Source organism: Hyperoodon ampullatus (genome assembly GCF_949752795.1).
Source record: "Hyperoodon ampullatus genome assembly, chromosome: 4".
NCBI classification, from domain to species: domain Eukaryota; kingdom Metazoa; phylum Chordata; class Mammalia; order Artiodactyla; family Ziphiidae; genus Hyperoodon; species Hyperoodon ampullatus.
In genome coordinates, this window is record NC_136917.1 from 161,301,874 (window position 1) to 161,446,052 (window position 144,179).

At 40.9% G+C, this 144,179-nt stretch overlaps 1 protein-coding gene across 1 annotated transcript; it reads right to left on the reverse strand.

Moving 5' to 3' along the window:
* Nucleotides 1–40,455: 40,455 nt before the first annotated feature.
* On the reverse strand, nucleotides 40,456–93,649 carry BASP1 (brain abundant membrane attached signal protein 1; the record flags this gene model as incomplete). Its single annotated transcript, XM_079703670.1, has 2 exons — nucleotides 93,625–93,649; nucleotides 40,456–41,151 (listed from the first exon to the last, which is right to left on the reverse strand). The coding sequence occupies exon 2, from the start codon at nucleotides 41,140–41,142 to the stop codon at nucleotides 40,456–40,458; it is 687 nt and encodes a 228-aa protein (XP_079559796.1). The 5' UTR covers nucleotides 41,143–41,151; nucleotides 93,625–93,649.
* Nucleotides 93,650–144,179: the final 50,530 nt, after the last annotated feature.

Sequence of the window (144,179 nt, forward strand, 5' to 3'; positions counted from 1 at the left end):
AAATGAGCAAAATTTATAGGATATATTATACCTCCATAAAGCTGTTTAAAAGGATAATCATGGGGACTTCCCTGTGGTCCAGTAGTAAAGAATCCGCCTTCCAAAGCAGGGGACGTGGGTTCAGTCCCTGGTTGGGGAACTAAGATCGCACGTGCCGCAGGGCAACTAAGCCCACGCACCACAACAAGAGAGAGAAACCCACATGCCACAACTAGAGAGAAGCCCTCACGCCACAAGGAAGATCCTGCATGCCGCAACAAAGACCCGAAGCAGCCAAATATAATTAATCAATCAATCAATAAATAGAGATAATCATATATTGTGAAACACGGTAAATGTCAAATCATTCGTTTAAAAAAATGGTCTCCAAACTTTTAATATCACCTGATCATGCACCCCGCTCATTAAAAGAGTGTTCACCGTCGATGTATATGCATTTATTTCTTTACAAATAATGAAATGAAGTAATGTGTTAGTATACTATATGGAGCATAGAATATACCCCAAAAGTAATACCAAAAGAAGAGGAGATTTAGAATACATAACCAGGTGATATTTTAGTACAAAATTACTGATTTGATCACAAGATTCTTAAGACGAAAGGAATCTAGGGGTTAGAATTAGCCAGCAAAGTGAATTCTAGAGTAATAAACATGTAAGTGTGGAAAGCTTCCAAAATTGACTGGGGTTTCTCTTACGGACAAGACCACCCATGCATGATAAACCCTCAGAACATTCAGCAATTGAAAATCATGTCCAAAGTGATGCTGTGTTTGCATAGTGAACAATGGAACATCCATCAAAATAAACCCAGCTGTTCTGAGGATGGCAGATATTCAGGGACATGGACCGGCAGGCGTTGTTAATAACAAATGTCAAAGAGGAGAGTTCAAAAGGAAAGAACAGAGAAAGGAAGTTGCAGGAAGGATTCATATGAAGAGGGAGCTTCCTATGCAGGGTGAACTTTTGCTTCCAGGTGGGGTGGATTTAGTCCCATCACTCTGTCTAAACCACCTATTGTGACCAAAGAGTTCAGTATGAGAAAGAATGGGCCAAATATCTGTGGAGTTAGAACAGCTGTTAAATCTTTAAACAAGTTTGCTAACCTTTTCCCTTGAGGTTTCACATTACAAAAATAATGATTTTTGTTGGCTTTGATGTTTATAATGTGGTACCTGCAGTGAGTTACAAACAATAAATGAATATAACCAAGACAGAGGGTTCTTATTAGTAAGTTGTAAGAGACAGATAAAGTTAGATGAGGAATTTAGGGCCAGATCCTGAAGGGCCTTAAAATTATGGAGTTTGGACTTTTTCTCTGTAGCCATCATGGGGGCCACTGAATGTTTTTGAGCACATGGCAATCTAATTTGTGTGGCTTTTGAAGGAATTGACAGAGTGCCATACACAGTGTGGACGAGTGTGGGGAGAGATGAGAGGTAGTATTTTAACTGGTTAGAATTCTAACAACAGAAAGCTCAGGCTGGAATTAAGGGCCTAGATCAAGATGGGGCACTGAGAGGGCTTCCCTGGTGGCGCAGTGGTTGGGAGTCCGCCTGCCGATGCAGGGGACGCAGGTTCGTGCCCCAGTCCGGGAAGATCCCACATGCCGCGGAGCGGCTGGGTCTGTGAGCCATGGCCGCTGAGCCTGCGCGTCCAGAGCCTGTGCTCCGCAACGGGAGAGGCCACAACAGTGAGAAGCCTGTGTACCGCAAAAAAAAAAAAAAATGAAAAAAAAAAAAAGATGGGACACTGAGAACAGAAGGAGGACAACAGCAGAAAGTGAAGAATTTCTAGATGGCTGATGGTGCTGTAGGAGTTTATAAATCTTGGTGCCAAAAACTCTCCAGCACCAGGCCAGAGGGCAAGTTCAAATGAAGTGTACAAAGATACTCCACAAGCTCAAGCTCCACTGGGTTTCTCTGGACTAGATATGTGGCCCGGAGCACTTTGAAGCAGGCCCAAGAGCAGGAGGTGCTCTATCTTGTTTAGTTCAAAAAGTATCTGCTTATCCAGTCCTGCTTCATTGCTTCTCAGTGGACTCTTAAAGAGACAGAGGAAAGTATTGAAGGACATGTCATCAATTTTTATAAAGCACCAAATAAAATCATCTTACTTTGGAAAGGGGCACTTCCTCTCCATCCATATTTGAGGAATTTTGTAAAGGGGACTCAAGTAAGCATTAAAAGATCCATAAAATCCCTATCCAGTTGACTTGATTGTGTTGTGGTTGACAACTGTCTCCAGACACCCTGGGAGAAACAAGGGCTGTTATTTTCAGGAACCTGATATCTACATGCTCTGTGTGTGCATGCAGGCTGTAATCTAGCGACCAAAATAGATACAATAATTCGTACAACTTTAAAAAAAAGAAACCTAATTGTCCATCCATGTATTTCTATTGTCACTATGGAATCACTCTGGAGGAAATGTACTTGGAATCTGTCCTAATATTCCATTTTCTTACTTGCATACATAAAAACTCAAAGGTTTGGATTTTATTAGTGAACCAAACTGAAAGAAACAAACATAAGAAAGATAATGTTTTCTATATTACCTGGTAATAAAATTCCAATTTTTAAGGTCAATTTATCTACCAGATTTATTTTTCCACCTTCCGACATCTTTGTATTTTCAGGTTGGTTAATGGTGAAGGTCACTCAGTCAAATTGCAGAGCTTGGCTTCCTTCATCTGAGTAGTCATAGTTGCTAGGCATTTGACTTCTTATAGCGTCTGTTCTAAAGATCACAACCATAAAGGTCACCTTCCACCTCTCACCTCCCTCACGGAATCACCTCTTGGTGAGTCTAAAGAAACATTTTCCTGCTCTAAAGATCAAGAACAGAAACCACATCTTCAGGTTATTAATCAGGTCATTATTTAGTTTCCCTGGTTTGAAATGGGGAAAGCATCCCTTTTTGGACAATGTATAACCTCCATTGTTGCAAAAGAAAAAAAATTGAGAATTTGGTACATGGTCAGATGAAGTCATTGCTTGTATAATGTTTTTTATTACAGTAAGATAGAAAATCTTGGAGTGCAAGTCTGTATAACATCACTATTCTAGACTATTTCAAGATAGGAAATTAAACGTCAGCCTTGAAATTATCTTTCCCTACAGGAAAGTCAGCCATCATTTTCTTTGAATATTCTCCCTTCTGAGCTTAATGAAAAATTTATAGGACACCTCCTTCTGGAAGTATGATCACCACACTACAGAGTGTACCCCAAAAGGGGAACCCGGAAATTTGAAGAGCAACCCATCCCAAACTGGCTGTATTCTGGGGGTTTTGTGCTGAACCCTGGGGATATGATGAAGTCCAGGGTCATCCAAGCTGGAATCTAACAGGAAAATCTTTACTTAAAGCTGAGACCCCAAAAGAAAACAAGAAATACATCATGCACAAAAGGAGACCAAAGCCAAAATGAAACAAAACAAAAACTACACACCCATCTCAAAGTTGGTGTTAGATAAATGAAAAAGAAATCTCCTTTAGGATTTTATAATAGTAATCTGGCCCTTACATGAGTTTCAGTCTAAATGTACACTGTCCATGTGATCTAAAACATCTCAACAGAGGATTGGATTAAAGTAGTCTCAGTTTTATTGCAAACAGAGTCAAGATATATCCTCTCTAAAAGATCTCAAGTTCAAACCAAACCTCAAACAATTGCTGCTAATAAACTCCCAAGGGAAATGGGCAGCTCTCATTCAAACTTCAGGGTACACACAAGGAACAGGCACCTTAATGAAAATCAGCAAAAAAGAGGAAGCATCTGAAACAGACATATAAAATTTTAGATATTGAAATTATTAGACACAATATAAATAATTATATTTAATAGTTTATAAGGGACATCTTTAAAAAGCAGCTTCAATATATAGGCAGGAAAGAGGAAAATTTAAAAAAACTTCTCAAAGTGAAAGGTGTAATAATTAAAATAAAACCTTAATAAATGTGAATATTTGATAATATGAAGGAATTATCGTTAATGATTGTAAGTGTACTAGTAATATGCTGGGGAATGTCCTTATTTTGAAGCAATGCATGCTGAAGTATTCATGAGTCAAAGTTGATGATATCTGCTACTTATTTTTCAAAGGCTCTAGAAAGAGAGACAAATGGGAAGATAGATCAATGGGTGGATGGACGGATGCACAGAATGGGAAGGGATGGAGAGATAGAGGGCCAAGGGATAGTTGAACGGATCAATACATTGATGGGTGGATAGAGCTAATATAGGGAAATGTTAACAATTTGTTTAATCTAGCTGGGTGGATATACAGGGGTTCACTGAACTATTCTTTCTGCTCTTCTGCATCTTGAAATTTTTCAAAGCAAAAGTTGCAAGAAGAAATAATCTGTATGAAGAGAACAAAGACCTCCTTCTCAGTCCTGGAGTCTTTTCTCCTTCCAAAATTCCCCATGCCTTTCCCATTTTCTCTTCACCTGATGCTGCCCTATTCTTTTCTTTCCAGACAGCAGAGAAGAAAAATGTAGTTTCCTAACTTCTCAGCGGGCACTTCTGGAAAGCCATTCTTTATGGGGAAATAAAACTAAGTTGTCTAAGTTAAAACTTTTACTAATAATTATTGAAATGTAGACATTTGGCTTTGTATAGAGTCTGTTCTAGAGTTCACAACCATAAAGTTCACCTTCATCTCTCACCAATTGTATTTGCTGCCATTTGAAATTTCCATGATGCTTCTCCTTCATTCTTTATTTTATTTTATTTATTGAGATATAGTTGATGTACAATGTTATATAGGTTACGGGTGTACAACATAGTGACTCACAATTTTTAAAGGTTATACTCCTTCATTCTTTAGTGCAAGTCTAGAACTCAGCCAGTCCTTCCCTCCTTACAAGAGGGCACATGTGTATGTACACACACACACACACACTCACACTCACACACATTTTCTGCTACTTCAAATCAAAGCCCAGCTGGCCCTATGAGAATCGAACAGAGTGAGGTGATGAAGCAGACCACACAGTATATTTGAGACTGGATCCCTGGAAGGGATGAGAATTCCTTGACATCTCCCCAGGGAAAAGTAAAGTAAAATTGTGTCACCCTCAAATACTCACGTAATTAAAGTCACGTAAAATTAAAACCAAAATGAAACCTTCCTCTTCATGTTCAAGGTAGTTCACTTAAGCAGTCCATGTACTGTCGGCTGCTTCTGCTACACATTATTAAGTGATTGAAAGGATTAATTTCAGCAGAAATCACAGTTCAGTGGTTATTAGGCTAGCATTAAGCAAATAAGCATCCCACCTCCAAAAGAAGCTGATGGCTGCTTGTCAGAGGGAAAGAACAGAATCACCTTTTTCTGCCACAAGCAATACTATAGCATTCATATTCCATGTTTCAGTTTGCAGCTTGCATATGTGTCTTCAACTCGTGAAATAGTAGGAGAGGACCCTTTTCAGGAAGTGAGAGTCTGAACGTGACAGACATATAATCTCATCTAGAATGACAACTGCCTCGTTCCTAAACCACAAGTATTCATTTCCACAATTTGCAATAATCTACCCTGTGCATACCAAAGCGTTCTAGACAGAACCAGCAGTAGCAGGCTGGTCTCCAGCCCCACAGTCTTTTCCGTTAAAACCAGATCCATAATCAAATGCTAAGAAAATATATGCCCTCAACCCTAAGTCAAAAATACGAATGCAAACTATGTGAAAGTAATGTTCTCTGGGAGAAGATACGTGTAAATCTAGTTTGCATATGGAAATCGAGGTTGCTTTGCTTCCCTGCACATTATGCTGAAACAAAGATAAACAATGTCTTTGACCTTGACCAGGAGCTAGGAGACTGTTGGCGACACTGAATGACACAAGCTGGCCTCAGACATGGGGCGGGAAGAGCATGGTGGAGATGCAAGAAGAAGGTAAAGACACAAAGGGTTTACAGCAGGGGTGAGCAAACTCTTTCTGCAAAGGGTCTGATAGTATATTTTCAGGCTCCGTGGACCACTGGGTCTCTGTGGCAACTCCCTAACTCTGCCCCTTGGAGTGTGAAAGCAGCCAGACACAATCTGTAATGAATGGGCTTGGCCATGTTCCAATAAAACTATTTACAAACATTGAAACATGAATTTTAGATAATTTTTACATGTCACAAAAGAGTGTTCACTTTTTTAAAATTATCTTAAAATGTAAAACCCATTTCTATTCTTTTTTTTTTTTTTTTTTTTTTAACGTTCGTATATATATTTTTTTACAAGTTTTTTCCTTTTCCTTTGTGTGTACCTATTCCCAAACAATAGCTGAAATCAAACTGTATATATTCAGTGCTGTATCCTGCCAAAAATGTCCATTTCTATTCTATCCTTGATAATTTGCCAGGTTATGGCACTTTGTTCTAACAACCTGAGCAGACTAAGACCGTATGTCTGTGCCCCGAGTATGGAGAACCACACCTGGCAATTTGCAAGCACTTAAATCTTCTTGAATGAATGAATGTTTAAGTGATACCAATCTATTTGGGTTTAAAATAAGAAAATATGTGAAGACAGTCTGACACTTTCAAGGGCTCTGACACAACTTTTTACTTGCTTATAGTTCATATGGAGATCATAAAAAGAAATTGAGTATGCATGATTCTGTAAACTTTATGATCTTGCAGCTGCAAGTTTAGTCTCAAGCATCACGATTTAGGATTTTAAAAAGCCTGGGCAACCCTTTCATCTAACCACTTCCTGTCACAGAAGATAAAGGATTTTGTCATTGTTCTTAACTCCAATACATCCAAAAACCCTAATTTCAAGGGTCTCACTCATGAACTCCACTGTCTTGGTCTACTCAGGCTGCCATAACAGAATACCATAGACTGGGTGGATCAAACAACAGAAGTATATTTCTCACAGTTTTGGAGGCTGGAAATCGAGATCAGGCTGCCAGCATGGGTTCTGAGGAGGCCCCTCTTCCTGGCTGGCAGACAGCTGCCTTCTTGCTGTGTCCTTACGTGGGAGGAAGAGAGGGAGAAAGCTGGGGGTGTGGGCAGCTCTGTCGTCTCTTCTTATAAGGGCTTTAATTCCATCGTGAAGTCCCCACATGCATGGCCTCACCTAAAGCTAATTATCTCCTAAAGTCCGAATCTCCAAATACAGTCACGCTGGGGGGGGGGGGGGTGCGGGGGGGCATGGCACAAACACTCAGTCCATAAACACTATCTTCTGTGTTTCCACCCTTCTCCTTGTGGTACCAACTCAAATAATTACTCAACACTAGTTAACTCTGCAGTCCATCCATCCTACCACTTTTCAATGCCCTCCTTCTTCCTGGGGTTCTTATTTCCCTACCTAGCTTAAATTCTACAGTCTCTCATTTAAAGCATCCCCTTAAATACATTCTCAACCACCAGAATCTCCATCCATTACCCTGTGAGGTGAATGTTGTCATCTTCTCCATCCCCATTTCAAGGTCAGAAAATCAAGGCCCAAGGAGAAGGGTCCAGCCAACATTCAAGCCCAGACTTCAAAGCTTCCACTCCTTCTTGTTTTATTAAAGTTTATTCACCTGGTCATTTTGCACAGTTGGTTTACTAGTGAATACACTAGAGAGATGGTTTAACCAGTGCAACTCCTACCGTGGCCTGCAGACTAGTGCCCGCTGGAAACATTGTTACCCGTCCACCACTGGGTCGTTTCAGAAAAGCTGATGCTTGCGTTTTGTGCATCTTTTTTTTAATCTCATTTTTCTGGTAGTTCATTTAATTGTATTTTATAGAAGTAACAGCCCAGGATGGATTTGAAATTAAACAACAAACAAACAGAGACAAAACAGTTTTTCAGAGATAATTTTCAAAGCTCTAGTTTGAACAACTAAAAATTCAAGTTAATTTATCCAAGTATGTTCTAGATTCCAATTTTATGAAAAGAGAAAATCTGTCCTATGAAATTATTGTATCTATGACCCAACCTATTCAAATTAAATGATACAGATAACTTCAACATGGAAACTCAATCCAAAGCGTTTTGAACTGAAAAGTTATTAAATATCTTTCCCAATGTTTTTCCCCAACTCTTTATATCTCCCATGTTATAAGTCTTTTCACCTAACTATGTGAATGATGATCAAATGACAATATTTTCAATTTCATGAAAAACAACAGTTTGACCTCTTTTTGCCTACTCTGCCATATACACCATACTTTTTCTCATTATTGAAATTTAAATCTACTAATTAGAGCAAATCAATAGTATGTGATCTCATAGTTTCACTTGGATCAGGGCTTCTCAGGATACCTGGAAAACTTGTTAAAACACAGACTGCTGTGCCCAACCCCGGAGATTCTGATTCAGTAGGTCCAGGATGGGCTCATGAATTTGCATTTCTAACAAACTCCCAGGTGGTGCTGGTGCTGTGGATATGCCAACCATATTTGGAAGAAGCACCAAAAACACCAGGTTACTTTGTGAATTCAGCCAAAATATTCATTCATTACATTATTTTCATACGGTAAATATTTAAAAATACAATTTAACAACTTAAAAATGTTTTTAAACAAATTCAGATTAAAATCCAAGGTATTTGAGAAATGTCAGCTCCTAAAGATGACTCTTGCAAATGATAAACTTGACATACTTTCCAGCACGTAGTATTTTACACCTTGTAGATGCCTCATAAACGTTTGCAGAAAAGAAAGGAAGTCAGGAGTGGCAGAGAGTATGGGACCTCACCTAGTTCAATAAAACAATTTGGAATGGAACTACTGTTATTTCGGATCATGCGTGCTCTAATCTATTCTAGTATAATTATGAGTGCAAAGCTACACCGGATTTTGCCAAATATTCTATCCCTTTAATTTGACCCCTCTTCCAGTTGAAAAATATTGCCAAAGAATATCCTCAGATTGTTAAAATATCACAAAACCCTCAGAGAACTGTGATTCTGAGCTTTCCCATGCCTCTTCCCCAGGAGCATACCAAAACACCCTGTCCTTATGTGTGTAGATTTGTCTCCAATTCTGGTAGCAGACATCCTCTCTGTCAATCTCCCAATAGATGTAGTGAAATCTTCTGGATTAGCCCAATTTGGCAGGCTATTGTTAGGGTGTATTCACCCTAGCAAGCTGATATCTGTATTATCTTCATTACTTGGTAATATGCAAAATACTTCCTAGTTAAATATTTTATTTTAGGCCATCTCAGATTGATCATCAATCTAAGACCTCCATTACAATTCTTCAGCTACATCTTGCACGTCTATGCAACTTAAAGAAACATTTAGTTTATGCTAATCTAGGGTCAACTTAATAGCCTGCCACACACTTATCAGCCATCTGTGCCATATTGCCAACGTTCTTCCTGACGTCTTTGGGTTACAACTCAACCAAGGTTTCCAGCGATGAATTCAAGAGGTTACTTTTCCATATTTTACTGCCTATACCTTTTATAGAAAAGAAAATTGAGGCCTAGAGAATTTAACTAATTTGCACAATGGAACAATACTTACAAGCATTATAACCCAGTTCTCACTCTCATTCTGTTTATCTGGTTAAAGAACCATATCAAATAGATTCAGCCTGAGTCCCTGTAGGTAGGAGCTGTGGAGAGGGGTGTGGGGCTGGGGGAAGAGGTAAATTCTAGTCCTAGGGAAAAGGGGAAAAAATTATATATATATATATATATATATATGTGTGTGTGTGTGTGTGTGTGTGTGTGTGTGTGTGTGTGTAATTATAAATAGTATGAAACAACATATAAGAAAAAGTTAAAGTATGGTGAAAAATAATCATGCATATTTCAAGGAATACAGAACAAAGAAAGAAAATTACCTTCTATATGAGACTAAGGCAGAAATGTTCCCAAAAGGGAAAAAGAAGTAAGAGCAAGAAATTGATCATATATTTGTCACATTTATACAATAACCTTTAGATTGTTTAAAAAAATCAACCTCGTTTTTGTTTTCCCTACAAAACAGTATGTGTCCCAGAGTAGGTACTCGATAAATGTCTGTTGAATTGAATTTAAATTACTCAGTTTGGCAAGATGATTCCTTCTTCATAGTGCTCGGAGGGAAAAATCATTAAATGGATTTTTATTCTACCTTTTATAAATGATTCTATAGTGCTGGCCCAGTTGAGGATTTTCCTTTGCAAGATTATTATGTTTTGCTTCTAGTCTCTTGTACCTCCATTCTGTGTTTTGTACTAAAACTACAAGTAAGAGAGACTCTCACTTGCCAGGTCCCTACTGTCAAATTTCAAAGATTTCCGCAAACAGGTTAAGTGTCTTGAAGCCAACTCATTTCTTCAAGGAGCCAGCTGAACCCTGATTTTTTTTTTTTTTTTTTTTTTTTTTTTGTGGTACGCGGGCCTCACTGTTGTGGCCTCTCCCATTGCGGAGCACAGGCTCCGGACGCGCAGGCTCAGCGGCCATGGCTCATGGGCCCAGCCGCTCCGCGGCATGTGGGATCTTCCCAGACCGGGGCACGAACCCCTGTCCCCTGCATCAGCAGGCGGACTCTCAACCACTGTGCCACCAGGGAAGCCCTGAACCCTGATTTTTGCATATATGATATTGCTGCCCTTGTTCTATTTCAACCACCCCAGGAAGAGAATAAAATTTTTGCTTGGCCTTCAATTCCATGTTAGTATTTATTTAGAGTTTGCAAATGCCTTGCACATTATTATAAACAAGGAAAATCTTTGGGGAACTTTAGAACTCCAGTTGGAGAAATCATTGCAATCAGAGCTTTCTCTGGTGGGTAGGCTTAAAGATCCATTGAAGAGCCCATCAACCTTTAAAAATTTTTTAATACAGTGTTAAATTTCCTTGAAAAGTTTACATCAAGAAGTCAAACTTCATGTATTCGTCATTTTTCCAAACAAGGATTGTTGTCTCAAAAGGCTTAGACTATGTCTCAGAACTCATTCTCACTCATATTTCACAAAATTATATTAAGCAACAAAATGTCACATTTGAAGGAGACTTTCTTCAGCTTTCTTCTTCTTTAAACTTGTCCCATGATCAGGGTGGGGGGAGAGTAGCTGACAATAACTTTCCCATCTTGGGTGATTTTCCATTTATTTCAATGCATGGGACTCTTTTCCTTTGCCACACACATGTGCATAATAATTAAAGTTTAGAATGGGTCAGAGAGGCCATCTGGTCCCAAATTGACTGATGAGAAAATTGAGGCCCAGAGAGATGAAAATCCTCTCCTCACAGGGGGAAAAGAGCCAGAATTTAAAATGAAATCTAATGACTCCCAGATGATTCTTTCCTCTGCTTTTGCATTGTCATTTATCTTTTTGTTTACTACCTATGTCTCATCTTGCCAACCAGATTATCCTTAGCTTAGCTCCAAAACTAGTCAATGAACATCATCTCTGTTCTCGGTGTCATCCTAATTGTTGGAAGTAAAAGATAAATGACACCTTCCTTTCACTCAGGAATGTTTGCCTTTACAGTACCTGTGACGATGAATGTTGAAGAAAATCAGGACTCATTCCTGATGTTCATTCATGGACTCCTTCACCAAATATGTACTGAGCACCTGTACTATGACAGGTATTGTTTTAGGTACAACAGTGAATAAAAATAATAAAATTCCTGCTCTTGTAGATTTTATATTCAACTGAGAGAAGAGGCAGGAGATATGTTTGTTGGTGAAAAGTGCTGTAAAGACAAACAAAGGGTGAGGGGACAAAAATAATGGGGGTCCTATTATAAATGGACCAGAAAGTCCTTTCTGATAAGGTAACCTTTGAACCAAGACCTCAAGCAAGTGAGACCAACCCAACTGTTTGGCTGTGCTATGATTGGGAATGAAAAGGTGTGAGAATAGGGGGTATAGAAAATTAGATTCCTTTGGCTTTATTATAGATTTAGTCTTTTTAAATTATTTATTCAGATGAAATTCACCTAACATAGGGCTTCCCTGGTGGCGCAGTGGTTGAGAGTCCGCCTGCCGACGCAGGGGACACGGGTTCGTGCCCCGGTCCGGGAAGAGCCCACATGCCATGGAGAGTCTGGGCCCATGAGCCATGGCCGCTGAGCCTGTGTGTCCAGAGCCTGTGCTCCGCAACGGGAGAGGCCACAGCAGTGAGAGGCCCACGTACCGCAAAAAAAAAAAAAAAAAAAAATTCACCTAACATAGAATTAACTATTTCAATACATACGACTGGGTGGTATTTAGTATGTTGACAATGTTCTGCCACCATCACCTCTATTTCTAAAAGGTTGTCATCACCCTAAAAGAAAATTCCATTCCCAGCAGCCCTTAGTAGCCCCCAATCTGCTTTCTGTTTCTCTAGATTTATCCCTTCTGGATACTTCATGTAAAGGGGATCCTACAATATGTGAAACATTTTGTCTCGGGCTTTTTTCTCTTAGCATCGTGTTTTCAAAGTTCATCCACATTGTGACACATGTCAGTACCTCATTCCTTTTATGGCTCAATAATATTCCACTGATTGTATAAACCACAGTTTATAGATTCATCCATAAATCAGTATTGGCCTGTTTCTATCTTATGGCTCTTGTGAATAATGCTCCTAGGAAATTTTTTGTACAAGTATTTGAGCACCTGTTTTCCAATTTATTATTTTTTTGCCCCTCCTTAATCCATTTCTGAGTCTGTTCACAAGTCACCTTTGAAACTAAAAAAATATTTTAAATGACCCCACAGGGATGAAGGAACAAGTATATTTGAAGCCTCTAAATGAATGCCTGGCACATAAGAAGCCCTCAATAAATGGCAGTTGTTATTATCAATAAAAATAATTAAAAGAACACTATGCTAAATAGCACACAGTGAATGCAGACTTCATAGAGAATTCTTCCAGTCTGGAGGGTAGAAGTGGTGGGGACCCACATCCTTGTGGAGAATCAAGCTTTTCACAGCCTGTCCCTACACTCTTCATCCACCTCATCTACTTCCCAGAAGCTGGAGAAATTGGCTGGAATTTTTTCTCAGCATTCAGGTCATTTATCTGCCATACTCTAAGATATTCACTAGTCCCCAGGTTTGCCAGTGGACATGCTCTGGGTTTTGCCCTGAAGTTACACAAACCTTGTTGTGAAAAGCAAATGGAAAGAGATTGTTGTGTTTCTGATTGTGTAACTTGGCATTAAGTGCCTCTCTAATTTATTTATTTAACATGCAACTGCTGACATCATTGACTGAAGCAATATCAAGCAGGTCTGATCCCAGCCTATTTGCCACCCAAAGTCAACACCATTTAAATGCATTGGGACAATAAAAATTCCATTTTTATCTAGAGCTAAATATCTGCTTAAATAATCACTTGATCATTTGAAGGGCTAGGATTTGGGAGATGCACTAGAGTCAGGAGAACTTGAGATGTTCCTAGTCCTTCTGTGACTTGTTTTGACCTCCAAGAGAATAATCCTGGCATTGTGCTACTTCCCCATTATATTAAGGTTACTTTATATGACCCTATTACCTCACCAAAGGTTGCAAGACATCCTATATTTGTTTACCTAATCTGGTCAATTCATTCAACACGGCTATAAGTTGTACAAATCACTACTTAATTAAGACCATATTTTACTTTTTAACATCAATTATGCCTTCTTTTTTTAATTTCAACTGAAGTTTCTTTCATGCATTACAATATTAACAATGTTGGTGAGAGAAAATGGTGACAATTGGACTAACTCTGTAATTTGTAGTTACTGGCCAATGCCAATTTAATATCCTCACAAAAGTGGCAATTTTAAGAAAGCCATGTTTTTCTTAAGAAAATAAAACAGTTCTCTTTACAATAATCAAGATCCCTGTTCCTACATTTGCACTTAGAACTCCTCTACTTGCAGAAATGAATTCTGGTTCTTCCCTGTATAGCTGTCTACCTTCTCCATGTATCATATTGCAGACAGAAGGAAGCTTTCAGAAAATTCTCCCCAGACATTAAAAGAAAAACACAGCAACAAGAGGCCTTCACTATCTCAGGGCTGAGTGACCCAGCTGAATTATCATCAGAGCTTAGACCAAACTCCAAACAAAACAAATATCGTTATAAGCAAAATTTCTCTACAAGAAAAATATTTTGCAACTTAGAAACCTTGTTGCCATTGACTCAGTAAACTATACCATGCAGACAAACAGAGGTACATATTGACTCTGTAATGCTACAGTCTCCACCTTCTCACTCGAATGTCTTTAAGAACAAGGCTTTGTATCTCTGGTGCCTGGTGATTAATATAGTGGTGCTGAATAAATTTGGAAATGAGTAGGTTCTCAACGCATGTTAGTTGCTGAGCAAATAGGTTCAGTAAATTCCTCTTCCTATATGTATATGTATAACTGATTCACTTTGCCGTACACCTGAAACTAACACAACATTGTAAGTCAACTATACTCCAATAAAAATTTTAAAAATTAAAAAAATTTAAAAATGAAACAAAATATAGTAATTTTCAGTTAAAAAAAAAATTCCTCTTCCTAGAACTTGAAAACTCAAGGAACAGACAGTTGTCAGTATTGTCAAGACTATTAGAAGTATTTTAATCCTTTATTTGCAAATATTGAATAGATTGTTCTGGAAAAAAATCATTTTGTAAAAAGAACTGTTTTCATTTATTTCAAACGTGTTCCACTATCTTTCTCCTCCCCTGGACAAAAAATTGTTTCACAGAAGAAATTATATCTTACTCATTTGTTTTACTGAACCAGCTAGCATAGTGCCTATGATTAGTTCCAGGATAATTTCTAGCATTTCTAGTTCCATAAGAATTTTTTTTATTGCTAAACTGAATCTTTAAGAGGTTGATCAGGAAATAAGTCAGTAGGGTGGGATGGCAGCCCCACACCAAAAAGGAATTACTGCTTGACTGAGGGTTTTGCACAGAGGCAGCCACAGTCCCCATGAATCCTTTGTTGAAGGCACTGTCTCCCATCCAGCACAAGAGCAAAGGAGAGGGCCTGGGAGATCTGGGCCACTTGCATTTAGAAAGGCCAGAAGTCTTTTCCAAGTCCTGTCTCCATGGTGTGCAAACTCAGAGACATTATGTCGTGTATTGGTTTCTCAATGGAATTGAGGTTTCTTGATGAAATTCCACTGCTTTCCCCTGAAATAAAAATAAACATATTTTCTTAAGTGCAAGAGGATCTGCTAGGAATCTTTCACTATAAGGTTAGGATTTCTGAGACAGAGGACGTTGCCTACAGAAATGTTTCCAGGTACCAACCCACCCCTTCAGCCATTCTCAGCTTAGCATATCGGACTAATCTCAAGGCATTTTATCTAGTCCCCCTGGGCCTCCTGAGAATGGTGAGACAGGCCCATCTTACACCAGGGACCCCGAGAAGCAGGAAGAGCTCCTTTGGAGGTGAATGAATTTTCTGAAAGTTGTTGTGTAGTAGAAAGAACACTGGGAGAGAAAGAAAGGAAGAAGGTGGAAGGGAGGGAAGGAGGGAGGAAGGAAGGAAGGGCAGGAAAGGAGGGAGGCATGCCCACAGATCTGCTGCTGATAGGAACCTTATGAGTAAGGCAAGGCAGGGGGCTTACTTCCATTTTACTAATGAGGAAATTGAGCCTCAGGAAGGTTGTTCAGTCAATATCTCACAAATAGTGGAGCTGAGACTTGAACCCAAATCTTCTGATTCCTGGTCCTGTGGTCTTTCTGCTGCAGATACTATAGCATCTTTCTTTCTTCATTTTCCTTATTTGTGCCTACTTAAAATTTCTGTGAAAGATTGATTGGCACCTGGATGAAATGGCGTGGGTACAGGGACATTCACTCTGTCCCTGGAGTGTCTGTGATCAAGAAGTTTGGCAGCTCACCAGGAGGAGAATGATGAAATCAATTAACCCAGGGATCCCCTAAGAGCACAAGACAACTTGATACAGCATGATCCTGATACAGCATGATCCTGATACAGCGTGATCTCAAGGTATATGGTCAAGTGTAAAGCAAATGCGATGCATATCAACCTACACAGTATCAACCCAGGGTCCCCAGGGGTGAGGGCATCTCAACCAAAGGAGGACAATTCTATGGTCTCCGCTATGCCTTCCTGGAATCCACACTCTTTTGCCTCCCCCTCCAGCCCATTTAGCGTACAGGGCTGTGAAAACCACTCCATAGTGCTCCCGGAGCAGCTCTCTGCAGAAGTCTGGGCTGTGTCTCCAGAGTGAGAAATCCTCTAGATAGGACACCTGGGAGGAGCCTAAAAAGAGTATATTCCTCCAGGGAGCAGTTTACTCTGGGTAGATGTCATAGAGTAATAACAAGAAAAGAGGACACCTCAGCAAGAAAAGCTGGCAGCAAACAAACAACTCAGAGTTGTTAAGACTGAGCAGAGAAAAGTAAGTGTGTGACATGTTTCAGCAGAAACCCTGGAACAGCAGCAGAAGTAGGGGTCTCAGAAGCTGGGTCTGAGCAGTGAAGAAGTGGCAACGCCAATGGGGACTTCAAGGCAGTGGCTCGAGCTACCAACTGATTGCTCAGCAGAGCAATGGAGGACTCTTTGAAATCCCCAGAATTGCAAGGCTGGTGTAGATGTGAAGATTCAAAGCTGAGAGGGGTCCAAGGAGAAGTCATGAAAGAATATCCATGGTGAGCAAGGGCCTCCCTGGGGGTGACACTGGCCAGGCACCAGGCAGTGGGACTCTGCAATGACCACATCATGGAGGTGATGAGCATCTTCAAGATCACCTGAGGGTTCCCATCAAGGAAATGAAATGTTTTGCTTTCCTCCCCTCCCCTCAACCTGTGTAATTAAACTAATTTGGCACAAAGCTTAGTGCCACAAAGCCAACTCAAAGCTGATAAAAGATCCCCGTATAATAGCCTGAGAATTTTATTACCCAAGGCTAAATCTGGGGGTACAAGGCCAACACCAGAGGGGATGAAAGGAAGTTATTAGAAGCAGAGTGGTTATGTGAGCATTCCAGGGTTTACTGAAGGCAAGAACTTTGCGAAGGGGTTCATATGAGAGGCTGACAAATTCATACTTGCCAATGGAAAGTGTTGTCAGACCAAATGAAAATTTCAATAAAATGTTTCTCATGACTGATATAATGCATTCTAACTTTCCTATTTCCATGATTTGATTAAAATGTGTGTTTGTTGTACAGTAGGCATGACCATAAGTACATTTTATTTAATCTGAATTCTATTCCTAACATCCTAAATATGCCCCAGGCCACGTATTAATAGTTTAGGGAGGTTTACCACCGCTGAAGAATATTAACTAGAGCTTTCTTTTTTTCCATTATGAATTCAAGTTTTTAAGAATAAATTATGTATAAGCTTTCTTTTCCCCAATGTGTCATTTATAACTAAAGAATATATACAATTCTTTTGGGAAATACGTTGCTGTCCAGGGTTATATTATTATAACACACTACTATTATTATTATATTATAGTATATATTATAACATTTTATTGCACAAGATTGTAATAAAATACACATCTTGATACACATCTTTGTCCTTAATACATATCTTATTAGACACAGGTCAGGTGCAGGGATAGTCAGTGGTGGAGTTAATTTCTTTTTTTTTTTTTCTTTTTTTTTGGTCACGCCACACGGCATGTGGGATCTTGGTTCCCCGACCAGGAATCGAACCCATGCTCCCTGCAGTGGAAGCACAGAGTCTTAACCGCTGGACCGCCACGGAAGTTCCCTGGAGTGAATTTCAAAGATAGATGAAGCCGAGGTGACAGACTTGAATCTATGGGCCAGACTGGTCCTGCAAACTGTTACTTTTATCCCACACATTTTAAAATATTACATGAACTAACATAAAAATTCAGAAATCCCACATAAAAAACAAAATTGAGAAACAAGCCTGGCAACTCTGCGCCTGCCTTCACTTATAACAACCATCTGTGGGAATTGAGCATCAGCCAACCCCAGAGCTCTTTGTCTCAGTCTCCATTGGGCCCTATGTGGCTCCTGTAGGCCCCTGAGTCTGCAACCCCTGGGTTCACAACTCCTGAGTTTGCAACCTCTGAGCTAGAGGATGAAGCAGTGTTGTTAGGGCATGAGGAGAGGTGAGGACAAAGTAAGAGCTGTGGTGGGAGGAGGGTAAGGATGAGAGTCACAGGTTTTGTAGACTACATGTATACAGCATATAAGGCACATGATTTTACAATTTCTTGTGACACCAGAGTGTTCTGCTTAATGTCAAAGACTGGTTGGGGCTCTGCCCTGGTGCCTAGAGATGTGAACAACAAACGAAGGTTAGGCTCCTTCTCACAGTGTAACCAACGGGAATGAGCATCTGGTGGAAGAAATGAAAAGAAACTGAGCTGGGAATGACACTGAGCATAATTTAAGTTTCCTGTGTGATTTGGTCATCTTTACACACGTCAAATATTTTATTGTGCACCATAATGCAAGCTTGCCTTCAAGGGCTCTTGAGAAATGTTGGCAGAGATTCCTTAAATTCCCTCTCAATTCTTCTGCCTTTATCATTTCAGTATAATACAATTCTAATAAATTCTTACATTTTATTTTTATTGAGGTATAATTGACATACAACATTATATTAGATCCAGGTGTACAAAATAATGATTAGGTATTTGTACATATTGTGAAATGATCACTGCAATGTGTAGTTAACCTCCATCACCACACATAGTTACAGAATTTCTGTGTGTGTGATGAGAACTAAACTTATATTTTAAATAAGAAAAAAAAAGGAGTTCCTCAAATTCAAAAAGATACATGCACCTCAATGTTCATAACAGCACTATTTACAATAGCCAAGACATGGAAGCAATCTAAATGTCCACTGACAGATGAATGGATAAAGAAGATGTGGTATGTATATACAATGAAATATTACACAGCCATAAAAAAGAATGAAAGAATGCCATTTTCAGCAACATGGATGGACCTAAAGATTATCATACTAAATGAAGTAAGTCAGACAGAGAAAGACAAATATCATATGATATCACTTATGTGTGGAATCTAAAAAAAAAAGATGATACAAATGAACTTATTTATAAAACAGAAATAGACTCACAGACATAGAAAACAAACTTATGGTTACCAAAGGGGAAGTAGGGGGAGGGATAAATTAGAAGTATAGGATTAACAGATACACACGACTGTATATAAAATAGATAAACAACAAGGACCTACTGTAGTGCACAGGGAACTATATTCAATACCTTGTAATGACCTATAATGGAAAAGAATCTGAAAAAGAATATACATATATGTATGTATGAGTAACTGAATCACTTTGCTGTATACCTGAAATATTGTAAATCAACTATATCTCCATTTTTTTGAATTTTATTTTATTTATTTTTTTATACAGCAGATTCTTATTAGTTGTCCATTTTATACATATTAGTGTATATATGTCAACCTCAATCTCCCAATTCATCCCACCACCACCACCCCTGCCGCTTTCCCCCCTTGGTGTCCATACATTTATTCTCTGCATCTGCGTCTCAATTTCTGCCCTGCAAACCAGTTCATCTGTACCATTATTCTAGGTTCCACATATATGCATTAATATACGATATTTGTTGCTCTCTTTCTGACTTACTTCACTCTGTATGACAGTCTCTAGATCCATCCATGTCTCTACAAATGACCCAATTTCGTTCCCTTTTATGGCTGAGTAATATTTCATTGTATGTATGTACCACATGTACCACATGTTCTTTATCCATTCCTCTGTTGATGGGCATTTAGGTTGCTTCCATGACCTGGCTATTGTAAATAGTGCTGCAATGAACATTGGGGTGCATGTGTCTCTTTGAGTTATGGTTTTCTCTGGGTATATGCCCAGTGGTGGGATTGCTGGGTCATATGGTAGTTCTGTTTTTAGTTTTTTAAGGAACCTCCATACTGTTCTCCATAGTGGCTGTATTAGTTTACATTCCCACCAACAGTGCAAGAGGGTTCCCTTTTCTCCACACCCTGTCCAGCATTTGTTGTTTGTAGATTTTCTGATGATGCCCATTCTAACTGGTGTGAGGTGATACCTCATTGTAGTTTTGATTTGCATTTCTCTAATAATTAGTGATGTTGAGGAGATTTTCATGTGCCTCTTGGCCATATGTATGCCTTCTATGGAGAAAAGTCTATTTAGGTCTTCTGCCCATTTTTGGATTGTGTTGTTTGTTTTTTTAATATTGAGCTGCATGAACTGTTTATATATTTCAGAGATTAATCCTTTGTCCATCAATTCGTTTGCAAATATTTTCTCCCATTCTGAAGGTTGTCTTTTCGTCTTGTTTGTGCACAGTTTCCTTTGCTGTGCAAAAACTTTTAAGTTTCATTAAGTCCCATTTGTTAATTTTTGTTTTTATTTCCATTACTCTAGGAGGTGGATCAAAAAAGATCTTGCTGTGATTTATGTCAAAGAGTGTTCTTCCTATGTTTTTCTCTAAGAGTTTTATAGTGTCCAGTCTTACATTTAGGTCTCCAATCCATTTTGAGTTTATTTTTGTGTATGGTGTCAGGGAGTGTTCTAATTTCATACTTTAATGTGTAGCTGTCCAGTTCTCCCAGCACCACTTATTGAAGAGACTGTCTTTTCTCCATTGTATATCCTTGCCTCCTTTGTCATAGACTAGTTGACCATAGGTGCATGGGTTTACCTCTGGGCTTTGTATCCTGTTCCATTGATCTATATTTCTGCTTTTGTGCCAGTACCATATTGTCTTGATTACTGTAGCTTTGTAGTATAGTCTGAAGTCCGGGAGCCTGATTCCTCCAACTCCATTGTTTTCCCTCAAGACCGCTTTGGCTATTCAGGGTCTTTTGTGTCTCCATACAAATTTTAAGATGATTTGTTCTAGTTCTGTAAAAAATGCCATTGGTAATTTGATAGGGATTGCATTGAATCTGTAGATTGTTTTGGGTAGTATAGTCATTTTCACAATATTGATTCTTCCAATCCAAGAACATGGTATATCTCTCCATCTGTTGGAATCATCTTTAATTTCTTTCATCAGTATCTTATAGTTTTCTGCATATAGGTCTTTTGTCTCCCTAGGTAGGTTTATTCCTAGGTATTTTATTCTTTTTGTTACAGTGGTAAATGGGAGTGTTTCCTTAATTTCTCTTTCCAATTTTTCATCATTAGTGTATAGGAATGCAAGAGATTTGTGTGCATTTATTTTGTAACCTGCTACTTTACCAAATTCATTGGTTAGCTCTAGTAGTTTTCTGGTGACATCTTTAGGATTCTCTATGTGTAGTATCATGTCACCTGCAAACAGTGACAGTTTTACTTCTTCTTTTCCAATTTGTATTCCTTTTATTTCTTTTTCTTCTCTGATTGCCATGGCTAGGACTTCCAAAACTATGTTGAATAATAGTGGTGAGAGTGGACATCCTTGTCTTGTTCCTGATCTTAGAGGAAATGCTTTCAGTTTTTCACCATTGAGAATGATGTTTGCTGTGGGTTTGTCGTATATGGCCTTTATTATGTTGAGGTAGGTTCCCTCTGTGCCCACTTTGTGGAGAGTTTTTATCCTAAATGGGTGTTGAATTTTGTCAAAAGCTTTTTCTGCATCTATTGAGATGATCCTAGGGTTTTTCTTCTTCACTTTGTTCATATGGTGTATCACATTGATTGATTTGCATATATTGAAGAATCCTTGCATCCCTGGGATAAATCCCACTTGATCATGGTGTAGGATCCTTTTAATGTGTTGTTGGATTCTGTTTGCTACTATTTTGCTGAGGATTTTTGCATCTATATTCATGAGTTATATTGGTCTGTAATTTTCTTTTTTTGTTGTTGTTGTATCTTTGTCTAGTTTTGCTATCAGGGTGATGGTGACCTCATAGAATGAGTTTGGGAGTGTTCCCTCCTCTGCAATTATCTGGAAGAGTTTGAGAAGATATTTCAATTTTTAAAAAAAGATATGAGAAAATAGAACAGCAACTGCAACAGAAAAAAGTGTTCCTGAGGCCTGTGGCACCACTTGCCCCATACTTGATGGACTCAGACTGTGATACTTCCGCCCATCCTTTACAGTTTTTCTGTCTCCTCTCTCTATGCACAACCATTACTGTGTAATTCACCATCCTTCTATTTCACTCCCTTATTTGCAGACCACTATCTAAGCAAGGAACTGAGACCTTCTGGAGAGCAGTGCCTTTCAGGTTGTGTAACAGGAATTTTCTTTGATTTCTGCTCATGGTTTTCTTTGGCTTATTTCTGGGTTCACATCTCATGAGCTTCCATAAGCCTGAACTCCCAAGGTAAGAGGAATGTCACAGCGCTAACATGTCCACGAATTGAACTGTTTGGCCTTCATAAAATGTACTTAAAATGTTTCATTGGTTGAAAAAAATTATTTCTTTAAAACAAAAACTCACTTTATTGTTCAAAATATGCATGGGTGTGCCTACCAAAATGCTTCAGTTCTTAACTGTTTATGATTTTAACTCCATATATCTACTCACGAAGGATAGTTCCCCCAATTTATGAGTGACCCAAAATAACAAATATACTTTTTTCAAAGGTTAGAAAATGTATAATAAAAACAACTTTGGAAGTTCCAATCTTATTTCCATTCTCAGTTCTACTGTGGTTTGATAGAAAAAATATGTAAACTAGTTCTTCTGGAAATTGCCATTAACACAGCAATATTCTTTGACTGCCATCTCAGGAGAGCAGAGAGTTATGGCAGCAATGTCGCTCTTCCTAAAATGAATGACTCTCAATCGACACTTTGAAATGATCACTGGTGTTTTGTGATTATTGTCCATTCCTTCAGTGTGTTCATTTTCCCCCTACTTAGATGCACTTACATGCACATGCAAACATACATACACAGAAACGTTTTCTACCGACTGTCACTTGTCCACATATAAACTTAAAATACCCTAAAGTTTGTGTCTGAATCTGCAATGTCTCAGTCTAATTCTTTTTTCCTCTTTTTATCTCTAATAAATATGGCATATCAAACACACCCTTATCTGAGCCCACTATCTATAAATAATAGCCCCTCCCAAACCATATTAGTACTTCTCTAGAATGTTGCCTTTCTAGAGGTCTGATTAATTAGACAAACAGGGCATGGAGTTCCAGCCTTATTTCCAACATGAAAAATAGACTTTTGTTTTAAATTATGATTTTTCTCAGATGAGAACGGTGAATTTAACTTATGGTGACCAAAGCATAATTCCTCAAGACAATAAATGAACAACTCTCTTATTCTGGAAGTCAAACTTTTGGAAAATCCAGCCATCTTGAATACAGATATGAATGCAGAAATAAGTTAGGCATTAGTATAGAAAAAAATCCAGATCATTAAATCAGAAAGTATGCCTAACATTGTATTTATTTAGCCTGCTGCTTGCTGAGCATGCACCAAGCATGTTTATGCCCAGTATTTGTTGCTTTCCCCTTGCAATAATTCAGATCAGAGGAAAAATTACTTTCAAATAAAATGGCAATTCAGTCAAGAACAAGCAAGGCTTTAGGGCAGATTTAAACTAAGACACTAGCCATAAATCTATAGAAAGTCAGGATATTAGAAAATAGCAATGTAAGAACATATGGATGCTGTCAAACATCCATCTGAGATTGAGATTTCTATATAGTAGAAATATAGCAAAAATGTGAGCAGCACTTTCCAAGGGCCTGACACGATTAACCGCATTCATCCCCACAAGAACCCCAAGGATAGGTACCCATTTTACATATGTGACTGAGCATAAGTAACCGAGCCAGGATTATCAATGGTTAGAGTCAGAACTAGACTTCAAGCCCATTGAGGTGAAACCCCTGCATTTGTTATTAACAAACTGTTACCATGGTACCAATGAGCAAGAGAAATAAATCTTTTCTTTTTACCTGTTGATGTGGCTTTTTGTAAGGACTTTGAAATGCTAAAATATGGAGTGTGGTACTTTTCTGAAAAGCACTCTGGCCATATGTCCAAGACTTTATGTTTTATATTTAGTTAAGTTTCTCTCCTCTGGTATATAAGCACATGAGCTGAGCATTTAGGACAGGCCTTACCATCAGACAAGGAAGACAGTCATCCCTGCAATGGGATTTGATATGTCCATTTCCCCCACATATCTCTCCCATCCACCGAGGACACTGCCTAAAATTGCACCCCCTGAAAACTTGTGAAATGACCGTATCTTCAGAGTTCAATAGAAATGTGTCTTCAAATTGATTTTTCCCATTCTTCCACAGTGAAGGGCACTGGAGGATGGAATGTTGTTACAGCAGTGGCATTCGAGAGTTATAGGAATGGTCCACAGCATGACCCCAACTCTGGACAGAGGAGAACAACAGCAGTTTATCAGTCACGTGCACTCACAGCCTTGGGAGGGGGACACTGCTCCGTGGGGCCACATGGGAGGTGCACTTGGGAACAGAGTGAAGGAGCAGAGGCTGGAGAGGTGGCTTTGTAGTAACAAGAGGGTGGGATGGCTCCCACGGGAGGGTGCGATGGGCTCATCTGAACAAATCTAGGGGCTGGGAGGGAACTGAAGCCTGCCACTCAGGAATAAGCAGGACCAGTGCCTGGTCCCCATGACGAGGGGTGTTGTTTGGCTAGGGCACCTTGCCTACAGGAGCAGAGAACAGAGGGAAACATGCTTTAGGCCATTCAAACCCCTCCCAGTTTCCCCTAGATGTCAAGGCAACACATAATATTGGGCCTTAATTTTAAGCCTTACACCACAAGTGGACGAGTATGGAGAGAAATGGAAGAAGAGAGATGAGAAAAAGTGGAGAGTTTAGTGCCTGGAAGCTGAATGACAAAAGGTTTGAAACTGAATGAAAAAATTGTTTGAAGGGGGCCTGGAGGCAGCTCCTAGCAAACTCTTCGGGGAAGCTCTCAAGGGCAGAGACTGTACAGAGAGGTAGCAAATGGTTTGTTTCTTCTTAATTATTATTGCTGTGTGAAGTAGCAATAAGCTAGTGACATAGCCAGCTAAAGGAGCTCTTTTATATTATTTGAAAGAGGACAGTATGTGATTGGATTCATCTCTTTTCAGCTGATAGTGTTCACAGCTTAGGTACAATAGGAATTATGTTCACAGTAGCAGGAACACGGACAGTTTCTGTTGAGCACAGACACAGTTTGGTCATTAATTTCCATGCAGTGTGATGTCCACCCTGGGGACTGGCAAGATGATGTTAGTTGGTTCCTGGAACCAACATGAAATAAAAAACACAGTGGTTGCCTTTTCAGCGTTCTTCAATCCAAATGAAATCCAGGTTAAAGTCTCAGTTTGATCTACTAGCTCTTCATCTCCACTCTTGCACTGACTAATCTCCTCACTTGAGTCAGTATACCTCCCATCCAGAGGCTGTGTCAGCCCACGCCATCTGGCTAGAATTCAAGTCTTCAGGTATCTCCTATTTATAGCAAATTATAATGGCTTTCCATTTTGATGGTGAAATAAATGTTCCTCTTTAAATAAATAAATATGACTCAGTAGAAATAAATAAACCAGTGAACTAATTTGAAGAAAACATTTAAGTAAACAAGTCCAGGTGTTACATGAATGTAGCAAAACTATCAACTTTGGATGTGAGTGACTGAAAAAGAAAACATTGAGTTCATTAGAGACATTTTAAATATATATATGTGTATGCATACATGTATATTTATTAGATACATATATATCTTGATCAATTTCAAATCTCCTTAAGTCTGACAAAGAATAGTGTTAAAAAAAAAACTAAAAAGGAACTAGAAAGTATCTAAAGTGCCTGTTTTATTTTGTAAAATAAGGAGTCAATTCCCAATGATAGTACCAAGATTAAACATCTATTTCACAAAAGAATGTTTTTTCCTAACTGAGAGTTAATGTAATAGATGATCAATAAGTACTCTAGAGATGCAATGGTAAAGGAAGACAATAAGCTTTATTCCTCACAGTAATGGAATATATGTGGTTCATAGAGTCTGAGTTCTTATCCAGAGATTAGGTGAAGAACTCTTCCCCAAAACTTTCTATAACACCCTTGTTTCAAAATTTCAGCACATGGTTCTTCTATTGGGTGACACCATCACCAAACATTCAGAAACGTCAAGAACATCCACCTCCCTGGCACCCACGTTTCATCTCAGGACATTGTCAGACAAAGTCAGATTCACTGTGGTGTAAAGATTAGACCAGAGGAGGGGGACCCAGAAATAGGTCTGCCCCTTAATGTGGGAAATGCTCTGACGCCTGCCAGTTCAGGGACAAAACTGAGCAAACCTCAGAATTCAGAGAATTTGGTAAATTTTGACCAGTCCAGGCAAATAGTGTTAGGATGTATAGGGTGGAATAAAAATAACAGGATTCTCTGTGCAGGTAAGAGGGGCAGTGGATCCAGGTGAAAGACAAAATTCAGAGATTCTAGAGGCACCCTCTGTAGAGTCTGTGAAAAGCCTCTGTTGGCTGCCGGCTGGGATCTCGCCACTAGCAGTGGTCTAACACCTGGCCTCCCAGTTAAGATGAGGACTGGCAAGATCTAAGAAGGACCTCAGTTCTGGAGGAGCACAGTTTAGGAAAGCATACATTCTGGATAGGCCGCTGATTCTCTTATCTTAAGTAAGTACAAGGGTAGACTGGGCTTCAATACCAAGGCCACAGTGCCATCATGAACTACAATGTTGGGCTACATCTTCCTAAGTCCCCTGAAGTACTGAGGTCAAGAAATGGTCCCCTATCCTGGAGGCAAAGATGAATCTTCATGTGGGAATGAGGTCTTCCCAGAGGCAGGTAGAGGAGTGATTCAGAGGATGAGAACCTGGCAGGGGCTGTACACGAAATGGAAGGTGACAGTGTGATCTTTCCATTATTACACGGAACAATCGTGACCTGTGAGGGTCAGTGGTCCAGCCTTCTAAATCTAGTAGGTTATGCTCTGAATCAGTGGTTCTCGTCCAAGGGCAGGGATCACATGAGAGTCTATTCTCTTTGAGAAGATCACTCTGTAATAAGGATTCTTACATGCCCCAGCATTCTATAAATCTCTGCTATGTACAAACCAAAGTTATGCAGCCTTAATTTAACTTTTTTTTGGTTGTTGTTGTTTTCTTTGGCCGCGTAGCAGAGCTTGCCAGGATCTTAGTTCCCCAACCAGGGATCGAACCCACGTCCTTGGCAGTGAAAGTGCTAAGTCATAACCACTGGATCACCAGGGACTTCCCAATTTAATCTTATTTCTATTTTAGTCGTATGTGAATGTGGAGGTTGGAGGGTATGTTGGGAATGGTCAGCAATCCTTTGAGAAAAAGAAAACAAAAACTCTCTACGTATGAAAAGATACAGGAGCTGTCATTTAGCTGTCCCGTGTTGGAGGCCAAGCAATGTCCATTCAACATCTCATGACTTAAGCCTAGCAATCATTCAGATACAGACAGCAAAGCAGAAAGCCTAGAAATATTTTTTTAAGTACCAGACTGGAAAAAATTAGATATACACCTATGACATATGTTTCCAGAAATCAACAGTTTTCAACTGTATAAAATAAATAATATTAATTATTTGAAATCCCTTAAGACCTCGCTACTAATGTGTGGAGAAAGGACCAGCAGCATGGGCTTTCCTTGGGAGATTTTTAGAAATGATGAGCCTTTGCCCCAGTCTAGACTTACTGAATCAGAATCTGCAACTGAATGAGGTTTCCAGTTGATTCATATGCAGGTTATGCTTGAGAAATACTCTGAGATATATACTAGTACCTTTACCTTTTCAGTGCGCTCAAAAAGGAAAATTTAGAAAATAACATTTATTTCTTATACAGAAAACTCTCCATCATGGTTGCCATCAGTTATCTCTTAAGTATAGTTCTTAATTGGTGAAGGTAAATATACTAAGGAACTACTTCCTATCTCCACCCTTCCACCTCAACCATTTCAAAAAGGTGACAATTCCCTTATACTTAGCAAACCCATTATCAGAAACACAAGTGGGATGAGGAGTGGTGTGAACAGCAGAGGGGAAGCCCACACATTCAGGAAAAGCCCTGGGAGGACTGGGGAGAAGTCAAAAGGCAGGAAAGGTAGCCTGGGGAGAAGTTGAAAGCATGGAGCATCCATGATAAATGCACATATGGTTGGGTGTTTGGCTTCATAAATCACAAAGATCTCTGATTTCTGACTTTGCCAGTTGACTGGGTGCTCAAGTGGATAACCAGCTTCTTCTTCATCTGATTTGCTGGTCCCCAGTTGGTATGTTCATTCCTGGGCCCTGTTGGTTTTCAGACATCTATCCTGTTTACAACTATTAGCCCTGCACCTTTATCTTCCTAAGTGATCTTCCTCAAAAGTCACACAAGACTCTCTTCTAACTCTTCCATAAACCAAACTGTCTCAAGGAACAAAGCAGAACCATAGTCTAAGATATAAAAAAGGAGCCAGACTTCAAATGCAAAGTATCTTTAGGCTCAAACCAACAAAATCATCTGAATCATCAGCAATACTTTGGCCTCCTCTTGCCTTTGGGAGTGGTAGTGGCTTGTAGCTGGTATGAAATCTCTCATAACTATGAACTTGTGCTTGCTTCAGAGAATCGGAAGATGGGGAAAGTTGGAAGAATTCTGATTAAAACATCAAAAGGACCTCATGTGAGTGACTCTTGAGCTATGAAGTATAGATGGTTGGGCAGCCAACAAAATGGTGACCTTCAAAAAAAAGTAACCAAGATTTAATCTATTGAGATTGAGAGAGTTGAGAGATCCAAATGTTTCCTCGAGGACTAAGATTATAAGAAAGTATCAATCAAACTAGGTAGCATGACTAGCCAGAGTTTCTCTCTAAAATCAGATGCCCAGGATAAATGAAGAAACTAGCAATGTGAATGTTTTTTAATATAATAATCCACATGCTTTATAACCTTATACAGATTATTTCCATTGTATTATAAATTTGATAAGTGAACAAATCTAAGGATAATAACAGGATTTTTTCTTTTTAAAAGTGCAACATATTTGAAGCATCTTTTTGTATGCTTTGTGTAAATGAAGAATAAGTTATTTTTAATTACTGAAATATAATGAAGATACAGGCATATGCAAAATACATGATATAATTGATGGAAATTATGAACACTGTATATTTTTCTCTGTCAAGGAAAATACTATGTTTCATAAAAAGAAAATCCATAAGTGAATCATATACGTTTCCACTAGAAGTTACCGAATCATCATGCATTACATATAGGGAGAAGGTAACATGTATGTTAGGTTACAGTAGGGGCTTTACCAGAATAAACTCACTCTCTAGTTACTTAATAACGCTGATGGATTGATTATAGACTTAATGTGTAAACTCCTAGTTCCTTGTTCTAAAAAGATAAACTCATCCAATAATTATTAGTTGTCTTTAGAGAGACTTAGAGAATTAAGTAAGGAAATGCCAGCTCTTCTAGTTGAACTTCCTATGGGACCTTCAGGAAAAGTCTGAAACTCAGAATACAAAACAGACAGCAAATTTCCAGGAATCCATGAAGAGCTCAACAATAAATGTTACTTTCTCCAAAGAATATCAAGCAAAGCAGCTTGATATTCTAGTTGCTTTCTAATTTCTTTTATTTTATCCAAATTTAAATTGAATAATAGTATTTTCAGCAAGATCACTATAAGGCCATCTGCTCATTACTGTCCAATTCCACAGGAGGGCTGTTGGAGATCTTTTGGACTCTATGCAGAGATAGGAAGCTCAGGGAGGCAATTCCGTTCAACATCTTCATAAACTAATAATGCTTGGCTTCAATCTGTGATTCACAGATGCATGTTTTTCATTTATAATATTTGATTTAGGACAAGCACTTCCCTCCTTTCTTTCCCAAATGCTGGAGGTTGCTATATATTAAATTATTAATAAGAAAACAAATTATGTTGTTATCATATCATGTATTTGTAACAAATACCAAATACAGAATTGGCCTTATTAGTTGAGAAAGTCCAAACCAGCCACATACGATGTAATTTCAGTGGTTCTAGGAAGTTCCTGATCAATAACGTTGTCCTGCCCACCCAAAGTCACCCCACTCTTCCCCAAACAAATACCTCTCCTCTGCCTGACCATTTACCTGAAACTGGGCAATTGAGAGTCTTTTTTTTTTTTTTTTTTTTTTTTTTTTTGCGCCCAGCGGCCATGGCTCACGGGCCCAGCCGCTCCACGGCATGTGGGATCCTCCCAGACTGGGGCACGAACCCGTGTCCCCTGCATTGGCAGGCAGACTCTCAACCACTGCGCCACCAGGGAAGACCTGAGAGTCATTTTTACGTAAACTTTTTGTCTCATCTCAAAAGGCAAATAGGTCTGGGACAGAACATAAGAGGCCATATTATATAAGCCACTTACATCTCAACACATATTTTAAAAATACTAAGTGAGAAGCAACATTCAAAATACTGGAGATAAGAGAATGAGAAATTATGTTTCTGCCCACAAGTCACTCACAGCCTAGTGAGGGAGCTATATGAAAGAGAGGATTTGAAAAAGTCCAGTGAGTCTGGATTTTAGGAAATATTTGGAGAAAATAGAGACAAGGCTGCACATTTTCTTTAGTCCATCCTTGGGTTCCAGGTACTGTGCCTCAGATCCATTATATCATTGATCTTGGTGACAACCCTATGAGTTGGGTGATATTATTATTCCCATTTTACAGATAAGGAGGATGAAGCACCAAGAGGTTAAGTCACTTGTCCAAGGTCGCTGAGCTCAGAGAGTCTCAGAGACAAGCTTCAAACCAGGAGTCTGCTAACAGCTTCTCAGTGCAGGTTGTGAAAGAGGAAGGGTCACGGAACACAAAGGCATGGGAGGTCTTCGGAGAGACATGAGGTGTGTGCTGAGCCCACATGGAAAGCACGTTCACCCACGTGTGCTTTGTTTGAGGTCCAGCCTGCAAGGTCTACTGAGGCAAAGTGGAGAATACGTCTTTGGCCATTAGGGTCAGAACTCACTGTCCTCAAAGGGAATGTTAAAGCTTAATCTCCACGTCTCTCATCTCCGATTACCATCAGTCAACATACAGTGTAAGTTACCGGGGGGCCCAATTTGCTGCAACATCATCCTCCCCATAATGCACTCTGTTTCCCTGCCTGGACTCAGCTGCGCTCTCCTCCCCACCTCCCAGACTCGGCTCCAGGAGCGCAGCGTCATAGCAAGCAGAGGCCTTTTGCCCTCCATCGTCTTTTTGGAACATCCCTCCTCCCTCCTTGCCTTAACTGGAGCCACCGAGGATGAGCTCCCTCCTTGCTTCCTACAGCAACTTCCAGAAGTCTGGTCTGCAATGGTCCTGTGCAACACAGCACCAAGTCTGCTTTGAGGCTTCTGCCCTTTGACCAAAACATCCCCTCCTCCTCACATTTTCACGGGCTCCTGCTTACTCCTTCTCTTTCCCCACATCTTGGCCACCAGCCTCCTGGGTGGCATTGCCTTCCACGTGGACAACTTAGCTCAAGTCCTGGCCTCTTCGTGTCTTCAATTCCTCTCCTTCAATAACCCACTCACCCCGTCAGCCACCTTCTTCCTCAGTCACCAGGAAAACTGTCACTGTGCAAAACTTCTCCACTTCCAAAATTTCCAATTCAAGTGTCCTGCACCATTTCTCAAACATGCTTTTCCAGGCACTCTTACCAAGACTGTGGTTCGACTTCCCCACAGTGTTTATCGCACGGACTGGTTTCCTTCTCCCCATCCACCCACCGATCTCCTGGTTCTTCACTCGCTCGGTCTTATTTCCGTGGGATGGCCACCGTATCAACAACAATCTTGCCAGTTCCCTAATTGGGTTTTGAGGGCTGGGTTTCTGTCACACGCACCTAGAAAAATCCAACCCTGGAGGCCCCCAGTTGTGCTATTTTTATGCGTCTGCACCCAAGTAGCCAAGGAATTCTGGGGAAGAGCAAGCAATGGAGTATCATTACTCATCATTCAAGATCAGCCGTCTCCAATGGGCCCTCAAGTGTGTCTTACCACCTTACTAAACTTTGAGGGCCATCTTGCATATCTTCCTTCTTCTGCATCTTCAAATCTCCTACTAAGCTATCTGCCCAGCACCCCAGCTGGCCCCCCTCAATCACAGTAAATTCTCTTGCTTCAGAGGAATAGTCATGACTTTTTCGAGAGCAGGGGTGTAATTTGGACCCAGACCTGATGCAACATTCCTTTTCGGTAGTTGTATGGCCTTTTCTGGCTGTCGTCATGGCAACTGTCAACTCTCATGGCACTGGTGGGTGTGTCTTTAGCATGCTAATGTATTACAATGAGCATATAATGAGGCTCAGGGTCTACTGGAAGTCAAATCTTTCACCATCTTGGGCCTAGCTGGTTCTAACCAGTTCTTGTTTTGTTCTCTTTGCAGCTTCCTCCTGAAACTTAGATAAGAGTAGTTGGTTTCCATTTGAGGGAGAGGCAGAGGTATGATTCTGGGGCAACAGCCTTGGTAACACTTATGTACTATGTACTGTGTTAAATATGTCCTTTGATTCTCTCCACCAGCCCCCAAGACAGGCATATTCTCTAGCTTTCAGATTAGTATATTGAGGCTTTGAGAAGTTAAAGCTCTCCCAGTTCACAGAGTTAACTAAATAATAGAGGTAGGATTCCAGGTCTTCACCTGCTATACACAAGGCAATTCATTTTCCCTCCTTGAGTCATATCTTAGTTATCTCAGTAAAGTAATTAGAATATTCTCAGGGAAACCATCTTGGATTTTGACATTCCCCGCCCCCCTCCCAAATGGTTTCCATGCCTTGCATGTGTGTTTTATTTTTTTCCTACAAATTAGGCTGTCTCGTCTAGGATAATTTGGGTCTCAATTCCACAGTCATTGTTTTTGTATTTCCAAGGAAACATTAAGAAATGTCTTCCCATTACATTTTCCTCTACAATTTAAGTAGGATAGACAAGCCAGAGCTTACAATCCCAGCTTTTTTTAGGAACTGAAGCCTCTGCTGTGGTTCATTGAGTATCTATCAAGAGCTGGTTACTTCCAGCTCTTATTAAAAATATTCACAGCAACTTATTATTATTCCTTTTTTCCCTAATGAGGTAAGGGAGCCTCAGAGATGTTAAGTAATTTACTTAAGATCAAATAATCCACAAAAACAGATTCTAACCCAAGTCCCTTTGCAAATCTTGTGAAAGTTACACTATCTCGGTGGATTCCCAAAGAAGGGCTTTATGACACTCTTCCCCTCCCTCTACCTTCCATAAACACTACTGATTCAGAATCATGGCTTGGTGGTTGGAATGTTTTTATTTCAATACCTTAGAAAATTTTATGTAGTCGGGTTGTATGGCATTTCGGAACCACTGCCCTGCATTCTGGAACAGAGTTTCTTGAGGTGAAACCTTTAGGATTCCCTTTTAATAAGCACTCTACATCAAAGACTGTTTCAAATTATGTTAGATTCTGAATATATCTTCCCTTAATCTCCCTGTTATTTTTATAGATAAATGGGGATGGGGGGGGAGAGGAGATGTAAGTAAAGTACAGGTAAGTTCCAAGTAAAGTATACTGTTCTTCCTGAACAAAGAACAAATGAATAATAAGTGTTGTGCAAAGTAAAAAACAAAACAGTACACTTAAAGTGTATTTAAGAAGTACACATTTAAGATGTATATAATTTTTATAGTTCTGGCCCAGTGTATGTATTTGCCTCAGTGTGAATTCAGTGGAAGGAAGGTAGGAAGGAAGGAAGGGAGAAAGGGAGGGAAGACAGTGACCATATCACTTTAGAATTTAACTAGTTGACCAAAAAAATGTAAAAGTAGGAGACTTGATGGGAAAGATAAACTGCAGAGGAAACAGAATAAGGAAGAGAGGAAATAAAAGACAAAAAAAGTTATAATGAAGTTCTGACAAGCATCAGAAATGTAAGCAACTCTTCTTTGTCTTCTAATTATGTTATTTTTCTTTCTTTTTTTTTTTTTACTATTGTGTGTTTTATTTTTATTTTGAAAAGGTAGAATTTGCTCTGAATGTCAAGGCATTTCCAGCTCCTGCAAGAGAAGGCAGTTGAATAGGTAGCAAAATATAGTCTCTATTATCCTCAGCAAAAAAGAAAAGAAAAGAAAAGAAAAAGAACCAAGAACCCTCTGGGGAATTTGCATACTAGTCAGACTCTGGTGGCTGCAGTGGGTGGCTCTGGCTGACAGGCAGCTCTATTCTTAGACGTCTGGGCTGAGGCAGAGGGTAGCATGGAAACTGTTCACTGCTGCTTTAGGACCTTCTTCTAATCGGAGATTTTAATGGAGTTCACCTGTCAGATCAAATTTCCCAAACCTGCACGAAAGGCAATTGTAATCAGACGTGTCATTCCCTTCTGCTCATGGCAAATGTCCAAACAGGGTCTTTTCTGTCAGTAAAGTACTAAAATGTAGTCTTTCTCTTCCATTAAGAGGATTGCTTTCTTTTTAAGGGTTCAGGGATTTTTTTTCTTTTTTTGTTTTCTTCCCTGTCCCTTTTGTTAACAAAAGTGTATTACAAGTAAATGTGTTTTCCTCCAGGTTAAAAAAAGTGCCTTTTTCCTTTGAATAACAATGTTATGGGCCTGACTTTCTGGATGTGTGGCTCTTAAGTACAATCCAGTAGACATTAAGGATTAATTTAGCCAATTATAAAGCAAGAGTCTTTGGTACCTATTCCAACATATTTTCTACTTGAATAAATTCATAGCTTAAAAAGCCAAAAGTTAGTGAGGTTGCCAGTAGGCTTTCTAATGATTGAAACTCAATCTTTAAGATATATGTTTTAATGTATCAGAATATTTATGTAAGTTTAAAAAAATAGATTTCTTTTTAAGTTTTAGTAGACGTTCCTACACCCATGACTTCAGGGAAGCCCGCAGCTTGTCTGGCTTTGTTTTCGTTATCTGAAACTCTGCCTCAGAAATAGGGAAATACATGTAAAGCCACATTCAAGATGAGAATTCCCCAATACATCATTTTTGAGACCCTTTTATTCTTACTCTTTTAAATCCTGGACTATATAAGCAAAAACATATGTGAAGAAAGCAAATATGAAAGCTTTCTAGGTGATTCTAAATTGGTGCTTATTGCTCTATCATTTTTTCATTCGACCATTAAAGGCATGAACCTGAGGGAGTTAAAACAAAAGAGGTGGATACAGGGCCTCCCTGGTGGCGCAGTGGTTGAGAGTCCGCCTGCCGATGCAGGGGATACGGGTTCGTGCCCCGGTCTGGGAGGATCCCATATGCCGCGGAGCGGCTGGGCCCGTGAGCCATGGCTGCTGAGCCTGCGCATCCGGAGCCTGTGCTCCGCAACGGGAGAGGCCACAACAGTGAGAGGCCCGCATACCACAAAAAAAAAAAAAAAAAAAAAAAAAAAAAAAAAAGAGGTGGATACATTATAGGAGGCTAATTAATTTATAAATGAATGATATTAAATGTGAATTTTCCTGGACTCAGAGGGAAACTTGGGGGAAACATAAAACCACCTTCAAAGGGAACAAAATGAGGAACAAATGTGATATTTGGACCTTAGGAAAATATGACGGTCAAGTGTACATGAAATAGAGATATATGATATTGCTATTTGATTTTTCTATTTCAATGTGTACAGTTGTACTAAGTATTCTTTTTCAAGAGCATAGTTCTTCTTTAAATAGATATTCCCTCTAGGAATTCAAATATGTAAATGAGTGGAAGTATACAGCTTCAGAAGGAAAATTGCTTTTAATAAAATGAAGACTGAGAAAAACTTGTAGAAATGTACTGAACCAATGGTTCCTGGATTTCGAGATTTCATATGCTCATAAAATTTCTATCCTTAAAAAGGCATGCAGCATATACGCTCATAAAAGAAATAGCTTTTTTTAAAAAATCAAGGACATATACCTTTATGAAAAACTCTCTACGTTACTCTCTTAACTTTTTCATGAGCAGAAAGGGTAAAAAAATGTGACATCCTAGCCAAATAGCAGTCCCTGAGCTAAACGTTTAAAATATGAACTACTTGGCTGATCAAAAACAGTGCCAGTTATAAATGAAGCAAATTTTGCCTCCTTTTATAAGGATGCATAGAAAAGCCCGTCCGATTAATCCCACAAATATTAGCGGCACTGCTATTTGGTATATTCTTAAAATTATCTTCTAAGCATCTGATTTCCATTATTGTGTAAATTAGTTAAAAATAAAGATCAAAATAACTGTGCTGTTACTCTGGAAAATAGAAGTCAAAAGAATGGAGATTAAGCTCATCAATCTTTTTTTTTTTTTTTTTTTTTTTGCGGTATGTGGGCCTCTCACTGTTGTAGTCTCTCCCATTGCGGAGCACAGGCTCCGGACGCGCAGGCTCAGCGGCCATGGCTCACGGGCCCAGCCTCTCCGCGGCATGTGGGATCTTCCCGGACCGGGGCACAAACCCGTGTCCCCTGCATCGGTAGGCGGACTCTCAACCACTGCGCCACCAGGGAAGCCCAAACTCATCAATCTTGAGACAAGAATTGGATAACAACAAAATAGTAAATTCCCTAAATAGTAGATTATTTTCCCATAAATGAAACTTGACTGAAATTGCTATATGTCAAAACTTTCTATATGTAAAGGAACAACATAAGATGCGTGTCCCAAAGCCAGCTCTGACACTGGACATCAGTTGATATGCTGAATGTTTCAATGAAGATGCTGTGTTTCAATATACCATGGTATGTCATTTAATGAAAATTAAGATTTCAGGTTGCTTTATGAGAACAAAGTGTATAGCTGCAAAACCAAATAGTTTTCCCAACTTAGGCAGCTAATGAATGTCTAGATCCCGTCAGTACCTGGCATTTGACAATATACACTGGACCTGGGTCTGACCCCACTGAAAGGAAGGATGCCCTCTAAGAATGGCAAATGGCAAATGGCATTCCTGGATGGTGGCCATGTGTGGCCTCTGCCTCAGTGGCCAGGGACAGGCTGAAGATGGCCTGCTCTTAGGGTTGAGGCCAGGTAGGATCACCATGGCACACCCCAGCTCTTGAGGACTTGGGTCCATCCCTATCATGCAGAGGCAGTGTCAGCTGCTGGACAGGACACCCAAGGTAGAGGGACAAAGCAGGTCACTGTGGACAAATTCATTTCAATTCCTATTAAGTTCCTACCTGCAGTATGTCCATAGGCACCCAACAAGTGTTAGGCCCTGGAACGCTTTCTTCTTCATAAATCAGACACTAAACAAGCATGAGGTAGTTAAGCCAAACATGTGGGGAGTCTCCAAATAAGTTGCCAGTTAAGCAAATTCTGTGCATTCCCTTCACTTTATTTAAGATCATTCATTAGAAGGGAGCAATCGAGGTTCCTCCAAAGTTAAAATGGATGCTCAACATTGTTCCTTCCTGACTGAGCCCATCACCCCCACATGCAAAACACGTTCTGCTGAATATACAATGTCAAACTAAGTTTTTCTTAACTATGGTAAAATTAAATGTCATGAGCCACAGTTAGGTTAAAATTCTGATTTCAATATTTGGGGGACCACATTTCTGATACTTTTTAATTGTTGGAACACCTACTAGAGTTAGAAAAAAGAAAAACAGCTCAGATTTTAATTCTCCCACAAAACAACTTTAAGTGTAAATAAACTAGGAAAAATGCCTCCTTAGTTTTGTTTATCCCTAAACGGCAATTTATAGGGATAAACGCTAATCAAGGAGGCTGATTTGATTGTTCTAATCACCCAAAATCCTAGTGAATATTTTTTATTAAAAGATGAAAAGAGTGAATTTATATGACTTCCATCAAGCACATCTATCTGCAAGAAATGCGTGGTATTTAATATGAGTAACTATTTAAATGTCTTCCATGGTTCACAGAATCTGTTATCTCCCCACCACCATGACCAACCCACCCCTGAGCTATTTTACATCTGCTAGGACACACCAGTAATAATTTGGACATTCCTCTGCTATTTTTCTTACCTAAAACAGTTGCTTCGTGGTTAATGTGTTTACATATTTCTTTTTTGTTGTGCTTTCAAGCATTAAGAGTTCAAATTTATTTCACTATAGAAACAAGAACCAAAAGTGCCAAAAGTTGACCATAGATATGAATTAAACCCAACAGGTATATTGGCCTAGTATCCAGTTTCACCATTTCTTCTTCTCCAGTATTACCCACTGGCAACATCTCAGGTGTGGTACACACTAGACTACTGAGACGATAATTGAAGGGGACTTTTTTTTCCTTTTTTATTTTTCTCCTTTTTTCTCTTTTTTTATTTAACCATGTGTAATGTAACCCATTAAGAACCGAATAAGGTTCATTCTCATCCACTATATCACTAGTGTCCATCTGAGAATTAATTCCAGTATATTGGCCCTTCACAAATTCTAAAGAAAATTTTCTAGGTTACAGGGTGAAACTGTATTTATTACTCTAGGTAATTACCACCCAATCCCACTCTCCCCAAAACCCGCCATTTAAATGATTCAATCATGAGAAATCTTTGTAGTGGCTAGCATTAAATTCATTTTTAAGTGTTTTATATTTGAGATTTGGTTTCTAATATCCAATCAGAAAGACCAAAATCACTACCAAGAGATTAGAGACAATTCCTTATTTTCTTACATTATAGAATTTATACGTGTGCCTGGCTGCTCCATAAACGCAACTGCTGATGCCAGTTCTCCAAACCCTTCCCCATCTACAGAAAGTATGAGCAAACTGAGGGTCACTATTCCAGCTCTGGTGGAGAAACCAAGGGACAGAGGTGACACCACATCTGTTGGTATATACCTGTCCATCCTATAAAATCGTCATCAGACATATATACAAACTATTAAATATTTCAGAAGTAAAAGGGGCTTTGCCTTAACCCTCCTGTAGGTAGAGCAGAGAAGCCTGCAGGTTGGATGTGACTTAAAAGCCATGAGTCATTAGTCATTAGTCAAGGCAAAATCTGAACAGGAATCCGGTCACTGTAAAGGCCAGTTCCATGCTTGCTTTCACTCCACTGCTATCTCATGGCCTGCTCACAACACTCAGGTCCCCTTTCTGGGCTCTATCATGACTACAGTACATTAACAGATAAAACAAAACGATCTTCAGTGGCTTCACAACTTACATACATGTGATGTTTCTATAAGACCTTATAATTCTCTTCTACTCAGCCTTCAAGTTCAAATCCATTTATTGTCTTATAATGTATTTTATTCAAAATATTTGTGACTTTTAAGTAAATTTTAAATTAAAACACCCACATTTTTTAATAGGGTGTATCTCCATAGACATAGTAAGTCTTCAGTTTACCCTCTTCCAAGATTTACTGACACAGATCCAGCTAATTTTTGTTTGTTTGTTTGTTTTTTGCAGTACGTGGGCCTCTCACTGCTCTGGCCTCTCCCATTGCGGAGCACAGGCTCCGGACACGCAGCCTCAGCGGCCATGGCTCACGGGTCCAGCCGCTCCGCGGCATGTGGGATCTTCCCGGATCGGGGCACGAACCCGTGTCCCTTGCATCGGCAGGCAGACTCAACCGCTGCGCCACCAGGGAAGCCCATCCAGCTAATTTTTAAAAAAGATAACCCTGAGGATCCTGCTTTATCCTTCTATCCAAATAGACCCATGAAAATGCCCAACACCTTGTTCTGTCCTCTACGGAGGTGATTACAGAGGAGGAAGCAGCGTGCTGGTGGTAAAAGAAACCAGTAATCCTCGTGACTTCAGTTTAATTGTTTAACTTTATTACTGTTGCACCATTTATACAATTACATATAATTTCAATGCATCCATTGTACATTTTTTTGTTTTTTTTTTATTTTTTATTTTTTTCCATTTTCCAATGAGTGGTGTGTTGGTGTCTGTGACACAGAATGGAAGAGAAAACTGGAACTGCAATGAACGCAGACTTTTTTTTTTTTTCATTTCCACTGACCAATAAACAGAACTACAGGTGCACCCAACCACGGACATGCATTAACTCGTCATGAGAAATCTAGGGAGGCTAAGTAGGATGAGAGAATGTTGGTTACTCCCAAAAAGACCTGGGAAGGAAGAATGGAGTATTGGCATCGAGATACATGTGGACAGGCTACGTCGGCTGTCTGAAAGTTGGCATTCGTCCACAACATTAAAAAAATATCAAAATAAGAAAGGCTGTAAATGAAAAAGAACACACAGAAAATACTGCTTTCATAAAGATCTGATTGCCTCGGCACAGGCCCTGCGGGCAGAATCAAACGCATCACTCCCAACTCCCCTTGCAGAAGACAAGATGCTCAGATCTTAGTGGCGGAGTGCATGTAACAGCAGTTCAGGTACAAAAGATGTACTGTACTTTCAGACATTGATCTTTCAAATCCAGGACTGATTGGTAGAGTTGACCGAAGGTATATTAGATATTTCCCCACAAAAATACTATTTGGATTCTCCCCACCCCCCTCCCTTGATGGGAACACATCCTTATTCTTGGGCAATACGTATCATTACTTCCAATCTGAAACAAGTTAGTATAGGAGAGAGAGAGACAGATAGAGAGAGAGAGAGAGACAGAGAGAGACAGAGAGACAGGTCGTCGTTAAGCGGTATTATTTTTCTCCATAGGCTGTCCTTGTTACTCTTTCACTGCTACGGTTTGATCAGAATTAGCTGCCGGGGTCTCGGCGGGTTTGACCTCGTCTGCGGGGGCTGCGGGGGCCTGGGCCTTGGGCGTGGAACTGGGTGCTTCCGTGGCTGCCGGGGTCTCCTTGGAGGATGGGGCAGCCTCAGTGCTGCTGGGTTTTGAGTCTGAAGCTGGGGCCCCGTCACTTTTCGTCTCCTGCGCGGCAGGAGCTGCGGAAGCCTCAGTCTTTGTGGGTTCCCCTCCCTCCTTGCTCTTGTCATCCTTGCTGGGGGCCGCGGGCTCCGCCGACTCGGGCTCCGAAGCTCTGGGGGCGTCGCCGCCCGCAGTGGGGCCCGCGGCGGCCGCCGGCTCCTGCACGGCATCCTTCGGGGGCTCGGGCTTCCCCTCGGCTCCCTCCACCTGCTCGGGCTCTGCCTTCGGGGCGTCTTCCTTGGCCGCCTCTGTGTCTTTCTCGCCTTCCTTGTCTTCGGGCTTGTTGGCAGCGTCCTGGGCATCCTTCTCTGGCTTCTCCTCCTTGCCGTCCTTCACCTCCGGGGTCTCCGCAGCCGCCTGGGTCTCATTCTCCTTCGGGGTTCCCTCCTCTTCTGTCCCGGCTCCTTCTGCCTTCTTGTCTTTGTCCTTGGCCTTCTCATCATTCACATTGTACCCCTTCTTCTTCTTGCTCAGCTTGCCTCCCATCTTGGAGTTCTGCAACGAAACATAACACAAAACGAGAAAGAGTTACTCGTGGCTCTAGACCAAATGTCTGTGTCCTCCCAAATTCATAGGCTGAAATCCTAACCCCCAGTGTGACCGTATTAGCAGGAGGGGCCTTTGGGAGTTGTGGGTGGAGACCTCATGGGTGGGATCAAAGACCTCACAGAAGATACCCCACCACAGAGCTCTCTGGCCCCTTTCCCCATGTGCCCATGCAGAAACCAGCCATCTACAATCACAAAGCAGGTCCTACCAGACACCAAATCTGCCTGCACCTTGGTCTGGGACTTCCCAGCCTGCAGAAGTGTGAGAAATAAACTTCTGTTGTTTACAAGCCACTCGGTCTATGGTAATTTGTTATAGCAGCCTCAATGGAGGAAGATGCTTGCTCTGTTTACAAAGTAAACAGTTCAGAACACTACTGAACTGTACACTTGAGAATGGAAAACATGGTAAATCTTATGCTACATGTATTTTGCCACAATTAAAAAAAAAAGGAGTCATAAAAAGAAAGTAAAGTGTCTAATCATAGTAAGCCAAGGACATACCAACCTGAGATCAAGGAATCAGTGATTAAAAGACTAAGCTTGTCAATTCTAAAGAGAAGTGGTGCAGTATTTGTTTTATCTGCTTTCCCATGTCTGGCTCAAACACCAAGTCTTGAACAAAATGGCAGTGACAGCCATTTTAGGTCTATAGTAAAGCTAGTAAAAGGTGTCATAACTTTAAAACACTTTGCAAGGAAATGGCACAGATGGAAAATCACAAATTTCAAGAAAATAATCTCAAACTACAAACTCCTTTCAAACTCCATTATTCATACATATGTACATATATGCACACATATCTTCAAAGACCAAATGCAAGGAGGATTTAGTCTATCTTATTATTAAGAAGGACCCATTAAAGGAAAACTATCACTCAGAAAATGAAAAGCTTGGTGTTGCCAGTTACATTTAGTTTGTTAGTTGTGTCATACTTGTATTCATTGCTTTTCAAGGTATTTTGGCTTAAAAGAAATAGTTCCATAGTAATATAAAAGTGCCCTTCATTATAAATTTCTTGATGAGAAGTCAAAGTAGATACGCAACTTCAATGGTCATTAACAGCCTATTTCACTCAAAGTTAAGTCTCCAACTTCCTGGAGGTTGACACTTTTATTCTATGAATATATTTGGATCCTGAATTTTTCTCCTCTGGTACTAAAGCATTAATCCAAATCAGTAATCAGTTATAAATTTAAAAATAATAAATTCAATCCAGAACCGTTGTCAGAGCTAAACCGGCACTCCATTTCTTTTTGTTCAAGTGTATTTTTACGGCATCATTTATCAGTGGGAATCCACTGAAATGTTGCTCTTTAGAGGAAAATCTGTTGCCTTTCCTTGATGAAGCATGGCAGAAATCATATGGCAATATCCTCTTTAGTCCACACAAATAAGTCCAGGAGAGAAAGAGAGAGAAAAAGAGAGAGGACACATGCCTTACCCTGTGCCCCATGTACCGGTGTACAGGTGAGACCTCTGGTTCTGTTCTAGTTCAGGGCTCTCTCCTGGCAGAATTATACTGTATTCTTTGACTGATCTTTTTTTTTTTTTTTTAAGTATTTTCCATTTAGAACAGAAAATTTGCTGCTTATACATTCCATTCCTTGGAATCATGACTCAGGACAGTGATAACCTACATTTATCTTACTTAGAAGCCGGGTGTTAGGTAGAAGAGTGCTATTCTTCAGTCAAAATTTGTCTCACCACTCTATACATGAATCTCCTGTCCAAAACTGGGGAAGAAAAAAAAAGGAACAAACTGAAGGATGATGAAAATACTGCTCCAATTCTCAAGGAAGGCCTTTATTACATTATCAAAGTAATAATTTCTCTTACACATTTCTTTCTAAAAAGAGAGTGACTTTTGGTCATAACCTACGTCAGACATCCAACAGGCTCTATTTGACTTAATTTTTGGTTATTTCTCCCCCAGAAGTGGGAGCAAACATATATGGTAAAATACTTTAAATGCACCTTTATCCTGTAAGCAATCACAAAACAATAGATGGAAATCTGAAGAAATAAACTGAAGCAGTATTTTAAATTATAGTTTATAACTCTTTCATTGAATTCTTAATTACCCAGTATGCATGAATGGTGCACGTCAAAATGTCAGCTCTGGTATTTCAAGGTATTTTGGTACATTAGTTTAGAGCTAAGAAAGAGAAAACCTAACAGGCCTGCCTTTAGGATCTTCTCCCAATTCTATAATAGAAACCCATACACCAACTTAGAAATTATAGAATAGAAAACAAAGGATAAATGCAGTGTGTGTATGAACATAACACATGAGTGCCCCTTTCTGACCCACAAGGCATGAAATTCTATACAGCTATCCCCAGAGGCTTAAAGTCATGTTGGTTTGCAAACCTAAAATCTACTTTACTAAAATTGGTGTTCTGAAACACAGTTAGGGCCACTTTCTATTCTTTATTTCTGGGTAGGAAATGAATGTATATAATCAAATTCTAAGTAAGAAAGTGTGTCTCCATTCCTGTTTGTCTTTCAACGTTAATAAACACTCCTACTTTTGCAAATTTTCTCATGTTAGTTATAGTGACGTATCAGAGGGAGGCTTACAGAATCCACTAGAACCCTGGAAAAGCAGGGCAGTCTGGTTATTTCCCAAGACAATGTGGGTGAAAACCTTGCCAACAGCCAGGGATAAATTAAAATTATAACTTAAAATCTATTAACTGTTTCCAGGGGTCCAGCACAATCCTAATTCCAAACACATTACTAAACTATTTTATTTAATCTTCTCCACAGGACCATGAGGTCGTAAGTATACCATTAGTGTCCTCCTTTTACCCATATGGAAATTCTAACTAGCTGAGTTCATGCAGCAGTGTCATAAGCAAAAGGCCAAGCCAACAAAATTAGGTAAGGCAGGAGGGCACTGTCTAGGAGGTTACAGGGAACCCCACCAAGAAGTTGGCAAACGGGCAGAGCTCATGTCTCGGGAATGGTACCCACCTTGGGTCACAAGGTTGGTGCAGATCTAGGGTGATTCAAAACTCAAGATGTTGACAAGATAAGGATGAAATTCAGAATTTCAGGTACCCTTTGCCCCTAAACTTTTTATCACCCCATTTGCCAATGGAGATTTGTATAAAATCCTTAAAAAATAAAGAGAGTGGTGGGCATATATTTTAATTATTTCTCATTTCTATTACTTCTAATTTTGAAAGAAATCAGTTGGTATAGAAATTCAGAAGCTGGAACTTCTAAGTTTAAAAAAAAGGGCAGTTAAACAAACAAACAAAACAAAACAAAAACAACACGGCAACTAGTAATCCATGCTGGAAGGCACTTAAACCCAAATCTAAGCTACAATGAAAGGGCTGGGACTACCTTTGCATTTCTCCACATTTGGGACATTCACTAGCCATAGAGTGAGTGACACAGCAAGAAAACTCACACCCAAGCTGATGCACTGGAACTAAGCTCTCCATGTTGATACAATAACCAAACACTAAAGTTGATTTATTAGTTACAGCATCTCAAAGGAAAGCAAACTCCGGAGTTGTCCTTTGAAATTACAGAAGAATTCTAATTTACAAGGGCCAAAGCTATTTGAAGACTGATGGCTTCAAATTGGCACAGAAAACAACTAACAACCAACAGCAAGAGAGAGGAACTTCACTGTGTTTAATCTGGAAAATGTTGGACAGGAATTATTTCATGGAGACTTTGCACATTGCATCATGGTAGATGTTGTTATGAATCCCATCTCCACAGCACACTGGCCCTGAATCCTTGGGCAAGTTACTTAACCTCATTGTCCTTACATTTCCTGTACAATAAGAAAGGTCAACCTTAGGAAAATTTTATGTGAGGCATCAGTACAACGTTTGACATTTCATGGGCTTGCAATAAATGTTAGTTCCTTTCCCCATCATTGAGTTTTGCAATTCTTAGATAATTCTGTGCTTCTAAACCCCAAGAGAAAAGTAGAACATAGGTTCCACACACACAAACACACACAAGTTCTAGAATCAGGAATTAGAAGCACTGTAATTAAAACATTTAAAAATATTTTTAAATGGCATCAAGAAGATTTTTGGTAATTGTGTTCCAAGCATGCTCCTGCTGACTGTATATATGTGGAAAAGAAGTTTGTACAGTTATCTGTTGTCACCATACTACCAGCATACTGCTAATATTAAAATCAGTCTACTTCTTTGATTTGAATCTTTTATGTACTTAAGATTCTCGAGGTTACAAGTCTTTTAAAAATATAAACAGTCTCTTATACCAAGAAATCATTTTCCAGACAGAAGTAAAAATTATAGATCAGTCATCAAATCTAACTCCTCCCAATTTGATCTGATACTGGAGTGGTCATAGAAGAAATATCATTTCATCTTCCCACTACCTCTCCATTACCTGGTCCAAGGAAACAAGAAAAAGAGTCCTTTCAGTCATCAGGATGAAAAGAGAGCCCAAATTCTTCAATTAAAACTCATTTACTGACTCATATTATATACATACGTGAAAGACAAAAAAAAATTGATCTACACTTTATCTTGGCTAATAAGCTAAACATAGAATGTCTATGAGGGAAAGTAACAGTCAAATGTCACCACCTTTTTTCTTTTTTTTAATTTTCCACAGATGACATTTTTCTTGTATAAAGTCCCAAATCATTTAATATTTTTTAGGCACTAACAAACAGTGTTCTAAATCTCCCACAGCTGTCTTGTGATTTATTCCCCCCATCTTATAAAAGTGAACCTCTATCTAGTTAATTAATCCCACTTGGCTATAAACAAAATAGTCCAGAAGAATTAAAATTCTGCTTTTTGGTGAAGAGAGAAAGTGACATTCTAGCACTATTATGTGATCAAAGCAACCTGGGATGGTAGGTGGGAAAACATGAGAGAAGCTGTGAAAGTTAGAGAGAAAATCAGTGGCAGTTATGGAGCCCCCAAGCCCAGTTCTCCTTTGTCTACACCTCCCATCAGGGTCCCAGAAAGAGCTGGCATCCATGTGATAAATTCCTAGTTAGGCAGGCTAGGTAAGGTGAGGAATTTTTTGTCCTCAGAAATAAGTAAATGAAGTGACCTAAATATTAGATTTTAATTTTTTCTCCAAAGCAAATATTTGGAGGATTTTGTTGAGTCTTAGAGCTAACAAGTATTTCTTTTCTTGTAAAAGGAAATCCTATTTACAAGCTAATGTTCAACTACCAAGTTGAATACAAATATAGATGTATAAGAAAAAAATATATGATCCTACATATTGCCACCCTAGCAAACCTAAAATTAAAAAAAAAAATTTCTTTGGGGGGTTCTGGGCAAGAAATAATTTGAAATGCTATGCTGTAATAAAGATACTCTAATAGACAAGATAATCACCTCTACAAAGCTCTTCAAATTCTTTGTTCATTTCACTCCAGGAAGCCTGTCAGGGAACACGGAAGATGGTCCTTAGCCATTCAAATCAGCTAAGTTGTGTTTATTTTGTACACACAATTCCAGGACACACTGGGCAAAATCACCTCTGTAGAAGCTGAATTATCATGGGGTTTCACTAAACAACCACCATTCTTGCAAATTCTAATGTGATCAACTCAGCCAGAACTTTCCTAATATGCACCTGATTGTTTTTCTCACCTTGAAATAAACCAATCTATCAGCATAGCCTACTGAATTAAAACTTAGTCTTTCATTTTGAGAAAATAAAGGTAGACAGGCAGAGGACAAAATGTCATTTAGAAAAAATTAAATTATAAATATTTTCTTTACGACTCATGTCAAAAACAAGCCACCTAGCACTCACTCAGTATGAAGTTTGCTAAACATAGCGTGCACATTGAGTGCTGGTCCCAGCTGTCAATAATTTGCTATAAAACTCTGAGCAAGTCACTTCCCCCTCTGGGTCTCAAATTTCTCATTCAGTAAAATGAAGATATTTAGCTTATTCTTTTTCTGAAAAAAAATTATATATATATTATGGATGCTTATAGCACTAAACAATAAGGTATGTGTGAGAAAATGTGCTGTGATCAATGCTATGGTCTGAATGTTTGTGTCTCCCCAGAATTCATATCCTGAAACCTAACCTCCAAGGTTATGGTATTAGGAACTGGGACCTTTGGAAGGTGATTAGGTCATGAGGCAGACTCGTCATGAATGGGATTAGTGCCCTTATAAAAGGGACCCCCATAGAGCTTTCTGGCCCCTTACAGTATATGAGGATACAGCAAGAAGATGGCAGTCTACAATACAGAAAAGGGCCTTTACCAGAACCCAACCATACTGGCACCCTGATCTTGAAATTCTACAGCCTCCAGAATTATGAGAAATAAATTTCTATTGTTTATAAGCCACCAGGGTATGATACTTTGTTAGAGCAGCCCAAATGGATGAAGACAATCAATAAAGTTCTATACTCCTGTTAATTATTACCATAAAAACATACACCACCTTTCACCCTGAAAATCAAATTGACAACCAGTTGGTTTATTGGTATGATTGGATTTCTTTATACATAATTTTAACATGTGTGAAGCTTGTTAAAAATCAGAAATAAAAATTTGTAAAACAACATCCAAATGTTTTTCAAATACCAGACTTTTTAATGTTTTCAATTATGTTTAGGAAATGTTTTCAGGATAATGTGTCAGTTCTGTAAGTAATGAATGGGAATGGAACTGAACACTGAAGACATCTTAGATGAAAATATCAGTGCTAGAAAAATTCGGTTTCATTAGCTTTGCTTATGCAGAACTACTTCATAGCATTGTGTTTATAGAAGATGCTCAGTTGTTTCCACTTTACTTCCTTTTGATGGGTAACCTACCAACCACTGGTGGTTCTGCTTGGCAAGATTTGCTCTATGCCCAAATTTTGTTTCCTATATATAAAAACCAGTTATGAAACATAAACTGGTGCAATGTAGAAATTATTTTCTTGCCCTCACCATCTCCACTACCTCATCCAATTTAGTTGATATTGTGAACAGTGTTTGCAAAACCTTCGGGAACACATGTTCAATGCAAATGCAAGGCTTGACTTTTTTCTAAAGCAAGATTTGCCATTTCATAGGACACTAACATTGAGCACTTAGTCATGTGTGGCCTCCCAACAGGGTGTATTTTGTCTGCCAGAAACCAGCTTTCACCCCCTTGCTACTGGTGAGAAAAATTATCTAAGTAGAGGCTGGATTCACTTCTTCCTCAATAAATGCTAAAATTCTCAAGTTCCTAACTAGAGACTCCTTTGTCCCCCAAAGTTCGCAAGGGATCTTTAAAGTATGAAGGGTGATTTTATTTATACCTAGGTTAATCTTCTCATGGAAAAAAATATGATAAAGTATCTTGAATTTTACGAAGAAAGTGGATTAAATTCCTGAGCAAGAATAAGTGTTAAGATTGTCCGATACCACAAAAATGGTCAATTTTGCCAAAGTTGAAGGTTTTAGCTGTGGAGCCATTCCCTTTTCCTTCCTTCAACAAGTCTGAAGAGGTGAACACATAAGCAAACACTATTATCACCAATTATTTATACCATTTACTTTGGAAGGAACCATTTTTGTTTTGTTTTGTTTTGAATTGAGCCCAGAAAATGGAATATTTCTTCTAAGAAAAAATTTTCACTTGTTCATAAAGGCTTGTATCTTTTCATGGATTCTCCTGTATGTTCAGAACCTGATGAAATAGTTTTATCTAAGAAATCGCTCATGAATTGCTTATTTCCAAAGTCAAGGGGTAATTCATTTCTACATCAATTGTATTGGAAAGCTACACCAAACAAAACTAGGACATAGAACCATTTTTACAGAGCTGTTAGAATGCAACATAGAAGATTTTGTTTGGAGTTTATCATACGTTGGGAAAGAGTTCCAGGCCAGCTATAGGTTTTTAATACCAACAGCTTTGCTTTGGGAATATCAGCATGAGGTCATGGTGACTTTTAACACAGTAAGGACAAAGATTCATTACCCACACATAAAAGAGAGAGGGAGAGAGGCTGGAGAAAGAAAGTTTCTCGTTTTGAGTAGTCTCTCTTTTATTTTTTTTCTTTTTTCTTTTGCGGTACGCAAAAGTACTCATTGCGGTACTCACTGTTGTGGCCTCTCCTGTGGCGGAGCACAGGCTCCGGACGCGCAGGCTCAGCAGTCACGGCTCACGGGGCCCAGCCGCTCCGCGGCATGTGGGATCCTCCCGGACCGGGGCACGAACCCATGTCCCCTGCATCGGAAGGCGGACTCTCAACCACTGTGCCACCAGGGAAGCCCTTGAATAGTCTCTCTTCACCCTCCTTATTCTGCTTCTGAATATCTACTCCTCCACTGGAACCAATCTTTTTCTACATTTTAACTTATAGAAACTGAAGCCAAATATTCGATCCCATAAGCTTCTCTAGCAGGACACCTTCAGATGCAAGACAAAAGTATCCAACAGTAAAGGATTTAAACATTGACTCCATTCTGCACTAAAGGTAAAGCAATGGTATGAGGAATAGAAGCCCATTGGAACAGTTTTCCTGTTCCCCAATGTTAAGAAAGGAGCCAATTAGCAGACTGTGGCGAGTGGACCCATGGAGCTGACCTGGTCCTCAGTAGTCTCTATAGAAGACAGTTCTGCCCCTTTCAGTGACTGAGGCTCTCTGGCTACCAAGTGAAAACACACAGCTCAGTCCCTCTCCCCATATATCCCTTTGGTTTCGGGTAAGACAACTGACAGTGTTTTAAGACATAGGCACAACCCTACCTACCAGGATAGACTCTAATCAAAATTTTAGCCGTTCTGGAAGTTGTTCTTATGGCTTTCCAATAAAATGTGAGGCTTCTGGGAGTTATCATTTACTGTTTCCTTTCTTTAGTCTTTGAAATAAAATACTTGCTAAGTAGTCTGGTTGAGTGCAAGTGAGGGAGAAGGGGGAAGTGTTGGATCAAAAGGAGTTTTGAGTAGGAGAAACGAGAACTGTCATCACCAACTTTAAAATTTCAGTCCTTTGAGGGAGGTCTAAGTAATAGCACACCATCAGGCATCCTAGAAGAGTCCCTCTAGAGAGCTGCATTATCCAAAGAGCTTACAAGAACCATTCTGCATTCTGCTGGCAAGCAAAATTATTGGTAATTATTGGTAATTAAATGTTAGTGTTTATCTCAGCCCATGTACTGAATTTTAGATGTTTTGATGTGCAGATGACCACTATCTGTGACTGCTGAATTTTCATTTTGGTAGCACTTTGTCGGTTATATCCATTAGTTAAAGCTTCCCACATCTTCAGATAAAAAATGCAAGCCCCAATTATAGCACTGACCCACTTCAGAAAATGCAACCTTGCATAATGACACAGTTTCCAGGCATTAACTACCCCAAAACCACGGGGATTACATGCACTGTATTCTCCCTACAATTAGTACGTATTCCATGACATCTCCCAATTCCATTTCTCATTTGCATACTTCTACATTTGTGCTACTCTGTCAATGAACAATAATGCAATTCTGTGACAATGAAAATAATTGGCATACGTTAACTGGTGTAAAAAACAAAACAAGAAAATGACTGATAATAGTATTTCTCCATATGGACTTCCAATGCTATTCCTATTTATATCTTCTCTCTCTACACTAATATCTAGGCATTTTCTATATAGGACAGTTTGAACCATACAAAGGTCACATCCATTGCCAAGTTTCTATTTTGAAAATACAAATTTGGATTAATTAAACATGTCATCTAGAACCAGGAGACTAAAGTTCTTAGGGATGATATCAAACAGATTACAATGAAAAAGATGACTCCAAGTCTATAGCAAAACCCAACATGAATATGCAACAGTATGTGTCAGAGACTGAAGTGTTATTTCTGGTTTGATTGCTGCTTCACGGTGTGATCAAGACAAGAAACAGTCTCCTTTTGATTCTGTTTCCATCTGTGAGGCAGATATATTTTCTTCTGATTATAAGATGGATACAGAATCAAAAAGAGACTGTTTCTTGTCTTGATAACATGAAAATGAATCAATGTTTCCTGACAAAGTTAAACATGTGACCATAGCACATTAACTGTGTCACTCTGCAAATTCAAGGCTGCAAAGGTTCAACAGGTTTAAATACAAGATAATCCATTACTGATTTTTTAAAGTAACATACAAAGTTCGAACTGACTCATAAATTGCATCTGCCTACAAACATCACCAGACATGTTGGCTTTACAATGACTCAGGCTGAAAGAATCCAACTTGTTGGTCAAACCTAGCTGAAGCAAATGTTGGGAAAAGAGAAAGGAAAAAAAAATTTTTTTTTACCTTAAGGAAAGAATTTACAAAGTATGGAGAAACACAACAAATTCAAAATACATTTTCAGTAAGAATACAGGGGAAAAAATCTAAAACATATGGTTGGTTATGTCCAAAAATTTCTATTTTCAACAAACAACTGTCCCTTTTCTTTCAAATACCAAAACTTTTACTCTAAAAGAGGAAAATGAAATAAAGATAATGTAGCCTATGTGTATTTTTGGTATTCCCATCAGGATGCACTTTGTCATAATGATTTGCTCTCAGGTTTTATCAATGCCTGGTGATAATTTCTATTGTTGGAATTACTGTTGTCAGTATCTGATTCAGTGAAAGCTTCCATTCAGCAATTGTAACATCACCAACATTTAGGGTATCGGAATGTCCTCTGGGGAGAGGGTACTATAGTAAGAGCTGTCAACCCATGTCGAAATTTCTAAGGCCAACCTATTAAATACAAGAGTAAAATTTTAAAGAAAACATTTTCAAGATAATTTATTTCCTTGTCACAATAAATATGTTCAAGTTTGTAAAAATGTACTGTAAAATGTGCAAGAAATATTTGAAAAACACACAGATATACATACACTGCTACAACCCAATTTTCCCAAAGAGGTGGTTAGGATGAGTTAGAGCTACACAGTCAGAAAGCCCTCCTATAGAAAAGGAAATTAATCACAAGTGACACTTCCATTATTCTCCTTCATGAAGTTCAGGCCAGCCCTACAGAGCATCCTCAAAGTATCTTTGGGGATCTCTCATCAAAAATTCAAAACACAGAATAGTCTCAAGACCTTCAAATCTTCAGAAATTATTTTAGGAAAAAATAGACTTGATCTTTAGTAGGAAAAGAAAATATTTTTGAAGTTAAGTAAGATATGAGAACACATGAGAGCAAAAAGCCTACTCTAACCTAGGTTAAGACTGAGACAATTAAAATTAGAGTAAGTTAAGCCTCATAAGAGAGCAAAAAATAACAGTTTTCCCAGAAGAGATGACTTTTAGTTGGACTCAGGAGATGAGAAGTTTTATAGACAAGGTGGAGTTTGAGAGAGTAGAAATATCAAAAGTACTTATAGAACTTACTCTGTCTAGAACTGTCTTACTATTTAATCTTTACATATATTAACCCATTAACTGTCTCATCAATCCTACAAGGAAGAAATTATTACTACTTCCACTTTACCATGAGGAAACTAAGGCATGTTGGAGCCAAATAACTTACCCAAGATCATATACTAGTAGTCTGGAGATGTGGTGTGAACCCACGCACTCTGGCTCTGGAGTGAGGTCTCTTAATCATCATGATAAACTGTCTTGAAAGATGACTAAGCTACCTTTAGATCAAGATAGAGAAGTAGGAAGTATTTATGTTACAGCAAACCAACAGGAAGAATCCAGTCAAGAGTATGAGAAAACCTTATTTATATTTAGGAGCTCATTGAGGAAGAACTCATCTGCCTGGAGGGAGGTATGATGGAATATAACCTATCAAGGTTCCCTAATCGAAAGTTTGAATTTAGGTGGCAGAAAGTAGAAAACCAGCTTTTTTCCAGAAAGGGGAAAAAATAAATATGTTTCAGAAATCAACAGAGAATTTTAGGAAGCAGCTTGGAGGAGTTATATTCTGCTACAAAAAGATGAAAAAAGAAAAAAGAACAGGAATTGTGCAATTTGATCTTGTGATGAGTTGTTAACTACTGACCCTGGAGTGACTCAGGTTGAGGAGTGAAGACAGATGCCTCTCTGGAAAGGCTCAAAGAACACACGAGGAGCCAGAAAAGAGAGCCACAAAGGCCCACACTGAAGAGCATGAGTGAAGTAAAAGCAATGTCAAGGCAAGAATTTGCAACTTTGTCAAGACTGAGTTTTGTCTATTCGTTTATAAGCAGTTGGAAGAACTGAAAATATATACAGGAAGATGGGATGCAACAAAGAATAAAGAGAGAAACGAAAGTGGAAAGACAAAGGAGAAATAATTGATAAGGCAAGGTTCCAGAAGACTCAGAAAGGTCAGTCAAGATTAAGCTTGGTAAGGAGGGACCCTTAACTATACAGAGGGCAAGAGAGGAGTGAAATGAATTCCAAATCCAGTGGTTTTCCCAGCCTGGCCACTGGCATCGCTGTCTTTCAAGTGCACGCAGTCAAATCTGAATGATTCCAGACCAAAGACTCAATAAGTTCTCTCTAGAGTAAATGTTTGATCATGTGCCTTTGAAACAGTCATTTACCTTTTGGTACTTTATCTTTTCTTTCATATAACAGTGAGGATTTCTCAAGTACTGGGAGGAAAAGGACAGACATTTCATCAACCAAAATGCTTTAAAATGCTAAAGAATTAACATAGTGACCACTAAACCAGGAGAGGTCTTATTGTGAAAGAATGTAATGTGCAAAGTAGAGCAAATAGGCTTAGTGCATTATGAAGGGGTTTAAGAGTTTCTTAGATAAGAAATGCATAGCTGATATCTAGACCTGTATTCATACAGTATTCATGTATGAATTTTTCAAATTCTTTTCCCATTTAGGTTATTACAGAGTACTAAGCAGAGTTCCCTGTGCTATACAGTAAGACCTTGTTGGTTATCTATTTTAAATATAACAGTGTATACAAGGGACATTAATTCTTAAGAACTTCATTACTACCCTTATCCTTTCCTTATTATGCAATCTAGTCTTGGTTTTAGATAAGCCTCCATCTTTGGTTATTTACCTGTATCATCATTGCTTAACCGTTTTATACTGTGATTGTGCTGGAAGTTTTAGCAGTAAAATAGATCTGCCCCACTTCAACATCAACCTGAAGTCTAACTTCAGATTTATTCAACGTAAATATAATGACTTCAGAACAAAGATTTTGTTTTTAAGATTGGTAAAGCACAATGGGTACTTGGTAAGTACTATGGACTCACTATCCACTGAAACATGCAATTTTCAAGTTTTATAACTTGAAAGAGTTATAAAACTCAGAAGATGAAAGTCTATACAACCATATAAATTGAGTTATGTAAACTCTGCTTTCACTTAGCAGTAGAAATAAGTATGCTAAATTAGAGCTGAAATGTCCATTCCATTCAATGAGACATGACCAAGTTCCAGGGATCATCCATGATGGCAAACTCTAAAGCACTAGAACCCATCACATAATTAAAACAAGAATACACAAAAATCACTACAATAATATTGACAAGACATTTTTCTTTTAGGTTACTGTGTGAATATCATAGGGACCAATTTTTCAAAGTGTATCTCCTAATTGAGTCTACAAGTTTTGAGCATAAAACTCTGAATTGACGCTGCTGTTATAAAGACAGATGACAGTTAAGCTTGTCTTGGAATATAAAGGTTAACTAAATGCAGACCTCACACAGAGGGTTTTTTTCCCCACTTTTAAAATATCCTGCCACATGCAGCAAACACTATCAGAAAACATGTATTATTCATTCTCATCAATAGTCTAATATGCTTTTAGAGTCTGCTGTACATTCATATCATTATTTATTTGCACTTAATGGGTAAGGTGGCCCTTTCCAAAGCCCTGGTTACAGCATCCTAACATATGACTTTATATGAATCACCTGGTCTTTTATTCAATAAAGCTACTAAGTGAACCACAACCAGCCCAGGAAATTCAAGCCCCTGAGATCACTTCTGAACATTTTCTCTCTTCCACAGAGTCAGGAAACTATCATGTCTTATCACCACAACTAATTTTGAATTCTCAAAACAGAGTTAAAATAAACCACAGGGGAAAAAACTTACAGCAGCTGAGATATTTTTGCTGCTTATTAATGGACTAGACAGACCATCATGGGCTCTGGAGCCATAACAGGCTTGCTCAGTGTAGCTCACCCGACAAAGACAGGCTGGTGACCAAGGAGACGGGGAGGCGGCCTACCTACACCAAGAGAAGCTGCAATTTTACTTCTAGTAATTTCTATATCCAATCATCAAGGGAGGTTCACACTTTCTATGATTGTCTAAAATCGTGATATATTGACATTTTAATGTGTCTTTCCTGGCCCCCCACCCCTCCCCGGCGCCAACAGCAAATGTAGCATTTCCAGTCCTAAAACTATTGCATATTTTAATCATTTTTGATGAAAACCTTTCCAAAATTCTTCATACGTGTCCTTGATTTTTAAACAAAGAATTTGCTTTTTTTCTTGGTGGTGTGCTTAGCACAAATAAGGATTCAGTAAATGTGTGTTGAATTAAGAAACAATGCATTAAATCCACAGGCAGAAAGTATGTGCTATGTCTATCTTCAAGAGGCTCCTACAATGTTGAGTTTAAGCAACACAGTGTAACATTTAATGTCCTTTGTCATCCAGCCTCTCCTTACAAATCAAGTTTATCTCTCAAAACTTCTCAACCAAACACTCTGTCCCAAGCTGTCCATGTTCACACTCCCTGCCACACTTTTGCGTTCTTCAAATTTGAGCATCTTAGCTACTTAATGAAGCACTGAGCAATGAAGAGACATTGAAGGTTTGAGTCCCAGAGAGCTGTGGGATTTAAAAACATAACTGAGGGGTACTTCTTCCCAACCATGGAACTCCTGAAGAAAAAAAGACTGCCTTTCATCCCCAGACCTGGCATGTGGCAAAAACACAATACATAGCTTTTCAAGTAATGACTGAATGGGAATGAATTCTAACTGAAGCAACCGGAATTCAATACCAATTTGTACCTTATTCATGATGTCATTTGGAGCAAAGTCACTCAAATTTTCTCTTTTGTTGATATTTCAATGTAATGTATCAGATAGAAGTAGTGAGATATGTGTATATAGGAATCACCCGAGGAGCCTGTTAAAAATCTAGATCTGGGGTCTCGTTACGGAGGTTAATTAGTGGGTCCAGAGTGCATCCTAAGAATCTATTTTTCAGCAAGTTGACCAGGTGCAGCCAGAGTTGGTGGCTCAGAGCCACTGGTTGAGAAATACAGATACATGGAGTTTGAAGTGACACTGAGACAGTTAATGATTTTTCATCATCTGTAAAAACTGAAACATGAAAATCCCCAAAACCAGTGTGATTACTGGTGGTCACAAAGCTAAAAACAAGCATGGCAGAACACCTAGCTTGGTCTAACCTGCAGATGGGGGTGGTGTCAGCCCCAATGAAATCTTATCAACTACTGAGCCATTTTGTCTCTGAGTGCTCTTTGCTACCAGAATCACAAATAAGTTAGAATGACCAGGGCTTATTCTCCTTCCCCCAAGCTCCCCAGCATCCAATTGCCCCACCACCCACCTACCCTCCTCTCCATCACTCTCCCACCTGAGCCCCTCCTCAATGCCATTGTTCAGCTGCAGAAGGGGTACCGCACAAGCAGCCCACCTAGAAGAGCAAGGTTCCTGACTGAAGAGCAGTTTTATCAGCTGCAGAGAAGCCCCTGTGCCTATACCAGGCTCTGTGCAGTCCTTTGTTACCCCAGCAACTTCTGTCACTGGTGGGAGAATCACAGCACGGTGGGTATTCAGCTCTGTAAACTCCCTTCTTACATAATGCGAGGCTTCAATTGTTGTTCAACGTTTACAGTCCGCCCTGTTGAGACAACACCGTTTTCAGAAGCATCCATTTTATGTAATTAGAGTTCACGTTTCAGAAAACAGGTTTTCCTCTTTTCATTTCAAATGGAACTTTGATGGCTTGCCATGAGTTTTGAGCCCTGATCCAGTATAGGAGAAAGCCTATGGGCAATGGGGTCAGCAGGCCAAGCTCAGCTATGTGAACTTAGGCAGGAACGTTAACCTCAGCACACTCAACCTCACCCTTAAAAAAAAAAAGAAAAAAGAGGGAGAGGAGGTGATCAATAGCATTTAAATGGAGTATTTGCAGGAAAGAACATAGTTCAGCTAAAGACACACAGTAGGTATTCAGTAAATTTTTGTTTACTCCTTTACCTAAAACCATTTCTCAGTTCTGTTCATATGTAATAGGGAGTAATCCTGAATTTCAAGATTAAGTAAAACAGAGGTGGAACAAATTACTGTATTCAAAACAGGCAAACAAATGGAAATTGATACAATTATAATCAAAATAATAATCACTTTCATTAACATTTAAATTCTAGATTGAAGTCTGCAATATGCATTATATAATCTGTAGATTTTAAAAGCAAGTGTTACCTAAGGGGCAAAATCTTACAATGATGAGAACAGATGTTGGTTTGGGACACGAGTCCATCTTCTCCCCAGGTTGCCAGCCTCCTAAATAAAGCAACCTTTCCTTTCAAACCAACACTCTCCACTGTTGGCTTTCAAGCAGTGGGCAGCCAAACCTAAGTTTGGTAACACCAGGAAAAGATGAATGCCAACCAGGAACAAAGGACTGAGTGAGCCCAGCAGACACAAGAAAATGCCCCAGGGAAAATCAAAAAGGGACAATGGGCCTTAAAATCTGCTTTAAAGCAACCTTCTGAAAGGGAGGGTTTTTTTTCCAACTCTATTTCCATCCTGTTTGCTTTTGATTGAGAGGCTGTGGTGCAGAGCCATGCTCAATATTCTTTTTTACCAGTTTCACCTGTTTGGAGTTCATAATAGTTTTAAGATGGAAAAATCAATAAACCTTCTCCCTAGGAATATTTTATTCTTCATCTACAGCTATAAAATAATACATTTAAACACTTTAAAGTAAGAAAACAATGACCAGATATCCTTCTTCAATTTTAGCAAAAAAAAAAAAAAATTCAGGCAAGAAGCCAGCCACTTCTCTATTTTTTCCTATAGGCTTAGAAAAGCAAGTTAAGAAAAGCCAATTGCCCAAATCCACGAGCATTTTTCTTGGAATTCAGGGGGCACTAGGGAATGCGGCATTGCATTCTGAGCCACACCAACATCATGCTGGTACTCAGCCTGCTGACTAAGTGCTAAATACCATCCCAACATGTGGAACTTAAAACAGGGCACCCATTTCATGCCTCAGTGGAGTCCCTCTTGAGCTGTTCAAGCCACACAGTAACTCATCTAAGGCACTCTCCTTTGAAAAGGAGCTAACGCCATTCCTCGTACATGTTTTGTGAACCTGAATCTTTACAAGTATCTGTTAAACTTGAGCTTGAGTCTCACCATAGCCACTACTGGCTGCTTATGTTAAACAAGCCACTTTTAATTCCCCAGGCCTTGGTTATTTCAGTTGTCATATAAATGACTAGAACTATATACCTTAAGTCTATAATTTTTTATCTTTACACAAATGTGCTGTAATAATGCCCATATTTAATTAGATTATGCTGAGCACCCAAATCCACTAATGCATTTATTTCAGAAATGCCACTATCGTCCAAGCTCTGTGCTGGACGCCCAAGGGGAAACAAGGTCAACTCAGACAGCCCATAGATCTTTCAAGTCTAGGTCACAGGAAAATTATGCCTCTTAAAAAGATCTAAGGTAACAGCAAATGCTAGCTCTAGCTCGTGGGCTGGCTTCTGACGGTATGGCTTAAACTATTTTAACAAGTACACTACAACAGAAAAGTCAATTTATTTTGCAAAAGTTAGAGCAGAAAATACATAGGCAGGGGCCCAAATCTCATTAGGCTTTCTTTGGGACGTCCTTCAAATTTTGTTCTGCACCAAGATGCGGACCCAGGTGGGAGTTGCTGAAAGAGGAGTGCTGAAAGGGGTGGAAAGGCATGCTGATACCAGACAAACGAGAGGCAAGGAACACCTCAAGAGTGACTCAGTCAGTCATAAATTTCTTCTGACCAGTAGACCAAGGGTCCTACCTGTGCACTCAACCCATGTCTCCTGTGTGTGAGTGTCTGCAGTTCACTGTCTGTAAATGTACTCTGATCTGAGGACGTTGCTAAATGGAATGTGCCAGTGACAGCGTGAGTCTTAAGCAATCCTGGAGTTGTGACAGATACATTTGATGAGGGGTGTACTGCCTTAATAAAAAAGTCAAAAGCAAACATAGTGTCCATTGAAAACAGAAGGTGGAGGTGATAGAGAAGATGTATTTAACGTGACAAAGTTAATCTGACTTATACAGGCAGGAAAAACTAAGCCTCAGTAAAGACCCCGAGGGTTCTAGTACTCATTCCCACCACCAACCTTGCACTCCCACAACTTCCTACCCTGTAATACCTTCAGGGTAGTGGGTAACAAATTACAGCATTTCCTGGTTGACGCTAGGCATCAGTGTGGGGCAAGAGATTTCAAAACACACACCAGTTTTAGACTGGCACATGTACCACAGATGACATAAAACTCTTCGGGTGTATAGAGAGTACAGAATCAAAGCTTGGAAGGTAACACTAGGCTATGACTCATGAGTCTTTTAATGGGAAAATCCTAGTGAACCTATTATAGTATTAAGTGAGTAAATTATTCTACTACATCATTACCAGGAGAACCAAAATAGACTAACTTGAACCAAAGGGAAGGAAAATCTTTGTTAGAACGGCATCCTCTAGCTCTTGAGACTGTCCACCCGTCCCCGCCATTTCTGGGCCTACAAGGTTTTCCTATAAAATAAAGGGCTTGAGCTATTTCATCTCTAAAATGTCATGTGTGTAAAATACTATTACAATAAATACCAATATAGAAAAATTTGCATGTCCCAAACTGTTTACTTGTTTGCAAAAATGGGTGCAAATAAGTACATAAATAAACATTGCTGGTTAGAATAAATTATCATGTAACATGAAGAAAAATCAAAGCTATACCCTTAGTCAGTTGGAAGGCTAAAAAGAAGCAGAAGGTGAATTAAAATTACCTAAGACCACCCATAAAAGAGGGAGCATCTAATAAGGTAAAGATCAGTGTCAGAACATTGTTATTTCTTTTGGTGTCAACTGAAATAGGCCGTCCAAGGTGTTATCTACTGAACTAAGGACATTCAACATAGACAATGCTTTAAGATTTATTTCCTCCATTTTAGTATTGGACCTCTTACTAATTTAAGCCTAAAATATCTTAGGGATCATTACCAAGCATGCTGTACAGTAAAAATTCCTTGCTCTAAATCACGATTCACACTTTGTGATGACTCAAACGTGGGCTTTGCGATTCTTACCGAATGCTTATCTGAGAAATGAATATAGTTATTCAAAATTTATTGAATTCTTCATTAAGTACAGAAGATCCATTGCAAATTAAACATTTCTATCAACCTACCTCACTTTACTTATTCACACAGATTTATTCTGTTTATAACGCAGCTTTGAAAGCAGACTACACTAAAATCCAAACCATCCTCTTAGGTCTCTTTTTACTTGGAATTAGTGAAACTTGACTGTCACAGTGATTATAACAGACTCATGGGATTCCCCAAACACAGTCACAATGTCTCAGTTCCCCCAGGCACTCGAATTTCAAAGACCTTCTGCACGAGGAGGAGAAATATTTTATTTCCTGTAAGTCACAAAGAGAGGCAAAGGCCAAACACAGAAGCAGAACTCAGCAGCAGTGAGAGGGGACATTCACCAAAGGTGCATCCTGTATTACTACTACAATGCATGCAGCCGGCCTTGCCTGGGAGGGGAAGGGCACTTTGAAATGAACAGAAAGGATGAATGACAATTATTTTAGCAAAAAATTGCCTTTTCAATTACAAATAAATGACAAGTGCAAAGAGAATCAAGAATCTGCTTATGATTCTTCTACAAAATAATTATGCTCATTTGTCATAATCAGCCCTTATTTGCATCCAAGATGTTAAAGTCCTCCTAGTTTGTTCTTTCATGCAAAAAGAAATTATTTCCCTTAAAAATTCCATCTACGTCATGTTTCCAAAACGTTCAACTACAAAACAAACGCAGCTTTGCAATTTGAACCTATCAGAAAACTATCAACATGCAAATTCCACTGAGAATGCTTTTCTAAGATAGCTATGTACATCTGCATAATACAAATAAAAAACAGGACATAAAGTAACTGATGTTGGAGGACATAGAAATATTCTAGAAAGCCCCCAGAATGTGCTAGTGGTCTTATCATTGGTGAGTAAAATACATGAAACTTTGCTAATAATGCACGTATAGGAACTTTCTCACATTCACAGATTCCAGTCTGCGAGAATCTACAGATGCTGGGGTCCACACACACATGGATGATGATCAAAGCAGCTCAACGTCTCAGCTTGGTAATCAAGGATCTCCACGATTTAGGGGTTGACTTGAAAGATATGGATTATTTTGAGAGATGTGGAGGCACCTTGACAACTCAGAATTCCATCAAGACTACCCAGGAGAAAACAAAATAGGGAAAAAAATAAGGAAATCCAGTTTCATACTTTGCAGCTGCTCTCCCAGAACTGTCCTTACACTTATAAAAGATCATTACAGAGATAAGTTAATTTTTTTTTAAATTTCCATTGTTACTTTTTTAAAAATTTATGTAGATTTTATTTTTGGTTGTGTTGGGTCTTTGTTTCTGTGCGAGGGCTTTCTCTAGTTGTGGCAAGTGGGGGCTACTCTTCATCGCGGTGCGCGGGCCTCTCACTATCGCAGCCTCTCTTGTTGCAGAGCACAGGCTCCAGACGCGCAGGCTCAGTAGTTGTGGCTCATGGGCCCACTTGTTCCACGACATGTGGGATCTTCCCAGACTGGGGCACGAACCCGTGTCCCCTGCACTGGCAGGCAGATTCTCAACCACTGCGCCACCAGGGAAGCCCCAAGTTAATTTTTAAAAACAAAATTAGCCAAATATTTTGAGTTTTGGAAATGAAAATTTTTTTCACAATTTTGTCGGATGACTTTACTGGCAGGATGAAACGTGGAAATTCTACAACTTAGTTTTCTTCTAGGGCAGGGGTCAGTAAACTGGGCCACCTGCTTGTTTTCGAAAATAAAGCTTAATTTGAACACAGCCGTGCCCATTCATTTACATATTGCAGCTGCTTTCATGCCGAAAAAGCAGAGTTGAATAGTTGCGATAGAAATTGTGGGGCTGGCAAAGCCTCAAATATTTACTATCTGGTCCTTTAAGAAAAAGTTTGCTGACCCCTGTCTAGTCTTGGATGAACATCCTTCACCAGTGACTCAGTTCCTACTATCAGATGAAAGTGTGATTCAAGCCTAAAAGATGCTGCAAAGATTAATCAGGCTCTTTTGGGTTTGCAACAATATTATCAGTAAAGAAGAATGTCACATGGGAATGTTTTAAGATTGGGAAACAAGATAGTGGTTTTTGTTTTTTTTAACCTCTTATCACTTACTCTCTGTATTCTGACTGCCTGAGACCAGGGAGACTTAGGTTTGGTATCAACACAGCACTTCCAGGTCAAAAACTGGAGAAGCCACGGAACCTCTCCGGAGGCATGGTGCCCCAGTACAAAATCCAGACGAGAACCAAAACGCTTGCTTAGTTTCCAAGCTAGGGTTCCGTTCCTTCCTGCGGCATGGCATAGAGTGAGTTTCCTATCCTCTGTAAGCCTATTTTTTCAAAAGCATAAAATGGGGATAATACCTTTACACGAGATTGGATTTATAACAAATCAGACAACAAAGACTTCAACGCTCCGCTTGAGCAGAGGGTGTGGTCTTGTGACACACTCCGGATTCTATCACACCTGGCCTTCTCTGAAGTGAAAATGCTCAGCTTTGTGATGCTTCCATAATATCAAACAATGGTGAAAGTGAAGCTGAAGGAAGCACAGCTGTTGCTCTCCTTTCATTCTTCCTGGGCCTGTCTCATCTTCAAGCCTCCACCCGAACTCCTGTCCGTAACTTCCTTCAGAGGTTCATGGGGGAATCGCGCTTGATCCTCTTCAATTCAGCTGTCTTGCTTTCCCTGGGAGATCCAACCACTTGCACACTTTCAAGAGCCTTCTGGGATGCTAAGGCTCCCTCTGCCAAGTGTCTACAGCTCGCTGACTGTTATTTCCTGAGCTTCAGACTCACACACAGTCTATACCACTGACCCAACATGGACGTCCCTTGGGTATTTCAAACTCAACATCTCCCCAAGTGAGCTCATTGCTACTTTCCCCACCTTCCTGAACCTACTCCTTTTCCTGTGTTCCCATCCAAGAAACTACAGCCACCATCCATCCCACTGCCTGGGCAGAAATACAGGGGTCCTTGTGGACCAACTTGAACCACCATGACCAGCACTTTTGTATCCAATTGCTTAAAACAGTCCATCATTCCACAGCTAAGCACTGGAAAACAAAATATCATCTAAAGTGTTGTACATACTTCTGAAAAAGATAGCTTGGAGCTCCAGCAGCCATTCTGAACCATGAGGACAGAAAGACAGCCTGGTATCTTGATGGCACTGCTGAACTGCCACATCAGCCCTGGGGCCCATCTCTGGAATTTTACGTAAGAGAGAAGTCTATTTCTCTTTCACTCAAGCCATTATAATTTTGGATTTTCTGTTCTGTCTATGCAGCAAAATCTAATCCTAACAGAGAGTAGATTTCTCAAAATCACTCCTCAAGTACCAAAAGTTCAGCTTAAAGTATCTCAACACATTTGGCAATAAATCATTCAGATGACTCCCTCCTCCCCATGACCATCTCTCAAATAATGCATACATACATTTCTAAATAGTCAGTGTTCAGAGTAAGGTATCACCTGAAAATACCAAGTCTGCTCAATGAGTTTGCCACAGAAAATATTACTGATGCTGTAAAGAAATAAAACAGTAACAGAAAATTAGGTTGATTTGTCATACTTACTTTGTCAGTGAAGCTAATCTCACAAAAGAATAGACAAGCTAATCAAAGAACACACTTTCTGTAAAGTGCAAAGATTTTATAAAGAACAAAGTGACTTTTTATAGTCAAGCAGACCATATATCAAATTGAAACAGGAGGGGTAACTTTAGTAAAGATGGACCAAACAGCACGAGCAAGAGTGAGTCTTAGCAATAAGTCAAAGGAAAAAGGAGCCCTAAAAACACACTTGCATGAGAAGGCTTAAGGATGGTCAAGAAAAAAAGTTGTGGGTTGAAAAAATTAAGTAGGAAGGAGCAAAGCAAGGAAAGATAAAGACATGTTAGTATGAAAAAAGTGATTTATAGAAAACAGGATAGGATCTAAATTGAAGTTTTAAAAAAGGTAAAGAGGCTACGTTTAGCAAGTGGTTTTAAGTAGGGTTTAAAAAAATATATGATAGGAAACTGCCTTGGCATTGATTGAATGGGACCAAGAGGGTATCATGGAACTGGTCACTGAATTTGGCTTTGCAAATTTTGCATCAGTTAATCACATCCATTTAGACTTTTGCCAGTCCCTCAGCTCAGGAGGGAGCTACCATAAAGAAGGGCCTGAACGCTGCAACTCAGGATGACAGCTCTGACTTGTTGCTACAGGGCTGCATAAGAGAGGCGCAGACGGCTTCTCACCTATGACCAAATTTTCTTCAGGGTGAGAAACAAAAGGCTTCAGGGACACTGGCAAAAACTGGACCCCATACAGGTCAGACCCCCCCATCAAGAGGTGAAGCAGTGCAGGCCAGCAGCAGGAACGGTTCGTGCATCAGGCCCTGCAGGTGCAGGGCAAGGCTGGCTGAGCTCACAAGGGCTCTGGAAAGTCTAAAAGTTTGGGATCTCGAAGAAATAAAATAGTGCCTCCAAAGCGCAAAAAGAAGACCTCCAGATTTTCACTAACAAGTGTTTAAGTGTTGCTATAGACTGAATGTTTGTCTCCTCCCCCCTCCCACCAAAATCCACATGTTGAAACCTAATCCCCGATGTGATGGTGTCTGGAGGTCGGGTCTTTTAGGGGTGCGAAGTCATGTAGGCAGAGCCCTGTGAATGGCATTAGTGCTCTTATAAAACAGGTCCCAGAGAGTTCCTTGCCCCTTCCAGACACTGCATCTGCTGGGGTCTTGATCCTGGACTTCCCAGCCTCCAAAGCTAAGTGAAATTAACATTTATTGTTTAAGCCATTGTACATTACTTGTTCGAGCAGCCCAAGTAGACTCAGACAAATGCGTCTACAGTAACACTTATGCCAGTGAGCTCCTACAACTCAACACATAGAGATTTATAGTTATGCAAATTATGTTTAATTTGGGATGAGAGTGTTCTCATGTTTAATATGATGTGGAGTAAGCCTTCCATAATTAAGAGATGCTAGAACTTGTGGAATGATGGTATGCGAATAGAAAAGGCAATCAAGGAGCCTAAAAAGAGTGCAACAATAGGTAAAAGTGCTTAAAAGCTACGGAAAAGCACAATTGTAATGCTTGAAGTGTATTTATATCAAGATATTATGGTGTCAGAGTCATCCAGTGCCCTCCTGTTGGATGGGGGCCCCCAGACATGCTTGTTTTAGGACATCATGCTCTACCACAGGCTGCAAGCTACTCACATCCTACAGGGCAACACATCGCTCCCTTCTTCTGAGTTCAAAAGAACACTTCTGTGACTGAATTTGGTTTTATTAATCCTCTAGTTTATGCAGTGAGAATGTTCCATCATAGAATAGACATTGGACAGAGTAATGTCCAACTGAAGCTGAGGCAGATCTTTTCAACAGTCTGCTGAAGTGACTTCCCATTTAAATTCCCATAGTCAACTACAGCATCAATATGCACTGCCGTTCAGAAGTAAATTTTAGTTACAAAATCCTTATCCGGCACACACAGCAACAGCATATGATGAAAACACCTCTTATTTTAAAGTATGATGTAACTGTTTTCACACCAAATCAATAGATTAAGGTCACAACAGAGGCTGCTCTGAAATGCACACTTGTTGGGTCACTTTCTCCAGGTAATAGACGCTGGATGTGAACGTGGTCCTTTCATTGCAATAGTTTATAAACAGTGGCTACATTTAAGTGTGTGCCAGAGAAACTGTTGCATTTATAGCTGAAGTGAGAATTTCTGATAGGCAATGGTCTAAAATGTATTTACTAGAATACTGACCAGGATGAAACCATCTGTTCACTATCCCAGATCTGGAATATTTAAATGTTTGAACTGAAATAATCATAAGCAACTGAGAACAAGACAGAGAAAACCTCATGACTGTGGGGCTATTGGCCAGCCTATGCCTAAGACAGCTTCGTGGTGGCCCAGATGCAAAGAAATTCACAATTTCTCTGATCACTAATGCTGCTTTTCCAGGAAACAGTGGGGCACTGCTGAGGAGACCACAAAAATGCGAACTATTTTCCAAATCCTCTGCAATACATTTATCCCCTGATTCTCATAACACAAACTCTACTGATTCTTGTCAGCTAAATCTGGGACATGTGAAGGGCCAGATTTATTCAGACACACTGGTGGACTTAATTCCTGCCACTGTCTTATATGCGGAAAGAGATACAATTTCAGTCACATTGCTTAAATGTGACTGAGGCGTGATTCCATCAAAGGCAGGCTTAAGTGCTGGTCCATGAACTTTATAAGCCACATCAAAGCTGATTCCCAACCATGGGTACCTTTTGAAGAAGCAGCATCCATGATACAGTTATAGCTTTGGATCAGTCTCAAAAGCCAGACAATAAATGGGAACACACACCCACTGGGCATTCTGGTATTCAAATGATGTCTTCCATAGTTGAATGAAGACATGGTAACATTTATGTTTTCCCATCCTCTGAACCACATGGAAACATTGCAATAACATAGTTGTAGGTATGAAGTCAGGATCCACATCCTTTAGAGCCTGTGGCACCCTCAAGGGCCTCTCAGATCCAGTGACCAGTACTTTCTATGCTCAGAACTTTAATCCAAGTAAGAACCCAACATTCAGAAATCCAGATGACTTTTACAAGGTGATATAAAATGACGGATAGAAGGCAGGGCAATTCACCTCTATGGTGACAGCCAGAGTTCAAATCCCCAGAGGCTCAGAGGTAGAAATATGCAATTTTGAAAAAGACCCCTCCTTTAGATTTTGCCAAGTTACAAATATCTGTACAAGCTTATACCTAGACACAGAGATGTGAGTTGACCCAAAGCACAGCACCGTTTCTCTCATAATGAGTTTTATTTAACAAAGTTTGAACTAAATAGCAATAATTGAAATAATAACCAGGGTTCGATTCTAAACCTAAAAATCCTCTCTCAAGTTTACTAGTTTGCCGGTAGGTTAGCCCCTGGCACACGAGTTTCTTTCTCACCCTCCCATGTAACAATGCTGTGCACTGGAGAGCTGTGGATTTGGAACCTTGGTGCTGCTCCATTAGCGACCAGTCTAACTCCCCACTGCCATCTTGTGAGCCCAAGTTGCAACCTAGTTTTCAGGGTTGTCTTCTGGTCCCTCTGATCTAGAATCTCTCCCCTCCAAAGGTCTGTTACGGGGAGTCTTTTGTTCTTGTCAATACAGTTGAGACTGTCCTCTGAAGAGGCTAAGCCCATCCTCAAAGCTGAGACAAGTCTTGCTGAAAAACCTTCTTCAAATACCTTGGAATGTGATGTGGCTCTACCATGAAATCTTCTCCAATAATTCTAGAAAATTCCAGAAAAATTCTAGAAAAACATCGATTTCCTTTCCTTTTCTAGCGTCCTCTTCACATTTTTTTCTCTATCCATACAGTCCATTGATATTATTCAACGTTATCAGTTACTCACTACTGCTTCCCAGTTTTGTTTAGACTCCATAAAAGCAAACACACAAGCTTAAGCACCACACACACACACACACACTTCTGAATCCTGGTGCCTCCACTGAACACCTGAGTTATCCTAAGCAATGTATTTATTCACTCTGATCTCAATCTCTCCTTTTCTTGTCTTCCCTCCCTTTTCCCTTTTTCTATTTTCACCTTTTCCCACCCAGCGAGCTTTCTCTGTATTTTTTTTTAAGTGAGACAAACAGTAAAGACTGAAGAGATTCTCTGATTAGAGGGAAAAAAAAAAATTATGTAGCTTTCTATGAGGAACCTAGTAAATTTTAAAGGCCTATAAAATTATAAATTTATTTATCCTTAATCTCAGAATCTCATATATTAAATTGCTGTGGTGAGAATGTTTATAAAAGAAATGAAATTAATAAAGGAGGCAAAGTGGTATTTATAGATTTATATGATTTATATACAAATATATCTGGCATTTAGATTTAGTGTTTATAAATGTCTAGTTAACAACTGAAATACTGAAACAAAACAGTGTTAATCAAATACCTGAGGCAAAATAGTATTAATAATGATAAAATAAACTCCATCTTCAAAATGAGAGTAAAAAATAATTTTTAAGAATTAAATTTAAATTCTAAATAATTTAAGATTAAAATATTAAAATGTAAGATAATTTTTATATAGTTTATTTGACATCCACTATTAGAAAAAAATGTCTTAACTACCTTTTTAGAAACTGTAATTAGAGTATTTTGCACATAAATGTAAATATATATTCAATGCCTATACACCTATCAAGCCCCCCTTACGTTAAAACATAACTTTAGGATCTGACAGTGTATACAATAGCAGCATGCTTGTGGGTAACTCATAGACCCTTTCGTCATCAGTTCCCTCACCCCTAAAAGGGAGAGTTGGAAGAGATAGCTCTTAGGATTCAATGTCAGACCCCAACTCAGCAGGAGTTACTGGCTAGAATGTAGGTCCCCAGATATCCACGGATAACAAATTTCTAAGCCATTATGTATTTTCCTGATAACGGGCAACACATGTTTTATTCACGTTTGTGATTCAGCATAATTTTTACCTGTACACACGGAGCAAATCAAACAAACACTGACACTACTCAGTCTGAAGTTAAAGCAGATCACATATAAACATAAATCCAATTATACTGGCATGAGTTAAATTACGTGTTTGGAAAAAAAGCATGATGTTGGACCCATCTTTCACCTAATCTTGCAAATGTATAATGTATATATTCTTATCAAGAGGGCATATATTGGAAATATTTAATATAGAGACTCTCACCAAATAGAAAGTTATCTACCAATATTTGAGAATCTAAAATATCAAAATAGAACTCTTCCACTCTGTGTTACAGTTCAGTGTAAGGATATATTTGCAAGGAATTAACTTTACCTGATTTCACGTAGTACCCAGCATGTATTGCACTGGAGAAACTGTGCCTGATCAACACTTTGGCAAGAGCTCCAGTGCTTTGTTTTCTGCTGGCAGGGAATACCTATGCATCGAGGACATGCACATGCACGGTGCGGAGCACTGGAGATAGACCTGGGCTGATAGCAGAGAGCTGACATGACCAGCTAGCAGGGAGATAGCATCAGGCACAGACAAGACAAGACCACCAACAAGAAGACCGTATGATCAGACACGGTCCACAAACAAGACAAATTCCCAAACAAAATAATTACCATGTGTCATAAGTGCTATAAGGAAACAAAGATCTGGATTAGAGCAGGGAGGTGAATAACAGTAATACCGCTCCTTCTTGAGGGATTACTCCAGTGCCTGGCAAATCCTTATAAGAACATGAGGTAGATACCATTCATGTCAAATGAGACACAAAGTATCTGAAGCTAAGAAGGATGGAGGACTTGGATATAAAGAAGGCATAGAACAAAGATTTTAAGTCCGGATGGGTCTATCATGATGCCCTTTCACCATCTATCGCATGAGGCTGGTGGAGACAGTAGGGTACACGTGTTCCAGAATGTTCCTTTCCCCTTTACACACATGATCCACTCTTATACTCAGATTTTAAGGAAAAGTGCAAACTTCTGGGGATGGAAGGGCTTATAAAAATGTCATTTTAGGGCCTCCTTGGTGGCACAGTGGTTAAGAATCCACCTGCCAATGCAGGGGACACGGGTTCAAGCCCTGGTCTGGGAAGATCCCGCATGCCACGGAGCAACTAAGCCCGTGCGCCACAACTACTGAGCCTGTGCTCTAGAGCCCACGAGCCACAACTACTGAGCCTGAGTGCCACAACTACTGAAGCCTGCGTGCCTAGAGCCCGTGCTCTGCAACAAGAAGCCACCGCAATGAGAAACCCGCACATCGCAACGAAGAGTAGCCCCTGCTCACCGCAACTAGAGAAAGCCCACGCACAGCAACGAAGACCCAACGCAGCGAAAAATAAATTAAATAAAATAAATTTATTTTTTTTTTAAAGTAATTTTACTAGCACATGTTCACTTAAAGATATGCCCCCTTCCCCCCAAAAAAATTCCTTTTAGGAGGGAAAAGATGTTTACCATTTTTTTTAAACCAAGTTGATTTTCTTCCCTAAACTTCCACTCCATTGGAATATTAATAAGTTGAGCAAATATGTAATATTATAAATAGCATTAATTTTTTTGTTGTTTAAAGATTTGAAAACATATTAATAGTCATAATGACATAATAAATGCACTGACAATCACTAATCCCCCTTAAATTAAATGAGGCCTGACTTGAACGAACATTTATTAAGAGACAAAGTTACGACACAGTAGTGGTGGATACATGTCATAAATTAGTCCAAACCCACAGAATGTATGACACCAAACTATGGACTTTGGGTGATTATGATGGGTCAATGTAGGTTCATGGATTGTAACAAACATGCCACTCTCGTGGCGAGGTGTTGATAATGAGGGAGACTATGCATGTCTGGGGACAGGGGGCACAGGGGAAATCTCTGTGCCTTCTGCTGCATTTTGCTGTACACCTAAAACTGTTCTAAAAAGTATTAAAAGAGAGGTAGAGAAAGACAAAGCCACAGGATCATTCTCAACCCCATTCACTGCTGATATGGATGTATCCTAAACTTCTCCCTCTCCTTGCTTTTTTATTAACTGAGCCATCAATAAAATTTTTTAAAAAAAAGGAACTAGAAATTCAGTGATTCAGTGTAGTTGATAGTAATTGCCGAAAGTATGAAGGGTCATCAAGAATGCCTTCCACTCTACAGAGCAGCATGAGAAGATAGTGCCTTACTGTAATTGTCTTCCTTTCTCTGCCACTCAAGAAAGTACACAGAATACGAGGGAATGAGGTGTCTTCTCTGAGAGAACCACTTGCCCTTAAAACTCAGCACATCTCATATTTTGTGGGGAGACCACAGTACGGTTCAATATTTCAGATAAGCGTCCTCTGATTTAATTTTTTAAGCTTAAGTTTGAGTCTCAAAAATCCCAAGTTTGCATCCTGACTCATGTACTAGTTTTGCAGCCTGGTCCTCAAATCCCCAGCTTCTGTTCAGTCAGGGGGGTTTGAAACCTCTGTTTTGTTTTGGTAAATTGACCCACAGGACCAAATCCCACCCATTGCAGCCAAAGGGACTGGAGGAGGGGCGTCTGTGACACTGGTGGCCCTCAGGGATTCACAGGCAGGCACAGTGACCGCTGTGCACAGTGGCTCCGCTCCAGCCCCAGAACAGACATAGGAAAGCTTCAGAATCTTGTTCATTTCCAACAAATACAGCTAATGCGTGGCACTTATTTAAAGAGGTCAAAGAGAAGTGACCCAAATTGGAAGCAACAAATTAAGTTTTTCTATTGACCGCAATGCTTTTGGCAAGTTAAGAGCATGGAATGCGGCCCAAGAAGGGCTGGTCACACTGGCTGTGTGACCTGTTACTCATTTCTCTGTGTCTCAGTCTCCTCATTTGTACAGTGGGATGACAACAGTACCATCAGGTTGCTGTATCTTGTCAGTCTCTGTAAATGTCAGTCTCTGTAAAGCTTGGTGCACTGCCTGCCTGGCCCATGATAATCTTGTATTCAGTAGACTAAAAGGTTTTATCTTATAATAATATAACTTTAAACGATTACAAAATGCTGTGAAATGCCATTTAAAAACTAGATATTTGTATAGCTTTGCCTTCCCTGTAATGATGGTTTCATGTTATCAACTTAGAATCAAAATCATAACAATCCGGGCCTTTTATTTAGTAGAATCTTTGAAACTGCATCTCTATGAACAGTGCCAAATACAGGACTACAGGTTGAAAAAGAAAACGCAAATACCACCATACTACTTCTCCAAATACTCCACCACCACGATGGTGGTTACCAGTAAAGAGGACTTTGAATAAGTACTGTACAGATTCACAGATTGGGGGTGGTGGAGGAGGGCAAATCTAAACTGGGGAGGTTTTGCTTCACTAAATGAAGCTTCTGTTTTCAACCCTTAGAGGACATTAGCAGATGCAAATATGCCACACACATCTAAATCCCTGAGTTCAGACTGGGATCAGCCTTACATTGCAAGGTCCTGGAAGGAAGGTAACCAAAGCTGTAATTAAGGTGATGGTCTAGGCTGTCTAAACACATCTTTCAGGACTCTGAGGCCTAGGTCCCAGGGTGAGTATGGGACCAGCAGTTATCGCCAAATATACGGCCCTCTGTACATGGACCAACATTGACCTTCTTCTTTGGACCCTGGGTTTGGCAACTTCAAAAATGGTTTACCTGTAAATCAACTATACTTCAATAAGGAAGGAAGGAAGGAAGGAAGGAAGGAAGGAGGGAGGGAAGGAGGGAGGGTGGGAAGGAAAAGAGAGAAAGAAGGAAAGGAAGGAAGAAGAGAGGGAGGGGGAGGGAGGGAGGAAGGAAGAAAATGATTTACCAAGAAAAAACAGAGTGAGGGGACTTTTCATCTATGCCATCCATACCTTCTTCAGAAGGAGCTAGAGTAGTGTGTCATACTCAGCCAAGTGCTGACTGACTATTCAGGTAAGAATAAGGAGTTGTGTGGCTTTATTGCCCCCACTTCTTTACACATTCCTTCAGCTCAAGCCAGCTAAACTGGCTTCTTACCCGACTGAAATGAGGAAGCACTAAACCAATCCTCCTTTTCCAGGCATTTATCAGAGAGCTGGGCAGTCTTCATCTGAGTGGAAAGGTCCTTAAAATTTACCAAAGATAACCAAAGTTCAACAGGAAAGTAGGTGATTAATAGTTCACACTCAAAAAGAAGTCTCCACGTATTCTTTGGAAAATGGTCGCCATAGCAATATTTAAATACAATTCATAATGAGTTACATTTAAAGAGTCATATCCTTTATGCCTCACTTCAGATATTTATCAGAAATTAGGAGCAGCTCGTGGTGCTGGATAGTGGGATGGCAAACTGGAGCTGGCCCAAGGCAGCAAGGAGAGACAGCAGGAGATGAACAAAAGGTGGGTCAAGTTCAGATGTGAAATGGCTGTGGCTACACTTCAGCACATTTGGTTGAGGTTACTGGGGAGTCAGGCAAGCATCTACTAGCTTTCAGGGATTCCATAGAAACCCATGGCCAAAGGATAGCCAACGCTCAACAGAAAATATCCAAGGTTTCTGCACACCGTTCTGAAGCTTGACGTTAGTCTCCTTTAACACTTAACTACATGTTTCATCAAATAAACATCCAATTACTCCGAAGATAAACCTCGGTAGGTGTTAGTTGGAAGAGAGAGAGGGGATGCTCAAGTTTCTTCAGTTTCTTTGAAGTTTTATTTTGCTTTCAATAAAAATTCAGATAGGGCTTCCCTGGTGGCGCAGTGGTTGAGAGTCTGCCTGCCGATGCAGGGGACACGGGTTTGTGCCCCGGTCCGGGAAGATCCCACATGCTGCGGAGCAGCTGGGCCCGTGAGCCATGGCCGCTGAGCCTGCGCGTCCGGAGCCTGTGCTGCGCAACGGGAGAGGCCACAACAGTGAGAGGCCGGCGTACCGCAAAAAAAAAAAAAAAACCTCAGATAGCCAGCTACGTAAACTGAGTTGGTGGAAAATGGTGACCGCTTTTCCTATATTAAGAGTAAGATGTTGAGGAGAACCAAAGGAATCTGGACTGAGTTTAAGGAGAAGAGAAGTGCAATGCCTTTTTGAAAAGAGAAAGCGCTTGACATAGAGAAAAAAACAGACAGGCACCTAGACAATAGAAGAGGTACAATTCACAAACATATTCCAAGTGGCAAACCAAATCAAGTGTTAGTCGAAGTGTCAAACTGCTCAGATCCATCCAAGAGAATATGACTGAGAACTGGAAAAGACAAGACTCCCCCAAACAAGCATTTATATAATTAAATGGCCTCTTCACACACATTCCATTTTGTACTGGCTTGGTGACACCACAAGTACTCTGACTTTAGAAAGTCACATCAGGGAACACCCAGGAAAGGCCAGGTTACAGAAGCCTCATTTATACACCTCAGTATCCAAGGTCTACACTGTAATGCCTGCAAGTCCAACCCCAAGTTTAGGCAGTTTTCCTTCTTCAAAATGAAAATTATCCAAGTCACTAACATTAAAAACAGACCCATAGTCTGTGTTTTAATTCAGAAGAGAATTCCAGATGAGCTCAAGGAGGGTTCTTTGCTTCCCTACCAGAGAGCCTTATCGGTCTTCCTTACAACACCTCCAGGAAGAATTCTTGCTTGTTTACTGCAGGGTGGGCTGGAACATTCCATTAACAAGCTTTCAAAGGTATACACAAAAATTCCAGCTCTTGAAAATTTCAGAGGAATTACACAGTAGCTTGTTCAATATGAAGACATGATTTATTTAAACCAAGACCGCCTCTTAAGAATTTTTTCTTAAGATGGATCTAATTAGAAGTGTGCATTACTTGCCACATTTGACCTACTCAACTTTTTGATATTCGGAGCTACAAAGATGATATAAATCTTTAATTTGTATTATTAAAATATCTGATTTTTTTTAAACAATGACATGAAAACTAAACTCTTAGGATATGGTCTCAGGATATATTCAGTAGCCATGTAACTATTTAGGAAAGAACATCAACAGGGTATGAATACTTTAATTCCCATTTATCAGCCAGGAAACTAGCTCTCTGAGTGATTTGCCCAAGAGACCCACAAATGTATCACTGGTTTAAACTCATGTAGTAATAAATTTTTAAAATGTAAAAAGTAATCATTTTTGCTTTTCTCCCTCAAGGTAGAATAATCTCCAAAATTAATACATTGATTTATGTTGAGCAATTATTCTGAGCCAACTATTGCCTTTAATTCTAGGAGAACATTGATTTATGTTGAGCAGTTATTCTGGGCCAACTATTGCCTTTAATTCTAGGAGAACAACAGTCAAGTAGACAGGGCTCCTATGTCCAAGGAGTTTCCCCATGAGGTTGAGAAATAATCGTTTGTCAGTCAGCTGATATAGATGGCAGGTAGTACAAATCAGACTAGAAGGTGAAGGCTAGAGGAACAATAAGAAATTGGTTACCAACCTTGCCATATCATTGAGAGTTTTTTTTTTTAAGTCATGTTCAAGAGTCTCTGTAAGCTCCTGAATTGCAAATTTCAGAAGTCAAGAGAAACCAGCACTTTAGAGCAAAAAGGACTAGACACATAAGGAAATATAATTCCTGTGACAAAACATTAATGGAAAAATGATCTGCTATCAACCTTAGCACTGCAAACTTACCCAATCCAAGAAGAAACTCGAATTTACATTTTTTCAAAGCACAGTTTATCAAAATAAAATGTTTTCTTTGTATAGAGACACTCCTTAGTTGCATGTCAGTCATTTCCACGCACCTCCCATTGTGTCCCTAGAGATTCCATCTCTCTCTGGAACAAAGGACCAGCACCATTCATTCCTGGATTCAGGGAGCAACTTCCAGAGAATAAAGACTTGAAGGATCCTGCAAACCATTGTGTGCTTTTCTGAGACTCTTGAAAAAAGAACAACAGAAATTCTTCACTGTTTCTCAAGCTGAGTAGTCTGTCTTAAGGCAGTCAGGCCAGCAGGAGGGAGCACCAGCTGGGGACATTTCCCCAAAAGGTCCTCAGGTACTGTAAGGATGCTGCTCACTCGAGATCTAAAGCATATCCTTACCGTGTTTTAAGAACTAACTATTCTTGAAGGCTTCTCCTTCAATTTATAATCCTAAAGTACTTTGTTTTTGATGAAAATGTAGGATATGTAAACGACTTTTCTACCAAGTGCTTACAACCTTTGAATTAAGTGAAATCAATCCTGAATTCCATATTCTCAAAAGAGATCGTTACATAAAACTTTTTAAATAATAGCCAATTGAACTTGGAATATCCCACATGGCTTAGTCAAGTGGAAGAGATGGATCTACTGACAGCAGAATAGAGAAAGGACAGAGGTAATCATTGATCCATGCTATTAATTCAATGATTATCGGCTAATATCTCTATCCTGTTTATACAGACCAACGCTTGTCTCACTGTAATTACTGGTGTACTTGTTTGTCTTCACCAACTGTGAGCTTCTTAAAAGCAAGGTAACAGGTCTTTGCACCTCTCAGCTCATTCAGTAAACAAACATTAATTCTACAAGATTTTAATGTGGTTTGTATTTTCCTACATTGCATTTAGCAGAGTAGAAAACTCCTACATCCATTGCTCATTTGAACTGCTTTTAAAAAGCTTAGTCTTAAAAATATGCTTACCAAAACAACCGATCGTTTTTTTTTTTAATTTTTTTAGAAAAGCACTGATCTCTAAATAAAGAATGAATTCATCACCAAAGCAATACTTGCACCTTTTAACTATACAAAATACATTTTTAAACTTACATCTTGTGTATCCAACCCAATAATGCATTTATAGAGCAGAAATAGAATTGTCTTCACACAACTGCAGGGGAGTTATGTAGGTACCCACAATAGCAGAAGATGGAGGCCCACAGAGAATGTTTCCTGGAGTTGGAGGATGGTGGAATTTAGACATCTAAGCCAATCATGCCCTGGGCTTCCTTACTGCAGCCACAGCAACTTTCCTGTTTATATTCCTCAATCGCAAAACCAAAACGACACCTTTACCCTAGCAAGTCACATGAGAGGACTTTTTTAAAAAATTAAGTAAGGAAAATATCATCTAGTAAACTGCTTGGAAATACACATCCAAAGGTATACCAGTCGTCCAGTTACACATCTGTCATAAATTGCTGGTCAACCATCAATACCATGTCATGCCAGCTGATTACATATTCCAAGTACATAATCTACAACCTCAGGGCTTCAAAACAAAGCATGAAGTTTGGTAATCAGCCAGCCATATGGTGAGTTAGGGATACTCAACGGTGCATAAGACAAAAAGTTAGCTGCAAAGAGCTATCACGAATGGATAAAGAAGATGTGGCACATACGTACAATAGAATATCACTCAGCCGTAAAAGGAAACGAAACTGAGTTATTTGTAGTGAGGTGGATGGACGTAGAGACTGTCATACAGAGTGAAGTCAGAAAGAGAAAAACGAATTCCGTATGCTAACACATATACATGGAATCTAAAAAAAAATGGTTCTGAAGAACCTAGGGGCAGGACAGGAATAAAGACGCAGACGTAGAGAATGGACTTGAGGACATGGGGAGGGGGAAGGGTAAGCTGGGATGAAGTGAGAGAGTGGCATGGACATATATACACTACCAAATGTAAAATAGATAGCTAGTGGGAAGCAGCCGTATAGCACAGGGAGATCAGCTCGGCGCTTTGTGACCACCAAAAGGGTGGGATAGGGAGGGTGGGAGGGAGACGCAAGAAGGAGGAGATATGGGGATATATGTATACATATAGCTGATTCACTTTGTTATACAGCAGAAACTAACACACCATTGTAAAGCAATTATACTCCAATAAAGATGTTAAAAAAAAAACCTTTTTCTTCTACTACCCAATTTAAATCCAACTGACTTGACCCTACAGAGTAGATGATGCCTAGTTATGCTCTCCCTTCTGAAGGCCTGCTCCTTTAGATCCATATGGAAGTGCCATCCTAATATGTTAGTGGGGAAGGGCGCCAGGGGAAGGGGGGGAGATAAAGGAGCCACAGCTGCAGAGAATGCCATTGGCTAATTCATAAACTGAATTCATATAAAATGAGACCATCTGAGTAATCAGCCACATACAACCGGAATGTGTCCCATCTTGTCTAAAATGAGACCATTTTAAGACAAAGTATTGATTTAATAGTAAAAGTAGCACATGTTTATAGTATAAATCTTGGAGAGGGTATGAGAATGTCCTAGAGCCCAAAGCAGCTCACAGGTATAGATAATAAATACCCGGCCATCACCTCAACCATAACTACACTTTGAATATGTAAAAAGGAAGCTTATTAAAATAAAAATTTTGCAAATAAAGTATCAATATCTAGAAATGTTTTAGAATGAGTAAGTCGTATTGCCAGATTACACTTGCCTACTGGAACCCTGCATTATTATTTCTTAACTACAGGTTATTTCAGAAATCAATTCCCTAACACTGTAAAAACCTACAAACTTATTTTATTTAATAAGAATTCGATCATTAAGAATCAGCTTTAGAGCACTAGGCACTGTCCTGTGAGAGACCCCAGGGTTGACATGAAAACGCTTATCTCTAAGAATCTTAGTTCCCACTAAGGCCAGAGACACTCAGGAATGAGACAATAAAAGTTGAATACTGACCGCCAAGGACGACATGTAAATGAGGGGGTGAGGATTAAATCACAAATGTTGTCTTAACTGTATTCAACCCCCTACCCCCAAAGAAAACACTGTGATATCTGCTAAAGATTCATTACAAGCCGGTTCTCGGATGTGAAAGTACAGCAAAGGCCAACACTCGGAAATATGCCTTATCTGTATAGCAGGATGTCACATGGCCACAAAAGACACCCTTCTGTGCCTTCAGCCCTTACTGGACCATAGGTTTTGTGCTAGAAACTGACATCCAAAGATGAAGGAAGCAAAGTCCTGGCATGGATGAACTCACCATTTAGAGTAAGTGGTCACAGCACAGAACCAGGGCTGAATTCGTATCTACTTCATTAGGTTTATAATCCACTAATGTGTTAAGATGTAAAATCATATGCTCATCTGGAGGCCTAATACTCCTGACCCCACAAAGACTGTTACAAACACTCATGGGTTAAGGTGCTCAATACTATTGATCCATGGCATTCAGTGACTTGCAAGTATGGATGAGAAACAAAACCACAGCCAGCCCCAGCTTTCAGTCTCACTGCGGTTTACGCCTGAGAAGACCTCACAGTGTAATACTATTTGTTTCCCAAATAACAATACGATTTCATTCCTCCTTTGACACCCTACCTTAGGAGGAAGCTGGGGTGCAGGAGCCATTAGTACTAATCAAGCCATAATGTCCCAGGGCTTTAGTAAAATGACCACTAAGGTTACCGCTTGGAAACAGAATACTTACACTAATTGGCGTTCATCAGATATTCATCTTCATAGTAAGCACAACTGATGAGCTGAAACTTCCCGTCCATAAATGGAAGTTACCTCAGCTGCCAAAGGACCTCAGCCTTTCAGAGGGCGGGTGTGCTCCATGAATATAATGTCCTGTAGGCAACCTTTGACACTGAACAAATACAGAGTGCTTGCAAAGTCCCAGAACTGTTGCACAGCACAGTTACAGATCAACCAAACTGACACACACACCCCTGCCTCCCAGGTCTTTCCAGCTAGAGGAATGGAGACGTTAAATAATCACATCAGTTTTGATGAATGTGGGGATAAAACTGCCAAGTGTTCTGAGAGGTGTGGGGATAATCAGGAAAGGCGTCTCTGAGAAAGTGGCATTTTTAAGCCAAGGAGTACTCGGACAGTGGGAAAAAAGAACACTCCCAGCAGAAGAACAGTGGGAAAGAGCTTGGAGCATTGGGAGACCTGAGAGGCAGGCCGCGAACAGAGGGTGGGTGACGGCGAGGACGAGAGGAGGAGGAAGAGGAAAACAGAAGGTGAACACGTGGGAACTGACAGATCAGCAAAGGATTTTTACATTTTATTCTAAGTGTCACAGAAAGTCATGATAGAAAAGTCTTCAGCACAGGAATGCCATGCTTAGACTTAGCAGAAGATAGCAGTGATCGAGGAGAGGGATCAAACTTCGACTAGGTCCCCAGCTTAGTGTAGAGGGGAATGGACGGATGTGAGGGCTAATTATAAGGTAGATGCCATAGAGTTTTGTTAGCAGGAAGAGCCCAGTTTTCTGGAATGAATGGAAGAAGGTGCTAGTAACCAGACGTCGAGCACTGAAAGAAGACCGCAGACATTGGCTCGAAAATAGATGTGGCATAAACTAGTTAAAATAAAAAATTCAACAGTAACTCACATTTAGGTTTTATGCAGAAAATAATTTACCAGTGAAATTTTTTATAAAAGATATTAAACAGTACCAAATTTCAATTAGTTTAGGGCTGCTGGTTCATCTAGAATCATCACAGTGAATTACTGTATTCAATTAGACTGTGGCTTAGTGAGGTAATATTTTTACTGCCGCAGTTAACACAACATGACGTGACCTGCAGCCTGAAACAGAAAGGCAACGGCTGAATCCCTTGAGAGGGCACTTTCGAAAGCTGTAAATTGCTTTTTGAAAAAGAGCATCTCCAAAGTGTTAAGTGAAGACATACCCACATCCACATTTGTTGGGAATGCCCCTCAAAAAATCCCTTCAGGGGCTTCCCTGGTGGCGCAGTGGTTGAGAGTCCGCCTGCCGATGCAGGGGACACGGGTTCGTGCCCCGGTCCGGGAAGATCCCACATGCCGCGGAGAGGCTGGGCCCGTGAGCCATGGCCGCTGAGCCTGCGCGTCCGGAGCCTGTGCTCCGCCACAGGAGAGGCCACAACAGTGAGAGGCTCGCGTACCACAAAAAAAAAGAAAAAAAAAAAATCCCTTCAGTATCACTACTTGTTTTATTACTTGGAAAGGCCCCAACATTCATGAGCCTGGATTTCTGTTGTCATCAAAGACTTCACACGACTCCTGACACTAACTTCCCACTCTTTACTATCCCACTGTGCAGAAACCTATCAAAACTCCAACCATTCTTCCCACATTTGCTTTCTGTTAAAGCTCGTATCTTCTAATGTCTTCAAGTCTCCATGCAATAAAACTTGCCCCGTAGTAATACTCTGTATGGTGAATCCCTATCGACAAGCATAGATGCTAGAATAGGATTTTAAACTGGCTTACGCATCTGGTCAACTCTTCCATCTAGAGTAGGAAGGGCTCCTTACCAATGCCACTATTGGTAAGAGATTTTTGTTTGTTTGTTTTTTGTTGCTGGTTTTTCCCCCAGAATAGCTCTATTTTAATTTACCCAAGACTGGCTAGTTCTTTACACGACATGGACTCAGTAAATCCTTCTCTCTTCCTTTATTCACTCTTGTCATTTTTAGGCATATGGATAACCAATGGGAAATGCTTCGAGCAGAGGAAAAACATGATCATACAGTGCTAGAATGAAAAATAGGCTTCACCACGTATTAATGCCTATTGATTGGTGGCGACTGCCTAGAGCACTGTGTTGAGAAGGATTCTGAGGCCTCATCCATAGGCCCAAGTCCATCCTGAGTACAATAGAGGGAACGGTACCTGCATACACACTTTGCCAACCCCAGTCCAAGGGAGCCACAGAAACAGGCTTTGAATTCCACACAGGCTCTACCTTTTCCAGCAATGTGAATCTCAGGGAAATTAACTTCTCTGCATCTCATGTTGTCCAAAGAGAACACTACTTAGGCTTGCCTCACATGGATTTGTGAGGATTAAACCACAGGCTCCAGGGTAGCTCATTCTCCCCACCCCCTTCATCTTGAGGGCAGGGAAAATGGCATTTTGCACAGGGGCTTCGAATGTTCCTCACTGTAAACCACCTTTCCCAATATGAAACATGAATTGTTATGAGCTGTGTCCCCTCCTCCCACAGATTCGTATGTTGAACCTCTAACTTCCAGTGCCTCAAAATGTGACTGTATTTGGAGAGAGGGCCTTTAAGTTCAAATAGGACTGAGGTGTCCTTATAAAAAGAGATTGGGACACACAGAAAGAGACACCAGGGGTGCACACATGCAGATGCAAGATCCCGTAAGGACACAGCAAGAAGGAGGCCATCTGTAAGCCAGGGAGGGAGACCTCAGAGGAAACCGAACACCTCGACTGTCAACACCTTGACTTTGAAATTCTAGCCTCTAGTCTGGGGTATTGTGTTATGGCGGCCCTAGCAGATGAATACAGGAACAAAGCATCCCTGCCTCTGCCATTCCTATCACTGCGTGAGCATCTCCACCTCTCCCCTCCTGTTCCTTGCCTTCCTCCTCGCATGCTCTAGTCTCCCCCAGAAAACTCTAGAAGGAGGGGGCGGTGTGGGGCTTGGAAACGAGGTCATTGACTGCTGATCTAGAACGATGTAGCTTTGCTTCCTGTAGCGTACTTACCAGAAATCCTGCCCACGCAAGGGGAATCCAGACACTTTTAAGAACAGAAAGGAATGGCATTCCCCTCTCTCCATCCAGAAATATGGCTGCAAAAGTACCTCGTTGAAACTTCCCTCAAGTGTAGCCATTTGCTCCCTTTCAGAAGGGTTTTACAAAGCTCAGTATTTCACAAGAAATGTTATTGTATCCAAACGCCTCTCCCTCTCTCAAGATGAGATGGTTTAATTAGCTAGGGTGGTAGTTAAATGTGTTATCAGAATCAGATTTCAATGGAAATTCATCCCCAGCCAACTCACATCTCACACTAACCATGGTGCATGTTAGTGATCTAAAACATTTATTCTAGTAGTTAAGATATTTTCTCTACTAGGTAAACTATGCAAACAATTGCTAGCATGTCAGGGCCTGCTGGGTTGCCATGCTGTGTGCTAACATTAATTGTATTATATTATGCTGTCTAAATACCCTAAGGGTTTGGGAGGTTTGGGGGTTGATTTTTAGATATATCTCCCTCAGGTCACACCCTCTTCCAACAGAAATCATGCTCAACCCAAAACTGGCTTGAGTTTTTTTTTCACTCACCTTAGAAACAGCAGTAACAGTTTTTGCAGTATTACATCATTCTGGACTTCTTTACCCTTTATCTGGGACTCTTGGCTATCTCACTACAGGTATGACAAAAGATACTCCTCAGGTAGTACGCCTAGCAAAGCGGATCAATAACAGGAAAGAGATATGCGAGCAGTAGCTCTTGGTCTTAAAGAAGGCAAGTTAAAGGGAGTAGCATGGGTACAAATCCTAATTTAACTGGGGACAAATCCTAATTTGCCAACTGCTTCCTTTAACCACCACTTCTCCATTTAACATGGTAATATTTGTTGCGGGAAATAAGGATACAGTCAAAGGATCTGTTACTATTGACAACATTAAAGTTTAAAGTGCAACAATGGGATATTTTTGTTAAGCAGGAAGGACTAATTAACATGGCTGACGAGGCAGAGGGATGTGAAGCCTGTTGACATTCAAATTCAGTTTTTCAGGAGTTCATTTTTTGGTTATATTCTCAGCACTCAAGAGTTAGTAGTAAATCAAACATCATAGCTTAGACATATTAATGGAACTCCTTTCCCATTTAAAACTACAACTCTTACCTTAGTGAAATCACGTGTTATAATCCCATCATGTGGTTGCTTCTCTCTGCATTGTAGCCAGCTGACTTCTCCTAGGATGACCCTCATACCCACCTACCCACCCACCCACCCAGGAGACTTTATTAGAGATGAAATCAAAGCTAAGCTCTCTGGATAGTGGAAACAAAACCAGTAAGAATAGAAAAGGTGGAGGTAAATGGAGTGAGCTACTAGTTATGTCTCTTACACCAATGAAACTTTCAGTGAGACTTTTCCTTAGTCAACAACCAGATTAGGTGAGGAAGAAGACTGATAATCACGTGAGTCACATGAAGAAACACATACCTGGGAAACCATCAATCTTGTATTAACAACTTTCTTGAGAACATTGCTACAAACACTTGTTACTATTTGTCTGAAAACCACACACTGAAAGTGCTGGAAAAGTCCAGTTGGGTGAGGCCTAGGAATTCAAAGCCTGAGGTCTCAACAAAAGATCACCAGGGCTACTGAGGAAACCCTAGTGCCACAATAACCTCTGGTCAATAAGGGTAGTATTCACTGAGGCTGGGTGATCACGAGACCCTCCAAGAGCTATTGTCACCACCAACTGTTAACTGAGACTCTTCCTTTCTTCCTTAGGAAAATGAGTCATTCAGAAAAGATTCCAGAACCCCTCATTTAATCATTTAAGTCTTTAGTGAATACCCAAGTGGTCATATAACCTCACCCTACCTTCTTGATGGAATGCAGGATAAAGGAGGAGAGAAAGTCATCTCAAAATCTCTCCACCTGTAAGTCAGTGATTTCTCTCAATTTTCCTTTTACCCAATAGTCTTAAATATGCCGAAAGCAAATACAGATGATGTTATCTTGTATTGAAACAGCTGAGAACATTTGTAAAGGTCAGAGACAGCAAATATTCCTACAGCTCCTACAGTTTCCAAGACAAGCTCAGAGAAGCTTAAAACAGTACTCTGTGACTACCCAACAATTCCAAGGAGACGCTCTTCTCTATAACCTTAAGAAACTGGGACGCCCTCAGTTATTAGATGGTTCCTATTGTTTTCTCTTTTGATATACTATTTTCCCAATTAGATCTTGTTACTATTTAACTTGGCTATTGTATTAGTCTATGTGGCAATTGTGTTTTGAATGCCTGTCAGTGGGTAAATGATGTGGGTCTTTTCAAAATCACTTGGCCAAGCAATCCAGGAAACTCATAATTTAGAAAGCTCAACCAGGAAAAGCTGTTCTCTGACATCTTTTTCTTCATAAACTTACAAAAAGTTTTAAGTTGGGTTTGTTTTAGGAATATATCTATTTCTGAACCTGCAAAACTATAATAATTAAGAGCATTACAAAAACTGTGACGCCACTTGCTTATTGCAGGTTTCCCTGGGAAACAATATAAATTTATCCAACACTTATTCTCCACTTATTGAAATGTCTAAAGAGATTATTTTAAATATGAAATTAGAACTCTCTTATCTAAAACTAAACTTATCACAGCTTCTCCAAATACAGATGCACATAAACAGTTTACATTGCTAAAATCCGTTTCAAACATCTGAATATGAAGCTTTATGAAGTGTTTTAACACCTGAAGTACTTAAGTTCCATATCTTAATGACTACTTCAGAAACATACAGCCCTTTTAAATCCTCTAAATCGGCCCCAATACTATAAATGACAATTTTAAAGAAAAAAGATTAAACCTCATGTTTCACACAGCTCTCAAACCAATAAGCCAGATAACACTAGTAATCAGCGTAAAAGTTCGTGTCCATCACCTCTCCACAGCACTGTGCACGCTGGCTTTTCCAGGAGATTCTGGAGCATTTGGAGAGTACCATGCTTGACTGCTCCACTCACTCTACAGCCCCCAAATTAGTCTAAAACCAACTGGCTTTCTTTTCAAACTCCTGCCCTCCATGTGCAGGCTCCAAACCCTGCAACGCTGTTTATTCTAGGAGGAAAACAAAGATATGACACGAAAATTGAGTTTTCTGGGCGAAGTTGCTTTAATGCATGCCATAAATTCTTTGGCATCTAAAGGAAACCACATGCCTATAATGTAAGAAAAAAAAAAGAGAGAAGTTGAGGGGGAAAGATGGCGCGTAGATAAAGCAGTAGCGGGCAGTTAAGCACAAGTGGTGTTATCAAAGGCAGAATGGCTTCTCTTGCTGGAGAGGGGAGACAGGGCATCAGGGAGAGAAACAGGATCAGGACTAGGTTTTTCAAAAACTGGTATCAGAGTCAAAGAATGGTAAGAATTTTTTTTTTTTTTAAAGTTATAGACAGTAAGAGCTTGACTCAATCAGACAGAAGAGAGGGCCCATAGGAGTGAGGCTTTATTGAGAAATAACCTGCGTTTCCACTCAGCCACTAACCAGCTCAGGGGACCTTGAATAAGCCACTAACTTTTCTAAGGTCCTTTTCAGTTCCAAAAGAAGTGTTTTAGTCATGAGCTTTCAAACCTCCTGTTACAATGAGGCAAGTACTTACAAAGGACTGCGGTTGAGTTAGCATAGTATTTACAAGCAGCCACCAACCTTCTGTAAATGAATCCTGTGTGGGGCCAGAAGGAAAATGGGGTCACAAATTTAGGACTTGGTTTATTTCTAATCAGGCAACCCTAACTGCATAGCTGGAAGAGGGCTGACTAGTATCTCTGATTAGTATTTCAAAGGTAGAATCACAGGTAAGGCATTTGAATGATTCCTTCCACTTGGGAAGTGTAATGAGGAAAGTGAAGGCGGCAACCAAACCCACGTTTCTCTACAGTCCTGAAAAGCAGCCCTCATCCTCACCATCATCATCCCAGAAATAATTTAAGGATATCAGCCCATGTTCACCGTGACAGGAAGCATTTCTAATTTAGAGATCACTTAATGTATTTACAGATTAAATATTTATTAGACACTGTATCTCTTCTAAGACAAATAATTTTTCATTGAAGAACTTAGGACAACTCTCTCTAAATGAATATTGAAGAAGTTAATGTGTTACAATATGTTATCCATTTTATCTTCAAGTGTCCGTAATTATGTGAAATAAAATGGCCATGGCTGATGGGAAAGACAGCAGCACTGGCCAGTGGAATGGGGCTACCAGACATGGATTCAAATTCTATCAATTTCTATTAGCTCTAGGATATTATGTATATTATTTAACCCTCTTATTTTTTCCTTTATTCACAGGTAAAATGCATCTTACAATTTGTTTGAGGGCATACATTTCAATTAGAGCATATGACATACAATAAATAGTCAACAAGTGTCCAATTTCGTCCATTAACTTCTCCAGATTTAAAAGAAAAAAAAAAAACCTTTGATGGAGGAAATTTCTTAAATGATACAATCACTATATCCAAAACCTCTTTCCTATACTGAATACCTGACAGATAAAGTAAAATATAATTTCCTTCCTGATTCCTTAAGATTCAAAATCCTGTTTAAAGAAACTATTAAAAAAAATTAGCCAAAATGAGAATGATTTTACCTTCACTCAGCAGCAAAGCCCGGTGTGTAGAAGGCCAAAAACAAATCACTTAGGCAGATCCCTGAATTAAATGCCTGAAAGGTCAAACTGATTCCAGGATGAACCATCTCAAATATCTGAAATGCCAAAGAATTTCCCTTTTTTTTTTTTTTCTTTTCAAAGACGCCACAGTGACTAAGGTTGCCAGAGAGATAATTATTTCTAAAGATTTTGTCAACAGGTGACAACACCTTCAACATTCCTGAGTAAGACAAGCTTTAGTTTTTACTCCTGGTGTGGGTGGTAGGGATGTGGAAAAGTGAAAGCTTATTCCTGGTGTGTTCTCAGGATTTTAAATATCTAAATTGGTTTATATCAATCTTTGCACTAATGACTAAAACACTCCTTTCATATGCTAATGAATGCACCTTGATTCAGGACACAACAAAGCCAAGTCTCTTCAGGAATATGAATGAATTATGTCTACACCCAAGGTTATCCAGTGGAGTCCAGATCTCAACATAACAAATCAGTGAGCCTTTCTCTGAAGGTCTCTCAATTTCCAAGGACTTTCACATTATTGTTTTATACTGTAATACCAATCAATATGGAGGCTGGGGTTCTATGAATCTACCCACTTTGGACTTTCAAAGCTAGTACAAGTGCCCTGGCAACATATTCAAGGTATCATAGCTATACCTGGAGGATTTTTCTAAACTACAGACTTCTATGTTCTACCAACTGTCCAGGGTACCACCACCAGCTTGTCTTGCAATAATAATCTTTGAAATAAGCATATAAACAGCTATAAATGTAGAGGATGAAGTAAAGAAAGCTGGTCCTCTCACAACTTTACAGTGTATGTGCATTATAAAGATGCACAGAATGTGTGTGAGGCATTGTCCTAGGTCTTTGACTATTTTACTTAATCCTTACAATAACTCTATATTATAACCCCCATTTTATAGATGAGAATTGAAGCACAGAGAAGCTAAGCAATTTGCCAAAGGTCACACAGCTAGTAAATGGTTGAGACAAAATTCTTAACCCAGTGAATCTGGCTCCACACCCAGCCCTCCAAGTCACGCTTTCTAAATATCGTATTTCCTACACAATGTACAGTGGCTGAGCCCTATATTTCAAACAGAAGTTCAAGGAACAAACCCATGAAGTCCAGTCCTTCCTCCCTCATCCAAAATGAACAAGAAAATAAAAAATCAAGTCAAAAACAGGTTCAGAAAGTGTTTAAGAGATAAGAAGGAAATGTTGTGTAAATACTTTGCCTTCCTCACCGAACACCATTTTCTTATATTATCTTGAAACGTTTGCTTATGACCTGGTTCCCTGTTGTGCTTGCAGATGACTTCCATTTCTAAGTCTCGAAAGCTTTCAGGAATTTATTCCTAGACTTCGAAGCATGCTCAATCATAACCTCCCCTCACTGACTGCCTTCGCTAGTCAAAAAAAATCTCTGCTTTCCCTGTTTTTGTTCAAAACTTCTACTGCCTTTGGAAAGCCTGATTTTTAAAGTTACTTAAACCCTCAGGGTGCTGAAGAGGGAAAACACACTCTGAGACTCTCTGCATCCATCTCATCCCACTTCTGAGTTCCAGAGGGAAGAAAAGGCTGTGGTTTAACCTCATTGCTTCTTAGGCTTGTGTCTTTTCAAAATTACAATTTCACTATATCCTGGTAAGAATCTGATTCCCTAAACGATTATCTTTTACTTTTGATAGGTTTACTGGACATTTTTTCTCACATGACACTTACTTAGATGTCTGTCTTAATAGCAGCGGAGGAAATGGCAGTTAGCAAAAATCTTCCTTTGGCAGGCTGGGAACTTCTGTGGTTTTAAGACTACCCCTGTATTTTCTCAAAAGAACTTAAATGCCATCTCCTGAGTTACATAAGCAGCCATGGGAAATTCAGTGAGTGTGGCCATCCTAGCTTCATTCAATCCACTTTGGGGCAAATTCCCATACAGCATGTCAAGTATCTACATGAGGTTTGAAATATCCTATTTCTGACTGAATACACCAAAACCCTCAGGTCTTAATCAGCGTGGAACAAAAATACAGCTCAATATACAGAAATTAGTTACCGATGTCAATCACACTGATGACTGTGCTGAAAATGCAGACTGAGAGTTTAGGCCGGCCCCTAAGAGCTAGCCACTGTACTTATGCACTTTTCAGACATATGTGTGGTCCTTATTATAGCCTAAAATTAGGAATTATTACTCCAATTATACAATTGAATAAAGTGAAATGCAAAGAGGTTTGAAGTAATTTGGCCAAAGTGGCCGAGCCTGTGCCTAGAGATTTTTCAAACTGACTCTCTTTTCCACTAACTACATCCTAGGAAACCTCCCCATCAAGAGTATTTGCTCTTTAAAAAACATTCTGGCTATTCACAACCTCAGTTATTTCCTGATACTAATCCACCAGAATTTAGCTGTAAAGTTCACACTGCATTGTATTATCCAAAGTCTTAAGAGGCAGAATAAATGCAAAGGATTCAGTGAGTTGAGAAAACTGGATAAAATGACAGATTCCGCACCCATTCCCCCCACCCGCAGAACTTCAACCCACATACATGCTCATGCTCGGTTTTCCCTCAGCAGTTACCTGGTTTCCAGTTTACCAGCTAAAACAATCATTAAGATGTTAATCTTTTGATAAACAGGGTGTAAAATGAGTAGGTAAAAACTACCTATTAGAAAGATAAAGACCTAAGCAAATCAGAGCATTGCTCTCAACAGAAGCAGACACCGAAGGCAATTGCTTTTGACAAACAATAGTTAGCACGCCTTTTCTGAATATTTTTCAAAACAAAATTTTACAAACGATAACAAAAATAAGGCAGAGCAACTTTATTATAAATCTTTTATTTAGTAAGCATTGTTTATTACAGCTTTTAAAGGGCTTTATGTGAATATTTAAGCCTGTAAATGAACATGTTAATTTCAGATGCTCAATGCAACCCATTTGTTTCAGGAGTACATGGGTAAAAAGTGGAACTGAGCATCTCAGTAGACTCGTTAGGTTCTCCCATCTATATACATACTGAGAAAAAAAGAAAATTGATTACTTTCCGAAGACCATTATGAAGCACTGTAAAATGATATTCTACACCAACTAGTTTAGTTTCATGCCATTTATAAAATTTTATTTCGTAACATGAGTATATATGTATAAATTGTGTATGTGTATATACACGGCACCTTACTTGCTTTCAAAATGGTTTTGGATTTTGCCATTTTTTACAAAACTACAGTGACTATTACAGACATCCATTGTACAGTGACTGAATCTCCTCCAAACCTAAGTGTTTCATACTCCACTCATCTTGACCACGGAGTGAAAATGGTTTAAAATTGTTGTTAATGTGAAATTTTTTTTTAAAAGACAAAAATTAAAGAGACAGAATATGTCACATCTTAGATTATAATATGGTTTGGTCTAGTAAATCCATGAAGATTTAAAGATGCCTCCAAAGAGAGGGAACCAAAGCCCATAGGGCTCTTCCAGTCAAATTAGGGTGTTCAAATTAGATATTCAAATTAGGGTGGTCTGTGAGGAGAAAAGATCCTCCTGTGCCCACATAATCAGAGCGTGAGCACCAGTTAAGGAGAGATGCGCCACTGGCGCCACTGATAATACTGTGTAGTCATTGTTGGCGCATTTTGGCAAAAGGCCCAACTCCCTTTCTCTACCTGTTAAAGCTTGCCAAAAAGCTAGCTGGATAAAAGAAAAAGGTAACGGATCATTTATAATTCAATTTAAGAATTATCTTTCTCAAAAACCTAAGATTCATTGAATTGGGGATATATTGGTATATATTTGCCATTGCATGTGGTCTATATTGACTCATCTCAAAAACATAACCTAAAGGAAAAGAAAAACAAAAACAACAAACAAAAAAACCCTACATCTAGCCCTCTAAACCATAAAAAAAAAAAAAACCACTCAATACTACGGAGTAGAGAGGGTAGCAGGCAGCCACCCTACCAAATAAAGGTCCTGATACAGTAAACTTGATCAATATCAAGTTTTATTAAAAGGAACAAAAAACAAAATGATTTCCATTTTCCTGCCACGTGTTGTCTTACCAGGGTGTACCGAGAATACTTAAGCATAAAATTCTCTCAAGCATAACGTACCATTGCGAAAATATTATTAATATTTAGCTCCTTTTTATACACAGAGTAAGTCTTTTAGTTGGTAGAACAAACTAGCCCCAAAAGAGGCCATAATCTGGTTACTGCATCACTGGAAAAAAAATCAGTCATCAACCATCAAATGTGTGTGTGTGTGTGTGTGTGAGAGAGAGAGAGAGAGAGAGAGAGAGACAGAGAGACAGAGAGACAGAGAGAGAGAGAGAGAGAGGATGGCTCATGGCTTCTGTTAGACACCGGAAAAAAAAAAAGAACTTAATCAACCATCTTCACCCCAGCAGCCCCAGCTGCCTTCTTCCTCTCCTATCAGTGGATTTCCATCTCCATGGGGTTCGTCTTTGGGATTCCTAATGAAACAATGAGGTACTAGGAATCAAGAGAAAACAGACAGCGTTAGGATCCTGACAAGGTAACCCTTTTTCTCAGCTCTGGGTTTTGTAGGCCATCTTGTTCGTCTAAACGCCAAAATGTCTTAATTTTTCCCAAGGAGTGACACTAGGGGCAATACCCACTGTCATTTCTGAGACCAAGGTCCCTTAATCAAATGGCCAGCAGCAAAAATCTGTCAGACAAACGGTTAATTGATGCACATTAAGACAGCCACCACCACTGCAGCGCAATACGTTACAGGAAAGAGAACAATGCACAGCACGAGAAAGGAAAACAGCAGTGTTCGTTTACAAAAATATTTAATCCCCAGTTTGCCCTCATCGTCAAGGCTAATCTTATTTTTCATCAATTGAAATCGCTAAGAAAGCAAGAGATGAGATAGCCTGGAAAAGAAGAAATACGCATACAAGGGGGAAAAAAAACTGTCATCTGTATCCAGCGGTTTCACGCAACATTTAGGGCAAACGCCTTTGTTCCTGGGCTTGGGAAGGGAGTGGGGGCGTGGGTGATGAAAAGATCAGATAGGGCTGCCTGGGCCCTCCACTCCCTGTTCTCCGGCGCATGCGCCAGGCCAAGACAAAGGAATAGGTAATTACAGTCCCGATTCATTCATTTTGCCCGCAGTACTGAGGATCTGCTGGCCCCGGCTGTAATCCCTGGGAGGTTGATCCACACCCCTAGAGCAAGAAGACCACCTCTAGACTAGTGTTTGATTTTTAACCCGCCACAGATGTGCTAGTGGCCTCGCGGCAGACCGAGGTGTGGTGTCAATCCTGGTCAAGGTACAAAAAAATGCACCCGTGTGCGCTGTGCTAATTTAAGCAGAGTGAAAATTACACAGGCACAGACTGTTCACGGAGTCCGTTTCAAGGCGGACATGTCTCCGAGGAAGCAGATCAGGAGGCCAGCCAAGCATTCGATGAATATTCATGAAAGAATGCGGTTTGTAGCCACGCTTTGTGTGTGTGCGCGCGGACCCAGGGATTCTGCAATTTTTATTCTTGGGGTGGGGGTGGGGGTGGGGGGGTAGGCGAGGGCGATGGGGCGAGGAGGGCGAACAAGGGCCGCGAGTCGGCTTTCAGTGTTAGCGCTTTAAGCAAAACCTGCTAAACCCCAAACCTTCGCTCACAGCCGCGCTGGGCGGTCAGGGGCCGCGCGCTGTCAGGTTCAAGCTCACACCCTCCCGGCCGGGCCCGCGACAGGAGGCGCTCAGCGCATTCTCCGAACCGAATACTCGAAAACATAAAATGCTCAGATGTAGCCCACGGGTTCGTGGGAAGGCAGTTCAGCCACGACCGAGGCCGGGGCTCTGATCTGCTCAGCTGTGCTTCTGGAGGCACGTTGTCGTGTGAACCTCGCATTTTCTTGGCCACCCGAAGCCAAGATTCAGGACTCCCACGGGTCAAGGAAACCCATCTGCTGAACCAAGAAGCCGCCTCCGCCCTTCGGATCACACCAGATTCCCCGTATTCCTTCTCCCCTCCCTCCCCCCCGCCCCACCGCGCCCCACCCTCCATCTTCTGCTGCTGCGCCCCTCGCACCAAGCGCTTTCTTCCCGGCTCTGGACGGGGCCGGTGGCAGATGCTCTCCCCTCGGCCTCGCAAAACCGTCTCTTCGGGACGCAATTCATTTAAAGGGTTTCACACTCGGCGATTTCCTCCTTACCTAGCAGCCTCCCTCCCACCGCCCACCTCCAACTCCGTCTATCAGGCTCGCCAAGCCCCCACCCCCCCCGCCCTGCGAGCGCTCGAAACCACCCACCTCGGGGCCTCCCATCACCCCAGATGCCCGAAGCGCGACGGAGGCCTCACGGAGGGGGACCGCGCGACCCGCGCCGTCTAGTGGGGCCCGCACCACTCCCTCCCCGCCCCGGGCTGCGGCGCCGAGAGAGAACAAAGGGCCTCGGGGGTGGGGCGGGGGCAGAGGGGGGAACGGAGGCCCCCGGGTGGCCGGCACCCCGGGTCCGCGGCGGCAGCTGGGCCACCGGGGCGCGCCTCCTTACCGGATCTGGGTGCCTGTGCCGCCCCTGGGTGAGCGCGGTGCCGCGGAGGGGCCCGGGTCGCTGGCGTCGTCCGGCCGGGTGCCTGGCCGCTGGCGGTGGCTCTCTCCCCGGCTCGACGGCGGAGCCCGGAGCGAGGAGCGAGTTGGAGCGCTGCCGCCGCCGCCGTCGCCGCTGCCGCTACTGCTGCCGCCGCCGCCGCTGCAGCCTCTGCATTTCTCGCGCTCGCGCTCCCCCTCCCCTTCCTGCCCAGCGCCCTCCCCCGGCGCGTCCGCCCGCCCAGCCTCCCTCCTCCCGCTCACCCCGCCCACCTCGCTCCCCTCCCTTCGCCTCCATCCCGGTGCCCCTCCCGCCTCCCCTGAGCTCCCCGCCACGCCGCGGCCCCGCCCGTCTCCCTTCAAATCCCCTCCATCCCGGTTACCCCCACCTCCCTTCTCCTCTAAACGGCTGGTCCCCTCCTTTCCCCCTCCCCTGCCCTCCATCCCTGTGCCCCTCCTGCCTCTCTACATCATATCTGAACGCCGGTTTCCCACTCCTCCCCACATCCCTCCCCTCCTCTCCCGTCCCAAGCCCCCCACCTCTGTCGCCTCCCCTTCCCCGCGGCGCCGGAGATGTCCGTGGGCACTACTCTCTCTTTTTCTCAGTCTCTCTCTCTCTCTCTCACTTTCTTTCTCTCTCTCTGTTTGGAACGGTTGGATAAGAAGTGCTCGGGCTCTCGCTCAGGCTCCAGGGGCTGCCTCGAGGTGGTGAATGACGCCCCCTGCCACCTGCTACCCTTCTCAGCATCCCAACCCGGCCGCTCGCGACGTCCGGCTGAGATTCTGATCCCCGGGCAGGCAGTGAGGTCGGGGGTGAACCTGGTGGCTGCCCTCAGCCCATCAGGACAGATGCCCGCGCGGTTGACAGTGACCTCCAACTGCAGGCGCGTCTGGGCGGCGCCCCGGCGGACCGAGTGCGCTCGGCGGGCGGCTGGCGCGCACGCTGCGCTGAGCCGGGAAGCCTGCAGCTTTGGGCAAGCGCGGCGCTAAGGCTCAGCTGGCCGGGCGCGCGGCGTAGCCCCTGCGAGGATGCTCTCAGGACTTGGGAGAGGAAGGAGGGAAGACAAGAGCCCTAGGCAAGGAGCCGTCGGGTTTTTTTGATGCCTGTGCTTTAATGGAGGCACCGGTTCTCAGGAAGACTGAGTTAGCCGAGGCAACCTGCACAGTGCCGCTCAGAGACGCACAGGTCAAAACCGTAGCCGACTGCCGTGTGTCGGCATGGCGCGGGGGGCTGCCACTTGGTTTAACACAGGAATACAGAGTAACCACCAGGGTGGGGAGATATGCTCACCTTGCTTATCTGTTGGCAAGAAGCAAATACGACCTCGTTTAGAACGGTAGCTCTTTCACTACACAAACGCCAATTTTTCCTTCCTGCAAAACCCATCTGAACGTTGGAACTTTCATTTGCGGCATTTGGGCGCCCTCTGGCTGTGTCTGAATTGCTTTCATGCTCGCCTACGTCGCAGCAAAGAAAAGAAAAAAGGATTGAGCTGCTGTTTCCCCTCCAGGATGGTTCTGCCCTCTTGACCTGGGCCTGGATTCCAGGATAGAAATATTTTCCAAAATCGGGGCGACAAAATGTAACCGTATTTAGGGAGGCAGACGCCAAAGGCAAGTGCATCCGCTTTCAACTGGGGTAAGTCCATTTTCGATGAACAGGGAGAAAACTTACCAGAATCTGATTACTATATTTAAATTCGGCGGGGTGGCAGTGTCAACCCCATACTAGGCTAGAAGTTTTGCAGTGGAACAAGGCTCCCCGACTGTGCAGTTATTTACAGTTTATCCAGGCCACACCAAATTAGACAAAGACATGCAAGCTGGATGTTCACACCTTAAAGCCAAAGTGGCAGGGGAATTTTGCTGTCTTTTTCATTTTTTCTTTTTTCTGTTTGCCATTTAAATGAAATAACAAAGAAGTAAATATGGTACAAAAACAGGGAAGCAAATTACAACTAGGGTTTCCTCCAAAGCATTGCATTTATTTGAACGTAAATGTTCAATAATTTAATATGTTAAATATACGTCCCTCTTTCCAGCACATTATCTATGAAGCTAGATGTAGGGTTTCTCAACCTCCTGTTTTGGGCAGATAATTTTCCAATGGTAATGGGGATGAACCTGTCCAGTGTACTGTAGGCTGTTCAGCATCACTGTTGGCCTCTATCCATCCACTAGTTACCAGTAACACACACACATATCACCACCACCACCACCAACACCAGCTGTGACGACAAAAATGTCTCCAGGCATTGTCAAATGTCCCCTGGGAGGTAAAAATCACTCCAGGTTGAAAACTACTGGGCTATATTTTTTTTTAACTGTCGTGAGCAAGTCTCTAAGTTTTTACCCTATTAAATTAAATGAGCACTTACAATTTTATGCTCAAAACCTGTACTGAGTGTACTTGTTAGTGTATCTGTGTAGTTATTCCGTTTAGCATTCAGTTTTTATCCCTGTGATCTTCCAGGCATGTAAACTCATCTCAAAATTAGTAAATATATGTTCCTATTGTGTTTGCATGATAAGCCTCTGGACGTTATCTTCTTTCTATCTTCTCTTTTTTTTCAGTTTTTCAAAAAGAGACATAAAATTTAATGTCTTTGGTGCTACTGGCTAAATTTTCATGATGGAGAAGCCAAGCCTTTTAAAGGTGTGATTAGAATATAGATCATAGGTTATCATAGAAACAGGAGGCAAAAGCTTACACCAGTGAGACTGCAGGTCTCCTCAATTTTGTCTTCCATCAGATTTATTTGTTTACTTAAAAGATTTTTAAAGGAATTCTTCTTTAATAAAATAATGTAGCTGGCTGATAGTGCTATTAACCTTAAGAATGGAAGCTTTTCCAGAATTTATAGACATACATCAAATGGTACCCAAAATGTTATATCCCAGTACATTACTACATAAAATCCAATTCGATTAAGTTTTTAGTCCCCTTTGTAGTTGTTCATCTAACGTCTTACATTTTTAAGGTGCATTTTCTTGAAAGTATTTTTTTTTAAACACACACTTAGGAAATTAATGAATAAGCATTTAAAGCTCTGGAGTTGAGAAAATTTTTAACATTAACTATCGTGGATGTCACTAGCTGTTTAGATTATAGACGAATGAACTTGGGAGTAGATGTTAAAGGTGCAATTTATAACAAATTTAATTACCTTTCAACATTATACTCCTGAAAATAAAGACTGCTTTATTCTCCTAAAGGAATGAATAATTTTTTAATAAATAAAGCTAGACGTCCTGGGTTGTAAAATGAATTCCACTGTCATTTTCAATTGCCTACATATTTTGCTTCAGTGAGGTATAAGCTGCATTATGGAAATATTAATCAAAAAGATAAATGATTCAGTGACTACTGATTTTTGCTAAATGATTTGCTGTAGAATTGCTTGCACTGTAATGAACTCATTGCCACCTAAATTAGTAGGTTTACAAAAACCTCAATATGTGTTCAGCTTTTCAAATTGTATCTATTGTCAGTTGAGACATATATAATAGATTATTATATAGACCTCATCTCACCTCCAAACCTCACCCACATCTCCGCTCTCGGTACCTCTCATATCACCCACCAAGGCTAAGCATCTTCCCAGTTCCCCATCCTTTCCTCCTAAACAGTAAAAAGATAATTAAGATCCCAAATAAAACATGTAGACCAACATGGATGAAGCAAAGGCATGTTGACAGTATTGCCCTAGCCACCTTTGCTTGACATCTTTTTGACTAGCTCCTGTTCAAGGCCACTGCAGTAACGCAGACCCGCAGAGACCCATGTAGAGAATTTGATCAATTCAGCTCGACAGCTAAGTATTGGGTGAAGGACTAACTGCTATCATTTGTTCACAAGATCTCTTCTGCAAATTGCAAGCTAAAGACCAGACAGCCAATATTACGTATGAAAGCAGATAGGTTTTCTTTCTTAAATATGTTAATAATTTTTAATCAAAAGAAAATATTTAATTCTGTATATTTACCTCATTTTTCTCCTTTTCTACCCTCCCCCTGGTGTTACAACCTCACCCTTCCCATAGCCAAGTGAAAGGACTTTGTTTCCATCAGTGGTTCTCAAGCAGGGGCTCTTCTGCGTCCCAGAGGACATGTGACAATATCTCCAGGCTTTGGGGGAAAAGACTGTAAGGGGAGACATGCTACTGGCATCTAATGGATAAAGATCAGTGTTGCTGCTAAACATCCTACAATGCACACAGAGCAGCCCCATAACAGGCAATTATCCATCACAAAATGTCCATAATGATGAGTTGAGAAACCTTGGTTTAAAACTTGCTTTTTCTGAAGAGCACATGCTGCCTGTGGAACCGCCTCTTGCTGTGGTTTCAGGGTATCAGTAGCAGGCAGCAGGTCTGGAGATGCAAAGATGTAACAGATTTTCCTTTTAGCAGGGGCTGCATTGTGCCCCGAGCCCTTCATTGCCACCTTCTTTGGCTAGAACATATATCTAGGCGGTGGCTTCCAGAGCAATGACAAAGGTTACCATCCGGGATTATGAATTCCACTCTGTTACTACACGCTAACTGGAAGAAAACAGCTTACCCAGTCCCCTATTTCACACTCCCCTTTATGTCCTGTAAGAGTCTAGTTGGAAACCTGAGCCAACGTGTGCTTACCACGAAGCACTGGACTTGAAATGCAAGGAGCAACCTGGCCTTGGTACCACACTGGGAACATTTTTGCCCAAGATAAAAGGTGGATAAAAAATAATCTTATCCTCCACCTGAATAGTTCTCATTCCCAACTCCTCCCTTTCATAGACCAGAATTTCCCCACCTATCCTTTCAATCCCAAAGCACTTTTTCTCCTCACCAGCATTTTCTATTAAGGAAATACATACAACTAGACATAGAAAACAAACTTATGGTTACCAAAGGGGAAAAGGGGGAAGGGATAAATTAGGAGGTTGGGATTAACAGATACACACGACTGTATATAAAACAGATAAACAACAAGGACCTACTGTAGTGCACAGGGAACTATACACAATATTTTGTAATAACCTATAAGGGAAAAGACTCTGAAAAAGAATATATATATATATATATATATGTATATATACATATGTGTGTGCATGTGTGTGTGTATGTGACTGAATCACTGTGCTGTATACTTGAAACTAACACAGTATTGTATATCAACTATACGTCAGTATAAATAAATAAATACATACATACATAAACACATAATAAGGAAAATACATAAAACCAGTGATCAAAGGGTGTTTGCCTCGCTAACCAGGGAGGGCTTTTGTTCAGTCAGTACTTACCTGTTTCTACAGACACAGGGCAGCGGATTAGAACAGGGAGACCTTCATCTTGGGAGAATGGTCCTTAATTCTTTGGCTTCCCTTCCTCCATAATCACCAGTTAAACCCTTCAAGTAACAAGTGACTTTCCAATGGCATATAGAATGTGGTAGAACACTTTTTCACATGGCTTCCTTTTTGAGTAAATGAGACTGCAGAGTTTCCAATGTTAAATAGTGTGAACCTTAAGTCTAGCCCCATTTCTTGTTACCACCTGCTTCTCACTCAGATCAGCCCCTACTGGTAATGAAAATATTTTTACTTTAACTCCAATGCAAGAAATGGTGCCCAAAATCAATTGGTAATTGCAAAAGCACGTTGCCAAACAGAATGCAGAGGATGCCCTTTTTGCTGTAAATTAATAAAGCGATGCTACTTTGCCTACTTCTCAAGTGCAAATATTGTCAAATTCCAACATCTCCCTAACTCTGCTCTTTGGATAGACTCCCTAAGAGTCCTGAACAGATGCCCTAACCCTCTGGCTTCTCAAGCCCAGGAATCTCCTACTGAGTTAAGTTCAACTCAATGTCAGAAAGAATGATTTCTCCCCAAACAAACAAAAAAAAAAAAAAGTGAAATAGTGAGAAATGAGAGAGCCAGACTTAAAATGTAGTAAGGAAAGAGCTGGCATAAATAGTTGAGGATATCCAAAAACAAACCAACCAACCACGAAAACAGTTATTGTGTCAGTAGTTTTAAGGGCACCCAAAAGCCATCTGTGAAAATGAGTGAGGGGCCAGGGTGTTGGACACAACAAGAAAATCATGGTTCCCGTCTTAAAGCATCCGCGTTTCTGGAGGACATGGGACAAAAAAGAAAAGCAATCTCATTGTAGTAATTAAAATATTCATCTGATCAAAATCAAACACAAGGAAAGATGTCAAAAACAACTTCTTAGGTGCCTAAAGGAAGTTGCTGCCCAATATAGAGAGTATTATTGTCCCTATATTAGGCTATAAATAAATATCAATACATGGGAAGCATCTGCAGGATTTTAGCCCAAACTGTTAATCGTAGCTGTCTCTGGGAATTGGTGTCATTTCGGAGGTGGGACGGAGGGTTGCTCAGCTTTCTAGTACTGTGTTCTGTGTTGAATGAATGTTTCTGCAATGAACGCTCGTTACTTTGGGAATCAGAATATATAATTTTGTACGTTGCTCAGGAGACCTAGGCTGAGAAATCACTACTTGGAAACTGCCTTCTCATCAGCTTTCCTGACACTCTGTCTTTTAACACCGTACTTCTGCTTCTTGCATCTCTCTGCTTCTTCACCTCTGAACGAGTGGCTCAGTTTGGATGAAGAATGTGGCCGCAGCCCTGGCACTCCCCTTTTGGCTGTGGGCCTGGGTCTCTGGGGTACCCTAATCCAGTGCACTTCTAATGCAGAAGACTGCCTCCCATCCCCAGCTTTTCAGGAGATTGCAGGAATGAGAAGGTTTTAGTCTACAGCCATGTGACAAATGAGATGCAAAGATGTAGCATCCTGCATCTCCATCCTTGTATTGACTTAATTTTTGCATTGATGGACTCATAATCAACACAAAGTTCTGTTTTCTATGTAGCATTGCTTTTCATGTTTTCCCCAGTATATCAGTGAACTTCTAGTACACAGCATTGTTGCTGAATCAAAAATCACTTAAGCATTTTATCTTCTATTGAAGATCAATTATCTCCTTTCTTTTTTTTTTACTCCTAATAATGCTGTGGTGACAGCTTTGAACACATAGTCCTCATCTTTTAAAATATTTCCTCAGTTTCAGCTTCTGGAAATGGAACCCATAAATCAATGCTATGCTGATTTTTCTGACCTTTGCCCTCCAATAAGATTAAACAAATTTGGTGCAACCAAAAGAACCTAAGAGAACCCGTCTCCCCAGAGATTCAATGCCAAAACTTTTTACAACTTTTCATAGGTGCCAAATGGTTTTAAGTTGCACATATCCATATTTAATTACTGACAAGATTAGACCCTGTTTTTCCAATGTTGATTCGCTGCTTGTATTTCGTTTGCTGTAACAGTCTCCTATGAAAATGTTACTATCAATTCTATGGATAAAAGTCTTCTAACTGTTCATCCTTTTAATCATTGTTCAATGGGAAAATTGATTCAATTTTTATACAGCCATTCTCTTTGACATCTGTAGAAATCCACTGGAGTATGACTAGGGAAGATTGTCCATCTCAGTGGTTGACAAGCTTGGCTTTTAGATGATAATGGTGTCAAATCCTAACTTTGCCTTCACTTTCTAGTTTTATGAGTTTGAACACAATCCTTCCTGTCTTTTCGCCTTAGTCTTTTCATCTGAAAAATGGGAAAATTACCAACTTCATTGGGTTGTTCTGAAAATCATATAAGAAAATGGATTTAAAGCCCTTAGCCAATTCATAAAACACACTCACAAAACGTGTCCTAAAGAAGCTAATTTTACAGCACCACCAACAGGACCATTAAGGAAGGGATAAAATAACAAGAGTTAAGTACTGAATCAGGGAGGATGGGAGAGCTCAGATAGCTATAACGGAAAACCTGAAGTATGTCGCTATGTTTCCATAAAGAATTTAGCTCTAAGCTTCCTGGCAACCAAGAGAAAACAATCAAAATGTTATAGGCTATAAATTTTTCTTAAAAGGGAAAACACTTCAAGTGTGTCAGAAGGGACAACTCTTCCTAGCCATCAACTTTGAGAAGAATGTATCACTATATCCCTTTCTGTAAAAGATGCTGAATTTCACAAAGGACAACTTTTCAATAATGACTTTTACTGGAGATACGGCAATTTTCTCTTAAGGCCATTTATTATATCCACCTGCAAACCGCAGACACTATCTCAGTATAATTCTGCTAAAGCATTTTTATGAAAAGAGTAAAAATCATGTGGTCCAGACCAGCAACTCTGTGTTGGAGCACATAGACGGATTCTCCATGTGGATGGAGGGTACAGGAAGGAAGCGGGGAGCCTCTCCTTGGACTGGGCAGAACATCCATTGTGGGAGCAAGTTCTACTCAAGATACGCGTCCACCCTCACCCCCAGGCTCTGATGCCACCTCTCTCCTTGAGGCTCAGGCAGAAGTTTTCAACCTGGGACTCCAGACACCCCAGGGACTTAGGGGTGGCCAACAGGAAACTCTTCATCCCTCTCCCTTAGCTTCTTCTTACTAAATGCTTACTAGATATTTTCATGTGAAGTTTAAGCAAACACTGCAGCGCAAAAAATTGACTTCTCAAGTATTGTTTTGGCAGAAAAATAATAAGAAAATATCTGTATTTTAAGGTTTTCTTTTTCTTCTTTTCAGCTTAAGCCCCTAGCTTGTATCTTGGCACAGGTAGAGGGTTCCCCGATGTCTGCCAGAAGGGGTGCCGTGGGAGTCTGGCAATGGACACCCCACATCTTGTTGCCAGCTGCTTAAAATCTGCTCAAGGGCCTGCAAATTGCTCCAGAGGCTGAAAGCCTGAGGATGGAAGAGGCGGCCTGGGCCGGGAAGACTTTTGAGGGCAGCTGTTTCCTGCCAACCAGCTGGATGGCCTCAAAGATGCCATAAGTGGCTCCTGGGGAATGTTGGGAGCAGATCCAGGCTGGAGGGTGATGGCCCTGATGTCCTGCTGTGCAGAACGCCCTTCCGGGTGGGGCTTGCTACAGACCCCAGCTGAGGGCAGAGAAGCAGAGGGCACAAGCCTTTCTCTGATGGCTGAAAGAAACAGGGTTGGCCTAAAGGACATGTGTAATTACTGATACAAAATACCACCCACTGCATAAATTTATATTTTATACTCTGTTTCTTAAAGTTGGTATTAACTGATCATCTCAAAGGGGTTGATACTTTTTTAAAGAGAAATTACAAACTGAAGTTAAACCTAGACTCCCTGCCTTCAAAAATACACAATCTAATAGAGAAGCTTATCATCTAGAAAGGGCCAGGTAGTAAATACTTTAGGTTTTGCAAGCCATGAGATTTCTGTCTGCCACTGGGACTCTGCCATTTCACAGCAAAGCAGCCACATAGACCATAAAGACAAATGGACATGGCTGTGTCCCAATAAAACTTTATTTACAAAACACATTGACAATGCAGGGGACACGGGTTCGAGCCCTGGGCCAGGAAGACTCCACATGCCACGGAGCAACTAAGCCCCTGCGCTACAACTACTGAGCCTGCGCTCTAGAGCCCACGAGCCACAACTACTGAGCCTGCACGCCTAGAGCCCGTGCTCTGCAACAAGAGACGCCACCGCAATGAGAAGCCCACACACCGCAATGAAGAGTAGCCCCCGCTCGCTGCAACTGAAGAAAGCCCGCGCACAGCAACGAAGTCCCAATGCAGCCAAACATTAAATAAATAAATTTATTTTTTTTAAAAAAGACGTGTAAGTCATTTATTGGAAAAAAAAACAACACACATTGGCAGCTCAGCTTTGACACAAGGGCTGCAGTTTGCCCACCCCTGCTCTAGATCATTAGTAATTTCCTCCTGCTAAAATCACCAGTCACTGTATTTTCTTTTCACTAAGATAAAGTCTACACATTCTTTTAAGTCTCCATGTCCATTCAGGTGTTTTTTTCATCCACTCAAAACATTTATGACTGCCTGAGTGACCTATAAAGTGATGAAAATTTGCATTTAATCCCGATTTTCATTAAAAGGGGGTTACACTCCCTTCTAGGGTTCATTTTATCTTAATCTCATTAATTTCACATTTATTGCTCCCATAATTGAAATATAGCTTGAAATATTTGTCAGTCTAGTCTGGAATTATCTCCTTGTAAAGAAGCAAAATGGAAGAAAAGAAAGCAAATGAAGCCAGCCAAATAGAAGAAAAGATAACACCTCTAGGGAAATAAAATAATAGGCATAATAAATACCAGACAGTGCAGGACATTTTTCTGAAAGGAACATTTTTAATATACAATAAAATGCTTTTCTTTTGAGATATAGGATATCAGATGAACACTGGTTAAGTAAATAGATGCAGATCCCTTTCCATTCATCTTAGATTTATTCCTGGAGATTGTAGTTTATCATTTTGCATCTGAATTGCATTCTTACCCTATCATTAAAAGTTGAGAACTGCTCAAAGGTTTAAGTCTAGTTCAGATCCAAAATGCAGTTAAAACAACGTTTTGACAATCTGTCTTTTAAAATCACATGGTTTCCTTTAGAGCTGAAGGAAACCATATGACCCAGGGATGCACAGCCAACACCGCCTTCCACGTCCAGGTGGGCATCGCTAATCAATCAATATCAGTCAATCACAGCATTCTTTCCCTGGCCAAAAAATTCATTGTAATACCATACCCAAGATGCCACTGCCAATTAGATCTTACCCAAGGCTGATATGTAATTGTCATCTGCAATGTATTCCAGTCCCTCATTTTACAAATTGGGAAGCCATAAGGTTAAAGCCTCTTCCCAAGTGCTAAGCATGACCCTCATCAATTTAATGCCTTTTCTACTTCTATTTTCCATATACCAGATTACCCAGAGACGAGGGTCGGGTGGGAGTCGCCATTCTTGAAATATGAATTCATATGCAAACTAAACACTTATCAAGCAACTACTAAATGCCAGGAACTCTGCCAGAGTGCTGAGAATTCAGCAATAAACAAGGCGGGTGAGGTTCTTGTGGGCACAAGAGATAAAAACAAAATTTTGAGAAGTTTTATTGTGATAGGAAGCAGAGAAATGCAGCATTAGCTAGAGAGAATTTGCAGTTTGGGAAAGTTTTTTTTTAATGGCAGTTTTTGGGGCATGTGTATGTTGAAGGAAATGTAGAAGAAGGAGGAAATCTGAGAAAGTAGGAGAACAAGGGGCTGATTACAGATGTAAAGTCCTTGAGTCCTTGGGAGGGCAAGAAGTATTTGGATCCAGGGAATAAACAAGGGATGAGCTGACCTTTACAGCAACAGGGATATTTTGCTCACATACAGCAGGAAGAATCGTAGAGAAGATGGGCACACATGCCGGTAGGATATCAGGTTATGAAAGGGGGTCACATTTCCAAATTTTAACTTATATACGCAAGTCTTTGTGCTTCAAAACATAAGCTCCAGGAGGGTGGAGATTCTTGTCCATTTCGTTCACTGTCATAAGCTGAATATCTAGGACATCACTTGGTACACATTAGGAGGTTAAAAAATACTTATTGAAGGAAAAGTACTGCAGAGCGCTTGTTTTGCCAACTCTGGTTTTCCAAATGACCACAAGGTGGCAGGCTCGTACCAAGAAAACACGGTCACCGGGTTAGCTAATTGCTATGGTGTGATAAATGCTAAACCCAGAGAAATGGCGACTTTTTAATGAACATTCAAATAAACTAGAAAAAAATTTCTAGTATTGGGATGTGTATGAACTTATTTGTCTTGAAAAGCACTCACTTGACAGATAAGACTTTATGTAACCGTGAGAAAGGAAATAAAATGGAAAGATGGGCTAGGTACCCAAGAGTTTAAGATATGCTTCTGATGATGTGAAATTATTTCCTTTTAAAATCATTTCCCTTTAAAACAAAAATAAATAAATAAAATAAAATTATTTCCCTTAAAAACAATAACACTTAACTGCCTCAGCTATTTCTCAAATTTGGCAAGTTTCAGAGTCACATGATGAATGTAAAACACTACAGAATCTCCAGAGTGAAACAGGATCCTGTCTGAGACCACCTAAGCTGTCTGAAATCGAGATTTTAGAATCTGAATTTAATCTGTAGAAATAACATTAGATTGGCCCTTTTGTAAAGAACTCTCTTGGTGTTATTCCTCATAGATAATATCTTAATATTTTCTTTTTCTTTCCCAACTACCTCCTAGAATAATAACATACAGGGGAAATTTAATTCTTTCTTTTTTAAAAAACTAGCATACAGGGTTTGATTCTAACATTTCTGCATTATTAAGCCCTCGATATTGTGTTTTTGTTTTGCTGGTTTTGTTTTGTCTATGGTAGGGTGTATTCCTCAAAATATGCGCTGCTCTTCCTGATGGAGGATTGGACTTCCCCACCCACTGATAGCAGGCATGGCCACGTGATTTGAGATCTGTCTCCATGAAATAGAATAAAACCTCCCTGACACATAGACGTCAGGAGTGACCACGTGACTCGCTTTGGCCATTGAATGGAGGGGAGAAGTGACATGTATCGCTTCTGAATAGAAGTTTTAAGAACCAGCTCATGGTTTACCATCTCTCCTCTCTCATCACCTGAGACTACCAACACCCACCCAGATGCTGCTCTAACCTCTGGGTCCCTAATGATGCAGCCCCACAATGGACATGTCACGTGAATAAAAAATAATCGAGTGTTGTTATAATCCTCTGAGATCTGAGGGCTCTTTTCTACTGCAGCATAACTTAATCTAAATTGACTGATACAATATCTTATATGGTGGTTGTAAGAATAAGTGAACAAATACCTATAAAATGCTTAGCCTCAAGTGTGGTGTATATTAAGCAATGAATAAATGTTAAGTTATTAGTATCATTGGTCATTTCCATTCATCCACTTTACTTACCATATTCATGATAAAAACATACTTAGGCTTTATCTAATTTGAATTAGAAAGTGTTAGCATCATAGAGAGGTTTAAAATGAGATTTAGAGTCTAATAAAGAGACTAAGACATCTTTTACATGGAGAGCGATGGGAAGTATGGTTAAGTGCCATCCATGGGATGCACATACTCAAGAGTCATTTCTTGAACAGCTAGTGTTCATTTCCTTGATGCAGCTACTCTGCCTTTACAGCCTGTCATTCGGAAGGTGCACATTTCTTTGACTGTTAAGTGCATTTGATGAAACCAAATTACTTCACCTGAGATACTCTGATGTTAAAATTCCATTCCATTAAATAATTTTGTGCTCTTCACTTAGGTTCCCGGCATCAAGGAAGGGGAAGTACATACTCCCCTACTGGTCTTAGGGCACAGTAACAAAGCCATGTCTGTTTGGTGCCAAATTAAAATTATTTTTACATCCCCTTGATGTTTCTGCAAGAATACATTCTAATGTCCCAAAAAATACAAATTTACTTTCCAGTTGGTGACAATTTAGTGTTCTCAATACAGCTTTTAATGCGTGCCAGTTAACAGCCAGCTTGCTGAGTCATGTAGATTCTGACCTGCAGTTCCTGCTGATTCTTTCAGCCCAGATAAAGCATCAGCAATTCCACCCCGTCACACAGTTCATAACAATAATTCTTCAGCTGGTCCCTTTAATGAAAAAGAAAGTGGTTTAAACTGTAATTCTTTTCCAGAAGTATTGGAAAGCCAGCTTACCTTATAGAACCTTCAAAGAGCCACAACTTCAAGGTGGGAGATACCCAATGGCAGACGGGAAGTGCAGGGGATTGGTTGACAGTCTCTGCATAGAACAAATACAGCCCCAGCTTCCCTCCCAACCATTCAACAGAGGCAACCACCTCCAAGCTCCCTGCCCCCAGCCTGGACTGGAAACTTGCTCTAGAGAAACTGACTCCGAGAAGCACCAGCCTAGTGGTTACTGATGAGCACAGAAAGAGGATGAGGCAACAGGCCTGAAAGTGGGGGAATTAACTGAGAGTCGGCCCAATGACAGTAGAATACCCAGCCCATTTCCCACAACCTGATGCCAGAAACATGTTACCTGTCTTTTCCTGCAGCCATAAAATACCCTTCAGTAGATTGGAGTCTTCTCTATAGAAATGGCTCCCTAATGAAAAGGCCAGTTGGCCCTCTAGCCAAAATTTTAGTTTGACACCATTGTGAAGCCCACTTGCCCACAGCTCTGCCCACACGGAGAGCCGTAAATTGCTTTCAAGTCTCTTAGTCTAAATTACAAAAGGACAACCAAGGATTACCAGGTATTTAAGAAAATTTGTAACAAGACTTAGAGGAGAGTGATAGGAAGGACTTTGAGGGAAATAGAGATGATGCAGGAAACAGATGTGTGTGAGCGTGTGTATGTGTGTGAGCGTACGTGTGTGTGTGTGCATGTGCGTGTGCGTGCATGCATGTGTGCATGTGCGTGTGTGTGCGTGCATGTGTGTATACCATCAGAGCTGTTTTTGTTTGTTTGTTTGTTTGTTCTTGGCCATGCTGCACGACTTGCAGGATCTTTGTTCCCAGACCAGGGATTGAACCCAGGTGCCCCGCAGTGAAAGTGACCTAACCACTGGACTGCCAGGGAATTCCCCCATCAGAGCTATTAGAGAACAGAGTTTGTTCATAAAATAAGAACAGGAAGATATGAAACAAGGATCAAAGAGCAAGAGAGATTTCCTGAGAATTAAAAAAAAATTATAGCCAAGATATAAATTTTAATAGAAGGTTAAAATATAATATGGAGCAAATTCTAGAAAGTAAAACAAAAATATTAAGCAATAGAAACTAGGAAAGAAAAGGAAGATAGGTATGGAACAAGAGGTCCAACATTTCTGAAATTACAGAAAAAGAACAGAAAGGAAGAAATTGTTGAAGAGTTTATAGAAAAATTTTCCCCAGAACTGAGGATCACGAGTCTCCAAATAAAAAAGGCACACTGAGTGCCAAGCACAATGTATGAAAATATCACAACAAAGCAGACTATCTTGAAATTCCCCAATGATAAAGAGAAGATGCCGGAGCCTTTCAGAGAGGATAGAAACAAATGGAATCAGGAATAAGAATGGAAACACCAGAAGTGAGAGATAAAAGTTTTTAAATTCTAAAGGAAAATTGTTCTCAGTCTAGGATTTTATACCCAGCCAATCTATGCACCAAAAGTAAGAGTGGAATAGACTTTTAAGGACCCCATCAGAATTAGGACCAACACCAAGGAGAAGTGAGACATGGAATAAAAAAAGGAGGATGTTCAACATAGGAGAGCATCAAAGGGAAGTCCCAGTAGAACAACAGTGCCGCCAATTCAGTCAACAACTTGTCCAGATTGGATCAATTGAATTAAAATCTAGAGGAGGAAGTTCTCCCAGCAAAACCTGAACCGAAAGATTATATGATGCATTTGAGAATTTGGAAAATAATACTGACAGACACTTTTTAGTTCTATGAGAGCATTTGGAAATAAAATGTAATGACAGTTTCAGAGACAACAAAATTTGGAAAAAGAAATGAGCTCATATACTTGACTCCGTTATATAGTCATAACTATGTAAATACTGACAATAATTTAACAACAAATTGTGATTTATTAGGAAAATGCAAGGTTGAAAAGGGGGAGGAAAAGATGGGGAGAAGAATACCCTATGTTTATATTCCTTAGAAGAAATTCAATAGATAGCCTATAAGTGACAATTCGAGACCTAGAGAAAGGGCAATGATACAGGAAGGAATTTGCCAGGAGAACCGAATAAGACTTGAAAGGGAATTCCTGTAAGGAACATGAAAAGAAAGATGAGTGAGTAGAAAAATGGTGTTTTTCATTATAAACTTTTTCTTACTTGTGACATCATAAATTATGTGCACATATTACCTTGATTATTTTAAGTTAACTAAAAAAAAAAAAAAGATAAAACACAGGCTCATCATCAAGGAATTATCAATCCAATTGGGGAGATAAGACAGAAGCATGTAGAACTAGAATAATAATAATAACAGTCCTCAATAACAGTTAAGGACAATAATAGAAGATAACTCAGCAGGCAGTTTGACTAATTCCCCAAAGGTTATTTCCAGAGTCAGAGAGAGGAGTGCTTGCTGCAGCCTTGAGGTTGTAAGGAAAGACTTCGTGGAGAGGTGAGATCCGGCCCAAGTTTTCTTGTAAAAGTAGAATTGTCTACTTGAACATGGGGAGGGTGGTCCAACGACTTTAGAGGCAAAAATGAGGGATACTTGAAGGGGACAGAGAGCAATCCACTTAGACAAGTCTAACTGTGTACATCCAGTATGGCCCCAGCTGTCTGACCATCTGAGCAGGAAAAGCCAGGGGAGATCAGGTTTGGGGGGGTCTTGGAAGTGGGGCTAAACAGTTTGGACTTTATGTGTAGACAGTGGTCCCCAAAGAGATGCACATTCACCCTGAAAGTACACAAAATGAGAGGCAACAAGAGCATATGGGGTCTTCTCTTTTGTCAGGATTAAATATAGCAATGGACACCGATGTCCTCACTCAGCCTGTGTGTCAGACGACCAATGAGTGCGGAAGTTTATCCCAAGGTGGAGTGGGGTGAGCAAGGGGGCTCCTCTTTGTTTCTTCACTTCCTATTTATTGTCATGTTTTTCAGTGCAGACAGTTCATGTTTTAGCTTAATTAACCCTCAGAAAAACGATCAAGTGGCTTAAATAGATTCCCAGAAAGAAATGGCATACTGAACATAAAGCCAACACAGACAAGCAACAGGAAAATGTCAGGGCAGATATATCTCTACTTCAGCATGAGGTAAAAGCAACGGTAATCAAATCACCTCTGATAATACTATGCACAAAAATTTTAAGGCACCAGGAAGATGCACTGTCATGAGGATTTGCACCCACTGTTATTAAAGAAGAATCTCGCCCTAAAATTAAACCGTGCCTGGAGGTGACAACTAATGATGGGATTGAGCAACATGATTAGCAAGACATCTAGAAACACTTTCTATTTCTACATAGATTTATCTTTTAAAGCCTCCTGTTGTTGTGTGCTTTACCATGTACCTATGCTTAGTATAATTGTATTTGCATATTATTTATATGACTTGTGAATTTCTTTTCTCCACGGATTGTATGCATGATCAAAAGAGCTTTGAGTCCGCTACTGTAGATGACGGGAATTTCATAAGGTCTGGGGACCGCAGAAGGCTGTGCTCAGAATTCTGCTGGAGGGAAAAGACTTAGTCCTGTGGGGATGGGTTCCATGAATATTTACAGTAGCGCAGTCATGTAGCCATAATGAGCTAAGTGAGATTAATCTATTAGCCCTTGAATTGCAATGATGGAATAAATTGGAGGAATACTGCAAAGGACCAAGAAAAGAGTTCTGGCTGGTTGAATAAGGGAAGGCATTTGTCATGACACTGCCTGGTAAAAACAACCATCAACAGCATAAAGCGCAATAATACTACTAACTTTATGACTCTCATTCCTTGTTTGTCCCTAGGCAAGTGTATTCTGCTTAAAACTTGATTTTCAGTTGTACACAGGGTTATGTACCTAGGGGCACTCTCTTTTATTTTTTTAATTTATTTTATTGAAGTATAGTTGATTTACAATGTTGTGTTAATTTCTGCCGTACAGCAAAGTGATTCAGTTATACATATATGTACATTCTTTTTCATATTCTTTTCCATTATGGTTTATCACAGGATATTGAATATAGTTCCCTGTGCTCTACAGTAGGATCTTGCTGTTTATCCATCCTATATATAATATAATCCTGCTAATCCCAAACTCCCAGTCCACCCCTCTCCCGCCCCCTCCCCCTTGGCAACTACAAGTCTGTTCTGTATGTCTGTAAGAGATCTTTCTTGATGCTCTTAGTCTAAAGGAATAATTTAAGGTTATGAACACTCAGTCCTTCCCCGTTTTTAAGGTGCTTTCACACTAATTGGATGTTGGAGGTATAAAGACATGAATAGCTAAGATTTCTGTGGCACTCAGCATGCCTCTGCTGGTGTTCTAAGAACTTTACACAGGCTTAAATGTGTAACTTAATCCTCACCCAAATCCCTATAAATTGGTACCCATTTCTTACCCATCATCATACCCATTTCCCAGATGAGGAAATCGAGACCCAGAGAAGATAGATAACTTGCCCACCATCAACTGGTAAAGCTGCATCCCAGCCCAGCAAGTCTAGCTCCAGACCACACTAAACTGCTATAAGAATGTAATCAGTGTAATTGCTCACAAATACCTTCACAGGACGTGTATTTCCTTTTGAGTTGTCAAACCATTCAACTCTATAAGTTTCCCAGACTTTTGCTCCAAAATTTGCTGATCAGAAAATAAACCAATTTATTTTCTGTTGACTGATAGAGAGAAACTGAAGCCTCCTCCAACCCTAGACACAGCTCATAAGTTGATACATAAAAAGTAATGATTAGAATACACAAAGGACTGAGATCAGTGACCTAAAAGGTGCAGTAAAATGTCGACAGTTGGAAAATAGCATTAAATATGGGAATAGTGAATGACTAGCACTATATAGGAAATGTGTTGAACATAGTCTTAGAATATTGGAGACTACATTAGTTTTCTGTGGCTACCTTAACAAGTGACCACAAACTTGGTGGCTTAAAACAACAGAAACGTATTCTCTCCCAGTTCTAGAGGCCAGAAGTCCAAAATCAAGGTGCTGGCAGGGCCACATGCCCTCAGCAGGCTCTGGGGGAGAATCCTTTCCTTGCCTCTTCCAGCTTCTGGGAGCTGCCAGCATTCCCTGGCCTGTGGCTGCATCCCAGTCTCTGCTCCCATCTCCGTATCACCTTTTCCGTGTGTCTCTCCCACGTGTGTCTTTGATGAGGACACTTGTCACTGGATATAGAACCCACTGAGATAATCCAAGATGATCTTCCATCTGAAGATCCTTAACTTAATTAGACCTGCAAAGTCCCTTTTCCCAAACAAGGTAACAGTCACATGTTCCAGGGATTAGGACGTGAACATTTCTCTTTTTTGGGGGGTGGGGAAAGGGGCATCTTTAAGTTCACGACAGAGACACCAACAAAATCAACAAACTGAGTTAAACCATTGAAATATACAACTAATTCAAAGGTTGGCAACATAAGACAAGGCAAATGGAAGGATACACAACCAATAAAAATATGAGGAGTATGCAATGCACAGACACTCAAAATGGACAGAATAGGAAAATGCCTACATTGTGTAAATGTTCAATGTCAATTGAACATTAGGACACTTTGGCCCATTTGGAACAATACTTGTGAAAAGGGAAATAAATTTGGAAAAAAACAATAATTAACAATTAAATATTTGTAAAATAATGGCTTTAAAGAAAGGATAAAAAGATTGAGCATCAATAAGAGAAAGTTTAGGGGGCTTCCCTGGTGGTGCAGTGGTAGAGAGTCCGCCTGCCAATGCAGGGGACACGGGTTCGTGCCCCGGTCTGGGAAGATCCCACATGCGGCGGAGCGGCTGGGCCCGTGAGCCATGGCTGCTGAGCCTGCGCATCCGGAGCCTGTGCTCTGCAACGGGAGAGGCCACAACAGTGACGGGCCCGTGTACTGCAAAAAAAAAAAAAAAAAAAAAAAAGAGAAAGCTTAGACTATAAAATAACTGATACAAGCCCAGGGGGAGAAGGCTCTCAAGACAGTCCTCTGCTGTTGCCTTTTCTTCGGCTCACAGGGGTATTAGTAGGTAAAGGCTGTATCTCAAGGGGTTGGGGTTAGGGGTGAGGCTAGGTGTCAGGAGACCTCAGCCCAGGCACCCACCACCTTGAGGTGTTCCGTGTTCAAGGCTCCAATGCTGGGCAGTTGTGCATACGGAGTAGTGCCAGCCCCTCCAAGAGCATTTTAGTGAATTTGTGCTTGTCCTTTGCCTCTTCCAGGTGAATTAGTGACTTCATAATACGGGGAAATTCAACTACGTGAGTTTAGGCCCACTCTGGCTCTAAATTGCTGACTCTAAGGGTCTGTGGATTTCCTTTTTGAGAGTGAGCATTCCTGAGGGAAGGATTTCCATGTATGAGGATGCTTTGGCCCTCAAAGCGTGAGCACAGCCTATCTGTCTGGGATGCTTCTGCACTAACCTGGAAGGATTAACCAGGCAGTGTCTTTGGGTCCTGGGGTCCCCAAGGTCCTCAGAAGCCTGAACTTCTCATGTGCCCTTCACAGCAAACAGAGCCCAGCAGGGAGCAAGTTCTGTAGCCCTAGACGGCAAACTCTGTCCCTCACAGTTCGTCCCTCCTTACACAGCAGTGGGTCCTGAGTCCAATTTCAAAGGAATCAGGCAGTGGAGGTGCTCTCCAGATCATGCCAGGGAGGGTCAAAGTTCAGGAGCAAAGTTCCCACACCATCCCCCAAAGCCAGTTCACAGACAGCTGCCAGTTCAGGACAAACTTCTCCCTGTTCCATGGTGAAATGAAAGACAAGGAAGGGCAAGTGTGTGTGTGTGTGTGTGTGTGTGTGTGTGTGTGTGCATACACATACACACATGTATAACATATATAGAAAACACAATTTCCACCAGAAGAAATGTCCTTCTATAATTATGTCTTCTCTTTCGTATATAATTGTTCTCTCTTTTACGAATTAATGTGGATAGTAGTTGTTTAATTATTACTTTTAATGCCATTCATTGGGGAAGACTTTTTTAATTAGCAGTCTTTTTTTAAATTCCCATTTAAAACTTTCTTTTATTTTTGGCTTGTGTGTAAAATCTCAAAGTCTGGGAATCTCTGTGATAGCTTTAGAGAAGGCTTGAGAAAGCCCACCCCCAGATCTGTTTCCCATACAAGACAGTCCTTGCTTGAATCCCTTGGCTTTGCAGCCGTGCAGTCTCCTGGAAGCTAGAACCAGGAAGGGAGGCCAGGGCCTTCACCTCCTCCCCAATTATGGACCAGAAAGACAGGGAGCCGGCAAGGCAGCTGCAGACACGGGTCTTAGCCGGATAAAATGGGGGTAAAGTCACAGGCAGAATATCTTCATGCAAAGGAAGTAGCCCTTATCTGGGGACCTGCCGTTTCCTCCCCACGCACTTGTTACAAGCCCTCTGGCAGAAAATAGAGGTCAGACTCTGGCTGTGTGAATTCATATCCTTATCAGGCTGTTAAAATTGTTTAGTCACGATAATCTCAGTTTTAAAGCTTCACTATAGCCATATTTTCAGCATTTTAGTTTTCGAGGCTCCTGTATCACGTTACCAACCACAGTTCAAAAAGTCCTCATGGTCATTTCCTTCTGTGCCCATTTCATTGCATCTCCCTTCTCCCTTCTCTCTTGAAACAAGCAAGAGGGGACGTGCAGAGAATTTCATGCGAACAGTCAGAGGATTATACGTATACACAATCTGGTCATGCGTTGAAATGAACTTTCGTTGGAAAAAAAAGAAGAAACGAAATACGGACCCACTTTAGAAAACAATGAGTTTGTTAAAATGCATTCTTCTATTTCTGTCAGGTAATCAACCATGAGAACCCTATTATAAAAGTATCCACTAGGGAGCACTGCAGTCAAAGCAGACCAGAATGAACTCTAAACCAACCTTTCATCAACTTGGATAAACCCAAGTCATTTCACCAATATTGTCAAAAGCATATTATTTTCACAAAATGAGAGGCCACCTTTTTCACATTTTGTTGAAGGGGAAAAAATCCATTTTCTGGCAGCAGAAGCTAAAAAGTCGCTCACTCTGGGCATCGAGAATTGACTCTGTACTAAGGTTAATATACATGAAGCTGCATGAGAATGTGAACCCAGACGGTCAGGTCAGAGGTAACAGCGGGTCTTGTAACTGTCGCACTGCACTGGCTCTGCTGAAAACGTCCTCCCCCCTCCTTTCCCCTCTCCCCACCCCCTCATCCCCCCTGCTGAGACACAGAGACAAGAAAATTTAGGGGACTCGGAGAAGCTTTAAAGTAAGATTTAGGAGTAGAAGGCATTTAATTTCATAATGCAGCTGACATCACCAGCTGCCTCCAGCTGAGTGAGGGACTAATCTCGAGGGGGATGTGGTCCCTTTGCCTCAGAAGGTCAAGAGGGGCTCCTTTGTGGCTGCAGGAAATGGAGCCGAGGAAAACGAAGTGGAGTGCAAGAGGCCGGAAGCACGTATTCTGAGCCATTTCTTAAAACATTTGACTTTTTCATTTAACTAACTCCATTTTTTAAAGTATTTAATTTACTTGTTAACTAAATTTATTGGACAGAGAGCAGAGGAACACCTGAGGCTCGGGGCTAGTGGAGGGCACGATAGAACCCTGGGAAGAAGCTACAGCAAAGGCACCATCAAGGTACGTACAGCACAACTCAAGTCCCTACAGCTCAGTCGCTGGGCTTCCTGCCTGCCCTCTAAAGTGCCCTCAGACGCCTTACCCACGCAGAGAAGTTACCAGTGCCTCAATCACCCGGGCAAAGGGAAGATTTAGGTTTAACTTGGTCAGCGTTGTAGGTCGAATTGTGTCCCCCTGCCCCCAAAATAATATGTGGAAGTCCTAACTCCCCAACACACTTGAATGTGACTTTACTGGGAAAGTAGTTCTTTGAAGATGTGATCAAATTACAATGAGGTCATTAGGGTGGACCCTAATCCAGTATGACTTCTGTCCTCAAAAGAAGAGGAGGGGGCTTCCCTGGTGGCACAGTGGTTAAGAATCCTCCTGCCGATGCAGGGGACATGGATTCAAGCCCTGGTCCGGGAAGATCCCACAGGCCACGGAGCAACTAAGCCCATGAGCCACAACTACTGAGCCTGTGCTCTAGAGCCCGTGAAACTACTGAAGCCCGCGTGCCTACAGCCCATGCTCCACAACAAGAGAAGCCACCGCAATGAGAAGCCTGCACACCGCAACAAAGAATAGCCCCCGCTCGCCGCAACTTGAGAAAGCCCACGCACAGCAACAAAGACCCAACACAGCCATAAATGAATAAATAAATAAATAAATTTATTTAAAAAAAAGAAGAAGAGGAGGTTTCGACGCTGAGACACACAGAGAGAAGAGGCATGTGACGAAAGAGGCAGAGATCGGGGTCATCAATCTACAAGCTAAGAACACCAAGGACTGCGGACAGTGGCCAGGAGAGAAGGATGGCCCACATCATCCCTCAGAGTCCACAGAAGAAACTAGTCCTCCTCACACCCTGATCCCAGGCTTCCAGCATCCATAATTCTGTTGTTTTAAGCCACCTAGTTTATGGCACTTTGTTACTGCATCCCAAGGAAGGTAATTACTTATGACCAAACTCAGAAACAGTAGGATGGAATTCTGGGAAAGGCAGTGAAGAGAGACTTAACTTACTATGTAAGGTTTTAAAGAATTTTTCCTCTGTTTTCTCCCTTTCGCTTCCTTTTTTGCTGTGTAACCAACCCCGCTATTCCAATTTTTTATTAAATCTAAAACACTATTTTTATTTATCTTTACATGCACAGATCTTAATGCTTTCTAGAGATATGTGCTTTTTTTTTCCTGGTCCATTTTATAGTTCTCCTCAACTACCTAAAAACTTCACAGAGCAGATGGCATTTTTAAAGCATCTTGCTCCCTTGAGTTGCTCAAAGTATGATATAAATGTTCCCTTATTCTTCATGACATCTTAAAGAAAGAGATTTTTTTTTTAATGAACAGTTATTTTAAACCTCAGGAAATACAGAGCCAAGTTAAGCATCTTGTCCTAAATCACATAGCCTTTCAGTGGATGAACAGGGTTTGGGAGACAGATCTCCCAGCTCCTTGTATACAGTAGTTTCCCCTTATCTCAGGTTTCACTTTCCATGGTTTTAATTACCTGAGGTCAACCACGGTCCAAAATTATTAGAAGGAAAATTCCAGAAGTAAACAATTCATAAATTTTAAATTGCTCACTGTTCTGAGTAGCATGATGAAATCTCACACTGTCCCACTCTGTTCCACCAAGAACATGAATCATCCCTTTGTCCAGCATACCTGTCCGTTGGTATAAGAAAAAACATAATATATCGGATTTGTTATTATCTGTGATTTCAGGCATCCACTGGAGGTCTTGGAACGTATCCCCATGGATAAGGGTTGGGGGGGCTACTGTGGTCTCTTTTAAATATTGTACAGTTCTATTTTATTGTTAATTATCCACCAATAAGAGAAGAGTGCAGAAATCCTCCAAAATCAGGGTCAATCAAAAGTTGCCTTTTGGGTGCCTTTTCTGTATTTTGGATAGAAATGTGTCTGATGCTCTGGGACTTCATAAAACCTCAAGCCGTGTGGTACAAGTACATTGTCATGTTCTAATTTCTCAGTATCCATGAGAGTTTCTTCTCCCTTCCTCCCCATTGCAATGCTGAAAAAGGGCCAGCCACCTCTCAGAATATGGGAAAGATCAAGCCAAGCTAAACCTTCTCCCCAACTTTCCTGGCTCCCCATGTCCCTGGCACAGGAAGATCATTAGCTTGCTTGTTCTGTGCGCCAAGATCGTTCAGAATGCCTTAGGAAGCCCTTGGTTCTATTCCCTCTGACGTCCCTACGTTGCCTCCCAAAGAGCAGAGCCATCTTCCAGGTCTGGCTCTTGCTAGGACAGAATCCCTTATGCTTGCTGTGACTCAGCAAGGTTGAGTCAGACTGGAATTTCCGAAATTACCAAAGAAAAATTTAAGGGAAATCAAAGAAAGTCAAGGAAGCAGAGAAGCATAGCTGGGTTTGTCCCAGGGCTCAGAGGTCCTGTCCCATTCCTCATCGGAGCTCAGACAATGAATTCAGATGATGAAGACCACCTCCTGGTGTCCCAGCTACTGAGTCATTATCAGGTGAAGGGTGCCATCCTGCCTCCCTGCCAAGCCAGTGTCCTAGACGGATCACCCCCTGGGATCAAGGCCATTACTGGCCTAAGGCCCAATCTCCAGCTGAGAGGTAGAGGATAAGATTCTTCACATAAGGAGTGGCTTAGCCCCATATTCATCCTTTTAATGGAAGAATTATGAAAGTACAACTTTAGAATAAAAATGACTCTCATACAAGATGAATTACATACACATCACAGCCCGTGTAGGTTGCAGGGAACGTACGTCATCTGACCAAGGCTGAAGGTTCCAGCTAGTGACACAGAAAGACGAGGATGTGATGGATAAGAAGGCAGTGACACTGGCGGTGAAGGGGGGACACGTAGACCAGGACGTTGTCATTGAGATGTGGGATGGGCATGCGGCAGAAGGCAGGGAATCTCTGGTGGGAAACAGCTTAGGTTGTTCCAAAGAACACTGAAGTTTCCCCAGATGGTGGTGGATTTGGGAAGGAAAAGAAGCAGCCTGATATAATAGTTAATAATTCTCGAGTTATGCCTGAAACGTGCCAATCACTTTACTTGGATCTTATCCTTCCATCCTTTCGACAACCATATGCTCTAGGAATTACAGTTATCTGCATTTTAGAGAGTAGTTCATAACCCTAAAAACACTCAGTCAATTGGCCAAAAGTCACACAAACTAGCGAGTACAAAGTGGAAATTAGAATCCAAGTCATCAGATATTGCAGCCGGGGTCTTGACACTATATAGGTACACACACACACACACTCACATCTTAATTGAACTGGGGAGGTGGGAGGGAGCAGTCACCAGGTCACCCCATAGGGGACAGTCAGAAGGAAAGGGAGAGGAATCACACAATGTCAAGCACCAAACAGACGGAGGATATTTTCCAAAAAAGAAGAAGAGTGATGGATTGCAAGTGACTGGGGGAGGGGCTGGGGGGCGGAGGGGAGACTGACATAACCTTGAATCCCCTCCCTGGCCGGTGGAAGGTGGAAAAGTGAACAGAAAGCCGGATTTCAGGTAGGGTTAGCATCCTTTGAAGGCTCTGAGAAGGCAGAAGAGATTATCTGGCTTGTAACCAGGATGCAGACAGCGCTGTGGGAAGCGCTGGAACACAAGCGGAGTCAGAAGTCCTTGGGAGAGACCCACAGAGCAGCAGGGAGCACGAGAGACACGTTACCGGAGGGGCCAGCCCTTGGGTGATCCCTGGAGACAACAGGATGGCAGACACGATGGGACTCGCCAGCCTCCAGGAGCCCCACAAGCGTCCACTCGGTTCCAGTCCTCTGAGCCCCCAGGGCACCGGAGCACTCGGTCGGCTGGGCGCCACCCCAGGTGGAAGAGGAATCTTTGGGGCCGCAGATACCGGGATTCTGCTTCGCCCGCTGACGGCTGGGAGCTGCCAGTCCCGCAGGAGGGGAATTAACTAGTCTAGGAAGCTTACCCTGGCATGACAGCAAAGGTAAAATAATCTGCCTAATACACATTCCTTTTTCCACTGGAAAATCTGAACCAGAGAACAATTTGCCTTAAAGCATGACTGTACCTTCTGCTTGTCTGGAAGGGGTGGGACACGGAGTCACACAAAAGAGCCAGACCTGTAGTAATTATGATAATTAAGACCCTAGAACGGAAGTACTCCATTCCGGCCCGAGGTAAAGTTGAGTATGGAGCAGCCACGTGACTAATCGCGGGGTCACTGGTTTTAGTCTATTTTTCTAATCTTCCCTTTCTGTTTCTGCTTGGAAACTATCTCAACCAGCCGCTAACGATATGGCATAGACTTTCTCAACCGTCTTATACTCCTGCCATCTCTGACCCCTCCCAGGCTGGATTATGTTGAAATAGTTTTTGAGTGTGCTTTTAAAGTTCCAGGAAAACATTTTTTTTAAAGTCTTTTTAAAAGATGAGTTGGAACTAAATGGAATCCGTGCTTCTGTTAAGGTCCCCTTGAAGGCTCTTGCAAGCTGACAGCAGTCCAATACGAGGGCCATGATCAGTTCTCTTGGCCACTGTTTTCTTTCTCTTTTTTTCCTTTTTTGTTACTTTGTTTTTTGCTTTTTTTTTTTTTTTTTTTTTGGTAAGGAAAGTTCCAAACATGCACAACAGCCTGGAGGAAAGAATAATAACGCCCTACGTACCCATCAATCAGCTCCAGCAATCATCAGCTCATTTTAGCCACTATCTTCAGTATTCCTTTAAAAATGCATTAAAATGTTGCACGCAGTTTGGAGTACGATCCCCCATTCCTCCCATATTTCCTCTTACACGGGAACCCAGATTTGAAATAGTTCTCAGCACAAATGACATACAATCTGTTTTTGCAAACTGTTCCTAGATTCTGAATTTCAAATAGATTTCAGGGAAATCATCAGGTGACAGGAATTAGGAGCCTCCTTACAAAGGAATTTATCTCCTTGTCACTTATTATTCTGAACGTGGCTCTAAAACAAAACTGATTCTTTATGCCAGGCTCACATTTTACCTGGGGATTTTTAACCACGTGCAGCAAATTCTGGTAAGAAGCTTTAAATTTTTCCCAGCTAAAGAAATGCTGGTGCTGGCAGGATCAGGGCAGGAATAAGAAGTGGGGGGGTACAAATAATTTTGGATTTCTGTAACCTCCAGCCAAGTCATGCAAGTTTACATTTCAGACTGTTGAAAAACGGTCCAGGGAGGTCACTTTAGGGTGAGTCAATGGAGACTGTTCTAGAGGGGGTCTGACTATTCTTGAGTAAGGGGGAGAGATTGGTCCGTCTGTTGAGAGTTTCTCAAATGTAGCTCGTCACTTCCTTCCTTCCTTCCTCCTTCCTTCTTTCCCTCTTTCTTTCTGTCTTTCTGAAGAAGCTGGCCTTATTAAGAAAAAGAGAATTCACATCATCAGTACTAGCAGTCACACAATCACTCTCCTGTTTTCTGTTAGCAGGTGAAATTGAAAAGAAAAAAATATGAGCAGTAGGTACCAATTCTCGCTCAAGATCTAGCCATGTAATTTATTTCCAGAGTCACTGGAAACCTGCAATTGTGGGATTTGATGAACTCAAATGACGGCCTCCAAATTCTGACCATGCCTACGTAACAGCAAACAATATGTTTAGCATGAAACAGATCTGGGCAGAAATCTTGGCCAGAGGCATCTCCACTTCCACGTGTATTCCCCCCTGGAAAAAAAAAATGCTTAAGGCAGACACGTCTCTAAAATGAATGCCTTCCCACAGAGGAGGGTGGGTGCATAGCTTACACACACACACCGTACACAAATAGAAATAAGGAGACCCGTTCTCTTGGGCCATGAATGCCCTGTCCGTCAAACATCCTGAAATGGAAGAGTTTCCTCAAGGACCCCAGAGGTGGTTGCACCCACTCGGGACAACTTTTCACAATTCTTTACCATCTGCAGAGGTGAGAAAGAGAAGACCACCCTCTAGAGAGTTAGTGGCTGGGTTTTGTCTGCACTCCATCAGGGATTTAAGTTTCAGGACCTAATTTCTTCAGCTCTGATGTAAAAGGAGGAAGTGAACCAGATGATTTCTGAAGGTCTAAAGGCAGCTCTAAATACATAGTAAACTATGAACACAGACCAGGGCTCGGACTTTGCCGGCATCAAACCTTAGCTCCACGCATCCAAGCTGTGTGTTCATGGGAATGTCACTTGATTTCTTCTGCCATCTAGAGAGAGGAATACCTATGTCACAGGTTCTTATAAGGCCTGAATTCTTTCAACATATATAAAGCACATGACCTATGGAATATGCCACATTGCTAGTACCCTCCTTCCTAAAATGCTATGATTTCAAACATCAAAGAATCTGGAAAGGTTGCCTTTCTGTAACACAAGTAGATAATTCAGTCCAAAATATTTCCCACTCTAACTTCTTACTCACAGTAGTATGAAAATTATACAAATCTGGGTCAGTACTACTGAAAAATACTCATGAGGTCGAAGTATTTCAAAGTTTGTGTCTTACATGAGATATTCTACATTTTTCCCCTTATGTGTTCCAAGTCACTCAGAAATTTAAAAAAAAAATGATATATGTTAAACCAAGCTGAGAAAGTGAAGTCTTTACAAAGTTTATGTTGCTAATTAAATTAAGGTTTCTAGCAGATCAAGTCCAAATGACTGGGTTCAACCAAATATTTCCTTTGATCTCAAGATTTTTTTACTTCAAAGACTAGCCAGCAGGATTGCACAGTCTGTCGGGGGCCCTCCCATCCCTACAATGAGGGGCTCATGGTGAAAGAAGAACTTCTGAGGGTCTGCTTCAGAGCAGTGAACCCGGCAGGGACTGGCCCTCACCCAGGGTGAGGTGTCTTGGGAGAAAAGAAATGAGTCGGAAGAGTTGGGTTCGGGCAGCCTGCGTTTGCCAATTACTCACATCCCGTGAGAAAGTCCCTTGACCTCAACCTTCCTGTGAAATGAGACAATAAAACCTAACCTATTTATCTTGCAGACTCGATATAATGTTGGGTCTTTGGATACACCAAACACTGAAATAAGATTAAGAAATAAAACCCCAGCGGGATCCTACAGCAGTTTCTTTTTTCTCCCAGGAAGAGTTTTTCCACCATTGTTATCTCTGGTGCTTTAAGAGTAGGTGCTCATGAATTCTTTACTGAATAAGTAAAGGGACAAATAAAAAGAGTGGTGAAGAATGGACCCAGGACTGTCTGCCACTTAGCTTTGCTCTTTCCCCCTGTCAGACCATCCCGTGCGTCCTGCCATTGCAGCCCTGGCTCTACTTAGTCCTGGGATGTAGTAAAATGCTTTTTTACTACAAGGGTTGGGGCAGTGTGGAGAAAGGCAATGGAGAAGGTGGAGCCACCCAGCAGCAGGGAAGGACGGGGTATGGCTCTGGGGCTGGAAGAGGATTTCCTGCTCCACCTGTGAACGGGCGTCTGCTCAATGTGTCATGTGTCTTGGACAAGAGAGTCTCAGCATTATTCCCTTCAGCCCATGTTTACTTCTCACTGAATGAATTGAACATTCATAGCTTTCCAGATTTTCATCAGCCTGGAGAGACAAACACCCTACTTATGATCAGTGAACTACAACCTCCGGTTGGCCTGCACTCGTAGTCACAGAAGAGGGCTTGGGAGGCGGGGGAACCTGGACGTTGGTTCCGTGAAGGGAACAGAATGAGCAGACTTGAGGACGTGCGCTGCAGACTTGTATGCATGCTTTCCAAGCCTCCCTATCTCTATGAGTTCCTCGTTTGCACATTACCTCTGGACAAGCTTCATGTATCAGAAGCAGAGCTTAGGGCAGGCGCCGAAAGACAGAGCTTTGCTGTGACACAAGCTCCAGGGTAAGCACAGATGGAACCCCCCTGTGAGCATATCTATCTAGATATTTCGACATCGGCGCTCCCAGACCTCAGCTGGATTGTTCTTCCCTGACGCTGGGATGGTTTCCTAATCCGTGTCAGCTGTGAATCAGCCCTTGGTGGAGGTGTGATAAAGTGGACCAGCGTGGGTGGGGACTCCAGATGAAGGAGACCCACTCAAAGATACAGTATCAGTTAGGATGTCTGAGGCTGCAAGTCACAGGGAACCAACCTAAAGTGGCTTACACAGAAGGATGTGTATTTGTCTCACATACCAAGAAGTCTAGGGAATTGGTGGTTTCAGGGTTATGCCGTTCTCTCGGTTCTGGAAAGGCAGGATGGTGCCACAGTGAGGGCCACAGCCTCTGCCGTCAGTGTCCCTGGGTTCAAATCCCAGCTTTGGCACTTCTTGGATGTGGGACTTCTGGCAAGTTAACTTCTCTGAGCTTCAGTTCTCTCCGCTGTGAAACTGGAGGTAACACAGTACCTCCCTCCCAGGGGTCTTGCTAGCGTTACATTAGTACGTGTAAACTGCTTGGCCAGGGCCTGATGTGTAATAAGCACTACATAAATGTTGGGGGGGGGTTGTTTTTGGGTTTTTTGTGTTTTTTTCTGGCCGCGTGGCTTGTGGGACTTAGTTCCCCAACCAGGGATTGAACCTGGACCCTTGGCAGTGAGAACACAGAGTCTTAACCACTGAACCTCCAGGGAAGTCCCCATAAATGTTAGTTTGTATCATCTTTATTTATTAATATCATCCTCTCATGGTCACAAGAGGGTTCCCAAGGCACCAAGCTTCACACTGCACATGACAACCTACAGGGCAGGGAGGAAATTCTGGGAGGGGGACGGGGCAGGGGATGAGAGTGACAGGTGCTTCCTAGTGCATCCCTCTCTTTTAGTGGGGACAAAGTCTTTCCCAGACACCCACATCCCTTTTCACCGGAGCCTGGATGTCAGGATTGGGCCAGGTGACCATGTCTGGCAACACCTGGCAAAGAGGACCGGAACTATCATGATTTGGAGTCTTTGTACGACCTGACACGGTAGCCATCAGCCACATGAAGCAATTGAGAGTTAAATGACAATCAGTTAAAATTAGAAATTCAAGGACTTCCCTGGCAGTCCAGTGGTTAAGACTCCACGCTTCCACTTGGCGGCGCGGGTTCAGTCCCTGTTTGGGGAAGTAAGATCCCACATGCTGCTTGGTGTGGCCAAAAAACAAAACAAAAAAAAATTAGAAATTCAGTTGCTCATTCACATTTCAAGGGCTCAATAGTCACAAGCAGCCAGTGGTCTCCAGAAGGGACAGTGCAGATATAGACTGTTTCCATCCTCACAGAAAGTTCTATTGGACAGCTCTGGAGTCAAAGTTCACACATGAGGGACCCACCTGCCCTAAGCACATCTTTGCCTGGTGTCTGAACAAATTCAGGGCTCTGTTCCCACGGAAGAAGTGGAAGTGGGCATTGGGCTGGCAATCAACAAAAAAGGAAGCCCAGAGGGGGGCTGGCATAGACGCTGGTGTGAACACTGGGGTGCGGCTGGGCGCACTCAGCGAAGTTAAGGAAGTTTCATGAGAGTTCAGCTTTACCACGCTGGCCTCTAGGCTCCCTTACACGCAGGAGCCCAGCTATTTGACTGTGGTGGAAATTGGGACTATCAAGAAGGATTTGGACCTCCCCAGTGGTCCGGTGGTTAAGACTCTGCGCTTCCAGTGCAGGAGGGGTGAGTTCAATCCCTGGTCAGGGAACTAAGGTCCCACAAGCTGCGTGGGGCAAGGCCAAAAAAAACAAAAAAAAAGATATGCCAGACCTCCATCTGAGTCATTTCAGATACAAATATTATAGGATCAAAATGAACATCCAGCCCAGCTACAGCCTGGACCCCAACCTAGTGGTGTTACAACAATGCTCTGCAAATCACCACACCAATGTTGGCTATTTTTATGATCATGTAAAATGGGGGTAACAACCATTTTCCACTTTGCATAATCACCGTGAGACACAACGGACAATATGACAAAGTCCTCAGGAAAGTTCTCCCATTCTACCTGCAAAACGCAGCAATGGGATCATCCTTGGCTTACCCAAGGGGTCTTGGGCAGCAGTAAAAGTCCTCAGAGCTCCTCTAAATGTTTGAGAAGGTGTTGGTTGACTGCAGTAGGAATGAAGTTGGAGTAATAATAATAACAACGGATACACAGCTATGCTTAAGTACACGCCAGGCATTTGCCTAAGGTCAGGAAGTGGCCAAGTGGGATGTGCACCCAGATGTTCTGCTGTCAAAGCCCAGGCGCTCTGCCACACTTTCTCCCCCGATCTCTGGAAGACTAAGCTCTTTAGGGCGATGGTGGTCAAATTCCAGCGTGCATCGGAATCATCCAGAAAGCTTGTTGAAACACAGCTCTCTGGGCCAGAGCATGCTAGAGCAGGTTCCCCTATCAGCTCAGGAGAGATGATTGTGTGTATCTCTTTCCAACTCAATAACAATGCATTCGATAACTTCACTTTGGTAGCTTGAAAGCAGTCACAATGGGAGAATTTAAAACACAGGAATCAGCAAACTCTAGGACATATCTTCCCCTGGTGAACCAGTTGTTAAACCTTTGTCAACACATCACCCAGAGTCTCTGATTCAGTAAATCTTGGATGGGGCCTGAGAATTTATGTTTCTAGTAAGTTCCCAGGTGAAGCTGATTCTACTGGTCCAGGGACCACACTTTGAGAACTGCTTGGAAAAACATTTCAGACAGCCCTGAAATGGATGACAGGTTCTCATCCTGAAATAATTCATCACTGATGTGAAGAATCTTGGAAGTCTCAGCAAGGAATGTTGGCTGTAGATGACCCTAAGTCAAATTGATACTAGTAACAGCTAATGTTTACAGAGTATTGCTTGTAGGCAGCTACTGTCCTAGCCATGCCTTGCATTATCTCACTTAATCCTCCCAACAACCATGGACAGCAGGCTCTATTATCATAGGTGAGCCTGAAGCACAAAGCAATCAAATGACTTGCCCAAGGTGTAGAGGGAATCAGTGGAGCCGCTGAGTTGTGGACATGGGCAGTCTGGTTCCAGAGCCCACAGGTTTAATTGGTACCACAAATCACAGATGACACCACAGATGTGAGAAGAAGAAGAAGAAGAAGCGGGGGGGAGGAGGACCCGGGGAGAAAAAGAAGGGAAACTTCAAAGAACATACACACAAAAGGGGACTCAAATTTTGTTGCCAACTAGACTTTCCTGGCTTTAAAGGAAAAAATAGATAAAGATGTTTGCATTCCTCTCATTGTCCTTCATCCAATATCCTGAACGTGCAGAATCACGCCATCAGTTGATGAGAAAGTCATTCTCCTAGATCAGGGGTCAATAAACATTTTCTATGAAGGACAAGAGAGTAAATACCCAAGGCTCTGTGGCAGCTACTCCACTCTGCCATTGTCGCTGGAAGCAGCCATAGAGGGCATATCGGAATGAGTATGGTTGCACCCCAGTAAAACTTTGTTTACAAAAACAGGCATTGGACCCTATTCAGCTGTGGCCTATAATTTGATGACCTATCTTAGATTCATCTACAAGTTATTCCTTATTCCTAACGAACTAGCAGGAACCATACCTTCATTAAATTGAGGCAGAATTTTAGCAAAAGAAACAAAAACAAAAAACACACCAGTATATCTGAGTAATCACTTAACAGATTCCATTGGGAATTTCCTCAGAAGACCATCCTTTTCTCTGGTTCTAATTTGGTTAGAGAAGTTCTTCCTTAGTTTTAGATTATGATAGTAGGCTCAGTTGGCTGGAAAATCATGCTACTGAGGTAAAGGTCCACACATCCAAAGTCTGACTCAGTTTCAGCTCCCTTGGTCAAGAGGGGAACCAGAGTCATGACCTCATTTGATCACCTCAAATACATCGTGACTAGCCTAAAACCAACTCAGAGTGTAGCTTATAAGTCAGCAGCATCATCTTTTTACTTCAAAGATAAAATATTTATTCCATTTTATACACCAACAGTGATGCCAAAGAATATGATGGAGGTCTGTAAGGAATTTGAAAATGATGGATCCCAGATCCACATTCTCCTTAACACTGAGATTGCTGCCTTCTTGGTAGATGCCCCCCATGACTTTTCTCCTAGGCCCTAACCTGTTCTCTATGCCTCCAGGTCCTCCCTGCCCCCTGATTCACTTGCTTAATGCACATCCTTGATCCTTTTGCACTCCTAATCAAGAAACTCTCTCTGAATTACCATTGCACATTAAGTTTGACTTAAGGCCAAACTCCTCAACCCAGCATTCAAGACCTGGTCTGACCTGGCCTCACTTTTCTCTCTCCCAGTTTATCTCAAACTCATCCAATTTCTATACCCACATAATCATGCCTTGAGTAAGAAGTTCCAAGGGCTTAGTCAAATGAGACAAGTGTTTCAACTAAAGCAACAAAAGCCACATAGCCATGGAAGAACCATAATCACAGCCAAGTGAAAGACAGATTCAAAGGCAGCAAGATAATCTAGATATCAGAGGAAGAATGTGGGACAAAATTTCAGAAATAACGCAATAGAAAATGACATGACCCCTCTTCTGTGGTGTCTGGTACTTGGTGTCTGGACAGATCTGGGACCTTAAGAGAAAAAAATGGCTGATGCACTAGGTCAGTGCTTTCCAAACTCACCTTTCTGTTAGAATCACTTGGGTGGCTTTTAACTGTAAATATTAATAGTCCCTACCCCACACCCAGGAAAAGGGCCAAAGAATCTGAATTTTAATAAATGCTTAAGATCGGGGCTTCCCTGGTGGCGCAGTGGTTGAGAGTCCGCCTGCCGATGCAGGGGACACGGGTTCGTGCCCCGGTCTGGGAAGATCCCACATGCCGCGGAGCGGCTGGGCCCGTGAGCCATGGCCGTTGGGCCTGCGCGTCCGGAGCCTGTGCTCCGCAACGGGAGAGGCCACAACAGTGAGAAGCCCACATACGGAAAAAAAATAAATAAATAAATGCTTAAGATCATTCTTATGACTGTCCAAGTTTGGGAAAATGCTGACTTCAGATTAAAATCACCTGGAGGCCATACAGAGACACCATGTAGAGAGGCCACCTAGAGGAGTGCTGGCTGACAGCCCAGCTAAGGCTCCAGCCAACAGCTAGGCTCAACTGCCAGACATGCGTGAAGATGCATCCAGATGACCCCAGCCTCCAGGTACCAGTATATCCCAGCCAAGGCCCCGGACATCGTGGAACAGAGACAAGTTATCCCCTCTTTGCCCTGTCTGAATTCTTGACCAACAGAATCCAGGAGCCTAATAAATTGGTTGTTTTATGTTTTTTGAAAAAATCATCTGGGGAGCTTCTAAAAAATGCTGTAGCTTAAGTCCTGTCCCCAAGACATCCTGATTTATTTTGTCTAGAGTAGGATCTGGTATTAATTTTTCCCCTACTTTTTGTTACAAAAATTTTTTAACATCAAGAAGAGTGGATAGGGACTTCCTGGTGGTGCAGTGGTTGACAGTCCGCCTACCAATGCAGGGAACACAGGTTCGAGCCCTGGTCCGGGGAGATCCCACATGCCACGGAGCAACTAAGCTTATGTGCCACAACTACTGAGGCTGCACTCTAGAGCCCACGAGCCACAACTACTGAGCCCACGTGCCACAACTACTGAAGCCCACGGGCTTAGAGCCGGTGCTCCACAGCAAGAGAAGCCACCGCAATGAGAAGCCCGCGCACTGCAACGAAGAGTAGCCCCTGCTCACCGCAACTAGAGAAAGCCCGCACACAGCAACAAAGACCCAACTCATCCAAAAATTAATTAATTCAAAAGTCACTTGGAATAATTCTTTCTCTGGGTGCTTATGTTCCAACTTGATATACAGTTAGGTGTATTTGTTCCCATTTGTTTTCCATTTTATGGTCTGGCCTCAATATGTTTTAAAAGCTCCCCAGGGGGGCTTCCTTGGTGGCGCAGTGGTTGAGAGTCCACCTGGCGATGCAGGGGACACGGGTTCGTGCCCCGATCCGGGAAGATCCCACATGCCGCGGAGAAGCTAGGCCCGTGAGCCATGGCCACTGAGCCTGCGAGTCCGGAGCCTGTGCTCCGCAACGGGAGAGGCCACAACAGTGAGAGGCCCGCATACCCCCCAAAAAATAAATAAATAAATAAAATAAAAATTAAAAAATAGAATTAAAAAAAAAAAAAAAAGCTCCCCAGGGATTCCAGGGTGCAGTTACGGTTTGAGAGGCACGGACTGGGTTGTTTGCTCTCTCTTCCCTTTCCCTCCTCCTGAAACCGCTTCTCTCCCATTTGCTTTTATTGAAATCCCACCTTTTCTTGAAGGCTCACTTCCTCCATTCTAAATCCTTCCTTTGATCCCATTAATCAAGAGTAACAGCACATATACTAAAATTGGAACTATTAAAACTGGCCCCAGCGCAAGGATGACCTGCAAATTCATGAAGCGTTCCACATTTTTCAGTCTCTTGCACTTAAAATTATGAGGATTTACTATTCAGTTTAGAGAATTGTGGAGAAAAATAATAATAATACTGTGCTATTCCTCTGGACGCTTCCCATGACAGCTCTGGATAGCGTAGGAAGACAACTGATCACCCAGCATGTGCTAGAAGAAATGGATAACTCAACAAAATGATGCCACTAATTAAATGTGAGATGCTTTAGGAAACTCCAAGAGAACAAAAGGAAATTCTCTTTTTTTTGACGGTTTCTGTATCAGCTCTCAGAGGTAAAGAGATTTCTATCCCAAAAGAATAAAACGGCTTTAACTATTGCCATATTTGTAATTTCCAAAGGTTTCAGTGAAGTTAAAAAAAACTCTGTAGAATGTGTTTGTTTTTGTTTTTGTGTTGTTTCATTTTTGTCAAGGAGAGTCAAAAAGTGTCAGTTGGACGAAGGATGGAATTCAAAAATAGCAGTTGCCCCTCTGGAACCCTATAGCATTTTGACCATTCCTGACAGGACTTCAACGGGGGTAAAACATTCAAAGTTCTACCTTGCATTACAGTCCTTGTGTCCAGGGTCAACGAACTTTGACTGTGAAGGGCCAGATAGTAGCTACTGTAGGCTTTGCAAGTCACATGCATCTCTTTCACGTACCCTTCTTCTCGTCTGTAATTCTTCATATTCTCAGTTAGCAGGGTGGACAGAAGCAGGCGATGCCCTGAGCTTTGGCTTTTGGGTAGTTGTCAACACCTTCCTTATGTTATTTTCTTATTTCAGGTACCTTGGGGGCAGGAAAAGTCTCACTCATCCCTGTATGCCCCACCTATAGCAGGGTATGTAGGAAGGGATGCTCACTCAGTGTTTGCAAAACTCATGAATATATAAAATTATTACATGGCATACTTACAAGAATTTGTTATTAATACAGAAAATTGAGTTATACAGAACTATAAAAAAACACTACGTATAAACATAGAGCACTGGTTACAGGCAGTACCACCTGTGTGTTCAGACACTTGCCAAGCCTTCTTCCAAGGGTGAGAGGAGATCGGTCGCTGTGCGTAGGTCTGATCATCATTGACGTGGAGGTTCTTGGGACTGAACACAGGTAGCCAGAAGAGAGTCAACAGCTACAAATGTACAGGAACAGACAAGAAAGCAGAGGTGGGAGTAATTAAACTTCCCTCCTTGTAAGCCCAAAAGTGGCTTCCAGTGCCTGTGATGGTGTGACCTTCCCTCCCCAGGAGAAGATGCCAACCTGGTGAGAGGCAGCTCTGGTTTTCAGAAGCCTGACTCCATCTGGAAGAGAATGGAAAAAGACCTGTAGGTTGTTTCTAGCTCTTGGGCACTCTGAGTGTGTTAGGGTGAAGGAAGAGAAAATAGGGCAGGATTAACAGTCTGAACAAGGGCAGAGTGTCACGCTAAAATTCCTGAAACAGCTCCTTACTGCAAAATGCTAATTTTACTAGGAGGAAAACAGAAAAACAAAAGTGGAAATGCTTTTTAAAAACCTGTTGTCTTGGGCTTCCCTGGTGGCGCCGTGGTTGAGAGTCCGCCTGCTGATGCAGGGGACACGGGTTCGTGCCCCGGTCCGGGAAGATCCCACATGCCACAGAGTGGCTGGGCCCGTGAGCCATGGCCGCTGAGCCTGCGCGTCCGGAGCCTGTGCTCCGCAACGGGAGAGGCCACAACAGTGAGAGGCCCGCGTACCGCAAAAACCCTGTTGTCTTGTGTTCCGGGAAGTTTCTACTGACACTAAATTTCCACTTCTGACCTCAGCCCTGGGGGTCGGTGATGTTACTTCCCATGGTTGGGACCTCCATCTAAGCACCTCGCTTCTCACATTAAAAAGTAGATGTTTTTGTGGTTGCTGCCAAGGAATTTGAGTCCATTTGAAGTGTTTTCAGTCTAAGAAAATTTATTCCCATATGTAGTTGGGACGAAAACTATATGCAATCCATTTAAAACGAAGGTGCTTTATAATAACGATGTTTGAAGTTACAATTCTGTTTCTTCCCTTAGCCTGTCTTATCTTAAGCCATATGTTGCTGTAAATTAAAAGAAAAGGGCATTTAAACCAAATGGTTTCTCTGAATAGCGTTAATCCTTTCAAGGGTAGTTTGTGACAAAAGCTAAAGATTGTGCTCTTGCCTTTCAAGCACAACCAAGTGAAACATCTGAACTATTTCTGCTGTCTCTTAAATATTAAGATGTAACACATTTGTGATATTTGTTGACATTTGTTATACTTTTGATGAACAATTAGCCCACAAGAATATTAACAGGAAATTCCATTCATGAGATAAGCAGCTGTTCCTGCAAAGCTTCAGCCAGATCATGGGACCAAAAATCTTCTTTATGCAACTACTGTTTGTTGAATAGTCGGCATTCCTTACGTCTCCAAAAGGAAATGCTTTGAAAATAACTTTTATGGCTAATTTTGACTCTTAAATTTTCGTAAGGAAAAAATAACTTGTATGATTGATTTGGACTCTGATGTTTGCAGTTTGTAAAATGTGAATATTTAATAGTGTCCTGAGCCACCATGTAAATTTCAAATAATGGAACCAACAAATGACTAACTCAATTTCCAACCCATAGTGCAGAATCATAAGGCCAGTCTTAACAACACTAATTCCACAGCATAGCCTAATACATTCTTATTTCATTCTTGAAGCAAAAGGCTGAGTGCCAACCATTATATGGAATAGTCTCTTATTCAAAACTATGAATCTCTTCCATTTTTGAGCTATTAAAACATTTAAAGTAATGGTCACGTTGCAATATTATTTTAGCATCCACTAAATTGCTAGGAATACACCTCTGAAAGACAGAGAGGAAAATGACTGGTAAATAACTAGATAGATTACAATGCCATCACAGAATTGATGGCAGTTCTGTAGAAGTGCTAGAAAGGCAATACATTCTTCATTGAGGGGCCAGGGTTTTATCAAAGATTCACTCACAAGCCATCAATCACCAAATCCTAAATACCATTCCCATCTGCTTCTTTCTCTTTATCCCAACTGCTTCATCTCCTCCTCTTTTGTATCCCATAAAGGACAAAAAAGGAAATCTGGAAGGGTCTTTGGTTTATTTTAAAGTAAAAGCAAAAGACCATAATTGCGTCTCCATCAGTAAAATATTTCTGAGCAGGCATTCCCAATCTGGGTACATTTATTTATAAGTTATACATATGTAATACCCTGAAGTAGTGTTTAAATATCAGTCAAGTTTAGTGTCTTCTTTTTTTCAAATAAAAGAGTACATCTGCAACCAATTTTCTTCTCATTTTTTCTTGCATACTTTTCAGAGTACAAGTCTTCCCTGCAACTTGTGAGACCACTGCTCAAAACAGCCACCAGAGCGAACTTTCTGAAAAGATATCAGATCATAATTAAGTCCCTTTCTGAAGTCCTGCATGCGATTTATGGTCTTTAGCTTTTAAAGTAAACCCAAGGCCCTTCTGGATTTCCTTTTTTGCTCATTGTAGCCTCAGATCTGGCTCTAAACATAAACAGGTATCTGCTCAGATGAGCAGACCCCCCGCGTCCCCATCTTCACCCTCATTTTCATGCCCCCTCCATCCAGCCCTTTGCTCCAGCCCTGCTGAACTTCTGGCAGTGAAGGAGTTAAGACAGAAAAGGCAGAGGTTCCTGACAGCCAGAAGCCAAGTCGTTTTCCAGTTGAGAACACCCCTGAGGTATAACTGGCCAGAAGTCTGAACTACAACTTTTCAGGAGATTAAAACTGTCCCTTTTAGTGAAGGTGGCCAAAAGGTACAAACATCCAGTATGAGATAAATAAGTCCTGAGGATGTAACGTACAGCATGGTGACTATAGTTAATGACACTGTATGGTACATTTGAAAGTTGCTAAGAAAGTAGATCTTAAAAGTTCTCCACACAGGAAAAAAAAATTTTTGCAACTAAGTGTGGTGATGTATGCTAACTAAACTAATCTTGGTAATTATTTTGCAATATATATGTATATCTAAATCATTGTTAAACTAATACAATCTTGTATGTCAATTATATCTCAATTAAAACTATATATAGATAAGGGGAGAAGCGTGGGGGGAGGGATAGTTAGGGAGTTTGGGATTGACATGTACACACTGCTATATTTAAAATGGATAACCAACAAGGACCTACTGTATAGCACAGGGAACTGTGCTGAGTATTCTGTAACACCCTAAATGGGAAAAGAATTTGAAAAAGAATAGAGACATGTATATGTATAACTGAATCACTTTGCTGTACACCTGAAACTAACACAATATTGTTAATCAACTATACTCCAATATAAAATAAAAAGTTTAAATATATATATGTATGTGTTTATATATATATATATGAAGAAGAAGTACTGTCTTTTTTAAGGCATTTTTAAATCCTGGAGCATGAGGTCAGTCCTGTTATATGACAGATAGGAAATGGGCCCTTGCATCTCCTAACTGGCTCCAACTGGCTGTAACTATAAACTATAAATCCAAAAGGTAATCCCAACATGGACCCCAAGACCTTCACCACTGCACATCATTCACATGATTTCAATCAGTTTCTCTTCAATCTAATGGAACCGACCTGGACTCATTATCTCCACATCCCATAAACCAGGTCTGCCTCTGCAGTCAAGTTCTCCGTGGGTGGTACCACCATCAACCCTACCTCACACCCAACAAATTCCACATCTCTGCTCAATTTCTCCCACGTTCACTCACCTACTCCTCCCAGTCCACCCCAGAGAAGTCTCTTGAAGGCCACCTTGCTCCTCTGTCACTAACTAATCCAGGCCGTCAGCATTTCTTGCCTAAGTAATCATAATGGTCTATTTGGTCCACCAGCCTTCAGGTTCTCTGCATAGTAGCTTCAGCACAGCTGCCCAGTTATCTTTAAAACAAATCAGCTTATGTCATTTTTCCCAATTAACAATTTTCATTACTACTGTCTGTAGAGGTTGTCTTCAAACACTTTTATTTATATGCCTCTGTTAGTAAAGAATTTTAAGCTCATACCTGTAAAATATGATGACTTATTCAAAAATTACAAATATGTATTACTATGCTGATATATTGTGCATATCATAAAATAATACACACATGAAAATCAATTTGAAAGTGTGACATAATCTCATGTGTCATACTTTGGGGTGATGAAAATGTCCTGGGTACTGATTACAGCAATGTTGACACAAATGTATATATATGTGTGTTAAAATCCAGAGAACTGTACACTAAAAAAAGTCAATTTTACTGCATATACATTTAAAAATATGAGAATAAACTCAAATAGTTTAAATATATTTCCTACTCCGATTGGATTAGCTTTTGCATCTTTTGAATACACACAACCCCATCTGAGGATCACAGCACTCAGTGTGTCAGATTATTATTTTCAGCTACTATTGTAAAAGAAGCAACAGAAAATTTTTTAAATCATTGGAGGGCCTTTCTATTCATTTCAGAATGACTCTACCTCCAGTTGCATGGTGCTATGGAAACACTGACAGTGAGGATGTGTCGTAGTGTATACAACTATTATAAAATAGAAGTTTATTCATGTTACTCTTCTAGAACATATAGTTGGTCTAAATTTGCTTTTGTGACCTGCCCAAAGTAATGAAAGAGAAAGGCACTGGCCTTAGGGATACAGTCCAGGGAAGAAATATCTACAATATTATGTAAAAGTCACCTATCAAAGTAGAGGACCCAGGGACTCCCCTGGTGGTGCAGTGGTTAAGAATCCACCTGCCAATACAGAGCACACAGGTTTGAACCCTGGTCTGGGAAGATCCCACATGCCGCAGAGCAACTAAGCCCATGTGCCACAACCACTGAGCCTGAGCTCTAGAGCCCGTGAGCCACAACTACTAAGCCCACGTGCCACAACTACTGAGCCCACGTGCCTAGTGCCCGTGCTCTGCAACAAGAGAAGCCCCCGCTTGCTGCACCTAGAGAAAGCCCACGCACCGCAACGAAGTCCTAACGCAGCCAAAAATTAATTAGTTAATTAATTTAAAGAAATTGACTTTTCTTTTTTTAAAAATATTTATTTATTTATTTTTGGCTGCGTTGGGTCTTCATTGCGGTGCGTGGGCTTTCTCTAGGTGCAGCAAGCGGGGGCTTCTCTTGTTGCAGAGCACGGGCACTAGGCACGTGGGCTCAGTAGTTGTGGCACGTGGGCTCAGTAGTTGTGGTGCACGGGCTTAGTCTCTCTGTGGCATGTGGGATCTTCCCGGACCAGGGCTTGAACCCGTGTCCCCTGCATTATCAGGCGGATTCTTAACCACTGCGCCACCAGGAAAGTCCAAGAATATCTCTGTCATGTGTTCATTTTCATAAGAATCATGATTTTGCCTTCTTTTAAAAACTTACCCTTTAACACCAAGAACCCAGGAAAGCTTCTGAGACCTGTCACATGGGAAAGTGTATCACCTTGATAAGCAAGCAAGGAATCAAAAGAAATTTCCCTCCTATCATCTTTCTGTTCTCTGAGTAAATAGAGGTGCTGCAGTTTGGGACTAGAGGGGCTTAAACTTTCGAAGAAGTCGACTGCCTCTGACTTTTGATCTCAGATCTGTAGTAGCCTTTGCAGAAAATACTGTTAAAATGAAATAAATAAAAGCCCTAATTGAAGCTTGGACCTTCAAACCTACCACAGGCTATCAGAAATGTGGGCCCAGCCTCTCTCTACCCTGTATGTCCCAGCCTTCTGCTTTGAGGACCCCTTGCTCAGCCATGGAGTGCTTTGCTTCACCCCCGGGCTACTCCCTCTAAGTAGAATGGGGGTGAAGGAGGGGAAAATTCCCTCCCTCCCTTTCATCCCTCAAGACCCTGTTAAAAAGTCACCTCCTTCTATCACAAAGTTCAAACACTTGTAGGCATGACTAATTACCTCTTTTCCTAAATTTTCAAAGCATGTGTACTAACCTCTACCGCTAAGATGCTAACACTCAATCTGTTGCGTGAATATCAGGTCAAGAAATCTCATTGTGCCCAATTAGCTGTAGTGGTTTACTCTGGGATAGAACTGTATTTGTATAAGAAAAAAACATATAGGGGTAGAAGCTGAGGCCCTGAGTGTGTAATTTGGAAGCAAACTACAGGAAGATAGCCCAACAGCTCTGCTTATTTAGTGAAAGAGAATTAGACGGATGGAGTGAGTGAGGTAAGGGAGATCAGGGAAGGCAGGCAGAGAGGGAGAGAAGGAAACGAGAAGGAAGGCAGAGAACAGAAAGAGATGTCAGCAAAACAGTGGAGGAATGGAATTCGAGTTAATGCAATTGCCCAAGAAGTGTTTTGAAGAATAGGGAAGTCAGTTATTGAATTTTAAATTAATTACTCTATGACCTTGCAGTGTAACTTTCCTTGTCATCAAATTGCCAACAGAAATCTACTGCACACAGCTACATCATATATTGTATTTTAATGGAAGGAGCAAATAATCAAGGCTTGTGTCCCATGTTTGGGCTGATTCCAAGGAAAAGATAAAGGAACAGCTGCAAAACATAGAGTGGAGAACAAAAATTCAGCAGAAGCTGGAAGCTGAAAGCAGAGGTGACTGGGAGTGTGACACCAGGAATGGATAGAAGTTTTTGGCAACTGCATTGAACTTCTTGGTAGACAAGGAATTTGAACAGATCTGATCCAGATCTAAGGACAGGGTGGGTAGCCTGATACCTGGTTTACACATATATGCGACCCCATTATATCTGCAATCTTTGAGATCCTAAGCTAGGAACTCAAGGATAGGAGGATAAAGTATTTGTTTTCTCCTAGCAGGGCAAAGTGCCTACTTCATAATAGGTGAGGAAAGAATATTAATGCATTATTCTGCAAATTTTAACTAATTAATAAGTACTGAGATGTCAGTTATCATAGTTGGTAGCCTAAGATTCTGCCATTGCTAGGCAAAGCGATTTATTATCTAAAGGCACTCCAGGTTCTTATATTTATTATATAATAATAATCTATTATGTTATTATATTTATACTATTAAACTTTGTTCTGGAATTAAAACATTCCTTATTCTTTGGTGGTATCACGGAGTGTGTCAACCCCTTGAGATCACTACCATTCTTCAGTATAGTAATAAATATCCTAAAGAAGATCAGGTCCCAGTTACCTACCAAGGGCCAGAAGATGACCAGCCCTGTAGAGACTGTCATGGAGTAAATTGTGTCCCCAACATCCCACTCCCCAAATTCATATGTTGCAGTCCTAACTCCCAGTACTGCAGAATAGGACAGTTTTGGAGATTAGGTCATTAAAGAGGTAATTAAGGTAAAACTAGGTCACACGAGTGGGCCCTAATCCAGTCTAACTGGTGTTCTTACAAGAAGAGGAAATTAAGACATCAACATGTGAACACAGAGCAAAGACCACATGAAGACATAGCAAAAAGATGGCCATCTATAAGCCAAGGAGAGAGACCCCAGCAGAAACCAACCCTGCCAACACCTTGATCTTGGACTTCTACCCTCCAGATGTGTGAGAAAAGCAATTACTGTTATTTAAGACCCCCTAGCCTATGGCATCCCTAGAAAATGAATACAGGGACCGTATTTTCCTAGTGGAAAATTAGGACATGTGGCCTGACAAGTACAAGTGATTTATAGAATCAATTGACTGGAATACCCTGTATTTGAAACCCAGCCATACCTAATCTGTAGTCTCACTTCCAAATAGGACATGACTTAATCCTAGAAAAATAACTTTTGCTCAGTTCTTTACAAAAGGGAGCTCTATTACCACCACTGGAAATGTACCAAATCCCAATTCAGAAACTGAAGATTTACTGCCATGCATCATTTTGACACCATTTAGAAACCAAATGTAATTTAGAGAGAATTAAGGATAGAAATCCATGGACTTTTTGTCCTTAACGTATAAGTGTAGGCTAAGTGATTGTGAGCACATACTGTTCTATTTTTAGGCAAGAGGAAATCTAAGAAGCCTAAACGCTTCAAGAAGACAAATCCTATAAGAGAAATGGCATAGGCCAGCATTTGCAGACTCTTAGGCCAACCAACTACATAATTAGAAAACACCAGGGGATGGGGGTGGAAAGGGATTATTTTCAGCTAAATATTTTTCAAGATCCAAATCAAGGAATGAATTGGAATCTGTCCATTGTTGTTGATACTGTGCATATTAAACACAGTGTCTGTTTTCTCCCACAGAACTAGAATTTAAAAATCAAATCTCTTATTTATTAATATACGTGACACAAAAATACTAACATGTACATGTTTAAAAGGCCGTTGGGGATCCAAAGAAAATAATAGAACATGTGGGATCCTCTGCAAATGCAAGCCAGGTGTGGTTTTTTTTGTTTTTTGCCTTTCATCAGGAAACTTCAGACTCACGGACCTCATATTATAACACTGTATCTCCAAGCTCTCTACAGGTTAGGGAAATACAGCTAAGTAACAAAGAAAATTAAATTATAAATGTTTCTGAAAGAAATATAATTATTTCACTTCCGGGGTCAGATGACAAAGTGGAACCAAGTTATAAAATTGCTCAATTCACAAAAGCCATTGAAGGAAATAGGAAAGCATAAGGAAAAGCATAAGCTAGAAAATAAGGAAGTGTTATCAACTCTACTTAAACAGAGAAGGAGGGAAAACCCATGTTAAATCCTTGAAAAGTGTTACCCAGAAAAACCTGTGCGTTTACAAAGATGGGAAGGTACCTTTTAGCCTTCTATACCCAGAAACAGTATCAAGACAAAAAGATGAGTGGGTAAAATGTTGGGAGAAAATCTCCCTAATTTCTCCCCAATTTAAAGGAAGGCAGCCTAAGGGAACAGGTAGGCAGCCCAGTAGAATAGAGTGGAATGTCTCCCTGGAAGAGGAGTTTCAACCTCTCTGCCCACTGACTCACCCACCAGGACTATAAAGAGAAAAAAAGAATGTGCATGAAAGCCCATAATTAGTTCTATTAGCAATTAGGGGTTTCCAAGGATGAAAGACAAAAAAGAAAATAAGACAAAAAGCAATGAGATTGTAGGGATACAGAGCAGGTTGCACAGAAGTCTCCCTTAAACTCCTCGACCTCTCTTCAGATTAAAATTGCCATCACAAGAGGTGGGGTACCAAGGAGGCTCCATTCCTTGTTAGCTGTGTGACCTCGGGCAGGTTACTTAACATCTCTTAGCATCAGTTTCCTCATCTGTAAAATGGGAATTATGATACCTACCTATGAGGATAAAGTGAGTTACTATAGATAAGCACTTACAAAAGTGCAGGGCACATAATAAAGATTATATGAGTGTTGACTGTTACTATTATTACTGTTATTGTCAAAGTCCATAAACTCTCTCTTTGTTTCCTCTGGCTGGGACGGGTGTGGCAGGGCCCATCATGGGCCAAGCACCACCTAAGATACTGGTGATTTAAAATCAACAGATTCAATGTCTGGCTTAGTGAAGCTCTCCATCTATTGAGAGAAGGGAGGGACAGACATAAACAAACGACCCACCCACACTAGCCTTGGTCTGTCCATAACTGAGTACTTAAGCAGCCCTGGGAGGAGATTTATGGGAGAGATTCCCCACTGCCAGCACCAGTCATCAACTCTTCTTTCAGTGGTCGATTGTGTTTAGGTCATTTTTTTTTTTTTTTTTTTTTTTTTTGTGGTACGCGGGCCTCTCACTGTTGTGGCCTCTCCCACTGCGGAGCACAGGCTCCAGATGCGCAGGCTTAGCGGCCATGGATCACGGGCCTAGCTGCTCCGCTGCATGTGGGATCTTCCCCGACCGGGGCACGAACCCATGTCCCCCGCATCGGCAGGCGGACTCTCAACAACTGCACCACCAGGGAAGCCCCTGTGTTAAGGTCATTTTTAAAGAGTCTGTTTCTGTTCTTCCAGCTCTTCCTGCGCTGGTGTTCTGCATGAACATCACCACCCTAAGCCAGCTTCTTCTTGTCATACCTCTTACACAATTTGCCACTTAAGTGTGGTGCATTAAAGCCCAACAACCACATGAGCATCCCGACTTAACTTGTACCCATGTCTTTGTCCTTTGTTTGTCTTGAGTTAACATAGCAATCTTGCACGTGTAAATTCCACACACTACATTCTTAATTTTTAATTGAAGTATCATTGATTTACAATGTGCTAGTTTCTGCTGCACAGCAAAGTTTCAGTTATACATATATATTCTTTTTCATATTCATTTCCATTACAGGTTATTACAAGACATTCAATATAGTTTCCTATGTTATACAGTAGGTCCTTGTTGTTTATCTATTTTATATATATAGTTGTTTGTATCTGTTAATCCCAAACTCCTAATTTATCCCTCCCCTCCTTCCCCTTTGGTAACCATAAGTGTGTTTTCTATGTCTGTGAGTCTGTTTCTGTTTTGTAAATAAGTTCGTTTGTATCATATTTTAGATTACACATATAAGTGATATCATATGATATATCTTTAACTTACTTCACTTAGTATAATCTCTAGATCCATCCATGTTGCTGCAAATGGCATTATTTCACTCTTTTTTTATGGCTGTGTGTATGTATGGAGATATATATATATATGTATATATACATATATATATATATGTATATATACCACATCTGCTTTATCCATTCATCTGTCAGTGGACATTTAGGTTGCTTCCATGTCTTAGCTATTGCAAATAGTGCTGCTATGAACATTGGGGTGCATGTGTCTTTTTGAATTAACGTTTTCTCTAGATATATGCCCCAGAGTGGGGTCGCTAGATCACATGGTAACTCTGTTTTAAGTTTTTTAAGGAACCTCCATACTGTTCTTCATAATGGCTGCACCAGTTTACATTCCCACCAACATTGTAGGAGGGTTCCCTTTTCTCCACACCCTCTTCAGCATTTATTATTTGTAGACTTTTTAAAAATATTTATTTATTTATTTGGTTGCACCAGGTTTTGGTTACGGCAGGCGGGCTCCTTAGTTGTGGCATGCTAACTCTTAGTTGCAGCATGCATGTGGGATCTAGTTCCCTGACCAGGGATCGAATCCAGGCGCCCTGCATTGGGAGCACGGAGTCTTATCCACTGCGTCACCAGGGAAGTCCCTATTTGTAGAGTTTTAAATGATGGCCATTCTGACCAATGTGAGGTGATACCTCAATGTAGTTTTGATTTGCATTTCTCTGATAATTAGCAATGTTGAGCATTTTTTCATGTGCCTATTGGCCATTTATATGTCTTCTTTGGAGAAAAGTCTATTTAGGTCTTCTGCCCATTTTTTGATTGGGTTGTTTGATTTTTTTGTTATTGAGTTGTATGAGCTATTTGTGTATATTGCAAATTAAGCCCTTGTCAGTCACATAATTTGCAGATATTTTCTCCCAGTTTGTAGGTTGTCTTTTCATTTTGTTTATGGTTTCCTTCCACACACTACACTCTTAACCTTTTTATCCTTCTTCTCCATTCCTGTGATCCTGAAGAACAAAGAATGGAAAAAGAGCTCAAAAATAATGTCATGAGGTATGACTGTGCTGATTTTGTGAACAAGGGTCCTAGAGTTGTGCAGTCCGCAGCCTGAACAACCCTATGCAGCAGCTCTGCCCAAATGAGTTCTAACAGAATGTGACATGGTACATGGGGAACACAGTAGACAGAATGCTCAACACTATTTGGGAAGAACAGCTGGAGGGGAAGCTGTTCAAAACAAGTAGTCATTGACCTGGACTTCGAAGTATGAGTAGGGCTTCTCCATTTTTCCAAAGGTCTGAGAAGGGTGTTGTAGAGAGAAACGGTGTGTAAAAAGGCATAGAAGCATAAAACAGTGCAACGTCCTAGCATTACAAGATTAGCAAAGACTGGGGAATATCTAGAGCAGAGGGGATAATGGGAGAAACAGCTGGAGGTGAAGCTGTTAATCATGTAGGGGCTTGCATGCTACATCAATGCATTCGAGAGCACAGGGACCCTGGACAGGCGTATGGATTACACAGGACCAGACTTGTGCCTTAGAAAGATCACTATAGCCGTGTGAATACCTGACTAAAGTGAGGCTGGGCTGACGTGGCAGACCATTTTGAAGCTCTCACCGTAGTCCACCAACTAACAATGAGTATCAATACGGATTAAACGCAGAGAGTCCAGAAACATTTAAGAAACACTATAGACAGGCCATGTTGACTAATTGGGATAGAGAGTAAGTTGAAGGCTGTTAGGTTGACTATCAGAACCCTAACTTGGTAACTGAGTGAGGGATAGTACTTTCTACCAGTTCTAAAAGAGTAGAGGAAGAGCAGGTGCGAAAGGGTTGAAACAGGTTGAATTGGAAGAGCTCCTGAGACATGCAGATAAATAGATCAAGTCACCAGTCGGGAATCTGAGTCTGGAGTTCAAGGAAAAGATTTGAATTTGATTTCAAAATTAATGAGGAAAAATGACAGCACATGAAAATGAGAAGTAGAGATAAACATAATATAAGATTGAGGAGGATATTTGTTTCTGATGGGGCTTGAAAATATAAATGGATACAAGAAAGGAATAAGGCAATAGGGAAAGATGGAAATATGAGAAAGATGGACTCATTGGAACCAGATCAGGGAGCGCACGTGATTAAGAGCACAGTTGAGGGGGTTCATCTAGAACAGAGATCTTCCTGGGACTACAAGCTCATTAAGGTGTGGGTTGGAAAATGAGGGCATTCATTTCTAGAAATTTGATTGTCTCTAAGAAATAGAAAAATAGTCATTCATTAATTGTCGCTCTTTCACTAAATCTTTTCTGAGCACCTCCCAAGTACCCTGGCACCACAATAAGCATCGTCCTTGTCCACATGGAGCTTAAAATATGATGGAGTGGCAGGCATTAATCAAAAAATCACACAAATGCATGTAAAATTGCAACTGGGATAGATGTATGGAGATTTACATGGTGCAATAAGAGTTTATAACAAAAGGAATTGACCTACCAAGGTATCAACAAAGCCTTCTTTGCTAAAGTAACACAACTAGGACATGTCACTCCCTGAAGAGATGTGACTCCAATCCACAAGTTGGAGTCAACTACAGAAGAGATAGAGGGAGGGTTCAGCATCTGCAAAAGTCCTGTGAAAGT